The sequence below is a fragment of the Ambystoma mexicanum genome, chromosome 8 (genome assembly GCF_040938575.1).
Source record: "Ambystoma mexicanum isolate Mex_15411 chromosome 8, UKY_AmexF1_1, whole genome shotgun sequence".
Taxonomy (NCBI): Eukaryota; Metazoa; Chordata; class Amphibia; order Caudata; family Ambystomatidae; genus Ambystoma; species Ambystoma mexicanum.
The window spans coordinates 66,888,434-67,032,612 of record NC_090929.1 but is presented as its reverse complement, the minus strand read 5'-3'; positions in this window follow the sequence as shown (position 1 = coordinate 67,032,612).

Sequence of the window (144,179 nt, the reverse complement as noted above, 5' to 3'; positions counted from 1 at the left end):
CCCTTACAGAGGGAGGAGCCAGTTCCATAGTTTCATCGCTATGCACGGGAATGCAGAGTCCCCCGAATTCTTGTTTTGCAAATTGTTTTGGTTTGAGGGGGATGTCGTTGCTGGACCTTGGAGTTCGGTTTGGTTTGTAGATAGTGATTGTTTCCTGTATGAATTCCGCTCCATGGCCGTGGATCGCTCTGTGTGTTATGCAGAGAGTTTTGAAACGATTCGTTTTTTGACTGGTCAGCCAATGCAGCGTTCGTAGCGCCGGGGCGCTGCATTCCCTCCTAGCGACTCTATGGAGTAGCCTTGCTGCTGCTTCTGTATTCGTTGTTGCTTCCTCATGACATATTCTGGCATTCTGAGGTAGATGCTGTTGGCGTAGTCTAATCTCGACATGACGAGAGAGATGACAGTGAGTCTTCTGTGTGTGTGAAAGAGAGGTAAGGAAGTACCTTCTTGATCGTGTGTAGGTGGAAGAAGCATTTCTTTACTACTGCTTTGACTTATTCTTCTAGTGTTAGTTTGTTATTCATTAGGATTCCAAGGTTTTTGACCATTTTGAATGGTTCTGGTGGGACCATGGAATGTGATTTTCGTTCAGTGAGTCGTTGGCTGTGATCCGGGTTGAGTTTAGGGCTGTTGGTGCTCATCCACTGGTTTAGTTCAGTGAGGCAGTCGGTGGGTGTTGGGTTTTGTTCTTCACTGGCATTGAGTTTGTGGATGATTTGAGTGTCTTCTGCGTAGTTATAGCAGGTGAGATCAGGTTTTATTGATGAGGTTGATTAGGGAGGTCATGTACCTGTTGACGAGTACCAAAGATAGCAAGAAGACCTGTGGGACTCTGCACGTTGTTATCCGAGATGTTGACTTGAATGGGGCTGTCCAGGTTGTTTCTGTTCTTTCTGTCAAGGATTTTGGCCAGAGGAGGGCTGTGATGCCGATCCCAATATTATCTAGCCTTTTGATGAGTGTATCATGGTTGACTGTGTCGAAGGCTGCTGATAGATCGTGTAGTATTAGTGCCAATTTGATGTTGGAGTCTGCATTGGTTTTTAGATCGTCCACTATTGATAGTAATGTTTCTGTTCCTCTCATGGGTCTGAAGGCTACTTGTACCTGGTCTAGTGACCGGTTATTGTCTCCATGTTCCAGGATTTGTTGGCAGACATAGCTTTCTAGGACTTTCGTGGGTAGGGGATATTTGAAATTGGTCTGTAGTTGGTTAGGTTTCCCATGTTTCCCGAAGTATCTTGGAGGAGTGGCTTGACATAGGTTGATTTAAACGCTCGTGGCATGGCCCCTGTTTCTAGAGAGTGGTTGAGATAATATTCTGCCAGTGTTCCCTGGGTGAGGATGATATTGAAGATGTCGGGTGGGCAGGGGTCTGCTGGAGAGACTGTTCTGTTGCTTTTGCTCACCAGGCTGTTGAATTCATCTAAGGAGATCGGCGGTGGGTGCTTTGGTCTAGTCGGTGGTTCCGGTGTTGCTAGGATATGCTGGCAAAGTTCCAGTTGACATTTGAGAAATGGATCTTCTGGACCCAGTTGACTCATATGGTGTTTAATAATGGAATTCGTGTGATGAAGTGAAAGAACCCTTGGCCCTGTCTTGAACGCAGCTCAGACGTCCTGTAGAAACCCATCTGTGAGAGCCACAGGATGCATTAGAAACCATTTGGAAATAGTTAACGGGAATGTGCGCCAGGACTCTCCGTTCAGGTATAAAGCACGAGACTGCAGAGTCTATTTACATCAAGGCTGGCATATGCAAATTAGCTTCTGGAGGATCCCGTTTCTGAGCGATACGTTATAGGACAACCTCACACCTGATGTCTGCACTCACCCTTGCACTTGCCACCAGCTGGATGCACTTTTATTTATTTTACTGTTATCCTATGTACTGCACTGCCCCCTCCCCTCTCCCTTGCACTTCTCCTCTTCCCCCCTCTCCTGCACTTGCACGATCTCAATGTCACGAGCCTAGTTAGATCATTGTCTCTGTCTTCCCTCTATTTGCCCTCCCTTGACTCGTCGCGTTTTGAAACACTTGTGTATAGGCGCGTTATAAATGCCATATCGTATCATAACCAGGGAGGCTCTACCGAAGGCCGGAAAGAAAGCGGCACCATTTGCTCTGCACATCACAAAAGAACTGCTTTGCAATATGTAACATTCAGTTCATGAATTAAACACTGTGCTTTAAATGCACTTCAACAATAAAAGGGCTTGCTCTTCCTATACTTACTATAAATAAGTACTCTTTCAACTTCCAGGCACCTTTAAAATGCATTTTATTAAAGGTATAACATTTAACCTATGTATACTTGCTGAACATCTTTGCAGTTTTGTTCCTGTATTAATAGATATTTCATGCCTGCTGTATTTAAATTGAATCTTGCATGTACTTCTGTATAAAATACAGCATGGGGAGTTAAAGGCAGACAATGCATGTTTTGTCATGTTGCTCTAAAGTGTTGCTTATAGATGTGAACAGGGGTTTCGGTTTGCATTATTTAATAATTAGATTTCCCCTTTTGGTCAAAACCCCATGTGCTGCAGCAGGACAGAATCCAGTAGGAATCATTTGCATAGGGCGGTTTAAATGTCCTCTCAGGTTGTATGCAATTGAGGGCGTTCCCTTCATGGACCCCATTCTTTTAGGTTGTCTTCTCTTCCCTGGAGACACAGAGTTTACTCCAATACCAGTTGGGAGCTGGTTATTGGTTGTCAATGGTGTCTGATGGGGTTCATTGATTGATAGACTGTCCCTTGATTATTGGCTGCAGCCTGGCATTGTTTTTGTCCTGAGGAGATATAGGACAGTGGCTATGGATAGGGAATTGTGCACAAGATCACACAGTGAGTCATACGTATCAAACAACATGCATTCAGGAACCAAGAAGCGTGCACACTATCACTGGGATATGCAAGTAGAATGGGATACTAATATATGAAAAGGGATGTGGGGTAATCACTTATAGGTTCCTTATGATTACAAGGAAAGTCAGCAAGCTCCTCACACACTTTTGAAGTTTCAGGTATTGTCAGCGCTAAGCTCACATTCAAGACAAGCAATGACAAGGCCTGTGGTCTGACCCCCTTGATGGAATTATATAAGGTAACTCAAAGACAATACTCACTCGGATGAGAAGCAACACTGAGAATGTCAGAGAAGCCTGCAAACCCTGCTGGTCAAACAGGGACCCCGAAAGGCCGTAAGAGCAAAGGGAGGGGAACTTCATACAAAAGACAGGATAGTGAGGAAAACACAGGCCTTCACACAGGAGTTGCATACAACAGCACACCACACTTAAAAATCAATAAGGATCAAAGAGAGAAGTGCAAGGTAAAACCAGGAACAGACACCCAGAGAAGGTAAACAAACAGGAAAAGGCAGTTCCTCCGAATGTTCTTTTCTTGTAGTGTCTTGTTTCTATTTGGAGGTCGGGCTGGATCTTAAGTCTCTCCTCAGGTGATTTTGTTTGGATGAATTCAGCTGCTTGTCCATGTAGTGATTTATGGGCAGTGCAGAGGGCTTTGAAGTTGGCACTTTTCTTTATTGGTAGTCAGTGTGGCCTTCTTAGGGCCTTTGTGATGAGGTCTCTTTTATTTGGTCTCAGGAGTAGCTTTGCTGCAGTATTTTGGATGCGCTGTAGTTTTTGGGTGAAGCGTTCAGGCATTCCCAGGTATAGACTATTTGCGCAGTCTTTGCTTGATAACACCAAGGCCATGATTGCGAGGTACCAGTGTGCAAAGTTGAGGTAACGGAGGATCCTCTGATTAATCGGAGGAGGTAGGAGCATTTTTTAGCTTTTGCGTTGATTTGTGGTTCCCAGGCGCGCCCGTTGTCCATGAGGATTCCCAGATATTTTATCACTGTTGACGTCTCTGTTTGGGTTCTCATGGTCGGGGGCCATGTAAGGGACGTCTGTCCTGGACTGCTTTCTTGTGGGCTGATCCATATTTCTGTTTTGGTGGGGTGCAGTTTGAGGTTGTTTATGTCGGTGAGGCATTTATTGAGGGTTGTGTCTGGGTCATTGTCGTTAGTTATCTTAAAGATGAGTGGATGTCGTCTGCGTAGTTGTAGGCTGCCGGTCCATGGGTTTGAATGACCTTCATTAGGGGGAGGGAGGTTGTATAGATGTTGAAGAGGAGTAGGAGAGGCAGTACACCACATGTAAAAAAAATGTGTGGTTGATGTGAAGGGTGGAATGTGGGCACCTTCTGTTCGGTCGGAGAGGAAAAATTTCAGCGATTGTTATGCAGAGCTTTGTATGCCGGAATCCTCCCATCTCTTGATTAGGATTACGTGCCTGATCGTAATGGAGGCAGCTGATATATGCAGTAGTATGAGGTCCAGTTGACTTTCTGTTCTACACGTACATTTTTAGGTCGTCCTATATGGAGAGGAGTGCAGATTCTGTTCCTCTCATGGGTCTGAAACCGACCTGGGATTGGTCAAGTATTCTGTTGCTTTCTACATAATTGAGTAGTTCTTTGTACACGTGGCTCTCCAGGATTTTCGCTGGGAATCGTGGGTTTGATATGGGCCTGTAGTTGGTTGGGTCGTCTGTGTTTCTCGTCTCATTTTTTCAGAGAGGTTGTAGGTAGGCTGATTTGAATTACTCTTTCTACTATTCCAGTGTTTATTGATAGGTTCGTTAGTAGTAGGTATAGTGGGTTGACGTTTTGTGGGAGAATAGCTTTTTGTAGATATCCAGTGGACAGGTTTCAGGCCGATCCGGCTGGGTGGTGTCTTTTAATAGTTTGTCGAAGAAGTCCTCGCTTATAGGTTAAAATCAATTGAGTGTTGTGTCGGCTGTTGGGGTGCTGTTCTTGGAGGGTTCATTTTTGGTCCTGCAGGAAGTGGCGATGGCCTGTTGTATTGCTTCTATTTTTGCTCTTAGGTGGGCCATGATGCTGCCATATGCGTCGCAAGGGTAGGATGTTGTATGACGGCGTTTTTTTTTCTTTACAAATCTAAGCGTTTCTTTTTGTGGGTCTCTTGCGGATTGGATTCTCGTGGTATAGTATGCTTTCTATGCCTCAGCTCTGTGTCGAAAGGTTCGTAAAAATAGGGAACAGACCCCAAATCAGACCCACAAAAGGCGGGAACAGGAACGAAGGGAGCGAATCATAAGTTTTATTTTCTTTCCGGTCAAAATAAGAAACCAAATCCATGTTCCTCCTTCCGTAAACTCAAAGGCGAGTTCTCATCTCCATAAGGAGGCGCTGCTGGGTCAGTGTCAAAAATAGTAGGGGGGGGCCTCACCAGATGTTTGGCACTGCACCTCACCAAACCCTGCGACAGCACCTGGTACAGCACAGAGGCCACGGAGCGGGTGGGGGAGCGGGGGGGGGGGGCTGAGGCAAGGGTGGAGGGTGGGGAATTCTAGTCCTGTCATGACAGGTTCTGTATGCAGAGGATGACGGGACATGCAGCAACTTCGCCACATCCCATTTCTAAACCATGACACCTTGTGTAAACACAAATAAATAAATAAACATTCCTTGGACAGACTGAACTCAAAGTAACTTTAAACGTGCACCTAAAGAGCAGGTTCCGGAGCTCAGGTTACGCTATAATGGCATATTTAAGGCAGTGCGCCCCCCCCCCCCGCCCCTGAGTGATGGCTCTTCGGTCCCTGTGACGGTGCCAGCCCTGCCCCAGGACTGGCCTAGCTCCGGTGACTTCATTAGCGCAGGCCCCCAGGGGTCACTTGGCGCACCGGCACTTCATTACCGGCCCACGTGCCCCGTGGCCGCGCACCCCTCGGTGGAGAGGGGACCTCATTAGCCGGAACCAGGAAACATTTGGCGGAAGGCTCCCATTATTTCATGCGCTGTTTGCTTTGCACACCGGCTCTTCATCGCCGTTTAAACTGCACATGTATTTTGAGATCAGCTTATTAGTGGCAGTAATTGGCTGCACTTACCGTGCCCCAGACACGCAGATCCGAGGCGGGGGCGCCGGGAAGCGTGGGCAGAGCTGTGCAGACGTATACATCATCTGGCAACGTCCTGCGTCGGACACCTGGGCCCCTGAACCCCTGATTGGCCCTATTCTCAGGCGCCATTCATTCTTGCAGGGTCTTTCTCTGGGCTTGTGCTCAAAACCCAAAACCACCGTCTTGATCTAGTGCAGCGTTGGACCCCTTCAGATGTCCTGAAGCCAGGGGGGCATCTCTACTCACATTTCTGATGTTTTGGGGATGGGGGGCTAACCCTTCAAATGTTGGGAGAGGCGCTGACATAAGAGACAGTGTGGGAGGGGCAAACTTACGTGGGTCTTTGGACATTCTGAGACTATTTTAGTAAAGCTTCCATGGTTCAAGCAATTAACTCTCTCCTTCACATCTGAAACCACACACTTAAGAACTGCTGTGGGAATGAGCGGTCTCCTGACCCCCTCCCCCCCACACTTCCAATCACTCCCCTGGCATGCAAGCACTAACTCCCATCACGATTTCAATTGCCTCAAAACGTATGCATTAGAATGCAGGTGCTAACAATGAAAGGTTTTAAATTAGTAATTGCACGGCACAGCCACAGGCGGCGCTATTGTCTGTGTCGTGCCCTGTCCTGCCACGGCTGTTTAGGTCAGCCAGGTCAAGTCAACATAGCCCAAAATTTCAAGGGGGCGGGAGAGAAAGCCTAATTTGCTCAATGCCCGTTACGCAACTGCCTGCAGCTCACGTAGGGTAGCGCGGTCTGAGCAGCCAAGGCACGCATGTTAGGATGGGATTGGAGAGTCATTAATGTCCAATGCAGTCCTACGGGAAAGGTTCCAGAGAACCTTTGCGGCCAGACAGACTCCAGGCAGCAATGCTTTTCAATGGGCCAGGGTTATGCAATGGGCCGCGGGAGTCCCGGAGTGACCTTCAAAGGCTTTGGCTAGAGCTGAAGGAACCGACACTCGTAGTCTGCTCTGCTGCTCACATTCCTAAAGTTCCAAAGTTGAGTGGACTATGTACGCACCTGTGATACACAATAAAGCTATTTATATTGTGTTCTTATGTAGCACTTCATGCCACATTCTTCAAGCTTCGAAGTGCTGTAATAACAGGTGCAATCTTTACGCCATGTAACAGGACTGGAATGGTCACCTTCCGGCCCTGCGGGATTTGAACTTGGGGGGTGAGTGACCCACGCTTTTCTGTATAGCTATCCACTCTTGGCACCCCTGGAGGGCCCACAGGCCGCCCAGTCTAATTGTTGATTCCCGACGTCACCTTTCCCTTTTAGTGTGTGGGAAACCTTTCCCCCTTCACTCAACCCCTGAACCCCCCTCCTTGCTGCATCCTACATGTCTCCTTGTGGTCTCGCACAGCAGGGATGTGACCAAGCAGTTCGGGCTGCACTGCCCCTTTTGGGGTGGAGTCAAGCCTGGTTTGCATATGGTCTTTCCCCTTCTGTAATGGCTCGGCAGGCGAAGACCGATGGTCTGGAGGGTTGCCCAGAGCAGTGCCAGAGGTTAAGATTCATTCCAAACATTCCAGCCATCACCTCTTTTGTTTTGGTGTATTCACCCTGAGTGGAACAGGTATGCCAAGGCGTGGGTCCCGTGCCTGCTGGGCCTAGAGGCCCAAGCTACTCCTCACTGATGAGCCCCAACAAGGCCTAAACATGTCTGGGGATGCTTGTGGTCTCGTGCAGAAGGGATGTGTCCTAGCAGTTTGGACTGGACTGCCCCTTTTGGGGTGGGACGAAGCCTGGTTTGCATGTGGTCTTTCCCCTTCTGTAATGGCTCGGCAGGCGAAGACCGATGGTCTGGAGGGGTGCCCAGAGCAATGCCAGAGGTTGAGATTTATTCTAAACCTTCCAGCCCTCACCTCTTCGTTTTGCACTTTCTCCCCTCAATCGCTCACATTGGTGAAGTTCCCAATCCAGATCGCGCAGGACGTCTCGGGATTTCACGCTTGTGTGCTGCTGTTTTCATTTCTCCCTCTGGTTTGAGTTAAATATTCATAATGCTGAAGCGCTTTGAGTTTCATGTCATCGCAGATGCCACAGGGGTGTCAGGTAATAATGACCCTATACATATGGTCACCGTACATCATTTCGCCGAGAAAAGTTTGTGGCGACATTATATGGGTGATCATATATATATAGGGACAGAGGAGTGGGGGTTGCGGGGGTGTTCCCCGCTCCCCTTGAAAGAAAAAGGTTTTGGGGGTTGCAGGGGTGTCCCCTGCATGTTCCATGTAATAATGTCTCAGCAAAAAACGACAATTTTTGGCGAATTTTTTACAGGGACATTATCACATGGAACCGCCATAGGAATATGCGGCACAGAGAGATTTTGTTCACTCTTTCGCTACCTCCGCTGTACTTGCTATGTGAGGGAAGTGCGCATGAGGGTCAGTGGACCAGTGCCACAGTGCCACTTAGTGGCCATCACTGGAAGCTCACCTCCATCTCAGAGCCACAAAGCAATGCATTGTGGGTATGCAAATCAGTGCTCCATATGAGATAATTATGGCAATATCCCGGCAGTGGATGATTCATGCCTGGCTGTGGGATTTCCACATACTTTGTGGATACCAACAGTGCATGCAGACATCTCCCCCTACTTCCCGCAGGGACTGACTGCCTCTCCTTTGTGATGTGATGCACATGTCGCCCTCATAGTGCTAATTGTCGATGTTTCTAGATTTGGTACTGCAGAAAAGTCTTCAATAGCGGCTGAATATGGAGAACGCAAAAGAAATGCATGGATTCAAAGCCCGACAGCGCCTGCCCACTTTAAGCACCATTGAAAGCAGTCCCCTTCTTGCGTCTCGTTTTACCTGCTGATGCATCGTGATCAACTTTCCAGAGTCGTGTTCTCAGGCGCACGTTACCTAGAGCAACCCCAGCCCTGATGGCTGCACAACCACGAGAAACAAGCCTTAGCAATGCCAACAGTTTGGGCTTTTGTGTAGGCATGGGAAAGGCATTTTCCAAGCTCTGCCATAATGGTATTAACGAGCCATCGATGGTAACAGCTGCAAAGTAGTGCAAGTACCTGGGCATATAATAGCAGTGCCTGTCAAATACCTAATATGTATACACAAGCCAAAACTGTTGGCTTTGCTTATAAATACAGTGGCTGAAGGCAGACCTGGTAAGACATTACACCAGTAGCTCGTTTACCGCTCCAATTAAGTCATCTCTCAGAAGACCTCTGAAAAAACACTGTCAGGCAATTGAGCGCAAAGTTTGATGGTAAGGCTTGATTAAAGTGAGCTCAAAGAGTTTCCATGGGGAGGTGTTATCGGAGGCTCAGGAACTGGGTGGGAATGGTCAAAGGGATTAGCATGGCCAGGGGGAGTGAAAGGGCTGGGAAAACAAAGCCTACAAGCTGTGTGTCCCTCGTCATATGCCATTTAACTCTGTCTGTACTCTACTACAACAGTTGCAGTGTATGGGTGGCGCAAGCTCCACTTAATAGCCCAAAATGAAAACACATGTCTAGTGGGCTGAGGGAAGGGGTGAGGGGTAAACAACTACTGATACAAAGATTTAAACATTTAATTATTTCATTGCGCTTACATTCGAAACTGGCGTCCTCACTAAGGACCATTTTCAGTAAATATATGTCATATTAAGATTTGGACTTATTTTACGGACCAAAGCACATTATCAAACCCCAGAATAACCATATCAATTGTGTTTTGGTATAAGGATATCATTCCAAAATGGGCAGTCTGGTCGCTTCTATTATACTTTTTTGAAATATCCTTATGAGAAAGGGGAAGGCTGCAAATAACACCAAGGAGCATTGCTGGCTGCTTTGCATAACATCAAAGAGCATTTCGGGGACAGTGGGGCATCAGGAAAGCAGCGCCCCCTGCTCCTCCTTTTCGCTGACAAGCATGGGACTGGCTCTGCTATAAGAGTAACATGTGACACAGCCTCTTGTTTTCCATGTAGGCCTGCAATCTTCTGCTGGTGACTGATCCTGGCCCAGTTCGACCAGGTTTTCAGAGGTACCGGCATGTTAGGAAACCATGCTTTGTTCCTAGTGTCCAGCAGGCCTCTGCTTGGAAGGTGATGTCATCTGGTGTCTAGCTGGGGACTGTGTTCTGAAGCACCTTGTTTTTACTCCTGGCTCCTCACTTGATCATATGTGTGATCCTGGGCACATAACATTGCCTCCACGAACGCCAATTCCAATATCTGCCTAAATGAGGAATACAAGGAAATGCTCTGACATGGTATTTGACTATTACAAGTACATAGTTCAAAGGCAATTAACACACCCACTGCTGAAACTTGTTAAAAGGAAGGCCACTCGTATGAGCATAACCACCATTGCCTGCACCATATGAAAAGGCCAGAAGGGCTCGAGAACCTTGCACCACACGTGACTGGCTCCACCCCAGCCCTAGCAGTCTTTCAACAGAAACCATCCTAATGAAGAACTTATTGTTTTCTCTAGAGGCCTCAAGCCTCTATTTAAGAGTTGTCTAGTTCTGTGTGACTTTCACACTTGGGCACATTGCACAATCCTGGACACATCCATGTATGTTGCTGTGCACACGTGTGTGGCTTTCTGTTGGCAGCAGAGCAGTTTCATGCGTTTGGTTGGTGCACATCCCTAAACGCCTCTTTCTCCATGCGGTCTGAAATCTCCATCTTGGAATCCTTGGTCTGTACACATTTGGTATTGGAAACGGCTCCAAAGAACTTTGCATAAATGTGCAAAATGCACCAAGACAGCAGCACTTGCCTAGCAAGGGTAGCTCGCCTCCCATGCAATCTGTTAGTCTGATTTCTGACAGCTGTGCTCAAAGTGACACCCCCCCCTGCACGCTGCTAAATGTGACACTTGTGTCATCTTCTTTCACGGCCCCGACTTTGTTACAGAGATGACCTATAGCCAAATATCCAATAGATCGATTAATGGTTAATGGACCTTAACCTCTGTGCGGTCTAGGGTGCTGCAGGCGGCAGGGCACAAGCAAAGAAAAACAAAGAGTTCCTCTTTGTCGGTGCTTTGTCCAGAGCCTGCCGCCTGCAGCCCCTAAACGGCAAAGCCAAAGCTTGCAATCCTAGGGCAGCGAAGGCACCAGTAGAGGCCAAAACTAAAAATGATGAAATCTAAAGGAAATAAGCACATTCCTGCCGTAGGCATGTGGCCCACACAGCAATATAACAAGGGGTTAGAAAGAAAAAAAGCAAGAGGAAGAAAAGTCAGGTTAAACAAAGGGTTGTTGCGGGAAGCCGCGGTGTGCCCCGGCAGCCATCATTAGTGTCAGGGATTCGGAGCCTCCTGAAGCCATGAGCCGAGACATCTCCAGTAGAGTGTGGCCTTTGATCCTCACGGTGGTGTGCAGTGCAAGAAAGGCGATGAAAGCTACCCAGAGATATAGGTATCAATGGGCGTGCTTTCTCCCCATGGCCGATGTTCCCTAAAAGCTGCTTGCGGGTAGTTGCGTGCCGTGTTGTCTTTGGTTTTGCCGCCATCCTTATTCTCAATCTTTCCCTAATCGGGCAGGAGTGTTACCTGGGAAGTTCAAATGGCGCCATCTCTGGGCTCCGGGACTCCCAGCGATTTCCTGGGAGTTATTTCCTGCGTGAAGTGGAAAATGAAGGCCGATGCAGTGAGGGGGTGGGAGGCGAATCAGTAGAGATCGATGGAGGCATCTCCGCTGGTTTCCACACCTCCATGGAACACAACTGGCACCCTCCACCCTACCATTCAGGGGCGACCTGAAGACCCCACTCTTCAAAGAACATTTTACTAATCACTGCTAGCTTCACTCAAACCTAATTCTCCCCCTCTGGAGCCCATTCCCCTGCTCTCCCTAGAGCTGAGAGCGCCAGGGGTCTCATGGCTAGGGTCGAACCAGCCTTGAGGGAGCCGAACCAAGAAATTGGCACACAAAACAAGGGAGGGAGGGAGGGAGGGCTCTGTGTCAGGGTTCGTTTAGGAAAGTGGCATAAGGAACGGAGCTGAGAGTGTGATGAATGAACTTCCAGGACACTAGTGATCCAGGGATGAATATCGGTTTCTAAACCATCAATCAGCCCCACACCTCTAGTACACCAGAAGGGATCGATACAGATTGGAAATACAAGCACATTATAAACCTCCTTGTCCAATTTTGGTAACATGGACAGAACGGCAGGCTTATCTCCGCAAGGTCGTGGATCGTTGGTTAGTTGCAACACAGCCAAAATACATTTATTACCCAATGATAAAAAGGGACTGGGCCTCATTACGAGTTTGGAGGTAAAAATCTGTCATTACCAGCATGCCGGTATGAACGTGTCCGAGTAGCCTTGATGCCGCAAACAGCGGCTGATTACGAGTCCTCGTGCACACGCGTACTGGCATGCTGCTAACGGATGTACCGCCATGCCGGTGACATCCCACAAACCCCCTGATAGCGGCATCATGAAATGCGCTGATACCTTCTCCATCGACATCCCCTAAATAACAGCACCGCTAATAACATTAGCATTATTACCAGGTCCGTCATTAGCAGAACCGGAAGTAATGTCATCGTGCAGGAACGTGAAATGCACCGGCAGCCATCTTCAAAAACACAATCCATTGCAATCCTCTGCAGACAGGACCTGTGCAGGCAAAATCCCAAACACTCCTGGAAGAAGATGTCCAAAGCTACCCAGAAAGCCGCAGCTCGCTTCCGTAAACCGAAAATTAGCGATGAGGAGCTAAATATGTTATCCGACACACTAGTGGAGCAGGCCGACATAGTTTTTTGTGCTGACCTGAGGCGTCCAGCACAGCTAAGAAAAAAACAGATATGGGAGGATGTAGCGAGAAAGGTGAGTGCAGTTGGCACCACCGCACGCACCGTCAAGAACTGCAATAAGCGCTGGGACAACCTGCTCCTGCGAGTACAAAACATTGTCAGCCAATCGCAACCAGGGACTGGCAACAGGCGGCGGTGCACACTCCCCCATAAAGTTAACAAGGTGGGACGAGACCTGCAGCTCGACATTTGAAAAGGAGGCCATCGAAGGAGTAGGCGGAGCAGAGTATGGAGTCCCATCATCGTCTGATGAAGGTGAGTGACCCTTTGCACACAACACAAGTCCCTACAAACACCTGACATCCAAAGTAAAACATAGGCTAAGAAATGTGAATCAGATGAGGGCCACTACATGGCCAATCATACACACATTCACATATCCCTCTCTAGATGCTGGCCCCACCACTATAACATCAAATTGCATGCTGCATGCCGCTCCTATACGTAATACGCACCCGATACACAGAATAACAGCACATGTCACACAGCACGCAAGCCACAACACACCTGTAGGCCACACAGCAGACACCATACTAAACATGTCAACACCTGAGGGATGCCAATACTACACCCCCAATCTTGCACGCACCCTGTCCACCACAATAACAAGCAAGCAACCATCCACATGGCACAAACTGCACAAACACCATTGCATGCATGATGTAAGTACTCCCATCACTGAAGCCCTGCCTCTCCCTGTCCTCCACAGGCAAGGATGCAGACAGTGATGGGCATGATCCTGCTGCACAGGCCAGGACACCAACCAAAACGTCCAGGGGTCAGGACGATGGCACCAGGCCATCCACATCCAGGGGCTCAAGGTTGATCCAAGTGCCACACAAGGCACACACCAGTGCCCAACCAGCTGCACAGCCCGCAACACATGACCAGCAAACACCTGCCCCTGCACCCTTGGAGACACACGTCTCACAGGACAAGCCCACATCTGTGGAGACTGAGCAAGACAGGACACAGTTGGCAGCAACTAGTTCTGTTGGGGAGGCAGCTGCATCTGCACCACATAGTGCCAATAAGGAGGAGGTGCATGCAGAGTACACCCATGAAGGAAGCCTCTTGTTGGGGGATGTTGTACAAAACAAACGCCCAGCCTGCAGGACACCCCACAGGGCACCCCACAGGACACCCCACAGCACAAGCCTGAAGGCGAGGACAGACATGAAGAGTGGGCTCCATCAGAGGACAGCCCCGTATTGGCCACATCAACACCAGCCAATGAACCATCCACCTCCACCGCAATATGGGACATCTAGGGACGTTTGTCAAGGATGGAGAGCCTCCAACAGGCAATGCACGAACTTGTAAAGCAATATGTTGCTGAAGGGGAGGCACCACGCCATGCGCTGAGGGACAACACTGTGGCCATCATCAAGGTCGTTAACAGGAATTCCAAGGGGGTCCATGAGGGCGTTGCTACTGTGGCTCAGATCCTTTCAAGAATGGCCAACACCATGGAGCAGCGGCGTCCAGCCGCATCAGAGCCACAGCCATCAACTTTGTCGACTGCCGCGCCTGCCAGTTCAATGCAGACCAGCCCTGTGCGCAGGTCCCTGTGCAGCATGCAGTGCACTGACATGCAACCCACTCCTCCAAAGAGGGGGCGGCAGTAGCAGGGGTACCCTGCACGTGTTGACTGGCAGTGAATCTGGACACATGGTGTGCACTTGATGTGTGGGGGTTTTGGGGGGATGCTGGAGGGGTATGTGGGGGTGTTGGGGGCAGGGGGAGGGGGGAGGCTGGAGGAGTGTGTGGGGGAGTTGGGGGGAGGGGGAGGCAGTGTGTGGGGGTGTTGGGGGAGAGGGGAGGCTGGAAGAGGTATGTGGGGGTGTTGGGGGAGGGGGAGGAGAAGGTGGAGAGTGGGTGTGTGGGAGGTGGAGGTTTCATTCGTGTTGTAAATACCATCTGTACAATACACCTGTTGTGTTAAAAAAATAACATGACTGGACATTGCTTCTTCAGCGTGTGTCAATTTATTCATGACAGTGTACAGTGCAAATTCATCCCCAAACCCAGTGCCCATATTCCTGTCATGACCACTGTGAGGGGGCACACGTTGTGCCACAAGCAGGCTCCCACCAGAACCCTGAGGGCCTTAAAACCATTGCAAAAGGGCTCCTGGAGCCAGTCCTGGCACCCTTGGCACCAGGCTCATATGTAGGAAGCAAGGGCTGTTCAAACTAGGTCCCATTTACGTACATGGGCCTTTAAATCCAACATGGAAGCACCCACACAGTTTAGTTCTAAGAACCAAGCTATGCGGTCTAGTGTTTTGGGTGTGGCAGGCCTGGAACTACTTTCCCTGGTACTACTTTACCTGGGCTATATAAACCACACCCTGACTGCAGAACACGCTTCGCGTTATTCTGCAACCCGCAGCGTGACGCTCACCGTGGCCAGCTCCTGGTCTTCAGCATCTTCCTGTAATCCTGCAAGAACAAGAACAAGATTATTCTGTTTTACCTGAGAAAACACCATCCAGCACTCAGCATCTCAACTGGGCTGCAATCTGTGGAAACCGAGAGAAGAAGAAACATCACTCATCTGTGAGTACTAGCTTAAGGGCTTCCTGTGAACCGCTACCACAGCTGCTGTTCGAACATTGCGACCTGCAATAACGAGAAAGGGAAAAACAATATTAGAACGCGCGCTTCCAAAACATCAAATTCCATCAGTCTTACCTGAATTCCATCGCGCTACTCCACGCTTCCATCCAGAGCACCACAGCAACATCTGCAAAGGAAAAGAGACATATTCAAGTTTGCTTTCAATATTAAACAACCTCACAGCGCTGTACTTACCATAACAGATTCCGGGGGCCTGTTTTTCATCGCGCTCTCATCCACTCGCAGCACCACAGCGGCCTGTGAGGAGAAGAAGAAGAAAACACAGGTTAGCTTTAAAAGACAATAAAGGCGCAGTGCTTCACGCTTTCTCTTATCTAGAAACGTGCCTCTCCATCCGGCACGCCAGCATCAAGACCTTCGCACCTGAAAAGAAGTAGATAAAGACATTAACAAATTCCCACCATAAACAGGACAAAGACTTACAATTAACAAACCTACCTGCCTACCAGCAGATTCGGGGTCACAGCAGTCCTGGGCCCAAGGAAGGCGTACTGCACCAGCAAAGCAACTTGGGCAGCTCGCCAACAAACGTCAAGCACCCCTGCACAAGAAATGCAGGACGGATAGCTCACCCTACAAATAACTAACATTCGTTATTCAGCACTGGGCAACTACGCATCCAGGGTTCCAGATCTCAGAGCCTTCCAGACACCTCCGGGGATATCAGGTGAGCGTAACAATTCCCCCTGTCACAGTGCCCAGGGTCCCACATCCATATCACCCTCTGCATCCCAGTGTATCAGAAACTATGGTTGATCAATGATTGGCACACAGCACATCCCTCATGTGCATCGTGGCCTGGGCGATGTGCAACATCTTCTCTTTCCTCATCTTCTTCTTCACCTGGTGGTGGTTGGTCCATGTCAGGTGGCAGTGGAACGTTCCGCCGGATGCACATGTTGTGCAGCATGGCACATACCATGATGATCTTGCCCACCTTCTCAGGACCGTAAATGAGTGCACCACCCGAAACCGTGCCTTCAACAGGCCAACGGTCTGCTCTATGACCACACGAGTGCATGTATGGGCACGATTGTAGTCCTCTTCGTGCCTGTTCTGCGGATTGCTGAGGAGACACGGCTTCAGGGGATAGCCAGCATCACCTGCATCGAAGCACAATAAGGTATGTGTAAGAATATTTCTTCTATTCCATTTGTGCTCAGCCTGTACACCGTTCGTGCTCATATGCATTATATCGTGAATGGCAGCTATTGACTTGACATCGGTGCAACTATCTGCCCTGTACACAACTTGGCACTCCATGGTGCTGGTCTTGGGTGACGTACACGACTTAGGGGCCTTGACATTGGAATCACCAACCACCCAGGTGGAATGACAAGGTCCATGATGTACTCACATTTGAGGGTTGGGTGGCAGGGGATGAGACCAAATGCATGTTGGGCAATGTTTGATGCATTAGGCTAATGCCCAACGTGATACAGCTTGTTTAGTCTATCATGCTTTTGGATAATTGTTGACGCCATGCACGTGTCCCTCGGCGTTTACACACCAGTCACAATGGCACAATATGGTTGTTGGTAGGGTCCCCCAGAGAAGGAATGTGTTCCTTGGATGTTGCAGGGTATCGACTTGCATGCTGGTACTCATGTGCCGTGGATGATTCCCGCACCAATCGCACCCATGTAGGTGTTGTTCAATACTTCATGGCTACAATTTGAGGCATCCTTGTCACATGTGTTTTCCCATTTGTATTCATCCGCACATGTTGCCATGGTCTTATGCAGTGTTACTGTCGGGGAGGGGCAGTGACAGGGGAATTCCCTGAGGGGGATTAATACTGCGCACTCATTGAAGCATGACGTGCGAGGTGCTTCGATGCGGACATGTGTATTCAGCTTTGTGACTGCATGATGGTGCATTGTTGTGCTGTGGGTACGGGCAGGTGATGTCCAGTGGACAGATTCAGGGGTGTGCGCTGATTGTGAGTCTGACATTGGTGTGCGGCCAGAGTATGTCGGCCTCCATTTTCTGTGTCATGCATCCTATTTGTATGTTTATGGGCACGTTGTTTGCCAGCATGGACAGTGTCCAGACACCCCATTGAGGACACTCCCATGGTCCAGAGGGCAGACAGGTTGCATATGCATGCCCCCCCCCACAATACACCCCCATGGCCCAGAGGGCAGACTCACCGAGCAGCCAGGCACGTCGTGCAGCATCTCATTCCATATATGGGGGTAGCGAGGAGTTCTGCATCAACATTGCATCATGCGTGGATCCTGGGAATCTGGCACAGCAATGTGTTATCATCTTGCTGGCATCACACACCATCTGCACATTGATGGAGTGGTAAAACTTCCAATTGCGGTACACACCCTCCACGGCATGCGGGACAACCAACTCCAGGTGGGTGCAGTCGAGGGCACCAATGACATTGGGCATGCCTGCCAGTGCATGAAATGCTATTTTGGTGTCATTCAGCTCCTGTTCTGTCCGTGGTAGGGATATGTGGGCCCTTGCGTGTTTTAGGAGTGCATCCAGCACTTGGTTTAGCACACCGGAGAAACATGGTGGCATAATGCCATGCAGCTGCCCCACTGTGTGCTGGTAGGTGCCTGTGGCCAGGAAGTGGAGCACAGATACCACCTTCAGCAGAAGGATGATGGTGGTGTGGATGTTGATCAGGCTGACCAAGTCTTCATGTTTTAGATCCACAATAGTGGTGATGGTGATGATGGTGGTGATGGTGTCCCTGTCCATCTGTGCTGGGGTTAAGTTGAATGGACTGGCCCTTATGCAAGGGATTGGTGGCTGTCTGCGGGGAACCAGTGCCTGCACTGGTGGGGTTTGCTGGGGCAGTCTCACCCTCCTTCTCCTCCTGCATCTCCTCTGTAATCCCTGATGTACTGCCAGCTCAAGGAGTAGCAGTGCAGGCATGTCCTCCAGCTCCAGTATCGCAACTGCAGGTGGAATCATTTTGGTCTTGGAAGGGGTGTGGTGTGCGTGTGCTCCTTTTGTGCAGGGCCAGGCTCCATTGCCTCCACCTGTGTTGATTGTGTACACCTGTGGCAGTTGGGAACACAGCAGTTTGCTATTTACGGGTGATCCGCGATGCCGGTATTGCCGGCATCATGGTGGCACTTCTTACCGGCATCGGGATGCCGGTATGTTCATGTCCATGCAACTCGTAATGTCCTCTTCCTTGCGGCATGCCGGTGTTACTGGTACGGCGCCCGCACACATGCTGGTATGGTGGTGCACGGCCACAGCGGGTTCCTGTCAATGCCGGTTGTACCGGCATCTAGGGACGTAATACACTGGTCCGGTAATGGATGCCGGTATTGCCTTACCGGTACAATTATTACCGGAGTGCCAACCTTGTAATGAGGCCCACTGTCCAGTCACGGTTGTATAAAAATATCTCCATTATTATTATCACAACAGACAGTTCTAGCAACACTACGAAATACAACCCACCCTGTAAAGGAATGCAGAGTACAGACAGTATCAAAGAAGGAAAGGGATGCACTTTGGATACTGACAGGAGGGTAGTTGGTAAAGTAATTAATCACAATAGTTCAAGGGTCCTTGGTTTCAACACAAAGGGGGCAATGGGTCAAAACATGTCACAAGGGGCCTTCAGAGAAAAACCAGGGGGACAGAACCGAATTGTTAGATGCCGCAGAGATGCGGGCTTGTATGCGGACTCTCTTCTTAGTGCGGACAGCAAATCGATATTGCCTTTGGAGCAGGCGGCAGGCCAGTATGTCAGAGGATGAGCAAGAAGCCCTCCATTTCCTCTCAGCCACCCTACACTTAAGTTTGAGTGTAGCTAGGTCAGAGTCATAACAAGAATTACACTTGGCTTTGGACTTCAAACGGATCCTCATGACTGGGCAAGAGTATCAAGAGTAGCAGAAATGGCTTGGGGGGAGGAGATGAGAGGAGTAGGCAGTGATCACTCCAGAAGAGAGGAGTGGTAAGGCAGGTAGAGAGGGGGAGGCCGGAGGAGATCAAGACATCAAGTGTGTGACCTGCAGAGTGAGTCGGGCCGGAGGGGAGGATAGAGAGGGAGAGTGAATCGCAGAGGTTGTGAAAGAACGCTAATGAGACACAGGGAGAATCAAGATGGATGTTGAGAACACCAAGGAGGAGAAGTTGAGTGGTTGAGGCAAGGAGGGAGGAAGAGAGGTCTGCCCACTCAGAAAGAAAAGAGGTGATTTGACCAGGGGCCGGTAGAGAGTAGCAACAGTAAGAGTGGCCAGGAAAGAGAGAGAGAGCCGGCAGCAGACAAGGCATTCAAAAGAGGAGTAAGCTTGAGTGGGAATCCACTTCTTTCCTCTTCTGTAATGGCTTGGCAGTTGAAGAACGATGGTCCGGAGGGTGGCCCAGAGCAATGCCAGTGGTTAAGATACTTTGAATTTAAATGTATTAACAACAATTGGCTAATCTATGTTGGAACTGGAAATGCGTCTTTTTACTGCAGTATGCTCTGTCCATACAGCATTTCTACTAAATGGAACTCACACTGTAATGGAATAAATCCACCAATTTCATTGTTTACAAAGCTGTGTAGGGATTAGAAATGCTTTTCCTTTATTAGTTGTCTTGTGTTATATTGGGTAGTTGTATCCCGCCTGCTTGCCGCAGCATATTAGCTGTACAGTATTCGGTAGCCCTTTAGGTCACTAAGAAACATATGTACTTTTCTGGTTATTTTGGAAAAATCTTGCAGAAATATGTGATTATAACAGGGATTTTTCAAAAATGTTCTTATGTGCGGAGAACCCTCCCCCGACCCCTGCCTATACTCCCTGGTCTAGTTCAGGCTAGCTCACTGAGCTTGCTCGCTGCATTGTATAAATACAATAATTAAGCCCACTAACTACCCCCTGTCAGTTTGTCAGCCCAACAACCAGCAGCAAGCAACTGTATGGCTAATGCCGCAACGGGTATCTCTCCAGCTGCTGCTTAAATGCAATTTCTCAATCCACAGCAAGTCTTTGCCGGTACTGTCCAAAGGCTTCTCTTTGTCTTAAATAACCTCATAAAGTATTACCTAGCACCATTGGATGAATGTTCACACTTTGGAGTGGCGATATAGCTACATGTTAGCAGTATCTCCAAATGAGTATGAGCAGTATAGCATGCAATAGTAACGCTCGAAAGCGTGACACAGCGCACGTTCGTTTATATGATACAGCTATGTGACGTCTAAACTTGCCATGGGCTCTATCCCCGGATCTTTTACAAACCTAGCAACGCCCCTGCTTACACTCCCTGCTCCACCCCATGCAAGTAATGAATCATTGCTCTCAACTCACCCGCTTTTGGCGGGTGTCACCCGCCTTGCAAAAGGCTGACTCACCCGCCAAGTCTCCTGCACGCCCATTCATTCCAATGGGCGTCTCACCCGCCAGAAACAAAATCGGGTGATTTCACCCGCCTTTGCGAGACAAATGGTTGAGAGCTATGAATGAGTAGAGAAGGGGAGGGACAGGAAGTCAGGCCACAGCGCCCGCACATCAGGGAAGCATCTTTTTAATGCGTCACAGATCCTGCAGGCAGGAGGTGGGAATGCCTTTGGCAGGCACTGACCCAAGCGGAGGGTTAGGCCGAAGGCCTCTGTTTCAACAGGCTTCACCGGGCTCCCCCAACTCCAGCTGCTTCTCAGCCTCCTCTGCTCCCCCTGTAATCCTACTCCATAGCTTCCTACCTAGGCTTGCTCTTTATAAATCCCAGGCACGCAGTAGTGCTTTGGCGTCTATATGGGGTTCTGTGCTGTTCAACTGCGGGTTGCTACCCAGAAGAATTGTTTCATAACTTGATTTGGACAGGAGCGAGGCCCACATGTGAGGTTCCATTCGTATCTGGCCACTGGGTCCCAACTTGTGCAGGAAGCAGTTGCCCAAATGCTGAGCGAGCCTCTCACTTGTGATATAATACACAGCTTGCAATTTTTCCAGCCTACCTTCCATTTTCAGCATCAGGTTCAAGGTTGCGCTTTTCAGCTTTAAGGCTCCACGAAACGAATATTAGGACCTGGGTGTTGTCAGGTTATTTCCTTTTATAGAATGTCATGTTATGCTGCCTCGTCATGTTATCCTTCCACGTCACGTTATCCTTCCACGTCAAGTTACGCTGGCACGTCACGTTATTCTGCCACCTCATGTTATTCTGCCACGTCACGTTATGCTGCACGTCATGTTACGCTGGCACGTCATGTTATCCTGGCACGTCACGTTATGCTACGTCATGTTACGGCTACGCTGTTATCCTGGCACGTCACGTTATGCTGCACGTCATGTTACCCATGTCATGTTATCCTGCCACGTCACGTTATGCTGCACATCATGTTATTCTGCCAATGTTATCCTGCCACGTCACGTTATGCTACATGTCATGTTATTCTGCCACGTCATGTTGCAACCTGTTTTGTTGTCTTGTTATGTTTGGTCATGTTATGCTGTGCAGTCTTAGGAGGTATAATGTGACATTATGTTAAGTCAAGTGAGTTACAGAGAGCTCACATTTTCCACGCAAGTGGCCTCTTGGAACTACCCACTTTAAATAGTAACACCCCTTAATTGTGAGTTATCACAGGAAATATTTACTGCATAAAAAACACAGCAAATATGCATTATTTTCCCCATGCAGAACTTTCCATGCACCACATGCAGCAAATATTGTGTGCCGATAATTAGGTGGTCTTTTAAAAATAGGAGGTATTTTAAACAGCACATGTTTTTCCATGGCGTGTGTGTACTCACATTGAGGCCAGCAGGGTGTGTGCAGACCATGGTTCAGGGTGGTGCCTGAGATGGACGCAGGCGAGTATGAGGTCATCCTGTGTTGTTGTACCATGTGACAAGCAGGGAGGTGTTCGTAACATGAAGAGCGGCTATTGCGTAGGACTGGGCCCACGCTGAGAATGATCGACCTGCCATGTGCTACCCCTTGCTGGGGATCAGCTCACCGGCATGGGTGTCATTTTAGGTGGGATAAGGGTGTTTGTACCCACCCCAAGTTTTCCCTGCACACCATTTTGTCCCCCTCCTTTGGCAGGGGCCACTTTTGTTTAGATGTCATGTCCCCCCCACCCAACATTTTCAGCTGTAACTCCACTGTTCATCAGATGTGCTGCCAAAGTCCATCTGTGTGTCTGTGTAGTTTGGCCAAAGATCGGATCTCCCTGCTGTGGAGGTTGGGGGCACTCTGCTATCAGGTCCCCATGAAGTGTACAACTGTTCCTCCTCCCCCCAATGCTTTTTTTATTTTTATTTCTAATGTTTATAGCAGTGCACAAAACCCTCAGGCATCTAGGCGCTAGCTACAGTACAGGTGCAGTAGCATCGTATACAGTGCGGTACCAAGCATAATAGTGAGTACTTAAAAATTATTGTGTATGCAATCAGGTGAAGCTTCACCTCATGGTGCAGGTGCTACATTTGCTGTGCAAAAGGACATAGTGGGCAACATTCAGATGCATAATAGGTAACATTCAAATACATAGTAGGAAACATTCAGATGCATAGTAGCAGCATGCTAATGCATAGCAGGCAACATTCGGATGCATATTAGATGCAGAGTAGGCAACATTCAAATGCAGAGTAGGCAACATTCAGATGCATAGTAGGCAACATTCAGATGCGTAGTAGGCAACATTCAAATGCATAGTAGGCAACATTCAGATGCATATTAGATGCAGAGGAGGCAACATTCAAATGCATAGTAGGCAACATTCAGATGCATAGTAGGCAACATTCAGATGCGTAGTAGGCAACATTTAGATACACAGTAGGCAACATTCAGATGCATATTAGATGCAGAGTAGACAACACTCAAATGCATAGTAGGCAACATTCAGATGCATAGTAGGCAACATTCAGATGCAGAGTAGGCAACATTCAAATACATAGTAGGCAACATTTAGATGCATAGTAGGCAACATTCAAATGCATGCACATTCAGGTAAAGTTTTATCTCATGGTGCGGGGGTCTACATCTGGTGTGCAAAAGGGCATAGAGTTCCCCTTGAAGCTCCGTATAGGACAGAGGGGTGAGATGAATCTACGATGCCGATGTCTCAGACCCTCCCCATATAAGACCCCCGTTCAGGAGGCCAGCACCAGGGCCTCATTTCCGAGTATTACCACAGTCGCTAGCCATTACCACCACACATTTACACAGTAAATTCACTAAGTTACAAGTGGTGGGTGGCGTGGTGGCGGTGTTAGACCCCATTTGCGGTCCTGTACTACTCCAGTGGGGTTTCAAAGGAATTATCATAACCTTTACGTTATTCGTATATAAGCCATCAAAGTCCAGGTAACAAGGTACACGCTTCAGTAAAAATAAACATTCAGACATTACAGATACATAGAGTCTGGCAGATCCTACATACATACATAGTATAACAATTCTAAAATCCATTCTAAAATATGGAATTCTAAGCATTCCATTCCATCATACTTGGATAAGTCACACATACTGAGTTAAATATCTACAGTAAATACATTTTCCTATGCTGCAAATCTTGAAATCATTAAAAATACCATGATTAGATAAGGACCACATACCAGTTAATCTACTAAAAAGCAGCGCAAAGACATTAAGCCAGGGCTGCGGCTGGTTCGTTAGTTACCTTTCTTCTGGGACCTCTTGGAGTCCTCTTCCTGTCTAGCACCTCACTTCACAAGCTGTGGTTTAAGCCAGTATCGCCCCAGAATCAGAAGAAAGGACAAAAGCACACGAAATGAGCTACCGTTTCTGTAACACTGCAGCCCTGAGGGCAGTTTTTCACACGTCCTTGTGACCATTTAGAAGTGAAAACTGCCAAAAGCAGGCAGTGGAGGTCACTGATAGGCTCCGCCCCCCACCTCCGTCATTCTGGATGAACGATAGGAAGACACTGTGCATGACACCAGGTATGTATCATCCCAATACCGCAACGAGTGTATGAGAGACGCTATGCGCTCAGAAAACCGTATCGAATTTATCCTCGAACTGAAGTGGTAGCAGAAGATTTGCAAACGCCATTGAAAATTGAGGAGTTGTAAAGAAGATCTGACCATCGCAAATTGATGTCATAAGGAGAAGATACAATGACACACAGAAACAATATAAGGATACATAAAGATTGAAGATGTAACTGAAGAAGCAAAGTAAACATGTATACAAGTGAGAAGAAACCATATATACAGAAGATAAGTAACCAGATGAGCAGTGAATGTATATACGCAGAAACGCAAGGTAGATGAGCCACATAGAGGCTTGCTGCAGTAAAAAATATGACATGGCTAAAGCGGCCATGTTGAAAAAATGGACGTCAGCTCTGAATAATAAGTAAAGTGAAAAGCTTGAAGGAGAGAGACCAGGGCTGCAGATCTGACAGATGCTGGAAATAGAAATGTGTGCATGAACAAAGAATAAGCTGTTGGCCAGTGATCAAGGATGCCACAGCGAGAAGCTACTGAAGGTCACAAAGGGAGGTAACGAGGATAAGCAACATACGTAGGACATATTTCTCTTGGATTAAGTAAATGAGCGAACATTTGCAGATGCCAAGTATTGACGATTAAAGATGCGGAAAAGCCTATGTACGACGGAACAGCCATGTCTCCAAAGGCCAAAGAGGGTAATGACAACTGCAATAATTGAATCAAATAGCACTAAATAAAAGGTAAAAATGGACAAAATCGTGGCTCCTCACACGTGATACAGAACTTGAAAACAAGGCCTATTCATTAAGCTCCAGACAAAGATAGTGGTGTACCTACACTCCCTTAAAAGTCCCCAGTCTGCAAGGTCAACTACAAAGTACTCTTCTTGGATTAAGGCTTGGCTGATGAGAGATGCTAGAACAAATTGGGCAAGTGGGAAGTAGTCTGACCTTGTTCTCCACACCTGATTTTGTTTTGCTTATGTGCTGCGAGTAAGCCGAGTGTCCAAGGTTGGAAGAGAATGCCAACCTATCATGAGGGACTATGCAATGATGAGCATATAATGTTGCATGAGGCAATCCGCTTCTGTTATCCTGTTATAATCCATATTATACGTAGTTAGTGGGAAGTTCAAGGATTGCCTACCAGAGAGGTGCAGCCAATAAAGTAACTAACACTTATAAACTCTATACGTAGACATGTTCGTTCCCCTAACGAATCCCCAAGTCCAATAGGTTTTATTATTTGCCAGGTAGGATGACGTCATAGCTGACAACACACTGTGAGGTACAATGCTTTTCTGTAACCAATCTGCAGTGTGAGTGTGTGGACTACAAACTGTTGTTCGCCCGATTGCCCTACTTAGTCAATTGATAATAAAGTAGTATTTTGCCATATTCTTTGAGTCTGTCCGGTTATTTGGGTCCAAGATTATTTATGTTAATTCCATCCTGCGCATAGATATGCTCAGAAAGTGCTACTGCACAAAGCTATCCATGCGGACTTGGTTACAAAGAATCTATTACTTGCAAATTAGTCACAAATAGGCACCTTTCCGATCCCCCAATTCTCTTTTAAATACAAATAAGATCTTGTTTTCTCACCTATTAACCTTGAGCTCATTGTATTTATTTAGTTATTGTGAATTGTGTTTTTTAAATAAAGCCTTACGAAATCATTACAATAATATATATTGAGTTAAAAAAGTGTGCCAAGGCCCAATCAGTGAAGGCAATTGGTAAGCTATTGTTTACTGAATTAGTGAACACTTAAGAGGCGCTCCAATTGTGACAAAGGCCAAGATAATTTAAGATACATTTTCACAAATGTCAACCATTTCCAACTGCTGTCCATGAGATCGTTGAAAATGGACCATAAAATACTTGTATGGAGATTTAGCTCTGGTTCCCCATTAGGACGTACCCAGAAAAGAGCTACTTCAGGATCACTGCATGGCTAATTACAAACAAAAGGGGATCAATGGGGCACTTTGGCAGGAACTAAGGCTGTTTTAAGAGCTTTCATTCTGCCAAGCTTAAACTTTCGAATGGAACGTAACCCATTAGTGCCGCGCCATAGATCGCTGCAGCACAACCCCGTAGCGTTATATACATCCAGGGCTGGCATCATTGCATTGCCCCCACGTTTATGTGTAAGCGATATCCTTGTTGTGGGGAATTCGACCATCCACACGGCGGGTGTGCACTTGCCTGGGTTTTTTTGATTTTTTTTAAGAACATTGAATGATGGTGGATCAACCTCCGAAAATGTGTGGGGCTAATCTGCACACATTGTCCCATGCTTACCGCATGGCAAAAACATAACCCAGGTAGTCTGGGTGGGTACGGCCTACATTTAGTTGGAATGTGATAGCCAGGAGCACACGAAAGCACTTTAGGAGGAGGAGGGCCACACCTTCTTCCAGCCGTGGCCAGACTAATTAAATATCAAACGCTCCATGGATCCACCCTGTTCATTGGCAGTTTTGTTGGTGGCAGCATATACTGATGAGAGTTAATTGAAGCATGCCTGCAAGAGGCCTGGTCACAGAACTAACAAAGGACTGGAACACCAATACCCCTTTGAGATGCATCTGTGTCAACCTGAAGCCAGCTCCCGCCCTAAGGGATCCATGACAGTGAGCTGTCATGTCTGGTACATGTGTGTACAGTAGGCAACCCCAGTATGCAGACCCCATTCAGAGGGTAGGAGTATGTGATTTGATGGAGACAGAAAGTTTGTTCTTGCCACAACTTCAAGGGAAAACTGTGCTTTGGTCAGGAACTGCAGAGAGCTCAATTAACCAAAGAGACCCTTTAATCCACAACAGACAGGAAGATGGGTGGGAATTAGTAGTACATGTTTTCACCCCTTTATCATTCCTGTTGCAAAGCAGTCTGGTTATGACCTCATGCATAACAGAAGATTGTTGGTGGGGAGCCAGGATTGGTTCATTAAGGTAGGCTTAGTCTGCACCAATCACGGGGGCCCATTTGGCTTTAAAAGAGGGTTGAGCCCCTCTTTGGCAGATCATATCAAAACTTTGCAAGGAGTAACAAAGGACTCATTTGGACCCTGGCTGATAGTACAGTCTGCCTTGCACTTCCGCCAGTGAAGGAAGGCCAGGATTTCCAAGAGGGAAGCAACATCCCTCCCCTAAACATCTCCCAGGGAACAGAGGGAGATACTGAACCCAGCAAACCCTTCCAGCAGTTCCAAAACCAGTGCCCAGCCAGCACACAGCATGCCCTGCTAGGCTATGCAGCAAGATTCCTAGGTGAGAAGTGCCAGAGAGTCTCTGAACCGAAAGAAGGACAAGGCTGTTGTCTGCAACACCCTCCTCAGCTTTGGGCCGTCCATCTTAAAGGACAAGACAAGCCCAGTGAAGAAGCCAGAAGGAGTGCATCAACAAGCATCAACCAGTATCCGCCATAAAGGACATTTTTCAACCAGTGGAGCCCCTCGAGCTGCAACCGACTGCTCCACTGACTGATGTCACGCTACAGTCGCTAACATCGTCCGAGTTGCCTCCACCAGTGGTTCAGTCCCACCAACCAGCACCAAGACAACAATTTTTGACCCCGAGCTGCTGTGTAGGCCAGCCTGCAGCCATTCACCCAGCCTCGGTTGCCGAACTGTCTGCTGCCTGATACCCAAATCTGTCTTCCGTCTTGAACTCTGTCACAGAAGCTGCAAAGCGCCCTGAAACTGACTCGACCCTGTAGAGCAGCAAGAAACTCTACAAGCACAAGGTACATTGTGGTTCTGTCCCCCTGGTCCTTTTTTTACGAAGGCCCCTAGTGACATTTTATGACCCATTGCTGCCTTTGTGCTGAGACCAAGTATCGTTGAACATTACGATTGATTACTTTACCGACTATCCTGTCAGTAGCCAGAGTGTATCCCCCTTCCTTCTTGAAACGGTCTCTCCTCTGTTGTTCTTTACAGGGTGGGTTGTATTTTGTGGTGTGCTAGAACTGTCTGTTGTGATAATAATGAAGTAGATCATTGTATCATTGTATTCAACCTTGATTGGATAGTCCCTTTTATCATTGGGTAATAACTGTATTTTCGCTGTGTTGCAACTAACCAGCAAACCACGACCTTGCAGAGATAAACCTGACATTCCGTCCACGTTACCAAAATCGGACAACAAGGTTTATAATTTGTGTGTGTTTCCAATCTGTTCGGATCCCCTCTTGGGGCTTAGAGGTGTGGGGCTGATTGATGGTTTAGAACCCGATATTCATCCCTGGACCAGTGGTGCCCCGGAAGTTGATTCATCACACTTGTCCATGCCCTTGAATACTTTCACTTTGCCCTAACTTGTCATGCCAAGAGACATAATTTCTGATGCAGAGACCTAAATAGTTAAATGAATCAACCACACAAATCTTTACACCATTTAATGTAACCGGCGTGTTCGGTTTCTTCGATCTGAGCTTGTGGTAAACCATTTCTACAGTCTTATTAATATTTATAAACACATTTAGTAGTAGTAGCAACATATTTTATTATGTGCAACAATACCAGAAACAAGTTTCAAGGCACTAGATCCAATACATACAATATATGTGAGTATAAAAACATGTTCATATTGTCTGTGCCTATATATGTCCTTGGAGACTGCACCAGTATATGCCAGTATTACCATATAACAACATACTCCTGTTGCCTTTACCAGTAGCAAACACAATGGCACAGTAAGAAAGTATTTCCAGGCTAAACCCACCAATGTGGGGCAGTACCATGTAGGAACACTAATCAAGCTGCCTTCACCCTTGATGACCAGATAAAATGCCATGTCAGAGTGAAGAAATATGTCCAGACTGGACCCACCAATGTAGGCCAGTATGCCAGTACTATGTAGGAACACTAAACAAGCTGCCTTCACCCTTGATGCCCAGATAAAATGCCATGCCAAAGTGAAGAAATATGTCCAAACTGGACCCACCAATGTGGGCCAGTACTATGTAGGAACACTAATCAAGCTGCCTTCACCCTTGATGCCCAGATAAAATGCCATGCCAGAGTGAAGAAATATGTCCAGACTGGACCCCCCAATGTGGACCAGTACTATGTAGAAACACTAATCAAGCTGCCTTCACCCTTAATGTCCAGAAAAAATGCCATGCCAGAGTAAAGTAACATGTGAACACTGCAGCCACCAATTTGGGCCCATACCGCAAAGGAACACTCATCCTCCCACGTTCGACTTTGTTGCCCGAACACATCAATAATGAATAAAATAAAAGGTGTTCCTGGCTGTGTCCCACCCCAAGCCTTTGCTTGGAACTATTGATGTTTATATTTAGGAATTTCTCCTAACATAACACCTTTTATAACAGTGCTTGGGGGCAGAAGGCACATACCATTATAGCTCCCTTCTTCATAAACGTGATAAAATTAAGGTGTCATTTCGTGCTTAAAAAAGGACTAGAAGGGGAAGGGGAGGGTGGTGGGTAGATATGATAATAAATGTTTCACTTCAAATACACAGGTGATCATACAACATACTCTAGCGTGAGTAGCTCAGCGAGTAGAGCGCTCAACCGTGTCCAGCGTCAGCCTGCACTGCCCAATTCCACATCTCGGTAGGGGCCAAATCAGGCTTTCATCTCTCTGAAGTCGAACATTTGAGTCCCAGCGCCTTCGATTGTGATGAAGCCTGTTGTTACAGTGCTTAGAAGCAGGAGGAATCAAGCATGAAGCACTTTACACAAACCCTCTTCAAAGGCTCAACCCCCCCCCCCCACCCAGCGGGTAGGCAGACATGTGCAATTAGCAGCCAGGGTCTGCACCTAGTTTTTCCTCTGTGCTTCACTGCACCTTTATCCACCTTTCGCAAATCCCTCAAAACCACTCTGTTCAACTAGCTTCCTCCTCTCCCCTACAGAGCATGCCTGGTGTAAGTTGACTGCATCCTATGTAACCTCTAAGCTTCTAATGTAACCACTGACTGCTATGTAACCACCAAGCTCTCTTTGTAACCAGCAAGATTCTCTGTAACAGCGCCACGATGCCTAATGGCTGCTGTGCACTTTAAAAATGCTAATAAATAAATAAATCTGTTTGCAATCTGACTGTGCAAAAGCCGAACATTAAGCCAGATGACGCCACCTGTGCTGCTTTCTTTCATTTGAAGTGCCACACTCCCTTTGTATTCCTTTCATCCATGAAGTTTAGATCGAGGTGGTATGTTTTCAGAACACGTTCAGTGTCACAATCTCGCAGGGTCATAATCTGTGCTGGAGTGCACACACAAGTGAGCCCTGCCGGTGGGAGCCTCAAGCGACAATTGACCATATGTAATCAAGTTGCTTTACCACAGTCTCATGCGCTCACCCCACCCCACACTGCCGTTTTTTACAATTCTGATAAATTCATCACAAGTTCACAAAAAACATTACTCGACTGAAGGATTGTTTATCAGCTATTTATAAAATAATTGAATGCCATACGTTGTGTGCCAAAACGTGTTTCGCCCTGCCTGGGCTTTTTCAAGGCCACAGCTATGATCTATCATACAGAGCCCCTGGAAACTGCCCTCGGTGGTAGCGATGGGCGATATAAATCAACATAACATCCAAATATTATTTACGACTTGATTGTAGAATTTGTAAGAATGTAAATACATATTCTTTATACCAAAATACACACACGCAAAATATAGATAAAAAAGGGGGTATCGAGAAAATATTTGTCATTGAGTTATATATATATATTTTTAATAGTTTATTCAATTTTTCACAATACAAATAGATATCACAATACATTGCAGTAAATATTTTATCTCAACATGTTATAAATCATCTCATGCAATAATGTTATCATTTCCCTCCAGGTAATATTGTACGTCAGATATAGTTCCTGATATGTAACAATATCTTGGTATTGTCGTCCCTAGCTCATCCTGCATAAAATGTCACTTTATGGTTTCATTTTGTAATAGTTATTAAACACATCACACTAGTTCTAGTATTTCCTAAAGAGATCAATCGATACTTATGAAATTCATTGCCCTGATATTCACATGAATTTGTTGTGTGCAATTGCTATAATTCTATTCTAGTATTATTCTGTTCTATAAAAGCTTACATAACATACCTCCATCTCTTGAAATGTCACGGGTGGCTCTTTGCCGGTGGCTTTCTATATATTGTAGTTGTGGATTTGACCAATTTCTGAATTCTGTGCGTGTAATATTTACATCTAGTAAATAGGTACCGTTCCCTGTGTGTCAGGTATTGAGAAAATGAATATTAGTGAACCACACTCACCTATTTATAGGCGTTTCTATGCACACAGTCATGTTGGTCCATCTGTGGTTGCTATATGGTAAACATGTTTATATGAACTAGAAGAGAAGAGAATTATTGTGTAAAGACTATATGTGAAAAGATACATTTAGGCCATTCAACTGTATTGCACAGTGAAAAAGGGGTCAATCTACTTACGTATTATTCATGTTATTTGGGAGCCGAGTTATCCCGGTGATGTCTTGTTGCTGGCGTGCCGCAAGTTCAATGCCGCTAGTGTCTCATAATCTTGTTCCAGAACCATATCTTAATTATATTATATTAATCTGTTTTCTAGCAAATAGATATTTCAATATCGTATCGTATTCGTCCTTGTACTGTTTAAATTGCATTGGCCGTATCCACATGTATCTAGTGCTACTCAGTATATACATTTATTCGTACTGCTAATATTTATTCTTCTTCATTGTTTTGTATAAGGTGTATTGCCAAACTTAAGTTATCTCCTGTATTGTATAAATAAATAATCTTATTAGGCACTATCATATACATTCTTCAATAAGTACACTGAGAAACGTGCTCTATCATTCCATTACAGTGATCAATGACCCTTACTAATGAATTATTTCCGAACTCCTCACCATTCTGTTTCAATGTCTTATCTAGATGTGACCTGATTTTGTGTTCTTACTGTAACCATTAATAATCTTATTAAAAGAAAAGTTCTCTCAATAAAAGTATTTCCAAAATTGAATGGTTTCACATGGCATTTATGGTTGGCTGTTAAAAAGGAATATTACCCAAATTAATCTCAGATTCTCTTACATGATCTATGTGCCTAACTGATTATTTAATTTGGGTGACTTTAACAATTTGTATGTTTGTGATATAGTACTCAGACCTGGTAGTAACTTATTTCACTTGTCAATTGTCATTAAAGAAAAACATGCATTTCCTCTTCCAATTAAGACCTATGTACACTGTATGTTGTTCACAAATATATTGTGCTTCCAGCTTCCTTAACTGTGACTCTCTGTTACCACCTGTCGCGATGTCCTGACTTGATCTATCGCAAGGAATGTGATCCCGGATGTGTCTTCTAATTGATGGTTGCGTTGCCAGTATTGTGCCAAAAGCATTCTTGGATCCCAACTCGGTTGAGATTTTGTCTGACTCTGGTGTGTAATTCTCTTATGGTGTTACTTATATAGTGTTTGCTGTAAACACACATAACAAAATGGACGGTGCCTTTGTATAAATGATCTTGAGTTCGTCATTGACGTAGTTTGCCACATCTTCATCTGGCATGAGGATAAACCAATATTGTATTATTCCTATTTTATTAAATTATGAAACTAATCTGCCAAGGGTTGTCTTGCTCTGTTTCTCTCTTTTTGGGGATCAGTAGCTCTCTTCTAGTTCCGTTAAGTGATTTGATTTTGGCTTTGTTGATATTTTGTTCGCTGTAATCCTCGCTGGTGAATTCTTGATCGCTATCGATCTACTTTGCTGCACGCAAAATACAATTCATCTCAAAGCTTTTACGAAAGGTTTTCACGTTTATTTTGTTATTATTTATCTAAATCTCTAAATCCAGAAAAGTGATACCAGTGTTGCTATGATTTCCTGCAAGTTGTATTCCAAGGTTGTTCTCCCTTAGGTATTTTGTGAATTCTAGCAACCCGCGTACGCGATGCCACATGGCTGGAGTGTCATCAAAGTGTCATTCCCCTGCATGACTCTTCTGGAGAATTGATCTGAAGATAATGCAGGTTTAATGTCATAATATCCCATGTAGAGGCATTCTAAGGGTGGTGCAAAACACCCCCACATAGCAACAGCCAATATATGTTGCTAATATTCACCATCTAAAAAGGAAGATGTTTTTAAGAGTGAAAATTAACATTTCTTTAATCATAACATATTGTCTCATACATGTGGCAGATTTGTCCTTGAAGAAATAATACAAACCGTTTAATGCTAGTTTGTGTTATATTGATGGACTATTGTACAGGGCCATGTACACGGGCCAAAGTGCAGGGTTTCATTGACACAGTAGGACCACTATATATCCTAAGCCAACCATGCAAATTGCCATTGTCTCTATGCATCCTAAGCCAACAGCTGCCTCTAGTGGTGACAACAGGTGAAGCTCTGCGGATTGGACCACTGTATATCTTTAGGTAACAGCCCCCTCTAGCGGTGACAACAGGCGAAGCTATGCAAATTGGCATTGTATATATATATCCTAAGGTAACAGCCCCCTCTAGCGGTGACAACAGGCAAAGCTATGCAAATTGGCATTGTCTCTATATATCCAAGGTAACAGCTCCCTCAAGCGGTGACAACAGGCAAAGCTACGTGAATTGGCATTGTCTCTATGTATCCTAAGAAAACAGCTCCCTCTAGCGGTAATAACCAGAGAAGCTACTGCATCGGACAAACATACATCTGGCCTTTTATTATATTGTTATATGCAATGCTGCATCATCCAGGTTACAAGAATATGTGTACCATGTACACTATGTTTGCCATTGTAAAATATGCATAGTATCTCTCACAAGAGCCAATACGCACTGCCATTTTAAAAAGAAACCTCTCTGGAATGGTTTATTTTTTTAAAATAAAAAGTAAAGGAACGGCCAAACTCAATGCCAAAAGTATAGGTGCACATACTGCTACTCACTTAAACCACTGCTCCTAGCATTTAACCTGACTCTCCCAATTGGCTCTGATGGCCGTTCAGAGCCAATCAGATGTTGAAGGAGCACAATCGGCAAAACAGGGCCATTATTCCAGAACCTGCCACCTGATCAGGGAGGGTTGGCATCTATGGTTGTTTGACTCGCTCACGCAACATTCACAAAAACATACAGCAGACACGCAGTGTAGAGGAGGTCCCAGACATGGCCTGCACCCCTTCCCCTCATTTCGAGGTACCAGGAGCGTAATCGCCAAGGTATGTGACGTATGAAGAGCAAATGAACCTACAAAGAGCTGCACTGGGACTCTGCCCAGTATACATCAGAAGATCCATACCGGTTGAAGCACCCATAACCAGACAACCCCGGACAGCACAGTACCCTATCAGACAGCCATGCCAGCTGCTGATATGAAATGAGGAGTACCTACATACGGTCCACGAAGCGACCCCAAAAGCCGTAATGGAAGGCCAGTGGAAATGACACAAGGGCCTGAACAGAATCGTGAATGAACAAAAGCGGCTATCGAAGACAAGCACGCCAGTGTGAGTAACTACAAAAATAAATGTAATGGACACAGAGAAGAGACAATGTTAAAACGTAAGGAAACGGTGCTACGAGACAAGATGGAAGCAACCGACCTGTTAAAGGTGTGTAAATAGGCTTGAAACGCAAGATGCTAAGAAATCGATACTGCTTGCAATGCTTAGTAGAAGATAGAGCGGCAAGCGCCAACCATATATCTACCTCAATAAGGCACATTATACCAGTGCGACTCCATTTTGTAAAAGCAGAAATGTACCCAGATGGCCAGATGCCTGACAGGCCACGGTTCGTAACCCAGCCAAAGGCAAGAGAAGGAGCAAAAACGAAACTCAACAAAGAGCGGCTCATGCCTAGGAAATCGAGGTCAACCAGAGAAAGGGAGGAGAGCGTCGGCTAACAAGACTCAAACTTCAGAGCATACCAGCCTGCCTCTTGAAGGTCAAGATAAGGGGGGCCATGCAGGTGGCGAGGCTGAAACAGATCTAAATGCACTAAAAGCTGGAAACTGAAGCAGATTCATGGTGAACTAACACGTGACCAGCCAGGCGCGAAGAAGTACCACCGCCTGATGTCATCCAGGACCTGAGGATGCCATAACTTTTCCCGATAAGAGACTACAGTTTCGAGGCCATCCTTAGCCAACTAATTGACACATCACCCTAAAACACTGATTGATGGAAGGGAGGCAGGAGGAAACTTGGGACACCAGGCACAGGGGTGTCCATTCTGCATGCTGCTAATTAAAACAGGGATTTATGTCTAGGTGTGTAACCTGCCCAATTACAATGGACCAAGTTATCTGGAGTCCTATAGATAGTAGAACCAATAAGACGTCGTAGTTGTAGTGACGTCTATCACACATGATGTAGAGGGATGGGCATAGACGCCCACCCAATAAGAGTTATCCAATCCGCATGCCCTATTATCATATACAGATAGAACACCTATACTTAAGTTACCTTTCCTAACCAATTATATTGCATGATGATTTTTTATAGAATTAGACGTCAGTGATGACAAGTTTTGCCTATAACAATGACTGTTCGACTGAAGTTCGAGGAAGTCGGAGCGAGGCAGGTGATCGCAATGCTGCTGATTTCCATTTGTTTCTCTGTTTGAAATACTAGTCATTAAACAGACTTCCCTTTGCCAATTTACTGAGTCCTCATTATTGAGTCGTGTTGGAGTAAGTGAATCCTGCACCCCCTGTCCTCACACGGTCCAGCTATCTTGTCTTACAAGTTCTAGAGGGTAAGTGCTGACCTATGGGCCCCGTCAGTGAATTCCTCTCCTCCTGAACACTTGGTAGCAGAGGATGGTTTCGGCCATTAATTATTGATTATATAATACTAAGACACCTTTAGACCGACGGCACGAAGTAACTCTAGGGCTTCAGCAATATTAGGAGTCCTTTCGCCATTCCGGCTGAATAGACTGAGAAGCTCTCCGTGGACAATGATAGAGTCAAATTTCAAAAAACTGCAGTGGGTCTGAAGGAACCCGCCTTTCTAAGCATAACCCGTCTCATTCCCACAGGCAGCCAATCGGACAAAAACCTTAAAAGCTGGAAGAGGAAGGGGCGGTGATCCTGAAGTTCCAGAGAGGAAAAGATGCGATCAGTGAGTGAAACAACAAACTCGTTACTTTGGCAAATGTCTAGTAGGTATTAGAGTAAGTAAGGGAATGGTAACAGAGGGTGGCGGAGAAAAAATAAATTAGTTAGAAGTAGACTGTATATATATATAGAGGGGGTAATGACTCGAGCATAATAAATAAAGAGTGGATACCGGGGGGCACCTGAGATAAAAACTTAAGGATTACCAGGGGGGCACCTGGGATAAAAACTTAAGGATTCACCTTATTCCTGCGCTTTAAAGAGTGGTCAGAAGGAATGTGAACCCATAGCCCACAGTGGGGGGACAATTTAGGCTACGGTGATGATTAAAGACGGCATCAAAGGGGTTCGTTCACATCCCATGATGGGGTATTGATTAGAAGGCAGGTATACGTGTGTCCAACTGGTGTTCGTTGAGTGTCTGTCATATGTGTCTCGTTGTATGTGAAATGTATAATAATTGTATTAATGATTGGTTGAAATGCATTTTGGCTTTACGCGATTCTGTAACTAAGAGGGAATCGCCATTGAATTGATGGGTTTTGAGTAAATTGTTGGTATACATTTTGGCGGGAAAAGATTGGATTGGAGCTTGCGTATGTGGTGCTCGCTCATACCATTGGAGGGTTAAAGAACTGTGTAAATACTGTTAGTGACGAAATAAAAAATGGAGGAAGTTACCCCGCTTGCGCATTTGTGCATGCAACTGCCCAAGCATGCACCAAAACTAAAGAAATACAGCCAGGAGTGGGTTAAGGGTACCGCCAATAAGATGTTTATGCCTTGGCCCCAGAACGGGTCACTCTCTAAAGCCGTCTTACAGCATATGACGACTTTCCTGCATGCCACATATACAGGCAAGAAGCAAGAGAAACGTCTTGCTGTTCTAGAATTGTGGAAGATGTTTGAAGAAACGAAGGTGGAAGAACCACCCACAGACTGGATACTAAATGTATGGACGGAGGGGGGTGAGACGCCTACCGCGCCACCAGCCCCGCCTGAGACAGTCATTGAAGGGAGTAAAACAGAGGGGCTTTACCCACTAAGAGAACTTAAGGCAGCCATGGGTTATAGCAACCCCACATATGAGTCGCCTACGTACAGTAGTGACGATAATAAGGGAAAAGAACAGGAAAACAATATTGCCTCCGCGGTCTCAAGGGACAAAGGGAGATGTGAAGATGAAGGGAAAGATTGGGCACAGAGTTGTGCACCTCCAGATATGGAGAAAGAGGGAAATAAACGTAAAGGAAATGAAGGTAGAGGTGATGAGATAGTATTCGCGAAAGACAAATGGATGGGAGGTCAGATATTACTGAAGTTGGATGGAAAAGGAAGTGATGATTTGAGGCCAAGGGAGAGGTCTGATGAGACGCAAAGGAGAGAGAGAGAGAGAGAAAGGGATGGAAGCAAGGGATGAAAGGACAAGAAAGAAAGATAGGCTAAGGCGAGAACAACTATATCGCGAAGAGCAAGGAATACCGCTCAGTCGCACACAATACGCAGCTTATGAAAAGTACAGGCAGAACATGCTAAAGTTAGAGGAAGAAAGGAGAGTGCAAGAAAGGAAAGTAAAGAAGCGGGAAGATGAGGAAAGTAGAAGGGCAAGGGAACGTAGAAATGAACCGATGAGGTAAGTAGATAAGGCTAGAGAAGAAGCAAAGAAGCGAAAAGAAATATCTGAGGAAATGGAACATAAGCGCAGACAGAGGGCACGAGATCTTGAATATTTGGAGCGGGAAGTGATTAAACCAATCCTACAGTAGAATGGGAAGACGTAGAAGAATTATTTTCTGCAAGCGATGCGATGCAGGTACAAGCGGGACAAATATTGAAGATGACTTCGACACCAGAAGCATCGGGGAAATGATTGATAAAATCTATGACGAGATGGGGCTGGAACTAATTTCCCATGGGGGAAGGGAAGATGAGCGCTTAGAGAGCACTCAGCTATATGACACTGAGGATGTCACCCAAAGTAGTGGGAGCAGGGGACTGTCCCTTGATAGGCTGGAGATTGGGCAGAACGAAGAAGATGCAAGGAGTTGTGTAAACTGGGAGTATGCAGGATCTGACTCCGGTGGGGAAATGGAGGATGTGGCACATGAAGAAGGGAGACGGTGCAAAAAACGGCTCCCAGGGGACCGAGGGGTACGATGGTCAGACGCTAGTGGGTCCGTAACGAGGACACCAAAGTCTGCCGGACAGTCCAGCCGACATGAAGAAACACCCCATGGTCAGAAGGGGGCGTCAGCACCAGCCTATACAGACAGACTAAGGGCATTGCCAGGTAGAAGGCAAGGTGGGAATGCCACCCCGGCGATAGACCGGAGAGCTATGGGGAAAGAGAAGGAGGACTGTGCATTCCAACACCTTGCAGAATACCACAGATGCTGAGTGCACAGCAAACTTGGAAAAAGGAAATGGGAAGACACTGAGTTAACAGTGAACTTCCCAGGTATTTTTTGAGTCCCCGTGCAGGGTCGACAAACAGTTTGTGCTTTAGGAGCTGCACACAGCTCATTATATTGGCCCCAAGAGGCCCTTATTCTTTGTACTGCATGGGGGGCTGAGCGCCAACCCCCACAGGCAAGCCTCTACTGACTAACTGCCTAGGCATCCAGGGTCACCAGGGTGCACTGCACCCATATATTCTCCAGCAAGGGTGAGGTATTTATTACCTCACCCTTCCTGCCTTTCATGTGCCAGACCCTGCAGCCTGTCTCCCTTATCTAAAAGTCAGAGAGGGGCACTGACCTTGGAGGAAGGCTGTGCCCCTCTCCAGCGCCATGCTGCCATGTAACAACAGTTACATGGCCTCGCCTTGGGCTTCCTTGCGGCATTGCCCATTCCCGTTGCTAGAAAAGGGGGGAGCAAGACCACAATATATTCCATGGCCACACATGGACCGAGAGAACCTTAAAAATAAGCTTCCAATGCTGACATCGGGAGCCGGAAAGTGGATACATGAGTTAGAGAAAATGACGGGGGGAGTCACCTTAGCCATAGGGGACATTAAGGGCCTCCTAATTTCCATACTTGGTGAAAGAGCAGGTGATGTATGGAAACGGGCAGGCTATCCTAGGGTAACCCTAACTAACACCTCCCATGACGGAGCACCATTTAATAACTGTAGGGCAGCAGTGTGGAAAGCGCTGCAAACGCTATTTCCAGACACTTCTGATATGGGGGAATTTTCAAGAAGCATGGGTGCTCAAAACGCATGAGTCTTGGACGAAATCTATCCCTGTATTCTATCACATATTATGCCAGGGGTTGCGTGAACCGGTGCAGAAGCAGCTCCAAAAATTGGTAGGAGTAGAAGCAAAACCATGGGCCGAAATACAGTTGACAATTGCACACTACTGTAGATTGTTACAAGAAAAGAACCGGAAAAAGGAGGCAACTCGTAAGGGCGAGGAGGCGAAGCTGGTGCAAAAGAAGCTCTCAAAGTATGCTCTCGAGGGAGCCAGGCTCACCAGCCCAGCCGAACCAAGCGCACAACAAGCGACCAACCCATCGCAGAATAATCAGGGTAACGCAGGATTTTACCCAAGAGGAAAGAGTTTTGGAAGAAGAGGATGGCAGAGTAGTCAAGGAGGGTTTCGAGGTAACCAAGGAGGTTTTCAGAATATTCAAGGTAGCTTTCAGAATGCGCAGATGGGCAGTCCAGCTACGCCAGATGGACAGATGGCCCGACCACCGCCAGTGTGTTGGCTGTGTGGAATGACTGGACACGTGGCGTGCATGTGCAGAAGCCAAGGCATGTGGCAAAATAGCCAAGGGATGGGGGTATGCATGGTGAATCAGCCTACCGTCCTGCAACAGGGCAGTGCACAAAATTACACCATACAGCAGCAAGCGTCAGGCGTGCAGCAAGGTGCACAGCAAGTGGTACAACCACCGAACATGGGGAACTTGCCACAGGGACAATCCCAGCAGGCACCACCACAAACGCTCAGGGCACTAATTCTGGAGGGGTAATTAGCCCTGGAAATGGGGGAAACCCACACGTATACAGTGGACCGAACCTGTATATGAAATAGGACAGCTCACGGGGGACTCTGATGTGCTCTATCCTATCAGTGACACCAGACCCTAACAGGGAACCTAGGGTGAATGTCGTCATAGGGGGTAAAGAATATTCCTTCTTAGTTGACACGGGTGCAACGCGCTCGTGCATACGAGAGGGCACATTTTCCTTGTCCGGCGAGGCTATAGATACTCAGAATTTCACTGGAGCTCATAGTAGAGTTCCCTTTACAGACGCACTCCCAGTCTCAGTGGGAGAATGTGAAATGAATGTACCCCTATTATATTCACATCAGACCCAAGTAAATATTCTGGGCTGAGACCTGATGACTAAATTAAACATGACCATCTCGTTTACCGAGAATGGTATAGTGTGCTCCACTCCAGGAATGCATTATTCAAATGTGTGCGAAATGATCAGAGCATACTCAGGGTGTATAGCCATGAGAGCTGTACCGTTAGAGCCAGAGGTCTTTGCATATGGCGTGTTGGTGCTATGACGGGACTGCCAGGCCTCACAGACAAAACTATGAGAACCCCTGATGAGTTTCTGTTCAGGCCAAGAATAGTCATGCACAAAGAGGAGGGACAAGTATTTCCCTTAATGATACAATCTGCCACAGTGCGAGGGGAAGAGGTATTGGTCGAAGGATATGATGACGAAAGCAGACAATGGTGTGCGATTAAAGCCATCGAAGAAGGGTATAGAGTGACTGACATCACCGATGATGATCTGTTCGAAGAGCACCCTGACCTAGAGGAGACAAGAGTGGAAGTAAGTCTCACATTTTGGGTCAAAATGATCAAACGGGAGGTGCCACAGAGAATGATGTTGGCACTGGTACGTCCAGAATACTTTGATGATGACATGGCCCAAGTGCCTGCCGCAGTATGGACTACAGGGCCCTATGACGTAGGTCTCCTGAAAGGGGCAGGTGAAGTAAAAAGTAAACTGAAACCAGGAGCAATTTTACCATGAGCGCGACAATATCCCATGTCCAGAGAAGCGGATGAAGGGATCGCGAAGACAATCTCCGCCATGATGGAGCAGGGCATCTTAGTGATGTCAGAATCACCTTGCAACACGGTTATTTACACTGTCAAGAAATCAAAGGGAGATCTTGGCATGTAATCCAAGATTTACGAGCATTAAACGATATAGTTGAAGCCGAGTTCCCTCTAGTCCCTAATCCATCCACAATACTATGTAACATACCCACTGAGGCTAAATAATTCACGGTGATCGATTTGAAAAACTAATTTTTCTCAATTCCACTGCACCGTGACTCTCAGGACCTGACGTCATTCACTTTCAGACAGATGCGTCTGAAAAGCACGAGGTTGCCACAGGGGTATTGCGAGTCCCCGTCTATTTTCAACAGAGTCCTGCAAATGGACCTAAGCAATATTGCGGTGGACGGTGTTGTTTTGCAGTACGTAGATGACATTCTGATCTGCAGCACCACTGAAGAGCAATGCAGACGCAACTCTGTCCAGCTATTGACTATATTGGCTGAAAAGAAATACAAGGTTGCAGTACTGTCAACAGGAGGTGTTGTACATAGGGCAACTAATCTCTCATGAGGAGAAAAAGGTAACCCCAGAAAGGGCTGAAGCTATCATGAACATGGCCAATCCGCGCACAATAAAACAAATGCAGAGCTTCTAGGCCTGTGCAATTATGTCAGAGCTTTGACTACAGCTCGTATACCAAGCCCTTGCTTCAGGCTTTGAAGAAAGCCCAGGCAATAAAAGGAGAAATTGAATGGACTGAGGTAATGGAGAAAGGGTTTGCAGAACTCAAGGGGGCAATTTGTAAGGCCCCAGTTCTCGGGATTCCTAATTATGCAGAGGAATTCTACCTGTTCTCACACACCGAAGGCAATTTTATGACAGCAGTGCTTGTGCTGCGAACCTCGCTGGGGTACAAGCCCCTCGCATAGTACAGCGGGAGTCTGGACCCGGTCATGAAGGGCCACTTCCCATGCGAACAAAATCTAGCTGCTTCCGCATTCGCTATCGAAAAGGCATCATCCATCGTGATGGGGTGCTCCATGACATTGTATCTTGAACATTCGCTGTTCGCCATACTAGAGAAGCCAAAGGGCACACTGACATCTCAGAGAGCATCCGCCTATGAGTTGATTATCTCTAACCCATCGATCAAAATAGTTCGATGTAAAACTGTGAACCCTGCTACATTCATAGCTGAGCCAGTCGCAGAAGGAGAACCTAAACATGACTGTGTGAATTATGAGGAATTCTATGATGAAATCCCGAGGGTAAAGGAAAATGCCCTGGCAAGTGGCGAAATCGTTTTCATTGACGGTTCTTCGAGAATCGACCAAGAAGACGGACAAAGGTATACAGGCATGGCCGTGGTAAAGCACCTAGCGAATGGAGAGTTTCGAGTACTCGTCAGTGCGCGAATACCCTCTAACTATTCTGCGCAAGCTGCAGAACTGCTAGCACTGATACTCGCCAGTGAGAATCATGCAGACCAGGAAGTAACCGTGTACAGTGACTCAGCCTATGTGACGTCCACAGTACATGCAGGTCTAGCGCGCTGGAAAAGGAGGGGCTGCCTCCGAGCAGACTGCACGCCAGTGCAACATGCAGCCTTATTTGACAGGCTGATAAAAGCACTACTGCTCCCAGTGGACATAGCGGTCGTGAAATGCGCCGCTCATACCAAGGGGATGGATTTCCTGTCACGTGGAAATCATGATGCAGACACAGAAGCCAAGCGCATGGCATCCAAGAATGAAACAATCATGGACGTGGAGGTGGCACGTACCCATGAGCGGATGATGGTAGCGCGAACCACACCAGAAGCTTATAGCAATATGGGGCAGACTCAGCTAATGGAGCTCCAGGGGGAGGCACCTCAGGAGGAGAAAAATGTGTGGAAGCGTCGAGGGTGTTCTTTAAACCCCTCTAATAGTTTGTGGAGGCAAGACAGCACTGTTAAACCAGTAAGCCTGTCGCCCTTCTAAAAGTAGCGTTAGAGCAACTGCACTACCCTATTCACATCTCAAAAGAAAACCTGGCTGCAACGCTTGCAGAAGACTGGTTCACACCGAATTTAGCGGAGCATGGTGCATTTTTTATGGTGAACTGCATAATCAAAAACAAAGAGGTGATGGCTGGAAGGTTTAGACTGAATCTTAACCACTGGCATTGCTCGGGGCAACCCTCCAGACCATCGTTCTTCGCCTGCCAAGCCATTACAGAAGGGGAAAGACCATATGCAAATCAGGCTTGGCCCCACCCCAAAAGGGGAAGTCCAGCCCGAACTGCTAGGTCACATCCCTTCTGCACGAGACCACAAGCATCCCCAAACATGTTTCACCCTTGTTGGGGCTCATCAGTGAGGAGTAGCTTGGGTCTCTAGGCCCAGCAGGCACGGGACCCACGTCTGGGCATACCCGTCCCACTCGGGGTGACAAAGCAAAAACAAAGAGGTGATGGCTGGAAGGTTTAGACTGAATCTTAACCACTGGCATTGCTCGGGGCAACCCTCCAGACCATCGTTCTTCGCCTGCCAAGCCATTACAGAAGGGGAAAGACCATTTCATAATCTGCCAGCAATTCACCGCTGGGCACACATTAAAAGTAGTGAGAGGGATCATCCCTGGACCGAATGGGCCATTCCAGCACTTGCATATCGACTATGTCGACATGATTCAAGTGTGCAACGGGTACAGGTATTTAATTATGGTGGTGTGTCCATTCTCTAGATGGATAGAAGCAGGTCCCTGTACACACCCAGAGGGTACCTGTGCTGCCAAGTTCCTAGTGAGGGAAGTGCTCCCTAGATGGGGGGTGTGCGAAGTAATGAGATCAGATAACGGGGCTCACTTTGGAAATTCAGTTTCAAACAGATTAGCTTGTTGCTTGATATAAAGCACAAGTTCTCGTCGGCGTATCATCCTGAGGGGAATGGGATATGTGAAAGGATCAACAGCTTGCTTAAGGAGAGGATAGTCAAGTTGAAGCTCACATTAAAGAAGGGTTGGCTGCACTGTCTACCATTGGCATTGTATGCACTGCGGAACCAACCCGGCTCCAACCATCATCTCACGCCACACGAGATAGTTACACGCAGAAGGATGAGGACCCCTCTTATCCCCCGAGATAGAGCTAGGTGTGATGCCCAGCTGACTAGGGAGGTTCTGGGAACAGAGCTGCAGGACTACCTAAGTTGTATGACATCCAGTGCCTCTGTCATTACAGGCCAGCTGCAGCGACGGCGAAAAGGGGACGGCACAGCACAAAACACAGCAGGAAGTGCTGAAGCAGACATCGAGCAAGGTGTACATGCGCCCCTCGTCTTCCCTGGTGACAGCGTGCTTGTGAAGAACTTTACCAGGAAGAGGTGGGACGAGCCAAGATTTAATGGCCCTTTCATCGTAGAGGACTGCACCCCCTCCGCCGTCAAGTTCCAGGGCAGAAGGGCATGGATCTTCATAAATGACATTAAACCGTATATAGGGGAGAGCCCTCCAGCTGCACCCAACTGCAAAGAATCTACAGACAACGGGGAGGAACCTCAGCACGTGCAGACAAGATCCATGGCGAGGAAGAAGGACGCATGAGCAGAAAACCAAGCAAAGAACTCGGATGCAAGTTGTGGCATAAAACTGGACAGGTTCCCCAAGCAAAGGGGGATAAGGACATAACGAACACTCTGTACATCACAGTTGCAGGGCAAAGAGAAGCGTATCTAGAGGCACAACAATGATGAAACTAAGACTCTGATGAACTAAAAATAAGACTTTCTGAGAACCAAAAGCAATATCCTGAAGCAACCAGTATCAAGACTTTGTTCATATAACTTATGGTATCCCCCAGTAGAAATATCACAAAGGATGTGCTTTCCTGTTTCCGGCTAGTATTCGAGACATATCCATCACTTGTAGGGAGAGTTACCAGTATCACAGACTTTGTCCAATTCCAGCCAACAAGAAAATAATCTGGCAACTACTGACTGTCATCGCGGAAGCCTTCATTGTACTGCCCGAGTACGGTGATAAGGGCACAGATGCTTCCACCACAAGTGATCATTGAGGAGTTGACATACACGCTTTTCTTTCGCATCATAGAGGAATGCCCAGGACTCGTAGGGAGAACCACGGATACCCTAACATTTATCAGAGATCCAAGAAACAACGAATTCCTAAACCGAGTGTGGTATAAACTAAACCACGTGATTGCAATCCACGCAGCAGGAAAGTGCAGAGACTGTTCACGTAAAAGGAAAAACCTGTAGCCTCGAATCCAGCAAGAACAGGTCAAATGTCATTATCACCAGAAGACAGCCAATATGCATACCATGTTTTCTTTCACATCATTGAGAACTTTCCTAGCTTAGTGGGGAGACCCAACAATGTTGACGTAATCGCATTCCTCAGAGACCCAGTAAAGAACGCACAATTAAACAAGCTCCTGAGAGCCATCATAGCGCAACTGAGAAGTAATTATGTTCATCAACTGCTGAGGAGAGCCTTGTGAAGAGGAGATCCCAATAAACTTTCCGCCGCAGAACAGATCGAGGAGAGAGACACTGTTCTTTCAATTGTCGCTGAGAGACCGAGCGAAAGGAGCGGACACAAGAACTTCACCACCTTATTTTCCTTTTTCTTCATTTTTGTCATTTTTTCCTATTTTTTCATATGTTCACTTTTATTTTTATTTTTGTTTTTATTTTTACAACATTTTATTTTTGCGTGATTTTTAGCTGTTCCATCTTTTCATTCTTTCGCATTGAGCAAGTCTCGGCATGTCCTCAGGACCAAAGCAAATTCGAGGAGAGCACTGGGACCTCACCTATTATCGATATGCATAGTGAATGTGATGTATCGAAGTTGCTAGCCTAACCCTTTTCCATAGTCTACACAGGAACTGTACTGAGTACCCAGAGACTACCGTCGTCACTCACATGAGGGGGGACATTTGGAGAAGCACTCGTCACTTTAATAGTAATGAACTCTCGAACTACGAGACCAGAGCAAGAGAAGGAATAAATAACTGACTATGGGCCTCATTACGACCCTGGCGGAAGACCATGCTGCTATTAGCACCATGGTCCATGCCGATACGTTACCGACTCCGCCATGGAGAAAGGGGGAATTACCACCCCATTACAAGGTTGGCGGGGCGGTAATTCCCCCTTCCTCCATGGCCCTTCCCCATTCCCATTTTTGCCCCATAGGGCTCAATGGGAATGGGGAAGGCGCTAAGTACGGTGCCACAAATTGCGGCACCGTAATTAGCACCAAGGTCCCTTTGCGGGTCCCTACTTTAACGGCTGGTAGACCAGCCGTTAAGGTCGGGTCCCGCAAAGGGACCTCGTAATTAGGCACTAATAGGTTAACGGCGCCGCAGCCTTTTACGCCGCCGACAACCCATTAACGCCTGGGTCGTAATGAGGCCCTATGACTCATTCGAAATGGGAGCCCAGAACAGTAACTTGGTTTTACCCCCAACAGAAGAGCGCCCCCACTTCCCTGGAAGAAAATGCTGCAAATTGTCGTTCCGAACGATTATGTGTTTCTGTATAGTTATTATTATTGTTTTTCTGTCACTAACAATCAGAACTGCTTTCTTTATTGGTGCACGAAGTGTCCCAATCTCAGTGCACCCACAAGATAATGAACATCTGGGGCCTACGAAAGCACCCAGGCCCTATATAGTCATTCCAGTCCCAAGAAAACCTGATGATAAAAATAACAAACTAAATTTAAATGTAATGAGCAATGATTTAGACACATTTGAGGTAACAAATGAAGAGAAAAGCTGGAGACAGGGTCAGCACGGAATGAATGAAAACGCTGCACTGACCACTGCATGCACCCACACACAGAATGCACACAGACAAGGGCAAGTGTCAAAGGCTACAGGGCCTCCAACGAAGGCAGCAGAGAAGGGGAGACTGCCTGCCGGACAATCAGTTCCAGAAAACAGTAGAAGTACCCAAGAGGAGCCAAGTGAAACACTAGAGAGAGAGGGCATAACAAAATCCCTCAAAAGAACAGAAGTGGCCACGCAGGAATTCACAGAGAAAACACAAATGCTGATAGACTATTTTTTCCCTTTCATAGTCAGAGCAAAGAAACTGCACGAGGAGCTGAAAGACAGGACTATAGAGACTATAAGAGCAAGCACACCTGCTCCAAATCAAGGAACAAGCCGCAGGCCTACAACACGACCACGCGTTGGGAGGTTGGGGAGACAATGGCGGCTAGAGGAAGTCTATGACAAAATACAAAAGGGAAGGAAAGGAAACACAAAACCTTCTCCTACCACAGCGATGCAGTCGAGGCAGCCTGCTCCACTGAGACACCCAGAGAGGAAAAGCAGCACAGACGCATTTAGAGACATAGGCCCTCATTACGACACTGGCGGTAAATATCGGTCATTACCGGCATGGCGCAATTATCGTGTCCGTGCTGGCAATAGACATCTAAAAGCGGCCCATTACTAGTTCGCGGGCACAAGCTTTGCGCCATGCCAGTAATGAAATCACCGCCATCCCGCTAAAGGCCGAAAAATCTCACTTACCGGCATCGTATGCAGTGCAAATAGCACCTCCGGCATACTAGCTATCGGCATTAGCGGTCACCGCTAATAGCGGTAACCGCAAATAGTCAGCACAACACCCCGCACCCTAAAACAATGCTGCAAGCAATGGGATGATCTACGTCTCCACGTGAGGAGCATACTGGCGGCAAACAGGAATCTTGGGATGGCGACAGGTGGAGGTGCTGAGTCGCCCCTAAAACTCCAGCCATGGGAGGAGATATGTGCCTCCACCATAGGCATGGAGTCCATAGAGGGAGTTGGGGACATGGAGAGAGGAGCCCCGTCATCAGCTGATGCAGGTAGATGTCTCAAATCTAACTATGCCAATACCACCACGATGATGTCCAGATGAATGGGAAGTGCAGTGATGCATAGCAGGGTCCACCAGACACATAAGCACAAGACTGCCTACAGGCAGTGCAGAGCATCACCTTGTACACATGCATAATGCACCCCATTTCTGTTGCTACCCACATGCCTCCATGCATCACCCACCCAAGAGTGAGAAAACCTGTATGTCACTCCCTCCAATGTGACTCATCCACCGATCCAAATCAATGCAGTAACCACAATGCATGCTCAATGCCCGTAGACCCATCACTAACCCTGTCCCTCCTTTGGTCCCCCACAGACACACAATCAGACAGTGCCGATGACGACACCGGTGCCACCCCAGCTAAGAAGGCCAGGGCCAAAGAGGGACAACACCAGCCCTCCACTTCAAGGGACATAAGGAAACCCCTACGACACGAAATTGCCAAGAGCACACCACAGGCCATAGCACCAATGTGCTCCACGTCCACAACTTTGGCACCAACAACAGCCAGCATCAGCCAAGTGTCGGCGGCCGAAGGAACTGCATCGGCTGCAAGCAGCACCATTGGGGAAACAGCTGCCACAGCAGCAATCTCGGATGACGAGGATGGGGATGTGCTGCATGTTAATACTCCCCCCACTGGCTCCCTGCATTCCCCCCACCTGTCCCCATGCAGCCTGCCCGACACCAGCATACACGAGCTATCTCCGGCAAACTCGTGGCCAGCAACTCCCAGCCCAACCACACCTGTGCAGGAGGAACACAGTATTTTGGCCACCCCTCAACCATCCACCCCAGCCCCAAACACCTATGAGGGGATGCAGGACATTATAAGGCACCAGCAGCAGTTCACTGGCCTCTTAACACAGCACATTATTACAGAATGGGGTAGTGCAAGGGAGGAGATGCGTGAATGTGCTGCTTCCCTGAGGCCAGCTATTGAGTCCAGCTCAAAGGACATATGCGCAGAACTGGCCGCAGTGCGGCACGTACTGTCCGAGATGGTGCAAGCAATGCGGGGTATGCGTCCATCCGAGCAACCAAGTACATCCTAGGCTGCCAGTTCCACCAGGACCAGCCCCATGCACAGGTCGGGCAGGAACCTGTGGCGATCAGACAGGGGTGCACCTGGTGCTGGGAGAGGGGGATGCCAGTAGGCACTGTTGCTGGTGCCACGAGGTCCACTGGTGCACAGTACTGCACACCATGTGTAGGGGAGTTGAGGGGGGAGGGTGGAGTGGGTGTGTTGGGAGTTGAGGGGGGAAGGGTTAGTGGGTGTGTTGGGAAGTTGAGGTGGGAGGGGAGAGTGGGTGTGTTGGGGAGTTGAGGGGGCAGGGGGGAGTGGGTGTGTGAGGTGGAGGGCCTGTTCACTTAGTTTTGCTCATTCAATACACTTTTTGGTTAATCAGAATTCACATGTGTGGACATTGCTTATTGCGTACGTGTGCTAAATTGGTTAACAGTCTACAGTGTCCATGTCCCGGACACACCCTGTGCCCCGAGTGCTATCTCCATGTAACCCCCCCCGGCCATGTCTGCTAGAAACATTGGTTGATCAGAGTCTGACGCATGGCACGTCCCTCCTGTGCATCGTTACGTCACTGAGGTGCTGCCCCATCCCCAACCTCCTCATCCTCATTGTCAGGTGATTGCAGTTCAGCATCAGGGGGCAGGGGCACATTCTGTCTGATGGACATATTGTGTAGCATGACACATGCCATGACGATCTTGCCCTCCTCCTGATGCACACAATGTGACTGCTATGTGTGTATTCCTCGTATGGACTGGTTTGCATGCCATCTACTAGTGGGCGCAGGGGTGTGAAGTTCCTTGTGAGTGCCCATGCACTGTGTTAGTCCACAGTGGTTGTTTCTGTGATGTTGCAGATGTCTGGTGATTTGTATGCTTTCATCCTGGCACTGTTGATGTCAGCCTCGTGATGATATTACTATGCACAACAAAAGGTGTCGTTCAATTCAGTTGGGCTTCTGTGTCAGTGTAGTGGTGTATTGATGTATTTGACCCTCATGTGACTCCTTTGTACGCAGTAATGGGGGACTGTCCTTTCAGTTGATGGTGTTTGGTGCTGTGTATTGGCCATAGTTATTGCTTGTTGCTGCATTTTGATGAGGGGGATGCATTCTGATTGAGTACAGTGCACATGCAGATGGCTGTGGAATGGTTGCGACACTGCTTCATTTACATGGTAGGGCTGCTTACATCTTGCATTATGTGGTCATGTGTCAGCTCCAGTCGGGGCTGCTTTGGGGTATGAGCATGGTCCATTCCCTCTGGCACTCGAAGCCAGATGAAGTATGCATCTCTCCCCCCCATCTCAGCCAGGTGAAGTATGCATCTCCCCCCCCCCCATCTCAGCCAGGAGAAGTATGCATCCCCCCCATCTCAGCCAGGTGAAGTATGCATCTCCCCCCATCTCAGCCAGGTGAAGTATGCATCTCCCCCCCTATCTCAGCCAGGTGATGTATGCATCTCCCCCCCTATCTCAGCCAGGTGAAGTATGCATCTCCCCCCATCTCAGCCAGGTGAAGTATGCATCTCCCCCCCTATCTCAGCCAGGTGATGTATGCATCCCTCCCCCATCTCAGTCAGGTGAAGTATGCATCTCCCCCCCATCTCAGCCAGGTGAAGTATGCATCTCTCCCCCCATCTCACCCAGGTGAAGTATGCATCTCCCCCCCCCATCCCAGCCAGGTGAAGTATGCATCTCTCCCCCCATCTCAGCCAGGTGAAGTATGCATCTCCCCCCCCATCTCAGCCAGGTGAAGTATGCATCTCTCCCCCCATCTCACCCTGGTGAAGTATGCATCTCTCCCCCCCATCTCAGCCAGGTGAAGTATGCATCTCCCCCCCATCTCAGCCAGGTGAAGTATGCATCTCTCCCACTCCCCATCTCAGCCAGGTGAATCATGCACCCCCCCCATCTCAGCCAGGTGAAGTATGCATCTCCCCCCCTATCTCAGCCAGCCAGGTGAAGTATGCATCCCTCCCCCATCTCAGCCAGGTGAAGTATGCATCTCTCCCCCCACCCCCATCTCAGCCAGGTGAAGTATTCATCTCTCCCCCCCATCTCAGACAGGTGAAGTATGCATCCCTCCCCCATCTCAGCCAGGTGAAGTATGCATCTCCCCCCCCATCTCAGCCAGGTGAAGTATGCATCTCACCCCCCCCCCATCTCAGCCAGGTGAAGTATGCATCTCTCCCCCATCTCAGACAGGTGAAGTATGCATCTCTCCCCCCATCACAGCCAGGTGAAGTATGCATCTCCTCCCCCCCCCATCTCAGCCAGGTGAAGTATGCATCACCCCCCCCCATCTCAGCTAGGTGAAGTATGCATATCCCCCCCCCCCATCTCAGCCAGGTGAAGTATGCATCTCCCCCCCATCTCAGCCAGGTGAAGTATGCATCTCCCCCCCATCTCAGCCAGGTGAAGTATGCATCTCTCCCCCCCATCTCAGCCAGGTGAAGTATGCATCTCCCCCCCCCCATCTCAGCCAGGTGAAGTATGCATCTCCCCCCCATCTCAGCCAGGTGAAGTATGCATCTCTCCCCCACATCTCAGCCAGGTGAAGTATGTTTCTCTCCCCCCCATCTCAGCCAGGTGAAGTATGCATCTCTCCCCCCCATCTCAGCCAGGTGAAGTATGCATCTCTCCCCCTCCCCATCTCAGCCAGGTGAAGTATGCATCCCCCCTCATCTCAGCCAGGTGAAGTATGCATCTCTCCCACCCCCATCTCAGCCAGGTGAAGTATGCATCCCCCCCATCTCAGCCAGGTGAAGTATGCACCCCCCCATCTCAGCCAGGTGAAGTATGATTCTCCCCCCCCTATCTCAGCCAGGTGAAGTATGCATCTCTCCCCCCCATCTCAGTCAGGTGAAGTATGCATCTCTCCCCCCCATCTCAGCCAGGTGAAGTATGCATCTCTCCCCCCCCATCTCAGCCAGGTGAAGTATACATCCCCCCCCATCTCAGCCAGGTGAAGTATGCATCTCACCCCCACCATCTCAGCCAGGTGAAGTATGCATCTCTCCCCCCCATCTCAGCCAGGTGAAGTATGCATCTCACCCCCCCCATCTCAGCCAGGTGAAGTATGCATCCCCCCCCATCTCAGCCAGGTGAAGTATGCATCTCTCCCCCCATCTCAGCCAGGTGAAGTATGCATATCTCCCCCCACATCTCAGCCAGGTGAAGTATGCATCTCCCCCCATCTCAGCCAGGTGAAGTATGCATCCCCCCATCTCAGCCAGGTGAAGTATGCATCTCCCCCCCCCATTTCAGCCAGGTGAAGTATGCATCTCACCCCCCCCCATCTCAGCCAGGTGAAGTATGCATATCTCCCCCCACATCTCAGCCAGGTGAAGTATGCATCTCCCCCCCCCCCCCATCTCAGCCAGGTGAAGTATGCATCTCCCCCCCATCTCAGCAGGGTGAAGTATGCATCTCCCCCCCCCATCTCAGCCAGGTGAAGTATGCATCCCCCCCTCCCATCTCAGCCAGGTGAAGTATGCATCTCCCCCCCCCCCATCTCAGCCAGGTGAAGTATGCATCTCTCCCCCCCATCTCAGCCAGGTGAAGTATGCATCCCCCCTCCCATCTCAGCCAGGTGAAGTATGCATCTCCCCCCCCATCTCAGCCAGGTGAAGTATGCATCCCCCCCTCCCATCTCAGCCAGGTGAAGTATGCATCTCTCCCCCCCCCCATCTCAGCCAGGTGAAGTATGCATCTCTCCCACCCATCTCAGCCAGGTGAAGTAGTGAAGTATGCATCCCCCCTCCCATCTCAGCCAGGTGAAGTATGCATCTCCCCCCCCCCAATCTCAGCCAGGTGAAGTATGCATCTCCCCCCCCCATCTCAGCCAGGTGAAGTATGCATCTCTCCCCCCCCCATCTCAGCCAGGTGAAGTATGCACCTCTCCGCCCCCCCATCTCAGCCAGGTGAAGTATGCATCTCTCCCCCCATCTCAGCCAGGTGAAGTATGCATCTCCCCCCCCCATCTCAGCCAGGTGAAGTATGCATCTCCCCCCCATCTCAGCTAGGTGAAGTATGCATCTCCCCCCCCATCTCAGCCAGGTGAAGTATGCATCACCACCCCCCCCCCCCATCTCAGCCAGGTGAAGTATGCATCCCCCCCATCTCAGCCAGGTGAAGTATGCATCCCCCCCCCCATCTCAGCCAGGAGAAGTATGCAACCCCCCACCTCAGCCAGGTGAAGTATGCATCTCCCCCCCCCATCTCAGCCAGGTGAAGTATGCATCCCCCCCATCTCAGCCAGGTGAAGTATGCATCCCCCCCATCTCAGCCAGGAGAAGTATGCAACCCCCCACCTCAGCCAGGTGAAGTATGCATCTCCCCCCCATCTTAGCCAGGAGAAGTATGCACCCCCCCATCTCAGCCAGGTGAAGTATGCATCTCCCCCCCCCATCTCAGCCAGGTGAAGTATGCATCTCCCCCCCATCTCAGCCAGGTGAAGTATGCATCTCCCCCCCATCTCATGCAGGTGAAGTATGCATCTCTCCCCCCATCTCAGCCAGGTGAAGTATGCATCTCCCCCCCCCCATCTCAGCCAGGTGAAGTATGCATCACCCTCCCATCTCAGCCAAGAGAATTATGCACCCCCCCATCTCAGCCAGGTGAAGTATGCATCTCCCCCCCATCTCAGCCAGGTTAAGTATGCATCTCCCCCCCATCTCAGCCAGGTGAAGTATGCATCTCCCCCCCCCCATCTCAGCCAGGAGATGTATGCACCCCCCATCTCAGCCAGGTGAAGTATGCATCTCTACCCCCCATCTCAGCCAGGTGAAGTATGCATCTCTCCCCCCATCTCAGCCAGGTGAAGTATGCATCTCTCCCCCCATCTCAGCAAGGTGAAGTATGCATCTCCCCCCATCTCAGCCAGGTGAAGTATGCATCTCCCCCCCCATCTCAGCCAGGTGAAGTATGCATCTTTCCCCCTCCCCATCTCAGCCAGGTGAAGTATGCATCCCCCCCATCTCAGCCAGGTGAAGTATGCATCCCCCCCATCTCAGCCAGGTGAAGTATGCATCTCCCCCCCATCTCAGCCAGGTGAAGTATGCATCCCCCCCCCATCTCAGCCAGGAGAAGTATGCACCCCCCCATCTCAGCCAGGTGAAGTATGCATCTCCCCCCCCCATCTCAGCTAGGTGAAGTATGCATCTCCCCCCCATCTCAGCCAGGTGAAGTATGCATCTCCCCCCCCATCTCAGCCAGGTGAAGTATGCATCTCCCCCCCCATCTCAGCCAGGTGAAGTATGCATCTCCCCCCCATCTCAGCCAGGTGAAGTATGCATCTCCCCCCCATCTCAGCTAGGTGAAGTATGCATCACCCCCCATCTCAGCCAGGTGAAGTATGCATCTCCCCCCCCATCTCAGCCATGTGAAGTATGCATCTCCCCCCCATCTCAGCCAGGTGAAGTATGCATCTCCCCCCCCATCTCAGCCAGGAGAAGTATGCACCCCCCCATCTCAGCCAGGTGAAGTATGCATCTCCCTCCCCCATCTCAGCCAGGTGAAGTATGCATCCCCCCCCATCTCAGCCAGGAGAAGTATGCACCCCCCCATCTCAGCCAGGTGAAGTATGCATCTCCCCCCCCCATCTCAGCCAGGTGAAGTATGCATCTCCCCCCCCCATCTCAGCCAGGTGAAGTATGCATCTCCCCCCCCCCATCTCAGCTAGGTGAAGTATGCATCCCCCCGCCATCTCAGCCAGGTGAAGTATGCACCCCCCCCCCATCTCAGCCAGGTGAAGTATGCATCCCCCCCTATCTCAGCCAGGTGAAGTATGCATCTCTCCGCCCCCCATCTCAGCCAGGTGAAGTATGCATCCTCCCCCCCATCTCATCCAGGTGAAGTATGCATCTCCCCCCCCATCTCAGCCAGGTGGAGTATGCATCTCCCCCCCCCATCTCAGCCAGGTGAAGTATGCATCCTCCCCCCCATGTCAGCCAGGTGAAGTATGCATCCCTCCCTCCCATCTCAGTCAGGTGAAGTATGCACCCCCCCCCATCTCAGCCAGGTGAAGTATGCATCCCCCGCCCCATCTCAGCCAGGTGAAGTATGCATCCTCCCCCCCCTGATCTCAGCCAGGTGAAGCATGCATCCCCCCCCATCTCAGCCAGGTGAAGCATGCATCTCTCCCCCCCATCTCAGCCAGGTGGAGTATGCATCTCCCCCCCCATCTCAGCTAGGTGAAGTATGCATCTATCCCCCCATCTCAGCCAGGTGAAGTATGCATCCCCCCCCATCTCAGCCAGGTGAAGTATGTATCTCCCCCCCCATCTCAGCTAGGTGAAGTATGCATCTATCCCCCCATCTCAGCCAGGTGAAGTATGCATCTCCCCCCCCATCTCAGCCAGGTGAAGTATGCATCTCCCCCCCCATCTCAGCCAGGTGAAGTATGCATCTCCCCCCCACCATCTCAGCTAGGTGAAGTATGCATCTCTACCCCCCCATCTCAGCCAGGTGAAGTATGCATCTCCCCCCCCATCTCAGCCAGGTGAAGTATGCATTCCCCCCCCATTTCAGCCAGGTGAAGTATGCATCTCTCTCCCCCCATCTCAGCCAGGTGAAGTATGCATCTCCCCCCCCCATCTCAGCCAGGTGAAGTATGCATCTCTCTCCCCCCATCTCAGCCAGGTGAAGTATGCATCTCCCCCCCCATCTCAGCCAGGTGAAGTATGCATCTATCCCCCCATCTCAGCCGGGTGAAGTATGCATCTCCCCCCCCATCTCAGCCAGGTGAAGTATGCATCTCCCCCCCCCCATCTCAGCTAGGTGAAGTATGCATCTCTACCCCCCCCCATCTCAGCCAGGTGAAGTATGCATCTCCCCCCCCCATCTCAGCCAGGTGAAGTATGCATCTCCCCCCCATCTCAGCCAGGTGAAGTATGCATCTATCCCCCCATCTCAGCCGGGTGAAGTATGCATCTCCCCCCCCCCCATCTCAGCCAGGTGAAGTATGCATCTCCCCCCCCACATCTCAGCCAGGTGAAGTATGCATCTCCCCCCCATCTCAGCCAGGTGAAGTATGCATCCCCCCCCATCTCAGCCAGGTGAAGTATGCATCTCTCTCCCCCCATCTCAGCCAGGTGAAGTATGCATCTCCCCCACCCCCCATCTCAGCCAGGTGAAGTATGCATCTCCCCCACCCCCCATCTCAGCCAGGTGAAGTATGCATCTCCCCCCCATCTCAGCCAGGTGAAGTATGCATCCCCCCCCATCTCAGCCAGGTGAAGTATGCATCTCCCCCCCCCACATCTCAGCCAGGTGAAGTATGCATCTCACCCCCCCCCCCATCTCAGCCAGGTGAAGTATGCATCTCCCCCCCATCTCAGCCAGGGGAAGTATGCATCCCCCCCCATCTCAGCCAGGTGAAGTATGCATCTCCCCCCCCACATCTCAGCCAGGTGAAGTATGCATCTCCCCCACCCCCCATCTCAGCCAGGTGAAGTATGCACCCCCCCCCCCCATCTCAGCCAGGTGAAGTATGCATCTCCCCCCCCCCATCTCAGCCAGGTGAAGTATGCATCCCCCCCCATCCCAGCCAGGTGAAGCATGCATCTCTCCCCCCCATCTCAGCCAGGTGACGTATGCATCTCTCCCCCCATCTCAGCCAGGTGAAGTATGCATCTCCTCCCCCCCCCATCTCAGCCAGGTAAAGTATGCATCCCCCCCCCCATCTCAGCCAGGTGAAGTATGCATCAATCCCCCCCATCTCAGCCAGGTGAAGTATGCATCCCCCCCATCTCAGCCAGGTGAAGTATGCATCTCCCCCCCATCTCAGCCAGGTGAAGTATGCATCCCCCCCCCATCTCAGCCAGGTGAAGTATGCATCTCCCCCCATCTCAGCCAGGTGAAGTATGCATCTCCCCCCCATCTCAGCCAGGTGAAGTATGCATCACTCCCCCACCATCTCAGCCAGGTGAAGTATGCATCTCTCCCCCCCATCTCAGCCAGGTGAAGTATGCATCTCTCCCCCCCATCTTAGCCAGGTTAAGTATGCATCTCCCCCCCCCATCTCAGCCAGGTGAAGTAGGCATCTGCCTCACCCATCTCAGCCAGGTGAAGTATGCATCTCCCCCCCATCTCAGCCAGGTGAAGTATGCACCCCCCCCATCTCAGCCAGGTGAAGTATGCATCCCCCCCCATCTCAGCCAGGTGAAGCATGCATCTCACCCCCCCATCTCAGCCAGTTAAAGTATGCATCTCTCCCCCATCTCAGCCAGGTGAAGTATGCATCCCCCCCCCATCTCAGCCAGGTGAAGTATGCATCTCCCCCCCCATCTCAGCCAGGTGAAGTATGCATCTCTCCCCCCCATCTCAGCTAGGAGAAGTATGCATCTCCGCCCCCCCCATCTCAGCCAGGTGAAGTATGCATCTCTCCCCCCCATCTCAGCCAGGTGAAGTATGCATCCCCCCCCATCTCAGCCAGGTGAAGTATGCATCTCGCCCCCATCTCAGCCAGGTGAAGTATGCATCTCCCCCCCATATCAGCCAGGTGAAGTATGCATCTCCCCCCACCCCATCTCAGCCAGGTGAAGTATGTATCTCTCCACCCCCATCTCAGCCAGGTGAAGTATGCCACTCTCCCCCATCTCAGCCAGGTGAAGTATGCATCTCCCCCCCATCTCAGCCAGGTGAAGTATGCATCTCCCCCCCGATCTCAGCCAGGTGAAGTATGCATCTCCCCCCCCATCTCAGCCAGGTGAAGTATGCATCTCCCCCCATCTCAGCCAGGTGAAGTATGCATCTCCCCCCCATCTCAGCCAGGTGAAGTATGCATCTCCCGCCCCCATCTCAGCCAGGTGAAGTATGCATCTCTCCCCCCATCTCATCCAGGTGAAGTATGCATCACTCCCCCACCATCTCAGCCAGGTGAAGTATGCATCTCTCCCCCCCATCTCAGCCAGGTGAAGTATCCATCTCCCGCCCCCATCTCAGCCAGGTGAAGTATGCATCTCTCCCCCCCATCTCATCCAGGTGAAGTATGCATCTCTCCCCCCCATCTCAGCCAGGTGAAGTATGCATCTCTCCCCCCCATCTCATCCAGGCGAAGTATGCATCTCTCCCCCCCATCTCAGCCAGGTGAAGTATGCATCTGCCTCACCCATCTCAGCCAGGTGAAGTATGCATCCCCCCCATCTCAGCCAGGTGAAGTATGCATTCCCCTCCATCTCAGCCAGGTGAAGTATGCATCCCCCCCATCTCAGCCAGGTGAAGTATGCATCTCTCCCCCCCATCTCAGCCAGGTGAAGTATGCATCTCCCCCCCCCCCCATCTCAGCCAGGTGAAGTATGCATCTCTCCCCCCCATCTCAGCCAGGTGAAGTATGCATCTCTCCCCCCCATCTCAGCCAGGTGAAGTATGCATCACCCCCCCCATCTCAGCCAGGTGAAGCATGCATCTCACCCCCCATCTCAGCCAGTTAAAGTATGCATCTCTCCCCCATCTCAGCCAGGTGAAGTATGCATCTCTCCCCCCCATCTCAGCCAGGTGAAGTATGCATCTCCCGCCCCCATCTCAGCCAGGTGAAGTATGCATCTCTCCCCCCCATCTCATCCAGGTGAAGTATGCATCTCTCCCCCCCATCTCAGCCAGGTGAAGTATGCATCTCCCGCCCCCATCTCAGCCAGGTGAAGTATGCATCTCTCCCCCCCATCTCATCCAGTTGAAGTATGCATCTCTCCCCCCCATCTCAGCCAGGTGAAGTATGCATCTGCCTCACCCATCTCAGCCAGGTGAAGTATGCATCTCCCCCCCATCTCAGCCAGGTGAAGTATGCATTCCCCCCCATCTCAGCCAGGTGAAGTATGCATCCCCCCCATCTCAGCCAGGTGAAGTATGCATCTCTCCCCCCATCTCAGCCAGGTGAAGTATGCATCTCCCCCCCCATCTCAGCCAGGTGAAGTATGCATCTCTCCCCCCCATCTCAGCCAGGTGAAGTAAGCATCTCTCCCCCCCATCTCAGCCAGGTGAAGTATGCATCTCTCCCCCCCATCTCAGCCAGGTGAAGTATGCATCTCTCCCCCCCATCTCAGCCAGGTGAAGTATGCATCTCTCCCCCCCATCTCAGCCAGGTGAAGTATGCATCACCCCCCCCATCTCAGCCAGGTGAAGCATGCATCTCACCCCCCCATCTCAGCCAGTTAAAGTATGCATCTCTCCCCCATCTCAGCCAGGTGAAGTATGCATCTCTCCCCCCCCATCTCAGCCAGGTGAAGTATGCATCTCCCCCCCATCTCAGCCAGGTGAAGTATGCATCTCTCCCCCCCATCTCAGCCAGGTGAAGTATGCATCTCCCCCCCCATCTCAGCCAGGTGAAGTATGCATCTCTCCCCCCCATCTCAGCCAGGTGAAGTATGCATCTCTCCCCCCCCATCTCAGCCAGGTGAAGTATGCATCTCTCCCCCCCATCTCAGCCAGGTGAAGTATGCATCTCCCCCCCATCTCAGCCAGGTGAAGTATGCATCTCTCCCCCCCCATCTCAGCCAGGTGAAGTATGCATCCCCCCCATCTCAGCCAGGTGAAGTATGCATCTCGCCCCCATCTCAGCCAGGTGAAGTATGCATCTCCACCCCATATCAGCCAGGTGAAGCATGCATCCCCCCCCCCATCTCAGCCAGGTGAAGTATGCATCTCCCCCCACCCCATCTCAGCCAGGTGAAGTATGCATCTCTCCACCCCCATCTCAGCCAGGTGAAGTATGCATCTCTCCCCCATCTCAGCCAGGTGAAGTATGCATCTCCCCCCCCCATCTCAGCCAGGTGAAGTTTGCATCTCCCCCCCATCTCAGCCAGGTGAAGTATGCATCTCCCCCTCCCATCTCAGCCAGGTGAAGTATGCATCTCCCCCCATCTCAGCCAGGTGAAGTATGCATCTCTCTCCCCCCATGTCAGCCATGTGAAGTATGCATCTCCCCCCCATCTCAGCCAGGTGAAGTATGCATCTCCCCCCATCTCAGCCAGGTGAAGTATGCATCTCCCCCCATCTCAGCCAGGTGAAGTATGCATCTCTCTCCCCCCATGTCAGCCAGGTGAAGTATGCATCTCCCCCCATCTCAGCCAGGTGAAGTATGCATCTCCCCCCATCTCAGCCAGGTGAAGTATGCATCTCCCCCCATCTCAGCCAGGTGAAGTATGCATCTCTCTCCCCCCATGTCAGCCAGGTGAAGTTTGCATCTCCCCCCCCCCCCCATCTCAGCCAGGTGAAGTATGCATCTCCCCCTCCCATCTCAGCCAGGTGAAGTATGCATCTCCCCCCATCTCAGCCAGGTGAAGTATGCATCTCTCTCCCCCCATGTCAGCCAGGTGAAGTATGCATCTCCCCCCCATCTCAGCCAGGTGAAGTATGCATCGCCCCCCATCTCAGCCAGGTGAAGTATGCATCTCCCCCCATCTCAGCCAGGTGAAGTATGCATCTCTCTCCCCCCATGTCAGCCAGGTGAAGTATGCATCTCCACCCCATCTCAGCCAGGTGAAGTATGCATCTCTCCCCCCCCCCATCTCAGCCAGGTGAAGTATGCATCTCTCCCCCCCATCTCAGCCAGGTGAAGTATGCATCTCCCCCCCATCTCAGCCAGGTGAAGTATGCATCTCCCCCCATCTCAGCCAGGTGAAGTATGCATCTCTCTCCCCCCATGTCAGCCAGGTGAAGTATGCATCTCCCCCCCATCTCAGCCAGGTGAAGTATGCATCGCCCCCCATCTCAGCCAGGTGAAGTATGCATCTCCCCCCATCTCAGCCAGGTGAAGTATGCATCTCCCCCCCCCATCTCAGCCAGGTGAAGTATGCATCTCTCCCCCCCATCTCAGCCAGGTGAAGTATGCATCTCTCCCCCCCCATCTCAGCCAGGTGAAGTATGCATCTCTCCCCCCATCTCAGCCAGGTGAAGTATGCATCTCCCCCCCATCTCAGCCAGGTGAAGTATGCATCTCTCCCCCCCATCTCAGCCAGGTGAAGTATGCATCCCCCCCATCTCAGCCAGGTGAAGTATGCATCTCGCCCCCATCTCAGCCAGGTGAAGTATGCATCTCCACCCCATATCAGCCAGGTGAAGCATGCATCCCCCCCCCATCTCAGCCAGGTGAAGTATGCATCTCCCCCCCCTCTCAGCCAGGTGAAGTATGCATCTCCCCCCCATCTCAGCCAGGTGAAGTATGCATCTCCCCCCACCCCATCTCAGCCAGGTGAAGTATGCATCTCTCCACCCCCATCTCAGCCAGGTGAAGTATGCATCTCTCCCCCATCTCAGCCAGGTGAAGTATGCATCTCCCCCCCCCCATCTCAGCCAGGTGAAGTTTGCATCTCCCCCCCATCTCAGCCAGGTGAAGTATGCATCTCCCCCTCCCATCTCAGCCAGGTGAAGTATGCATCTCCCCCCATCTCAGCCAGGTGAAGTATGCATCTCTCTCCCCCCATGTCAGCCATGTGAAGTATGCATCTCCCCCCCATCTCAGCCAGGTGAAGTATGCATCTCCCCCCATCTCAGCCAGGTGAAGTATGCATCTCCCCCCATCTCAGCCAGGTGAAGTATGCATCTCTCTCCCCCCATGTCAGCCAGGTGAAGTATGCATCTCCCCCCATCTCAGCCAGGTGAAGTATGCATCTCCCCCCATCTCAGCCAGGTGAAGTATGCATCTCCCCCCATCTCAGCCAGGTGAAGTATGCATCTCTCTCCCCCCATGTCAGCCAGGTGAAGTTTGCATCTCCCCCCCCCCCATCTCAGCCAGGTGAAGTATGCATCTCCCCCTCCCATCTCAGCCAGGTGAAGTATGCATCTCCCCCCATCTCAGCCAGGTGAAGTATGCATCTCTCTCCCCCCATGTCAGCCAGGTGAAGTATGCATCTCCCCCCCATCTTAGCCAGGTGAAGTATGCATCGCCCCCCATCTCAGCCAGGTGAAGTATGCATCTCCCCCCATCTCAGCCAGGTGAAGTATGCATCTCTCTCCCCCCATGTCAGCCAGGTGAAGTATGCATCTCCACCCCATCTCAGCCAGGTGAAGTATGCATCTCCCCCCATCTCAGCCAGGTGAAGTATGCATCTCCCCCCATCTCAGCCAGGTGAAGTATGCATCTCTCTCCCCCATGTCAGCCAGGTGAAGTATGCATCTCCCCCCCCATCTCAGCCAGGTGAAGTATGCATCTCCCCCCATCTCAGCCAGGTGAAGTATGCATCTCCCCCTCCCATCTCAGCCAGGTGAAGTATGCATCTCCCCCTCCCATCTCAGCCAGGTGAAGTATGCATCTCCCCCCATCTCAGCCAGGTGAAGTATGCATCTCTCTCCCCCCCATGTCAGCCAGGTGAAGTATGCATCTCCCCCCCATCTCAGCCAGGTGAAGTATGCATCTCCCCCCATCTCAGACAGGTGAAGTATGCATCTCTCCCCCATCTCAGCCAGGTGAAGTATGCATCTCCCCCCCATCTCAGCCAGGTGAAGTATGCAACTCACCCCCACCATCTCAGCCAGGTGAAGTATGCATCTCTCCCCCCATCTCAGCCAAGTGAAGTATGCATCTCCCCCCCCCATCTCAGCCAGGTGAAGTATGCATCTCCCCCACCATCTCAGGCAGGTGAAGTATGCATCTCTCCCCCCATCTCAGCCAGGTGAAGTATGCATCTCACCCCCCCATCTCAGCCAGGTGAAGTATGCATCCCCCCCCATCTCAGCCAGGTGAAGTATGCATCTCACCCCCCCATCTCAGCCAGGTGAAGTATGCATCTCCCCCCCCCCATCTCAGCCAGGTGAAGTATGCATCTCCCCCCCATCTCAGCCAGGTGAAGTATGCATCCCCCCCCCATCTCAGGCAGGTGAAGTATGCATCTCTCCCCCATCTTAGCCAGGTGAAGTATGCATCTCCCCCCCCCCATCTCAGCCAGGTGAAGTATGCATCTCCCCCCATCTCAGCCAGGTGAAGTATGCATCTCCCCCCCAATCTCAGCCAGGTGAAGTATGCATCTCTCCCCCATCTCAGCCAGGTGAAGTATGCATCTCCCCCCCCCCATCTCAGCCAGGTGAAGTATGCATCTCTCCCCCATCTCAGCCAGGTGAAGTATGCATCTCCCCCCCCCATCTCAGCCAGGTGAAGTATGCATCTCCCCCCCCATCTCAGCCAGGTGAAGTATGCATCTCTCCCCCATCTCAGCCAGGTGAAGTATGCATCTCCCCCCCCATCTCAGCCAGGTGAAGTATGCATCTCTCCCCCCCCATCTCAGCCAGGTGAAGTATGTATCTCTCCCCCCCCATCTCAGCCAGGTGAAGTATGCATCTCCCCCCCCATCTCAGCCAGGTGAAGTATGCATCTCCCCCCCCCCCCATCTCAGCCAGGTGAAGTATGCATCTCCCACCCCATCTCAGCCAGGTGAAGTATGCATCTCCCCCCCCCATCTCAGCCAGGTGAAGTATGCATCTCCCCCCACCCATCTCAGCCAGGTGAAGTATGCATCTCCCCCATCTCAGCCAGGTGAAGTATGCATCTCCCCCCCATCTCAGCCAGGTGAAGTATGCATCTCCCCCCCATCTCAGCCAGGTGAAGTATGCATCTCTCTCCCCCCATCTCAGCCAGGTGAAGTATGCATCTCCCCCCCCATCTCAGCCAGGTGAAGTATGCATCTCCCCCCCATCTCAGTCAGGTGAAGTATGCATCTCTCTCCCCCCATCTCAGCCAGGTGAAGTATGCATTTCTCCCCCCCCATCTCAGCCAGGTGAAGTATGCATTTCTCCCCCATCTCAGCCAGGTGAAGTATGCATCTCCCCCCCCCCCCCCCATCTCAGCCAGGTGAAGTATGCATCTCACCCCCCCTCATCTCAGCCAGGTAAAGTATGCATCTCTCCCCCCCATCTCAGCCAGGTGAAGTATGCATCTCCCCCCCATCTCAGCCAGGTGAAGTATGCATCTCCCCCCCCATCTCAGGCAGGTTAAGTATGCATCTCTCCCCCATCTCAGGCAGGTTAAGTATGCATCTCTCCCCCTTCTCAGCCAGGTGAAGTATGCATCTCCCCCCCATCTCAGCCAGGTGAAGTATGCATCTCACCCCCCCCCCCATCTCAGCCAGGTGAAGTATGCATCTCTCCCCCCCATCTCAGGCAGGTGAAGTATGCATCTCTCCCCCATCTCAGCCAGGTGAAGTATGCATCCCCCCCCCATCTCAGCCAGGTAAAGTATGCATCTCCCCCCATCTCAGCCAGGTGAAGTATGCATCTCCCCCCCATCTCAGCCAGGTGAAGTATGCATCTCTCCCCCATCTCAGCCAGGTGAAGTATGCATCCCCCCCCATATCAGCCAGGTGAAGTATGCATCTCCCCCACCCCCATCTCAGCCAGGTGAAGTATGCATCCCCCCCCCCCATCTCAGCCAGGTAAAGTATGCATCTCCCCCCATCTCAGCCAGGTGAAGTATGCATCTCCCCCCCATCTCAGCCAGGTGAAGTATGCATCTCTCCCCCATCTCAGCCAGGTGAAGTATGCATCCCCCCCCATATCAGCCAGGTGAAGTATGCATCTCCCCCACCCCCATCTCAGCCAGGTGAAGTATGCATCTCTCCCCCCATCTCAGCCAGGTAAAGTATGCATCTCTCCCCCATCTCAGCCAGGTGAAGTATGCAGCCAGGATCTCTGCCCTGCATGTTGCTCCATGTAGCGTTGTACCGTCGAGTTCCGCAGGATCCTTGAATCATGGATAGATCCGGGGAATCGGCCACAACAATGTGTGCTGATCCTGTTTGAGTCACATACAATTTGCACATTGATTGAGTGGTATAGCTTACGGTTGCTGTACGCTACCTCCATGGCATGTGGGACCATCAATTGCGCATAGGTGCAGTTGATGGCGCCAATGCAACTAGGTATGCCAGCCAGTGAATGGGAACCTACTTTGGTGTTTGAGATATCCTGGGCAGACAGTGGTAAGGAAATATGGTCATCTGTGTGCTTGAGGAGGGCATCAAGCACTTGGTTCAGCGTACGTGACAATAATGGTTGTGAAATGCCATGCAAGTCCCCCACTATGTCCTGGTAGGTGCCTGTGGCCAGGAAGTGGAGCACAGACACTACCTTCAGTAGGGGTGGGATGGCGGTGCGTGATTCAATCAGGCTGACAATGTCGTCATGTATCATATCCACAATGGTGGTGATGGTGTCCCGGTCCAGACGGTACAGGGTGTGGATCTGCTCAGCAGTTAGGTTGAATGGACTGGCTCTGATGTGTGGGATTGGGGGCTGCCTGCGTGGTGGCACTGTCTGTGCTGGTGGGGCTTGCTGGGCCTGCCTTGCCCTCCTTCTCCTCCAGCATCTCCTCTGTGCTGCCTGTTATTGTTGTTCTTGTTGTTGTTGTTGTTGTAGCACTTCCAATGCAATCAGGTCCTCCAGCCCCAGCATTGCTAGTAGTATTGGGATCATTGTGGAGTGTGACTGGGTGTGGGAAGGCGTGGGGTGCACCTTTGGCAGTTGGGAACACTGCGCATGGCCGTTTAAGGTTGGTCCGTGATGGCGGTATTAGCACCATGGCGGTAAGGGACTTTACGCCCTTCACAATGGCGTTAATTGCATGTCCGCCCGACTTATGATGTTCCCCGCTTTGCGCCATGCTGGTATTTACGGCATGGGAGGTCGCGTGCCCGCGTCCTTGGCGCTTTTAGCGGCACCGTTAATTACGGTTCCGTTAATAGCGCATTGTCAAGTCATAATTGGCCGGAGTGGTAAACGATGCCGGTAATCTTTTACTGGCATCATTTGCCACTTACTGCCAGGGTCATAATGAGGGCCATAGTCATAGCAAACTACAGAAGAACGCTGAGAATCAAGAAAAGCCCGCACAAATATAACAATGAACTTAACAATTACCTAGACAGCGCAGCCCATCTCGGAAACAACATATGGTACCAGCACATGAAGGAAGTAGGACGAAGTCAGTCGGAAGGAGAATGCTTTGTCTGTGCTCTACTACCATACAGCATGGGAAAATCCAAGATCTTCGTGGCCGTAGAAATTGATGTCCCTACAGCACACTGTATGTCACATGTAGCAATGTGTAACACCAGAGGACAATTTATGGGAAAAGACGCCTCGTTGATATGGGCCAACGAAAAGGATTACCGGATGAAGATGGCTATGTCCAGGACATTAAAACAAGAAACTGAGCGCACACCAGAAATCATGTGATCAGGTATGAGAACCCTGGCATCAAAGGATCAGGGATAAGATGAGAAGTTAACCCGAGACTGAACATTCAAGGAAAGACTGCAGAAAAGGCTCAAATCTGGAAGAACAGAGGCCAAATGCAGATCTGGGGGTCAGTGGTCTCTGCAGATGGATGGGAGGACGGAGTAGTAATCTGCCGAGCGTGGATGGTCCTTGGAGCCTGCAAAGAAGCAATAGAGAATTCGCAGAGGTTATGCAAACCTCTGTAGCCAAGGTTGGTAAAACTGCTAACATGTGTCGAAGATAGAGGAGGACCCCTGCAAATAGCACCACTGGAAAGCCCGAAACTGTGCTTCAGAAGTAATGGCACAAGGAAGATGGGAGAGAATGTAAACTGCAGAAGAATCTTTAAAGCCCCAGGAATGACACAAGGTACCGCAGTTATCATGGACCATTGCTGGGCGTGTGGATCCAAGGCATACATAAGGCTGCCGAAAAATATGCACACTAGTGAACGTCCACGTTCCCGCGCTAGTGATCCCTAAGAATGACCTGAAGTTGGACAGTTTCCCGAAAGCAGATGCTCATCTAAGAAGAAGGAGATCTGTGGAACTGGTATCCAGGATGAAGAGGGAAAATTACTTTTCTCCCAAATCAGAAGAGGCATTCCATGCAATCCCGTACGAACACAGGCTGTTCAGCCTGACCTCAACAGTATTCACAACACTACTCCTGCCCCACATCCAAGTTGGAGTGAATGCTAAACGGTTGCAGATAACCAGATGGGAGTTATTGCAGACCATCAATACCACTATAAAAGGATTCAACGCGATCAAAGAAGAGCTGAGAGCAATCAGACTGATGACCCTCCAAAACAGATATGTGCTTGGCATGATCACTGCGATGGATGGAGGTGTTTGTGCAAAAATTGGAGAATCATGTTGCACATTTGTACCATCACACGATGAAGAAAACGGAACCCTAACAGAGGCCATAAGCATGTTGACAAACCTGAAAAACCAGATGATCGATGAAAGTGATGAAGTGGACGATGACAGCTGGTTTGGAGACCTATTCTCGTGGGTCCCACAATGGATGGCAGATATATTCAAGTTTATGGGAGCTCTACTAGCAATGGTATTGCTAGGATTCTGTGTTATCAAGATAATCATTACACAGTGCCAGAAAACTGCGAAGAAAGCCATAGGGATGAAAATAATGGTTGATGTCGAGCCAGGGTGGAAGTCCAGAGACCTGACTGATGAAGAAATAAGAGACTTTGTGAAAGCCAGCAAATTTGCGCCAGAAGGAACAAAGTTCACATACCCTAAGAAACGAAGAAGGTATGAAGGAAAAGGGATCTATTGCAGCCCAAATGGACAATGTCAGCTAATGACGTGGAACAAAGGCGAAAATGTGAAGACAGCAGGGAGTTTGAAGGGAGTGATAAAAATATGGACTCCAAAGGCTCACCATCATGTACAAACCCTGAAGACGATGAACATGACACCGAAGAATCAAAGAAATAAATGCAAAGGAGGTTGCAGAAGTGGTCGATGAACTGTGTAGAGGAGGTCCCAGACATGGCCTGCACCCCTTCCCTTCATTTCGAGGTACCAGGAGCGTACTCGCCAAGGTATGTGATGTATGAAGAGCAAATGAACCTACAAAGAGCAGCACTGTGACTCTGCCCAGTATACATCAGAAGATCCATACCGGTTGAAGCACCCATAACCAGACAACCCTGGGCAGCACAGTACCCTATCAGACAGCCATACCAGCCGCTGATACGAAATGAGGAGTACCTACATACGGTCCACGAAGAGACACCAAAAGCCTTAATGGAAGGCCAGTGGAAATGACACAAGGGCCTGAATAGACTTGTGAATGAACAAAAGCGGCTATTGAAGACATGCACGCCAGTGCGAGTAATTACGAAAATAAATGTAATGGACACAGAGAAGAAACAAAGTTAAAACTTAAGGAAACGGTGCTACGAGACAAGATGGAAGCAACCGACCTGTTAAACGTCTGTAAATAGGCTTGAAACGCAAGATGCTAAGAAATCGATACTGCTTGCAATGCTTAGTAGAAGATAGAGTGGCAAGTGCCAACCATATATCTACCTCAATAAGGCACATTATACCAGTGCGACTCCATTTTGTAAAAGCAGAAATGTACCCAGGTGGCCAGAGGCCTGACAGGCCACGGTTCATAACCCAGCCAAAGGCAAGAGAAGGAGCAAAATCGAAACTCAACAAAGAGCGGCTCATGCCTAGGAAATCGAGGTCAACCAGAGAAAGGGAGGAGAGCGTCGGCTAACAAGACTCAAACTTCAGAGCATATCAGCCTGCCTCATGAAGGTCAAGATAAGGGGGGCCCATGCAGGTGGCGAGGCTGAAACAGAATGAAATGCACTAAAAGCTGGAAACTGAAGCAGATTCATGGTGAACTAACACATGACCAGCCAGGCGCGATGAAGTACCACCGTCTGATGTCATCCAGGACCCGAGGATGCCATAACTTTTCCCGATAAGAAACTACAGTTTTGAGGCCATCCTTAGCCAACTAATTGACACATCGCCCTAAAACACTGATTGATGGAAGGGAGGCAGGGTGAAACTTGGGACACCAGGCACATGGGTGTCCATTCTGTGTGCTGTTAATTAAAAGTGGAAATGTATGTCTAGGGGTGTAACCTGCCCAATCACAATGGACCAAGTTATCTGAAGTCCTATAGATAGTAGAACCAATAAGACGTCGTAGTTGTAGTGACATCTATCATGCGTGATGTAGAGGGATGGGCGTACACGCCCACCCGATAAGAGTTATCCAATCTGCATGCCCTATTATCATATACAGATATAACACCTATACTTAAGTTACCTTTCCTAACCAGTTATATTGCATGATGATTTTTTATAGAATTAGACGTCAGTGATGATGAGTTTTGCCTATAACAATGACTGTTCGACTGAAGTTCGAGGAAGTCGGAACGAGACAGGTGATCGCAATGCTGCTGATTTCCATTTGTTTCCCTGTTTGATGCACTTGTCATTAAACGGACTTCCCTTTGCCAACTTACTGAGTCCTCATTATTGAGTCGTGTTGGAGTAAGTGAATCCTGCACCCCCTGTCCTCACATGGTGCAGCTATCTTGTCTTACAAGTTCTAGAGGGTGAGCGTTGACCTGTGGGCCCGTCAGTGAATTCCTCTCCTCCTGAACACTTGCACACATTTACACAAACATATTTTAAATAAAACACTTCAATGGACCTTAAACAGGGTTGGTGACATCTACTCCCTCCGGGGCTCAGGAACTTCCACCAGTGAATGTTCAACCATGCACACAGCAGGTCTGGACTTAGGGCCCTGCTTTCACCATTCCCCTTTCCTGTTGTGGAATCAAGCATTCTGACCCCACCCCTGACTTAAGTCAGACAGGAAGGGGGAGGGGACTAGAGAGGGAGGCTTAGAGTGGATGAAGAGGCTTCATCTCTTCCATGAGCTGGATTTTCTAGCGCTCATGGCAGTAGATCAAGCCTGTGACATCAACACAGGTCTTCCCAATGCTTTTCACAGGCTGTCCATGAACCTATGCATGGATGTCTATCTCATCAGCCATCCTCCATGGACAGTGCTGTGTATGGCATGAATCAGTGCAATGGTGTCTAGCTCGCTAGCCCTGCTCCATGGACACTGCTGTGTAAGAAATTAATCAGTGTCTGGGCATCTACCTCGCCAGCCCTCTTCCATGCACAGTTCTGTGTATGGCATGAACCCGTGCATGGGTATCTATCTCTCCAGCCCTCTTCCATGCACAGTTCTGTGTATGGCATGAACCTGTGCATGGGTATCTGCATCTCCAGCCCTCTTCCATGCACAGTTCTGTGTATGGCATGAACCTGTGCATGGGTATCTGCATCTCCAGCCCTCTTCCATGCACAGTTCTGTGTATGGCATGAATCTGTGCATGGGTATCTACATCTCCAGCCCTCTTCCATGCACAGTTCTGTGTATGGCATGTATCAGTGCATGGGTATCTGCATCTCCAGCCCTCTTCCATGCACAGTTCTGTGTATGGCATGAATCTGTGCATGGGTATCTGCATCTCCAGCCCTCTTCCATGCACAGTTCTGTGTATGGCATGAATCTGTGCATGGGTATCTACATCTCCAGCCCCCTTCCATGCACAGTTCTGTGTATGGCATGAATCTGTGCATGGGTATCTACATCTCCAGCCCTCTTCCATGCACAGTTCTGTGCATGGCATAAATCAGTGCATGGGCATCTGGCTTGCCAGCCCTGTTCCGTGCACATTGCTGTGTATGACATGAATCCGTGCATGGGTCTATCTCTCCAGCTCTGCTTATCGACAGGGCTGTGTATGTTGTGAATCAGTGTATCAGCGTCTATCTCACCAGCCCTTGCTCCATGGACAGCGCTGTGTATGGCATTAATCAGTGCATGGGTATCTATCACATCAGCCCTCGTCCATGGACAGTGCTGTGTATGGTATGAATCAGTGCATGGGTATCTATCTCATCAGCCCTCCTCCATGGACAGTGCTGTGTATGGTATGAATCAGTGAATGGTTGTCTATCTCACCATTCCTACTCCATGGACAGTGTTGTGTATGGCATTATTCAGTGCATCTGTCTCACCAGCCCTGTTCCATGCACAGTTCTGTGTATGACATGAATCCATGCATGGGCATCTATCTCGATAGCCCTACTCCATGGACAGTGCTGTGTATGGCATAAATCAGTGCATGGGTGTCTGACTGGCCAGCCCTGTTCCATGCACAGTGCTGTGTATGCCATGAATCCGCACATGGGCATCTATCTCGCCAGCCCTGTTCCGTGCACATTGCTGTGTATGACATGAATCCGTGCATGGGTCTATCTCTCCAGCTCTGCTTATCGACAGGGCTGTGTATGTTGTGAATCAGTGTATCAGCGTCTATCTCACCAGCCCTTGCTCCATGGACAGCGCTGTGTATGGCATTAATCAGTGCATGGGTATCTATCTCATCAGCCCTCGTCCATGGACAGTGCTGTGTATGGTATGAATCAGTGCATGGGTATCTATCTCATCAGCCCTCCTCCATGGACAGTGCTGTGTATGGTATGAATCAGTGAATGGTTGTCTATCTCACCATTCCTACTCCATGGACAGTGTTGTGTATGGCATTATTCAGTGCATCTGTCTCACCAGCCCTGTTCCATGCACAGTTCTGTGTATGACATGAATCCATGCATGGGCATCTATCTCGATAGCCCTACTCCATGGACAGTGCTGTGTATGGCATAAATCAGTGCATGGGTGTCTGACTTGCCAGCCCTGTTCCATGCACAGTGCTGTGTATGCCATGAATCCGCACATGGGCATCTATCTCGTTAGCCCTGTTCCATGCACAGTGCTGTGTATGAATCCGTGCATGGGTATCTATATCTCCAGCCCTGCTGTATTGACAGGGCTGTGCATGTTGTGAATCAGTGCATGGGCGTCTATCTCGCCAACCCTGTTCCATGTACACTCACTGCTGTGTAATGCATGAATCAGTGCATGTTCATCTATCTCGTCAGCCATGCTCCATGGGCAGTTCTGTATATGGTATGAATCAGTGCATGGCTGTCTATCTCGCCATCCCTGCCCAATGGACAATGCTGTGTAAGGCCTGAATCAGTGCATGGGCAGCTATCTCGCCAGCTCCGCTCCATGGACTATGCTGTGTATGGCATAAATCAGGGCATGGGTGGCTAACTCACCAGCCTTTGCTCCATGGACAGTGCTGTGTAAGGCATGAATCTGTGCATGGGTGTCTATCTCGCCATCCCTGCTCCATGGACAGTGTTGTTTATGGCATTAATCAGTGCATCTGTCTCGTCAGCCCTGTTCCATGCACAGTTCTGTGTATGGTATGAATCAGTGCATGGGCGTCTATCTCGCCAGCCCTACTCCATGGACAGTGCTGTGTATGGTATGAATCAGTGCATGAACGTCTATCTCGCCAGCCCTGCTCCATGGACAGTGCTGTGTATTGTATGAATCAGTGCATGGGTTTTTATCTCGCCAGCCCTGTTCCATGCATAGTGCTGTGTATGACATGAATCCATGCATGGGCATCTATCTCGTTAGCCCTGCTCCATGGACAGTGCTGTCTATGGCAGCAACCAGTGCATGGGTGTCTATCTCGCCAGCCATTGCTCCATGGACACTGCTGTGTAAGGCATCAATCAGTGCATGGGTGTCTATCTCGCCAACTCCACTCCATGGACAGTGCTGTGTAAGGCATCAATCAGTGCATGGGTGTCTATCTCGCCAGCCATTGCTCCATGGACAGTGCTGTCTATGGCATCAATCAGTGCATGGGTGTCTATCTCGCCAGCCATTGCTCCATGGACAGTGCTGTGTATGGTATGAATCAGTGCATGGGTGTCTATCTCGCCAACTCCACTCCACGGACAGTGCTGTGTATGGCATCAATCAGTGCATGAACGTCTATCTTGCCAGCCCTGCTCCATGGACAGTGCTGTGTATGGTATGAATCAGTGCATGGGTTTTTATCTCGCCAGCCCTGTTCATTGCATAGTGCTGTGTATGACATGAATCCATGCATGGGCATCTATCTCGTTAGCCCTGCTCCATGGACAGTGCTGTCTATGGCAGCAACCAGTGCATGGGTGTCTATCTTGCCAGCCATTGCTCCATGGACACTGCTGTGTAAGGCATCAATCAGTGCATGGGTGTCTATCTCGCCAACTCCACTCCATGGACAGTGCTGTGTAAGGCATCAATCAGTGCATGGGTGTCTATCTCGCCAGCCATTGCTCCATGGACAGTGCTGTCTATGGCATCAATCAGTGCATGGGTGTCTATCTCGCCAACTCCACTCCATGGACAGTGCTGTGTATGGCATCAATCAGTGCATGAACGTCTATCTCGCCAGCCCTGCTCCATGGACAGTGCTGTGTATGGTATGAATCAGTGCATGGGTTTTTATCTCGCCAGCCCTGTTCCATGCATAGTGCTGTGTATGACATGAATCCATGCATGGGCATCTATCTCGTTAGCCCTGCTCCATGGACAGTGCTGTCTATGGCAGCAACCAGTGCATGGGTGTCTATCTTGCCAGCCATTGCTCCATGGACACTGCTGTGTAAGGCATCAATCAGTGCATGGGTGTCTATCTCGCCAACTCCACTCCATGGACAGTGCTGTGTAAGGCATCAATCAGTGCATGGGTGTCTATCTTGCCAGCCATTGCTCCATGGACAGTGCTGTCTATGGCATCAATCAGTGCATGGGTGTCTATCTCGCCAACTCCACTCCATGGACAGTGCTGTGTATGGCATCAATCAGTGCATGAACGTCTATCTCGCCAGCCCTGCTCCATGGACAGTGCTGTGTATGGTATGAATCAGTGCATGGGTTTTTATCTCGCCAGCCCTGTTCCATGCATAGTGCTGTGTATGACATGAATCCATGCATGGGCATCTATCTCGTTAGCCCTGCTCCATGGACAGTGCTGTCTATGGCAGCAACCAGTGCATGGGTGTCTATCTCGCCAGCCATTGCTCCATGGACAGTGCTGTGTAAGGCATCAATCAGTGCATGGGTGTCTATCTCGCCAGCCATTGCTCCATGGACAGTGCTGTCTATGGCATCAATCAGTGCATGGGTGTCTATCTCGCCAGCCATTGCTCCATGGACAGTGCTGTCTATGGCATCAATCAGTGCATGGGTGTCTATCTCGCCAACTCCACTCCATGGACAGTGCTGTGTATGGCATCAATCAGTGCATGAACGTCTATCTCACTAGCCCTGCTCCATGGACAGGGCTGTGTAAGGTATGAATCTGTGCATGGGTGTCTATCTTGACAGTCCTGCTTTATGGATACGGCTGTGTAAGGCATGACTCAGTGCATGGGCGTTGCGAGGAAGGCAAGGTTATCAGAAATATAACAGACACAAGGAGTTCAATCCAAGGGTGTTTATTGAACAGTTTAAGGGTGAGAAAAACATCTAATCTAAACCTAAATCTACGATGGGAGCAAGCTATGACCATCAAAGTAAAGAAAAAGCTATCCTAGTGGTGTTGTGTCAATACAAAATTACTTATACTAATAAACCTATTGCCAAATCCTTACTCTATATAACAAAAGCAATGATACGTATAACAAAAGAGTGTAGGGCAAACTGAAATGCCCAAAAGCATTTCAGTAGATCAGGACTGCTGAACTAGTGCACTCCCTTCCACATGTTGCATCATGGGACAAGGTGGAACAGTGACATGACTGTGAGCACCCCTTGTGTCTATAGGCATCAGGAAGCAGCTTCTTCAGAAAAGACAGGATCCCTCGAATCAATGTCTTTTGCTTGGCGTCACAAGACTTTTCCCAAGCTCTCTCCATGCAGGATTCCCCTCGTCCCTGGCTTTCTCGTGATACCCCTTTGTGGGGTTCACCTTCGTCTTTACACCACTATTCAGTCACTTTCTCTAAATGTGGGATTCACTTTCCCTTACTTTCACTTGGCATCCCTCCATCGGGTTCACTGTAGCCTTCAAATCACAGTTCAGTTAACTTTCCCAGTTCTACTAACTTATAACATTCAGGGGCTCTCCATGTCTTTTAAACACATATTTGGTTCACTTTCACCGATTCACTCAGGTCCCCCTTCTCCGTGCTTAGACCTTCCTCTGTAGGCAGTTCTGACTTCCCTCGACCGGGCGTAAGCGTTCAAACCACCAGCATCACACTTGTTACTTTGCAATCTTTCACGCCTTCACTTCAAAGTACTTGCCAGTTCGATACAAAGACTTCCGATAGGCGATCGCCGTGTCATTCTGTTATATTGTAGCAAGCGGGTTTACTTTCAAACAATCAGTCTTCCCTTTCTCACCGCTGCCGTTCTACGCCCAACCCACAAAACTGAATACAGTTCTAAGGTTTATACCGGCCTCCTCTCAAGATGCCTTCTGGTAGCTGCAGTTCTTAGTTAGCATCACAGGGCTAATAATTCCTTAAGTTAGCTTTATAATTCGTTTCACCTTTTGTCAAAGACTTTCGACTGTACGAGGGGGGCTTGTACCCTTGACTTCACCCTTGTATGACCACTCCGACTATTCACCTCCTTTCTCAGTTATTTCGGCATTCTTCCTCCTTGCTACAATGTGCTTTCGCTCGTAGTTTCTCGACAACCCAACAAGTACTTCAAACGTCAATGACCTTCTGTCAAGTCAAAGCTTTTGCCCCAGCACGGCTAGCCACCTTTCAAGTCCTCATAGCGCACATGAAGGAGGTACTGCAGTGACCTTCTGCAACAGCAGGGAGTTGCCCCTTTCGGATTCTGCAGCAACCTTCATCACGCACCTGCTAGAACCACAGCCTTTAATTCGCCTCTTGGCCCAGTCTGTTCTGCTTCCATTGTCGTTTCACCTTCCCAGGATTTCTGGCCCTTCCGTTCTGCTGGTCTTGCTCACTTCGCTTTCCCTTCTTGCCTCGCTCTGCGGGTGCTCTCATGCTCCGCCTTTCATCCCAGTGGGGAAAGGCAACAGGATATAGGTGTGAGTCAGTAATGTTAAGTGCCTGACTCTGCCTGACCCTGATGTTGGGACATGTCAAACGGACTGGCAGTGTGTGAGTCTATCTTTTCCTGAAGTGTTTTGCCCGTGCAGCAGAGTGTGTGAAGGAAAAGGGGGGGGTTAAGTAAAGTTCCTAGATAGTACATGGAATTAGGGTGTTCCGCAGTTTGGTTCGTGTGATTTGTGACCAGCCAATCTGTTTCGAGACCGTGTTTTCCTATGTGAGTTTGGTTCTCACCTATGGATTTCTCGAATAGGACATTTCTAAACATGTCCGTATCTTTAATTCAGTGATACTACTAGCTGTGGATCTAGGTATATATGACAGCAGTACACATTTGGTGCTGACAATATTGAAGTGACAATCCGTCTGGAAGCTTGTAGCTACCCCTTATAAGATCTATTTTCCTTGGGGTCCCGATGAAGGCAGTATGTCTGATGTTCTGCCGAAACGCCCTTTGCATAACTTTGCGCCATCAAGTTATGTTGCACGGCTCAACAACGAAATGAAGGACGTAGACCTGGGATGTGTTTTTGGTCATGAATAACGATTCTTCGAATGCAAATCAAGTGGCGCTGTTTAATTGAGGATGTCTGTGACTCACTAGACAGATAGGGTTAGCAAGATAGTTTTTACCTGCGCTTCCTCGAATTGGACTAGTATACTGTGTCACTTAAGTTTCAAATGATTCATTAAAAAAAAATGTTGATGTGTGTATGCATGCATTTTTCATACTGGTTCATGTATTTATGTTTTGATTAATCTACATAATTACAAATGGATCTAATTTTTTTTAAAAAAAGGTTTTTTGTAACCGTAGGACCTATGGCCTACGTAATAAATTATGGAATTTTTAATATAACAAAAATACCATTCTCTGTGTGTACTGTTCTTTGAGGTAATTTAATAACCCAAGGAATAGGACCCAGTTGTAGAAATGACTGGGTCTTGGAACTATTTGGTCAATGGTTCATCTGGGGGACTCCCCTTTGTGTGTTAGTTTTGCTACTCATTTGTCCCCGCGATGTCTTCTGAGTACTTATCCCTTATGTGGCACTACAGGAAAATGGGATCAGGGATACAGCATCTCTCCTCCGGGTGCCCCACTCCTACTTCCCAGGGACCCCTCATCCAGATGATCCTCCCACGCTGGTCCACCCCTGGGGTCTGGATCCAGTAGTGATGGCCGTGCCCTGGCCACCTGGATGACAGATCCCAAGGGACTGGTCAGTGAGACACCCTTTGGTTTCTCACAGCGTCTATCTCGCTAGCCCTTCTCGATGGGCATTGCTGTGCACAGCATGAATCAGTGCATTGTCGTCTTTCTCGCCAGCCCTGTTCCATGCACAGTACTGTGTATGGCATGAATCACTGCATGTTGACCTATGTCGTTAGCCCTTCTCCATGGCCATTGTTGTAAACGCATGAATCAGGGCATGGGTGTCTATCTTGCCATCCCTTCTCCATGGACAGTGATGTGTAAGGCATGAATCAGTGCATGGACGTCTATCTTGCCATCCCTACTCCATGGACAGTGCTGTGTATGCTTGAATCAGTGCATGGATGTTTATCTTGCCATCCCTGCTCCATCGACAGTGTTCTGTCTGGCATGAACCAGATTGAGCATATGGCCCTTAGGAACATGCATATGGAATGGATGGGATCACACCAGAATAATTCTGAGTAAAAATAATGGAAGATGGCAAGTTCTGTTTTATTACCAATTGTCTAAAACAGGGAGGTTACAATGAACATCAACAGACGTACGCTCAGTCTCTCAATGATCCCCACACAAAATATGTTTTTTATACAAAAAATACATCAGAGTGACATCAAACTACGTGGCAAATAGCGAAAACCCTATCAAGGGTTGGGATTGGTTAAGGGAGACATCTAAGTATACATTTCTATAGGAGCTAGGATTGTTATTGGCTGTCTGTTTTCAGGTGGATAATGTTATGTCTCCTCTAAAAACATCTCATTTCAAAAACATTAAATACACAGTTTTTCATTGGTCTTCAAACAATAAGGTCCTTCGCTATATGGACTAATACAATTGGTTGGCACGCGTGTGCCATGTCTGGAACATTCAGTTCATTTAGCAGCACATAAGCCAAGACCCAGGTGCAAGGAGATAGGGCATGAAACTACCCCACCACCCAATTAGCCTAGCATCTCTCATCACCCAAGCCTTCTGCCATGAAATTGTTTTTATACTGGCCTTGTAGAGTATTCTCAACTTTTGGAATGCACGGCAGTGAGGGCACTCGCTATCGTGTCTGGGACTCCAAGTGCAAACTCTGTTTCCATTCTTGGCTCACATGACAGGAGACCACGGTCTGCTCCATTTTGTAGGTTTTAAATGCTCTAAATGAATTAAAACTTAGCTGCCTTGGCATTCCTTCTTTGCACCTTCACAGGGTAAGTTGTATCCTCTGCACACTTTCTCCTTTCCAGAGAAGATAGTTGTCCTTTGTTGCTTCAGTCTTGACTTTGGGCCACACAGCTCCACAAGCTTGCTATTTTACTGCGACCCAACTTTCGGTCTCCTTCCATGGTTGTCTGGCTTACTTAATTCATAATGCCAATGTCCAGTTCTATACGATGGCGGCTTTGCCTGCATTCTATTCACTACTTATATCTGCCCTCTATGATGACTTAATCTATCTTGTGTTTCAGCATGTGTACATAACTTCTGTTTTCTTGCAACATCTTATTTATTGCATAGTTTTCTGCATTGGCATCTCTTCTTGGTGCGTCATTTCTGCTTCATGTGACGTCACCAGTCCTCTCTTTCACTCATCGTCACACTTCTTCGGGAACCTCCTTTAAAAGACTAATTTCTCCGTGGATACATCATATAGGGCTTTCTTAACGGATACCTTGTTTCGAGGACTCTTCGCGGTATAGGTACTATTATTAGCGTTGTGCGTGTCACATTTTCCGGTTTCCAACATATAGGAAATATGGGGGTGGGACTACCGGTTGAGGCACTTGGCTTCTCCTCTACAAAAGAGAATGCCAGATTGAATGCTCTCAGAGCCTTAGGGCCTGGAGTGCTTCCAGAGGGCGTGTTGGAAGGACTGGCATGGCCGGTAGCCCCTAGTCCAGTTCACAGACTACTGAGTCACCTACTCCTGCAGGGGAGGGGCTAGTAGTCACGGAGGACCCTACTTTGCTAGCAGGGGACTCTGTGACTTCAGAGTTGCCTGGCGCAGCGCAGGAACCTGAGGTGGAGGACCAGGTGGGCGCAGATCTGAAGGGCCTGCTCAAGCTGATTGGGTTTGCATTAGCTGGGGGCCCAGGTCAGACTGACTTCTACACAGCACCAAATGAGTGTCCCACTCTGGTGGGTCTGTGGAAGCAGGTGGAGGAGCAGGCTAAGGGTGAGGTCCCTGGACTGTTCAAAGTGTACTGGGAGGATGGACTCCTGTACAGTGAGCCAAAGGATTCTGAGGATGAGGGCACCAGACGGTTGGTGGTTCTCCAATGCCACAGAAAGTTCCTTTTGGATTTGGCTCACCAAATTCCTTTAGGGAGTGACTAAGACATCAGACCGGTTGTCAACACACTTTTACTGCCCGCAGTTTGGCGTAATAGTTAAGGAGTTTGTCTGGTCCTGCCCACCTTGTCAAGCTTCTGGCAAGTCAGGTGGTGCCACAAAGGCCCCCTTAATTGCACTACCCGTGGTTGGCCGGTCTTTCGAGAGAATAGGCATGGATATTGTGGGTCCTTTGGATGCTCTAACCAGCTCATGGAACAGATACATCTCGGTGGTGGTGGACCACCCCACAAGACACCCTGAGCCTGACGCACTGAGGAGCATCAAAGCCCCTCTGCAATTGTAATTGTAATTGGTTATTTAGAACGCACTTAATACCCAGAGGTTTCCAAGCGCAGACCCGGGGATCGAACCTGTGTTGCTCCGCGTCGTCTTGCTTCCAAGGCAGGCACATTGCCCCTGAGCTATCCCCTGCTGTGGTAGTTGTGAAGGCTTTGATTGGGATATTCTCCCATGTTGAATTGTCCAAGAAAGTCTTTTCTGACATCAAACTTCATATCAGCATGTATGAAGGATATGTGGGAAGAGTGTGGAGTTACCTACTGTTATCTTTCTAGCTCCAAACAAACGATCAAAGAAGATGGTTTTCTAACTTTAAGGCAAAGGTAATCTCGGTAAAGGTAGACAATCAGAATAACAGCAAACTCTCTTACCTTGTCTTCAAACTCAAAGTGGATATTAGGGAAATACCTGAGTCCCCTTCTCCCAGTCTAAGGAAACAGGCGTGGAGTGGAGGCGTCAGGGAAACCCTTGGTCGGGAAAAACCCTTGTTGCTGGGGATCGTTGAGAGTTCCCGACGAGGATTGTCGCGGCTCGTGAGCGTCGGGAGACAATCCCCGGAGGTACGAAGGAGTCGAGGATGTCGGTGTCCGTGACTTTTGCCTCTGACTGTTGATACAAACCAGAAAGGTAAGTGTTCTGTCTTTTATGGTAAAAGATACTCAAAAAGCGGGGAGGAAAGGATTTCGTACCTTGGGAGGAATTCTAAATGGTTTCAGGTGTTGGTAACAAGGTAGCTGGCGTTCGGCAGTCTGAGAAGGGATTACTGGAATTCGTTCTGAAGATATACAAGGTAAAGATAAGTAACGAGTACTATTTGACTGATCTAAGAGAGCGGGAGATAAGTAGCGTACCTACCCTAGCATATAATTCCTTCTGAGAGAAGTCGTGACTTCCATGGAAGAGGAGGAGTCTGGGTAATGTAGTTCAAGAGGTGGAATGGGTCTGCCTTTGCTAATACCGAGTGGGAGAGAAAAAAGGTTAACTGCGGGTTCAACTGAGAAGGGGAGAGTTGTGAGAATCGATGAGCTTACTTACTGGGAGGCAAGTGCCGAAATGACTAAGTAAGAGTTGGGTGTCGGGAATGGCTGGCCTGTGAATTGGTCCGCGAGGAGGCAACTAGCGGAACAAGTAAAAAGGGATTAAGCAAGCAAAGTAGGAAAAGAAGAGGTTACGTAGAGCTGTCGGGGATATCCAAATGAATCCTAAATTACTCACGGAGCGTGGCTCACGATAGTCGTAGCAATGCGCTGGTCCATCGGTGTTGATGTGGGAAATACTCTTCCATGCTGACGGGGAGGAGTCACACCCTCCTGATCTGATCGAAAGACTGGACCAGCGCACGAAGGACTGGGCGCCATTTTGGAAGGATAACTTCGCACCCCTTGAACATACCGCCAACGGCGCCACACAGACCAATTCCGCGTCGCACTCGTGACAGTATGCCCCCTCCTAAGGGAGGCAAACCCCGGCTTCCCCGGATGGCACCTATAGAAACGATGGACCAAACGCGGGGCATGAACAGCCGAAGCAGGTTCCCAAGTTCTGTCCGCTGAGGAATACCCCTTCCAATCCACCAGAAATTGGAGGATTCCTCTTCTGTATCTCGAATCACAAATACCTGACACCTCATATTCGGGCCCAGTACTGGTCAAGATCGGAGGGGGTGACCCCGAAGGGGTTTTATGGAAACGACTGCGAACATCTGGTTTGAGTTGAGAAACATGAAATGTAGGATGGATACGATTCCAAGAGACAGGAAGTTGTAACCTGTAGGCTGCGGATCCCCTTTTTTCGATCACAGAGAATGGTCCGAAATACCTAGGGGATAGTTTGGAAGGAATCAATCTCCTAGGGAGGAATTTACTTGATAACCAGACTAGATCCCCTTTCCGTATGTCTGGCGAAGGGGTACGGTGTTTGTCTGCCTGTATCTTGTTTCTGTTCTGAGATTCTACCAGTGCGGCCTGAGCGTCAACGTGGCCTTGTCGAATGGTTTCTACCAATCCATCGATGTTAGGACAAGGGGAAGACTGTGGCGTTTGATAGGGAAAAACAGAGGGATGAAACCCATAAGTGCAAAAAAAAGGGCTGGTATGAAGAACAGAATGAGCGGAGTTGTTATATGTAAATTCAGCAAGAGAAAGTAGGTCCTTCCAGTTGTCTTGGGCGGAAGAGATATAACATCTTAGATATCCTTCGAGGGTTTGGTTCAAACGTTCCGTTTGCCCGTTGGTTTGTGGGTGATACCCAGAGCTCAGGGCTCTGGAAATACCTAAGGTGTCACACAGGATTTTCCAATACTTAGAAGTGTATTGAGGTCCTCGATCAGATAGAATGGTATCCGGCAGCCCGTGTAAAGAAAATATGTGCTCTAGGAATATTTTAGCCATTACTGCAGCCGAGGGAACTGAAGGGAGAGGAACAAAGTGTGCTAATTTCGTTAAGGTGTCTATTGTAACCATGATGGCTGTACAACCTTCAGATTCTGGAAGGTCAACCACGAAGTCAGTGGTGATAATTTGCCAGGGTCTTGTAGGGAGAGGCATCCTTACCAATTCTCCGAAGGGAGCTTTTCTGGTGGTTTTAGATTGTAGGCAGACAGGGCAGGAGGCGATATATTCCGTGATATCCTGTTTTAGATTAGGCCACCAAAAATACCTCTGTATTACTTCTAATGTGTTATAGATCCCTCTGTGACCAGCTGCTTGCGAATCATGACACATCCGTAATACCTCTGTTTGTAATCCTACATTGGGGATAAACATTCGCTCCTCCTTAAATAGAAGTTTTTTGTGTTCTGTTAGCTTTAAGCGCGGTGCAAGATCAGGTTGTGAGGTTATTATTTTCTTTGTTTCTCTCTGGACTTGGGGAAGAAAGTTTCGTATGACTGACACAATGAGTGCTGTTGGAAATAATTGTTTCTTTTGAAATGGTGATTTCTGTAACGGTTCCCTTCTGGATAGGGCATCCGCCTTTAGATTCGATTTCCCTGGAATAAAAGAAAATTCGATTCTGAAAGGAGAAAAGAAATGTGCCCATCGCGCTTGTCGACTATTACATGTCTGCGCATATTGAAGAGACCGGAGGTTGTGGTGGTCCGTTCTGACTTCAATAGGTTGCGATGAGCCCAGTAGAAGATGTCGCCATTCCTCAAATGCTCTTTTTATTGCCAGTAGTTCTTTCTCCAAGACTGTATAATTGAGTTCTGCTGGGGACAAAGTTTTGGACAGATAGGCAATAGGTCTTTCAATGTTCCGATCGTCGGGTTGCAGAAGTACCGCCCCTAATGCATGTTGTGAGGCGTCTGATTCCACGATAAATCGCAGTTGTTGATTAGGCATGGCTAGAATGGGCGCCTGGGAAAATAGAGTCTTCATTTCCTCAAAGGATTCTTGTGTCTTTGAGGACCATTGAAAAGGAATACCCTTCTTGAGCAAGTGAGTCAAAGGTAGAGTTAACGAAGAAAAATGAGGAATGAATCTCCTATAAAAATTTGCGAATCCCAAGAATCTCTGGATTTCCTTAACCGAACTGGGGATTGGCCATTCCTTTATTGCTATCACCTTTGTTGGGTCCATGGAGATGCCCTCACCGGAGAGTATGTAGCCCAGATAGGCCACTGAAGTCTTGTGGAATTCACATTTTTCCATCTTGCAGAATAAATGGTTCTGTTGTAAACGGCGCAATATTTCGCCTACGTGTAGGTTGTGTTCGGTTGTAGTAGAAGAGAAGACTAGTATATCATCTAAATAGACAATTACATAGTGTAAAAGTATGTCGGCGAAGATGTGATCCATGAATCGCTGAAAAACCGCTGGCGCATTTGATAGCCCAAAGGGCATTACCCGGTACTGATAATGTCCGAAGGGTGTCCTAAATGCCATTTTCCACTCATCGCCGGCCTTGATGCGTATGAGATGATACGCGCCTCCTAAATCTAGTTTAGTGTAAATGTGAGCTCCCCGGACTGCCTCGAGAATATCCGGAATGAGGGGCATTGGGTATTTGTCGGGTATAGTGATCTTGTTCAATCCCCTAAAATCAATACAGGGACGAAGTTCCGTAGTGTTCTTTTTTGGGATAAAGAAAAGAGAGGAAGCTGCAGGGGAATGGGACTCTGTAATAAGACCGTTCTGTAAATTGGTGTGAAGGTAGTCTCTTAGTACCTCTTTCTCTTTGGCTGATAATATGTACATTCTGCCAAAGGGAAGTGGGCTGTTCGGGATGAGATCTATGGCACAGTCATCTCTGTGGTGTGGAGGTAGTTCGGAATATTCCGTCTGGGAAAAGACAAGATGGTATTTTTTATATTGAGGAGGCAGCATGGAGATTTCGTTTACCGAAGCTTTCAAGTCCTCCTGAGGGGTTTTCTGGATCTCTTTCTCCCTCTTTTCTGCTTGAAGACCCATGCATCTACTGACACAATATTCCGAGCCTAAAAAGAGGGTTCCAGCCGTCCAGTTTATATACGGGTTGTGTCTCTTTAACCAAGGAAGGCCCAAAATGACAGGATAGTGAGCCGTTCTTATGATGTCCAATTCTATGGTTTCACTATGGTTGGATAAGGACATGGAGAGAGGAGAGGTGTGATCGGTGATCGGACCCGAAGTAAGGGGACTGCCATCCACACTCTCGACTGGAATAGAAAGGGTTTTCCCTATTCTGGGAATACTATGGTTCTTAGCCCATATGTCATCTACAAAATTTCCTGCGGCTCCGCTGTCAATTAGAGCCGGGACATTTTCAAGACGAATGTTCTTCCAGGATAAAGATACTCCCACTACAACCATAGAACGGTCTGTGGAGGAAGTTTGCGTGGAGGAGAATGCTCCAATGGGGGAACAAAATTTATGGAACGAACCCGGCCCTGTAGTTCCCTTCACGACCGGGCACTGGCGTTTCCCGTCTTCCTGAGTGGAGCTATAGGGCATTCCTTGACCGTGTGGTTGTTGGCCCCGCAATACATGCAAAGTCCTAGGGACTTTCTCCTAGTCCGCTCTTCCACCGAAAAAGGGCCACGAGTAGTCCCAAGCTGCATAGGTTCTTCGTGAGATGCGGTTTTATATACGATATGGTGGTTGTCTGCTAATGGTCTAGGATTCTTGCCCTTTCTTCTTTCTCGATTTCTCTCTTGCGAGCGATAGTCCAGTTGCATGACTAATGCAATGAACTCCGCCATGTTCTGGGGGCGCGGGACTCGGGACACTTCGTCCTTTAATTCCTCGGACAGACCACGCCGAAAGACCGTGACTAAGGTATCATCCGCCCAGGATGTGTCTGAAGCATACTGTTTGAATTTAGTAACGTAATCCAGGATATCGAGATTTCCCTGCTTTAGGTCCATAAGACGTTCTTGAGAGGCTATCACTATTTCTTGCCTACCAAACATGCTTTTGACACTGTTACAGAAGGCCGGATATGAATCTAGAATTGGGTTGTTATTAACTACTAAAGGGGTTGCCCAAGCTAGAGCTGCGCCCGTCATTTGGGCTATCATGTGTCCCACTTTATCCCTATCTGTTGGGAAGAAGGCTGTCTTGAAAGTGAATTGAATGGTACAGGATTCCAAAAATTCCTTTACCATATGCGGGTTACCATCAAAACGGCCCGAAGGGAGTGGACCTGGCGGGACCTCTGCACTATGGGCGGCTCGGTGATCCTTTTGTCTTAATGTGAGGTTTTCTTGTTTTAATTGCTGTAACTCTGTGGAGAGCGCTTGGACAGCGTTAACTAATTGCTGTATCTGCTGTTCCATAGCGTCTGGATTCAGATTGTCTTCAATATCGAGATCACCAAAGTCTTTTCTTTTTTTTATAGGCGTTGCTACTGTTATCTTTCTAGCTCCAAACAAACGATCAAAGAAGATGGTTTTCTTACTTTAAGGCAAAGGTAATCTCGGTAAAGGTAGACAATCAGAATAACAGCAAACTCTCTTACCTTGTCTTCAAACTCAAAGTGGATATTAGGGAAATACCTGAGTCCCCTTCTCCCAGCCTAAGGAAACAGGCGTGGAGTGGAGGCGTCAGGGAAACCCTTGGTCGGGAAAAACCCTTGTTGCTGGGGATCGTTGAGAGTTCCCGACGAGGATTGTCGCGGCTCGTGAGCGTCGGGAGACAATCCCCGGAGGTACGAAGGAGTCGAGGATGTCGGTGTCCGTGTCTTTTGCCTCTGACTGTTGATACAAACCAGAAAGGTAAGTGTTCTGTCTTTTATGGTAAAAGATACTCAAAAAGCGGGGAGGAAAGGATTTCGTACCTTGGGAGGAATTCTAAATGGTTTCAGGTGTTGGTAACAAGGTAGCTGGCGTTCGGCAGTCTGAGAAGGGATTACTGGAATTCGTTCTGAAGATATACAAGGTAAAGATAAGTAACGAGTACTATTTGACTGATCTAAGAGAGCGGGAGATAAGTAGCGTACCTACCCTAGCATATAATTCCTTCTGAGAGAAGTTGTGACTTCCATGGAAGAGGAGGAGTCTGGGTACTGTAGTTCAAGAGGTGGAATGGGTCTGCCTTTGCTAATACCGAGTGGGAGAGAAAAAAGGTTAACTGCGGGTTCAACTGAGAAGGGGAGAGTTGTGAGAATCGATGAGCTTACTTACTGGGAGGCAAGTGCCGAAATGACTAAGTAAGAGTTGGGTGTCGGGAATGGCTGGCCTGTGAATTGGTCCGCGAGGAGGCAACTAGCGGAACAAGAAAAAAGGGATTAAGCAAGCAAAGTAGGAAAAGAAGAGGTTACGTAGAGCTGTCGGGGATATCCAAATGAATCCTAAATTACTCACGGAGCGTGGCTCACGATAGTCGTAGCAACGCGCTGGTCCATCGGTGTTGATGTGGGAAATACTCTTCCGTGCTGACGGGGAGGAGTCACACCCTCCTGATCTGATCGAAAGACTGGACCAGCGCACGAAGGACTGGGCGCCATTTTGGAAGGATAACTTCGCACCCCTCGAACATACCGCCAACGGCGCCACACAGACCAATTCCGCGTCGCACTCGTGACACCTACTGGTTCTCTACCTCCTTCCATCCACAAACCAATGTGTGATGCTGGAAATGCATCAGAGGGACAGGGCCTCTGTATCCTTGTCCTCTACTGCTTTTTATCGTATGTTCTGTCCTGTTTTCCGCGTAGGAGTTCATGTGGGACTCCTGGCGGTGCAGCTCTCTCTCTTTTGGTTTGCTAACGGACCTGTGGAATACCCTTATGGCACCCATGGGTGGGGGTACAACCCTGTGCCCCTAGTGTATGTTTTTGGGTGACCCGCAGTGCAGGGTATGGGCTGGTGGCAGATCCACGCTTGAGTTGACAGGTGCGCGGAGTATCCTCCATTTTGGGATACCCCGGCCCTGCCATTGGGATCAGTTGATTCTGATGGAAAACAAAATGGCCCCTGTGGCCTCTTGCTTTCTATTACCCATTACCTTGTTTTCCCAAAGTCCTGGGAAGCCCTGACTCTGTCCCTTCCCCCTGACTGGCTGTTGGATGGAAGTGCCATATATGATGTTGTTGTGAAGGCCCGGCCAGACTAGCTGGAGCCTTCCCAGTGATGCATGTTGTGGGTACCTCCTGTGGGTGGGACCCGGGTGAATAGAATGTGTGACGAATATGCATTCTGTGTTGGGGATGTCTAGTATCTGGTGGTTGACAAAATGACTGAGACAGCCCTGCCCGAAACCGGTATGAATGCAGTTTGGAGTGTTGAATGGCTCGGTACTTGTCCCAATACACATAACTTGTTGTGAGTGTCTGGAGAGAAGTGAATGGCCTGAATACCTCGTGTGCCTGATTGGCTGCCTGCCTGCATGACTGCCCTTAGTCGTGATTGGATGCTTGAGTGTGACCCAGCGGAATGAATGGGAGATCAACAGTATATCTGGGGACCTCTCACTGCTAGGAATCGTGTTCAGAAGCTGAAGTCCACTACGATGAGTAACTGGAGTAACTGAAGCGTGACCTTGAAGCCCTGCTGGACAAGAAGAATTGCTGTTGCTCTCCTTCACAATCTGAAAGCTTCTGTGCCTCCAAGGACTGACCCAGAGAGGACCTGGTAAGGCGCCCTCTTCCCGAGCTACGAGGGACCATCGTGCACAGCTGATCTTTGCCAAAGCTCCCTGGTAGACAGACCTTCGACAGGCTGCCGACCCGAGATGGGGACTGCCGTGGAACCTCAAAGAGAAGCACCCAGACTGTTGTTCGCCACTGTCGACGACCGCCGTCGCCGACCGGAGTCGCCGTGCTCCCGTTTGCCTAAGAACCTCCTTTGATCATCGGACGCTCTCGTCTGCATCGTCGCCCGCTTTATCCAACTGGAGAAGGCCCGACCGTCGTTGTGCCGAGGAGCATCCACCGGTGGGTTTCCCGCCACCTAAGGACCACAGAGACGCTGACGACTCGACGCCCTTGCTGGGCCACAGTTCTTCATCATCTCTTTGCGGTCCAGAACTATCATCACCGAGGTGCCCCGCACACCTCTTCCTTGCAGGACACCAACGCTCTGTCGTTGATGAGTACCGCTAGGAACGAAGCTGCCACTTCACCGCCGTAGTTCAACCTGTTCGCCGTCGGACGTTCGACGACCCGTGACTCCTGCTTTAAAGGGAGGGCACTCAAGAAGGGCCGTCAATTCCCTGACACCGAACGCCGAGTTCCTCAACGCCTCTCGACGATCTGTGGCTCCTGCTTTAAAGGGAGTCACTCAAGAAGGATCGGTCGACGCATCTTCGGAGAACTCTACACCACCAGGTACATTGGGGGGGTAAAACCTTAATAGGAGAAAATAAGACTATTGAACAATATATGGACTGGGCTTGTGCTATATATCTTTATTTACAGGTTGCCCAGGTGGGGGGATCTCCACACAGACTGTGCCTAGTGGTAGGGGTCAGCATTCTACCTATTATTTCAACCATCTTACGTTCCTGCCTATCTCTATTGCTGGTTTCCTCATTATTGATCTGCGTGACATTTTAACCATACAGTTGATGCACTTTAATGAGATTCGATAACATTGGTGGTACCACATTAGAATTGTATATATTTATCATTGTTGACTTCCGAGTACAAAGTGCGTTATTGTGATCTTGTACAGACCTTTGAATATTAATTATATAAAGACTGTGTTTTCAGTAATACAGTGTGTGGACATTCCTTTGTGGGGGGTTCGTGGACTACACTGTACTTAAGAACCAGCCCGCATCACCTCCTGAGAAGCTAGGCCTTGATTGCTCGTCCATTGCTACCTTATAGAGAATCTTGGCTGGGGTCTTCTGTGCCTCTCCTCTACCATATAGAGAGCAGGAGTACAGACACCCCCTACCAGTCTTTACAAATTGGGCTTGTTGAGCAGTTCAATAAGACCCTGAAAGGCATGGTAGATGGCTTGGAAGAGCACCTGAGGAGAAAATGGGATATTCTCCTGCCCTGCCTTCTGTTCGCCTACAGGGAGGTGCCACAGAACGGAGTAGGGTTTAGCCCCTTTGAGCTTCTATTTGGACACCCTGTATGAGGTCCCCTCAGTCTAGTGAAGAAGGGATGGGAAAGCAAACCCTCATCCATGTCACAAGATGTGTTGGACTATGCACTCGGCCTTCGGTATAGAATGGCAAAGTACATGGAACAGTCAACGAAGAAACTAAAGGCCAGTCAGGAGCTGATAAAACACTGGCACAACCAGAAGGCCACAGTGGCAATCTGTTCTCCAGGCCGGTGGTTGTGGATTATGGAGCCTGTCAAACCCAGTGCCCTTCTGGACAAATGGACTGGGCTGTACTGTGTGCTGGAAAAGGTCAGTGAGGTGAATTGTCTCATTGACGTCTAAGGACCTAAACAGATGTACAGAGTGATTCACGTCAACCAGCTAAGACCCCATTATAGCCGGGATGACATTGTCGTGGCGTTAGTGACTGACGGAAACACTGAGGAGGAGACCGATCCCCTCCCAGACCGCCTACACACTGAAGCCACAGATGGGTCAGTTGAAGGTGTCAACCTTGGAACAGACCTGTCAGGCCAGCAAGTGACAGACTGTCACCGTTTACTGGGACAGTTTGCCGGTCAGTTCTCTGACTGCAGGTCATGCAGATTGGTGCACCCATGATGTGGACACTGGAGACAGTAAGCCGGTGAAGAGTAGGAGTCATTGGATGTCCGAAAAGGTCAGGGACACCATCAAGGAGGAAGTTTCCAAGATTTTGTCCCTAGGAGTGATAGAGCCATCCCATAGCCCCTGGGCTAGCCCAGTGGTACTGGTCCCTAAAACGACCAGTGGTGGGAAAACTGTAGTTCGCTTTTGTGTGGACTACAGGGGGGTAAATTCTGTCATGAAGACAGAGGCTCAACCCATTCCTCGGCAGATGAGCTCATTGACAAGCTTGGCACTGCCAAGTAAATAAGTACTTTTGACCTCACATTGGGGGAATTGGCAGGTCGGCTTAACAGATGGAGCAAAAGAGAGGTCAGCATTCTCAACCCCAGAAGGACATCATCAGTTCACTGTGATGCCCTTCAGATTGAAGAATGCCCCTGCCACTTTTCAGAGGATGGTTAACCATGTTTTGCCTGGACTAGAAAACTTCACTGTCGCTTATCTAGCCGACATTGCTGTGTTCAGCCCCACCGGGGAGGATCATGTATCCCACCTGAAACAAGTGCTTCAGGTGCTGCAGAATGCAGGCCTGACTATCAAGGCCACAAAGTGCCAGATAGCGCAGGGTACCGTGACTTACCTAGACCACCTGGTCGGTGGAGGTCAGAAACAACCTCTTGAAGCAAAGGTACAGGCTGTGAAGGAGTCGGACACCCCCACCACACAGATGCAGGTGTGACCCCTTTTAGGTATCACCGGGTCCTACTGGTTGTTCATCATAGGGTATTGGACCATTGCCATGCCCGTTATGATGTAAAGTCCAAAAAAGATGCCAAAGAAGGTAACTTGAACCCCATCCTGTCAAACCTCCTTTCAAGATGTAAATGATGGATTGCGCAGGGCCCCAGTTCTGAAAGTGCCAGCCTATGGGCAGGAATTCATTATCCAGACACATGCCTGTGATTTTGGGATTGGAGCAGTGTTAACACAGCTGAACTCTGAAGGGTAGAGCAACCTGAAGCCTACATTAGCAGTCAGTTGAAAAAAAGGGAAAGGAACTGGGCTGTCATAGAAAAAGAGGCGTATGTGGTTGTGTGGGCAGTAAAGAAGCTGAAACCCTACATATTTGGGTCTCACTTTACGATCCAGACAGACCACAGGCCTCTGCGATGATTAATGGCCATGCAAGGGAAGAACGCTAAGCTTTTGCGTTGGGCCATATCCCTACAGGGATTAGATATGGACATCCAGCACAAGCCAGTCTCCCAGCATGGAAATGCAGATGGCCTCAGCCGGTACTTTCTCCTTGATGATGAACCAGACCCTCAGTACGGTGGTGGTTCACATGTTGAGGCTGGGGGACATGTGAGGAATTCGACCATCCACACAGGGAGAAAAGCCTGGGCTTTTTGATTTTTTAATAATGAAAAGGAATGATGGGAGACCAACCTCCAAGGACTGTGTGAGGCCATTCCGCACACAGTCTATCCGCTTCCTGCACAGAGCGCATAGTCACATGTACTCCGGGAAGGCACATACTACAGGCGCCGTCTTCCCCTGTCATATTCAGCTGGAATGTGACAGCCCCGGGTACATCAAAGCATCTGAAGGAGGGGGAAGGCACACCTTCCTTCAGCATGACCAGCCTAATTTAAATATCAACTGCCCCACGGATCTGCTTTCCTTTGTCCTCCGGCTGGTGGCTGTGCATACTAATGAGAGATAATTGAAGCAAGCCTGAAGGGGCTTGTTTGCCGAAATAGACAACAGGAAAGGCGGGGCTAACACCTATTTGGTATGCAATGTGTCAACTTGAAGCTAGCAGGCAAACCTCTGCAGAGCTGACCACTTTCAGAGGGGAGAACTATGTGGTTTGGGGGAGACAGGAAGTCTGCTCCTAGCACAAACTTTAAGGGAACCCTGCGCTTTAATCAAGAGTAACAGAGCGCTCAGTTAACCAGAGAGACACTTTGATCTACAACAGACAGGGAGATGGGTGGGACTTAGGTATATGTTGTCACCCCCTTGTCTGTCCTATTGCAGAGCACCCTGGTCCTGACCTCATGCATAACAGAAGATTGTTGGTGGGAACACAGGATTGGTTCATTAATGTACGCTTAGCCTGCACCAATCGCTAGGGCCCATTTGGCTTTAAGAGAGGGCTGAATCCCTCACTTAGCAGATCATCTGAAGACTTCAAAAGGAGTAAGAAGAAGGACTCATTTGGACCCGAGTTGAAGGTACAGTCTACCTTACATCTTATGTCAGTGAAGGAAGTCCAGGAGTTTCAAGAGGGAAGCAAGATCCCTCCACTAAACATCTCCCAGGGTACAGAGGGAGATACCAGACTCAGAGGACTCATCCAGCAGCTCTGGAGCCAGTACCCAGCCAGCACACAGCGCGCCCTGCTGGGTTCTGCCAGCAAGCTTCCTAGGTGGGAAGTGCCAGAGTGTATCTGAACTAAGGACAAGGCTGTTGCCTGCAAACACTCTCCTGAGCTTTGGGCTGTCCACCTTGAAAGGACACAAGCCCTGCGAAGAAGTTAGGAGGAGTGCCACACAAGCATCATCCAGCGTCCATCTTTTAAGGACATTTTCGAGACAGTCGAGTACTCGAACCGCATCTGGCTACACTGCTGACTGTTGTCACGAGGCAGCCACCAGAGCTGTCCGAGACACCTCAACCAACAGTCCAGATCCACCAACCAGCACAGAGACAATGATTCTTGGCCCCGAACTGCCAGGTAGTCTGCAGACATCCATCCAGCGTTGTGTGCCGAACTGCCTGCCGCCTGGTACCCGGAGCTGTCTCCCGCCACTAACTCTGTCTCAAGGGCTGCGAAGCGCCTTGGAACCATTTTGACGCAATCAAGCACCAATAACTTATTCAGCACCAGATACATTTTTGAAGACAATGGCCCATCGCCCTCTGGTGGCAGCTGTGGATCAGGCATGCAGAGACTGGAGGCAAGGAGGCAGAGACAGGAACCTGGACTGATTTTCAAGACATCCGCTTTATTCAGGCATCAGAAAATAACAGCACTGGGCTCTTAACATTAGCCTCTTTTATACATTTGGCAGTTGGCACAGTTTTCTATTTCATGATGCAGTTCACTCTCATTGAGTTAGACAAGCCCTTTCCCCTTCTAGGGTTGGTTGACTGAACTGTGACTCAGAACAAGTCTAAACAGGTTTTACCTAACTTGTTCTAGACCTGTGGATTCTCCATAAACTTCTATGAAAAAATTATTCAGTGACATCATCATGACTTTGTGAAAATCGACCATTTTGTATTTTGGGCATCCATTTTAGAGGTTGCCTGACTCGTCTTAACCAAAATGGCCGATAAAATTATGAAATGACTGACCTATCTATTTTTGATCAGAACTTAGCTCCTGCTCAGTTTCGAGCCTAGAATTTTAGATAACTACAATAACTATATGCTATCTAACATGCCCTTTGCTACACAAGGCATTCTAACCCTACAAATGTATGTCACCCTACAATGTGCTTGTTTTGGCCTTCCAGGAACTACAATTCTGATTTTTGCATGGTTCTAGAGTCATTGATAAACCCGACAAGTTATCTACATTCAGTTTGAGAGGGGTGGGGTCTGCCGCCTATACATTTAGTTGGAGGGGGTAGGGTCTACCCCCTCTACACAGTGGTTCTGCCAACCTGATCCTTCTGCGAAGGACGTCTAGAGACAGTTACAACCCTTTGCCCCCTTGGTGCTGAAACCAAATAATCTTGAACAGTAAGAATAATTACTTTACCAACTGCCCGCCTGTCAGTTTCCAGAGTCATCCCTTTCCTTCGTGAAACTGTCTGTCCTCTGTGTTCCTTTACAGGGTGGGTTGTATTTTGTAGTGTGCTAGAACTGCTTGTTGTAGTAATAATAAAGTAGATATTTGTATACAACCTTGACTGGACAGTCCCTTGTATCACTGGGTAATAGTAATTGTATTTTCGCTGTGTTGCAACTAAGCAACAATCCACGACCTTGCGGAGATACGCCTGCTGATCTGTCCATGTTACCAAAATTGGACAAGGCGGTCTTATAATTCACTTGTATTCCAATCTCTTCGGATCCCTTCTGGTGTACTAGAGGTGTGGGGCTGATTGATGGTTTAGAAACGATATTCATCCCTAGACCACTGGTGCCCCGGAAGTTGATTCATCACACTGATACACATCCAGAAAAATCTCGGGGAGAAGGGACATCTCCCCCAATACCGTATACACCCTGCTGATATGGTCCACCTTCACACTGTCCACCTCCTGATATGGACTGGCCACAAGGAGTCCAGGTGAGACACCACCCAGGACCCCAAAGGACAAAGCCAGATCCTCCAGGGGGTGGGAACCCGTGCCCCCCTGATGGTTGATATAAGCCAGAGCAGCGGTATTGTCTGTCCGAACCAGAACATCCCTCCCCAGGAGCGACGGCTGGAAGACTTCCAGAGGCACAGAGATACGAGGGGGTTGAGTCAAAGGCTTCCCTAAGCCAGTAGCTTGATAGGAGGTTACTGAAGCCTTGCAGGAAGAGCTAGATTATTACTAGCCCAGAACAAAAAATCACCGTAGAGGAACAATACAATATAAATTTATTTAACAGGAAGACATTTTTGAGTTTTTTTGTGCCATTATGTGGCATATATGCATACAATAGATCTGCATTATAGTGGATTAGTATACAATAGTGACAGTCTATTTTCTGTGTTGTTTACTTTCACAACACATTAACTTTGTCGACACTTGAGTATGTGTTTCTGGTTCGGTAAATAGATGAAATGAGGCAGTGGCTGATAGAATTGGAGCAGCGCTGCACAGAGGATACCGAACTGTCTTCAGGACTTGGAGGTCGATTTCAGACTGGGTGAATGAGTGGGGCGTCATCCATATGAATGTTGATTAGCGCCATGGCTGTGATCTGAGTAAATAGCAGCTGCTGGAAATGCGGCTGCGGGGGTCGATCTGCAGATGTCAGAGGCCCCGATCAGTGTCCCAGTCGGGAAAAGAGCTGTGTCACTGTCGTCGGGTGTGACACAGCTCTTTTCCCGACTGGGACACTGATCGGGGCCTCTGACATCTGCAGATCGACCCCCGCAGCCGCATTTCCAGCAGCTGCTATTTACTCAGATCACAGCCATGGCGCTAATCAACATTCATATGGATGACGCCCCACTCATTCACCCAGTCTGAAATCGACCTCCAAGTCCTGAAGACAGTTCGGTATCCTCTGTGCAGCGCTGCTCCAATTCTATCAGCCACTGCCTCATTTCATCTATTTACCGAACCAGAAACACATACTCAAGTGTCGACAAAGTTAATGTGTTGTGAAAGTAAACAACACAGAAAATAGACTGTCACTATTGTATACTAATCCACTATAATGCAGATCTATTGTATGCATATATGCCACATAATGGCACAAAAAAACTCAAAAATGTCTTCCTGTTAAATAAATTTATATTGTATTGTTCCTCTACGGTGATTTTTTGTTCTGGGCTAGTAATAATCTAGCTCTTCCTGCAAGGCTTCAGTAACCTCCTATCAAGCTACTGGCTTAGGGAAGCCTTTGACTCAACCCCCTCGTATCTCTGTACTTCTCTACCCTCTCGAGTCAGGCCCCCTAAAAAAGAGGGTCCGCCCATTCTTTTTTCTAGACTTCCAGAGGCTACAGAATGGCAGCCAACTCCTTCCAATTGGAGGACCTCCCAACATCCAGATGAGACCACTTTGCCTGATCAGTACATTCCAGGAGGGTTGCCCCCCGGCCCAGGCCAATGGCATCAGTGATGAGAATGATCAGTAATGCCGGGGATAAGGGCATACCCCTCCGGAGATGAGACCTGACCAACAACCAGCGGAGAGCCGCCCTTAGGGCAGAGGTGATCGGGATCAATGAGTCGTATTGAAGGGACGCCGGGAGCCAATGTGACAGCAGGAGATGCACCAAAAGTCTGAAATGCAGCTGTGCCCAGGAGACCACAAAAACACAGGAAGCCAGTTGGCCCTGGAGACACAAAGTTCCCTGGCCAAAGCCCAGGTCCTGCATAAAATATCCTTTAGGAGAGACTAGAGCCAGGAGTCCCTGTCCAGTGGTAGCCGAACCAACCCTCACGGGTGCAGAACTGGGCGCCGGTGAATTGTTGGGTCTGAAAGAGTGACAAGTAGGACTTTGGAAGATAGAGTGAAAATTCCCACCGGACCAGGGCCCGACAGACAAGACGAAGATGAGCCACCACCCAAAGCCGGGACATGGCCCGGATCAACTAATCGTCCTTAGTAGGAGGACACCTGAATCCTAGCCAGGTGCAAAGATGCCACCAGGGCAGCCAACAGCCTTGCGAAGACCTGCGGTGCAGATTTGAGACCGAAGAGCAGAACCTGGAATTGAAAGTGATCCTGCCCACAGCAAACCCAGTTTGGGAGAATGCTTGTACTGACAAACAGAAGGCTCAGCAGCCCGCTCCACCACACCGACGGCTCCTGAAACTCCATAGAAACATAGATCTGGTCCATCACCAGCTCGACCTCATCCCGAACCAACAACTTCCTGGTGGTCTCCTCATCCTCAGAGGAAAGGGAAGACCCAGAGGCATCAGAAGGCAAGACAGAAGAGCAGTAAGAAGAAGCAACGGGGGCAGGCTTAGACCTACCCAGACTTGCAGCATGCCTGGACATAAACTCCTTCAAAAGGGTCTTGAAATCACTCCTGAAAAAAACAGGAGTAGCCACCTTCCTCAATTTAACAGGTCTTCACATGATGCCGTTTAGCAGAGTGTTTCCACGTAGCCGAGCCAGCCGTACCAACAGAAAACACTGCCCTAGGCGTCCAATGTTTAAACGGAAAAGCCTTGGAACCTGAAAGCACCCCAGCTGGCAATGGTGCATTTCCAGAGCTACACACGAACCCCACCACAGGGAGGATCAGTCCCGCCCAAGCCCAGGAACTAGAGACACCACAGGTGAATGGCAACAGGAAGGGACAGGACCCACACCACTGACAAGGCAAAGCACGCAGCCTCAGGGAGCAGCAACGTCAGAGCCTGTGCCCTGAGCAGGAATGATGCAGCAACTAATTAAAAAGCCATTCCATAGGAGGCTGCAGGCAGCGGGCATAGCAAGGCTGGGCCTCTGCACCAAAACCCAGGAGGAGGCCCAGCCTGAAATGAATGCCAGAGCCGGGCGATCCTTGGCTAGGTGGGGGAGTCGGAAGCCCTATAACCGCCCCCACCCCAGCACCCACAATCACCTGAGACCCAGGCTGGGGCACGGAACCCCCCCTTCCCCCCGGCACTAGTCCAAGAAGCGGTGAAAGCCAACACAGAAGGCCAACCCACACACCCCACAAGTCGGAGGACACCAGAGAACATTTGCAGGACCCCACAGCCCCGCGGGGGTCCGGTGGGAATCCTTGCGCTCGGTCCACCTCCAAGCCCTGCAGCAGAGTCACCAAGCAAGGGATGCCAGCCGTTGCCCATACGACCCCAGCAAGGAGAGGATCCATATGTTCCAGCAGGAATAAAATAACTGCCATGTGTTGGGTAAGTGGGTGGGAGATTATACCTCGGAGGGCAGGGGCTAGAGGAGGGCAGCTTGAAAAAGGTGTTCCTAGGAGCATGTAGAGTACTCAAAGGTAAGTACTGGGACAAGGAAGAGGGATGTGGAGGTAGTGTATGATTCTGGAGCCTGATACCAGATGGCAGGGCTCAGAAGTAACTCACAGAGAAGCCCAAGAGAGAGACTCAGCATTGGCACTCCGGGAAACAACAGAAGACTTAGTTATGTGACCATAATCCAGTGGTAGACCAGGGCACAAGTGAAGGGTACAGGCGGGTGGAAGGGCGGTTCTAAATTCTGTTTTAGATGACCTTGCCCGCCTGGTTGACCAGGGCGGAGTGGGAGTGGTACTGTTGTTGGATCTATCTGCGGCGTTCAACACAGTTGACCACACCATACTTATCTCCTGGCTGTCGGATGCTCGGATATCTGAAAAAGTCCTAAACTGGTTCTCAGCCTTTTTGGCCACCGCTCTCAATCGGTCTCTTCCCCCTTTCTGCTCTGAACCGGTAAGGCTTACGTGCAGGGTCACTCAAGGATCTGCACTCTCGCCTATACTATTTAACATATATATTAGATGTCTCCTTTTTCTTATCCGGTCTCATGGATTTAGATATTACTCCTACGCTGATGACACCCAGTTGCTGGTTCGTTTGGACCTCACACGCCTGGACACTGCATCTCGGATGAGGAGTTGTCTTGAGGATTTGGGAGCCTGGATGATGCTGAATTCACTCAAACTGAACAGGAACAAGACAGAAGTCCTGGTAGTGGGCACCACCTGTCCCCTTTCCTTTTGGACTCCTGACTTTTGGCCCACTTCTCTTGGCCCATTGCCTCTTCCACCCACTACTCTGAAAAATTTAGGGGTCAAGATATCCTATTCTCTGTATATGGTCGATCAGGTTGCGGCTGTTAGAAAATCTGGCCATTTCAAGCTTAATGTGCTGAGGAAGGGTCTTCCCTTCATTCCTGCCCAATTTCATGCCCCTGTGGTCACTGCACTGGTCCTCAGTGCAGTCGACTACTGCAATTCACTCTATTTTGGCCAACCTATTTATCTCATAAATAGGCTCCAATTGCTCCAAAATGCTGCGGCTAGAGCAGTGCTTCATCCTCCCCCAAGGGCTCACATGTCCCCTGTGCTTAGACAATTGCATTGGCTTCCGGTGGAGAAGCGGATTCTGTTGAAGTCACTCTGCATTGTTCAACACGCCTGCTATAAATTGGGAGCGAAATATCTCCAGCAAACATTCTCTCAATACTTTCCTTCACGCGCCCGCCAGTCTGAGGGCCTCATCACGAGTTGGGCGGTAACGCCGGCGCTAATAGCGCTGGCGCTATCTGCTCTACCGCCAAACCCACCGGTGCTATTAGCGCCGGATCACGGGTTTGGCGTATTTGGAAATCCCCATTCCCCATTGAGCCCATTCGGGAATGCCCCATTCCCCATTGGACTCAATGGGGAAATTTCACGCTCATACCGCCGGCGGATTTCCGGCCGGCGGTATGAGCGCACATTTTCTACGGATTTCACCCCAGCTCAGAGATGGGGAGAAATTCGCCGAAGCCCTGATTTGGCGGACCCTTAAATCCGGCAGTAACAGCGCTACCGCCGGATTTAAGGGTTACCGCCAAACTCGTGATGAGGCCCTCAGTCTGCTCTTCTGCTTCTAGTGCCCCGGGGCGCTTTCTCGGATAGGAGGTCGTGCTTTTTCTGTGGCGGCTGTGAGATCCTGGAATAAACTTCGGTTTCCTCTGCGAGCGACTGCTGACCATCCTTCTTTTCGTCGCTCCCTTAAAACATTGCTTTTCTTTGTACTCTGTATCCGTCGCTGTTCCCCCTTGCCTTTAGCGCCAAGGTGCCTTGGGGCGATCGCGCGCTCTATACATAAATGTAACATAACATAACATATCCTGAAGAGGGTGCACGCTGTGCGTTTTTGAGGAGTTACAAAACATTTAAAAATTGTAATTTGAACTAAAGGCGAACAGTGCCATGTCTGGGGTTCAAACTCAGGTCACAAGGCTATGAAGCCAAACACTTAACAAGATCACATGAAGGCATCGCCCATGAAATTGTAATATCTCTCGTATTGGCATTTTGCTACAGTGGACACGTTTTGATACAGATAGATTTAAAAGGTGCGCACCTTTTATATTTGGCAGTTACTTGGTATAAACATCTGTTCTCTGGATTCATTAAAGGCGACTGGTTTCTTGTCCTGTGCAGTTTCTTCAGTCGGGAAAGACAAATTGAATGAAATCTGCATATTTCACTTTAGGATACATTCCCTTCCTGTGACGTCACTTCCCCTTGTGAACGTCCCTCCTTTTTGTTATTACTTGTGCCCTGTAATGAACCAGACCAGGGAAGGGAAACAAAGGCTAGGCCCACAGCCTTTCTGCCCTTGCTCTACCCCAGCTCCAACTAACATCGGAGCTGCAGCCTAAATGGCAGCTCTCACCATCCGCCTCCCGCCTGGGGGTCCCCCCTAACTGACTTTGTGTTCCTTAGGACTACCCGAAGCCGTTTCTAGGGGCGGGCCGAACAGGCGGCTGCCTGGAGCGCATTGGGGGTCGAGGGGGCGGAACAGAGGTAGGCGCTAATCACACCCAGAGCTTCGGGTGACGAGCACACCATACACACAGGTACCCTTCACATGCAGACGCGCTGCACGGCGAGCCACACGTGTTCTGTTGAGAATTATGACTGAAGCACACTGGAGCCAGGAGGCAAGGACTGGACAGGCTTGTGGATTTACTGCAAGTTCTAAACAAAGAAAAAAAAGCTCTGAGCAGCTCCCGCACAGAAAGATGCAATTAGCAATTATCTGCACTCCACCAATTAGCAGTTTATAATCTGTGTCTCCTTCACCCCTCTCTCTGATCAGCATCTGATAACCTGCGTCTCCTTACCCCTCTCTCCGCTCAGCTGCTGATAACCTGTGTCTCCTCACCCCTTTCTCTGCTCAGCTGCTGATAATCTGCTTCTCTTCACCCCTCTCTCTGCTCAGCTGCTGATAATCTGCTTCTCTTCACCCCTCTCTCCGCTCAGCTGTTGATAACCTGTGTCTCCTCACCCCTCTCTCCGCTCAGCTGCTGATAACCTGTGTCTCCTTCACCCTCTCTCTGCTCAGCACCTGATAATCTGCTTCTCTTCACCCCTCTCTCCGCTCAGCTGCTGATAACCTGTCTCCTCACCCCTCTCTCTGCTCAGCTGCTGATAATCTGCTTCTCTTCACCCCTCTCTCTGCTCAGCTGCTGATAATCTGCTTCTCTTCACCCCTCTCTCCGCTCAGCTGTTGATAACCTGTGTCTCCTCACCCCTCTCTCCGATCAGCACCTGATAACCTGCTTCTCCTTACCCCTCTCTCCGCTCAGCTGCTGATAATGTGTGTCGCTTCACCCCTCTGTCTGCTCAGCTGCTGATACTCTGTGCCTCCTTCACCCCTCTCTCTGCTCAGCAGTTGATAATCTATGTCTCCTTCATCCTTCTCTCCGCTCAGCTGCTGATAATCTGCTTCTCTTCACCCCTCTCTCTGCTCAGCTGCTGATAATGTGTGTCGCTTCACCCCTCTGTCTGCTCAGCTGCTGATACTCTGTGTCTCCTTCACCCCTCTCTCTGCTCAGCAGCTGATACGCTGTGCCTCCTTCACCCCTCTCTCCGCTCAGCATCTGATAATCTGTGTCTCCTTTACCCCTCTCTCTGCTCAGCAGCTGATACTCTGTCTCCTTCACCCCTCTCTCTGCTCAGCTGCTGATAATCTGCTTCTCTTCACCCCTCTCTCCGCTCAGCTGTTGATAACCTGTGTCTCCTCACCCCTCTCTCCGATCAGCACCTGATAACCTGCTTCTCCTTACCCCTCTCTCCGCTCAGCTGCTGATAATGTGTGTCGCTTCACCCCTCTGTCTGCTCAGCTGCTGATACTCTGTGCCTCCTTCACCCCTCTCTCTGCTCAGCCGTTGATAATCTATGTCTCCTTCACCCCTCTCTCCGCTCAGCTGCTGATAATCTGCTTCTCTTCACCCCTCTCTCTGCTCAGCTGCTGATAATGTGTGTCGCTTCACCCCTCTGTCTGCTCAGCTGCTGATACTCTGTCTCCTTCACCCTCTCTCCGCTCAGCTGCTGATAATCTGTGTCTCTTCACCCCTCTCTCCGCTCAGCAGTTGATAATCTATGTCTCCTTCACCCCTCTCTCCACTCAGCAGCTGATAATCTGTGTCTCCTTCACCCCTCTCTCCGCTCCTCTGCTGATACTCTGTGTCTCCTTCACCCCTCTCTCCGCTCAGCTGCTGATCCTCTGTGTCTCCTTCACCCCTCTCTCCACTCAGCTGCTGATAATGTGCATCTCTTCACTCCTCTCTCCGCTCAGCTGCTGATACTCTCTGTCTCCTTCACCCTCTCTCCGCTCAGTAGCTGAACCTCAGCGTCGCCTTCACCCCTCTGTCCGCTCAGCTGCTGATAATCTTTGTTTTACACCCCTCTCTCCGCTCAGCTGCTGATCCTCTGGGTCTCCTTCACCCCTCTCTCCGCTCAGTAGCTGAACCTCAGTGTCGCCTTCACCCCTCTCTCTGCTCAACTGCTGATAATCTGTGTCTCTTAACCCCTCCCTCCGCTCAGCTGCTAATACTCTGTGTCTCATTCACCCCTCTCTCTGCTCAGCTGCTGATAATCTGTCTCCTTCACCCCTCTCTCTGCTCAGCAGCTGATACTCTGGGTCTCCTTCACCCCTCTCTCTGCTTAGCAGCTGATAATCTGTGTCTCGTTCACCCCTCTCTCCACTCAACTGCTGATAATCTGTCTCCTTCACCCCTCTCTCTGCTCAGCAGCTGATACTCTGTGTCTCCTTCACCCCTCTCTCCACTCAGCTGCTGATAATCTGTGTCTCTTCACCCCTCTCTCCGCTGAGATGCTGATACTCTGTGTCTCCTTCACCCCTTGCTGCTGATACTCTGTGTCTCCTTCACCTCTCTGTCCGCTCAACTGCTGATAATCTGTGTCTCTTCACCCCTCTCTCTGCTCAGCTGCTGATACTCTGTGTCTCCTTCACCCCTCTCTCCACTCTCTCCGCTCAGCTGCTGATACTCTGTTTCTCCTTCACCCCTTGCTGCTGATCCTCTGTGTCTCCTTCACCCCTCTCTCCGCTCAGCTGCTGATCCTGTGTCTCCTTCACCCCACTCTCTGCTCAGCAGTTGATAATCTGTGTCTCTTCAACCCTCTCTCCGCTCAGCTGCTGATACTCTGTCTTCTTCACCCCTCTATCCACTCAGTTGCTGATAATCTGTCTCTTCACCCCTCTCTCTGCTCAGCAGTTGATAATCTGTGTCTCTTCAACCCTCTCTCCGCTCAGCAGCTGATACTCTGTGTCTCTTCACCCCTCCCTCCGCTCAGCTGCTGATACTCTGTCTCTTCACCCCTCTCTCTGCTCAGCTGCTGATACTTTCTTTCTCCTTACCCATCTCTCCACTCAGCAGTTGATACTCTCTGTCTCTTCACCCCTCTCTCCGCTCAGGTGCTGATACTCTGTGTCTCTTCACCCCTCTCTCCGCTCAGCAGCTGTTAATCTGTGTCTCCTTCACCCTCTCTCCGCTCAGTAGCTGAACCTCAGCGTCGCCTTCACCCCTCTGTCCGCTCAGCTGCTGATACTCTGTGTCTCTTTCACCCCTCTCTCCGCTCAGGTGCTGATACTCTGTGTCTCTTCACCCCTCTCTCTCGTTTTCGTGGCAAAACAGAACTCTGAGAGATCTTCCTGGAGTATCTTTATTTATTTATGGTGCCGACTGCTATGTGTGGGTCTAGTGTTTTCGTGCGAGAGAGCGTGATGACATCGTCATGACGCCTCTCTAATAAAACGGGCTCTGCTGGCACGTACACAGCAGTGCAGCAGAGCCCCAGGAAGCGGCAACTCGTGTGTGTATCATTGTTTTGTGGTCCTTGCCACGTGGTCACGGCCTATCTGGACAGTGTGGCCTAGTTGCCCCCAGTGCTGAGGCTGCCATTGCTGGGGTGCTCCCCAGCCTGGTGCTAACCGCTCCGATGATCCGGGCGGTGTAGGGTGATCCCCGCCAGCATTCCACTGCATGACTGCAGTGTCCTCGTGTGTTGTCGGGTGAGGAGGGAGACACAGAAAACATATTCTTCTTGTCCTGCAGCAGCGCCAATGGCCACTTCGATCGTGGAATATTCTGAGGTGGAACAGCCCGCTGTCGGGCCCCGTGGTGTGAAGACTGGAACACACCTGTTGGTTGCCGTGTTTAAAGTTGAAGGTTTTAACTAGCTAATAGGTGGTGCCCAGATTGGAATGCACCTTATGTTTGCAGTGGTTATGTAGGATTAGAATGGGTGCGCGGACTGGAATGCACCATGTTAGACTCAGTATAGGGTTGCTGTTTTGTAGTGGGGGTGATTTTTCTTTTGTTATCATAAAGGAAGGATGTTGCGTGTTGGTCTAGTGTTTGGATGTGAGAGAGCGTGATGACATCGTCATGACGCCTCTCTAATAAAACGGGCTCTGCTGGCACGCACAGGGCAGTGCAGCAGACCCCCAGGAAGCGGCAACTTCTGTCTGTGTCATTGTTTTGTGGTCCTTGCCACGTGGTCGTGGCTTATCTGGGCTGCCTGGCCTAGGTACCCCCAGTGCTGACGCTGCGGTTGCTGGGCTGCTCCCGAGCCTGGTGCTAACCGCTCCGGTGATCCGGGCGGTGCGGGGGGATCCCCGCCAGCATTCCACTGCGTGACCGCAGTGTTCTCGTGTGTTGTCTGGTGCTCCCGACATTATCTGTGGCCCAAGGACAATAACCTTTACAGGCTGCTGCTCACATCATTTTCAGTTCATGTATAAGCCCCAGGACTACAAAAGGGCACAATAAAACATGGCCGATTATTCAGCAATAATGGGGCGAAAGGGCCTTGCGCTTTTCATGTAACTATTATGCGTGGGCTGCAGCATTTGTCAAGAGTTGTAAATGTAACATAGTAGGTTTTCAGTAGTTTTGTCAACCTGGAGGGCGGACACACATGTGCTGTCCTTGCCAAAATAAGTCATAATGAACCCAGGCAACAACATTTGCCCTTTATTTGCCTCTTGTCTTTTTTTGTACGTACTATTACAGGGGCAAATGCACCAAATTTACCCTGACCGATAGTGAGCTGGCCACGATAGACAAAGCTAAGCGCTTACTTATGTGGCATGTGTTTCACCTGCTGTGTAATAGTGACACCTGTGGAGTACATTGCAAACATCATGGAAGTTAGAGCTAACCATACATAAACAAAGTATGTTTTATTTTATTATTCATAGTCGCCGATAATCCGTTAATTTAATCACTTTTCTACATAGCGCTTGATGGTGGAGCCTTGCTCTTTGCAAGCACTACACAGTAGGTGTTATTTCTGCAAGGTCTGGTTGGACCTGATTGGCTGGTGAGTCTACCTATGCTATTGCTCTCCCAGCTCCAAATTCTTTGAGCCTGTACCCAGTGGCAGAATTAAGGACAAGGGCCCTGCGTGCAAAAATTACACAGGGCACCAGGTGGGTAGGTCATGGAGGCGGGGCCTAGAGTGGGCAGAGTTGCACAATGATGAACTTTGGAGACAAATACTTCATTTTTTAAAGTTGTATTTTTTCCGTTTTCTGTGTTTGGGGGGCTGACTCTAGCCAGAGGCAGATGGGCCTCCTCGCCAGGTTTTGCTGTCAATGGTGGTAATATTGAAAGATCGCGCTGGAAGCTAATGTTGGAAATAATAGGGTTCAAGGCCTTAGGCAATGAGGAGGCACCTCTCTGGGGAAAGGTGGCCAGGCAGAACCCCCCCTGCCCAATTTGGGGAGGGGAAGTCGCTTGTTGCTTTGGGGATCAGGAGGCATGAGAACGTGCAGGAGAGCCCTAGGGATGGACACCAATATTGCCCCACAAGGAAATATATTAAACAGTACTGGGCTCACACCTAGGAGGAGCAGACAGGTGGCCACATAGGGCTGGAAGAGTGCCTTGGAGAGACGGACCTCCTAATAGAGGGAGCCTCAGGGAGAGGAACACGTGGGTGGTAGAAGCACAGAACTTCAGAGCCCACTATGAGACCTACTAAAAGGTCTCTGCCATTTAAAATCCTGTGGGGAGTGGGGAGCTAAGAAAGCTGCTCAAACTCAATGTACAACCACTCTACGCAGGAACTGACTTTTGGTGGATACAGGAAAGGAAGTGCCCCGCAGATCAGACTACAGCGAGAATCCAAACACATCACCCCCCATGTCCAAAAGCAAAGGCAAGGCACCAGCAGTGGGACAAAGGAACCTGAAAACAAATACGGATAACAGCATTAAGAAATTGTGGACCCCCGGCACCCCACCACAGGCGGCGGCAGGTGAAGAAGCCTCTGACAAACACTGACAAGCTAGCGGGGGAACCCCAAAAATGGCAATGCAGAAAGAGGACTCTCAATCCTGCTTCAAAGAGTTCCAGGGTCAATTTATGGAAACATTCCCGGCACAGTTCTCCCTATTAAAATTGGAATTGAAACAATCACTACACGAAGTGAAGGTTGATGCAGCTAAACTAGAAGAGAGAGTGGATACCGTGGAAAGAGCAATACAGGACATGTCGGAAGATACAAGGAAAAATGATGAGGCGCTAGAACATCTTTCCAGATTATCACAGCATTTAGAAATTCTCTACGAGGACCTGGAGAATCGCTCCCGCAGATCTAACATACGGATCAAAAATGTGCTAGAGTCTGTGGAGGACAAAGACTTGAAAACTACAGTACAACAAATGTTTGTGGATATCCTTCCGGGTGAGGAAGAGGAAACGATCAATATCAATCGGATCCACAGAGTTGGCCTGAAGCAAACAGAACCAGGAGCGTGACCAAGGGATGTGCTGGTGGCAATTACTTCCTACACCCAGAAGGAGACAATATTAAGAGCAGCAAGAACATCAGGCTCGATTAACATTAATGGTTCGGAAGTGCAACTGTATCAAGATCTGGCTCAATCAACACTACAAAAAGACGAGCCATGGGTCCGGTAGTACGATTTCTCACGCAAAAACAAATCAGATATAAATGGACATTCCCTTTGGTTTTGCTATTTAAATGGGAAGACCAGCAGCACCGAATTACAGCTTTGCGAAGAAAGTATGCAAATTCTGCAAACATCGGAGGACGAAGAAGGTTCTCCTGGCAGCATAAGAAAGACTGAATGGCTGAAAAGGAAAGATCGGAAGCTTTGGGAATGGAGATTGACAACAAATAAGGACAGAAAGAAGTGAAGCCTTCCTACTTATGCATCTCGGAATTTACCCAAAGACATGCAGATGACTTTAAAGGTAGGAGATTGCATCTGGAGAAGCTGCGTTTAGCGGTACATTGAAAAGGCATGCAACTTTTTTAAGGATATTGGCCCGAGGTAAAGCGGGGTTTAGGACTCCCCACATAATATCTCAGGAGGTTAAAGGGGCCAATGATACCGGGCACTTCACCGGGAGGATCATAGAAACTTTGGCCCTCCCCAGGGAATGGGGAGAAAGTTGGGGAAAGTGGGGTGATGAGAGTTAGGGGATTTGGGGTATGTTTGTATGGGGGAAGAGAGGGCAACATGAAGAGCTGGGTAAGTCCTATACAATGGAGGGAAGGGGGGCACGCTTGTCAACAAGGCACAGGGGGAAAAGCGGTTGATGTAGAGCTGGAAAGGGGAACTGCAATGAAGACGATTAGAATTTTCTCCCACAACGTTAGGGGTATGAACTCTCCGGTAAAAAAAGAATAAAATAGAGGGATCTCTGAGGGGAGCGAAACCAGAAATGTTTATGTTTCAAGAAACACACATTAGGAAAAAAGACAGGGGGAAGTTTAGGATGAGGGGTTATTAATAAATCTGGGGTACTCATAGCTATCAGCAACAAACTGGCGGTAAAGGTACTCAGGACCAAAGTAGATCCAGCAGGTCATTCACTTATCCTAAACGTAGTAATGGGAACCCGTAGGTACACATTGGCTAATATATATGCTCCAAATAAAATCCAAGATGGTTTTTTGAGGGGTGTGCTGGCACAACGCGAAGACTTCGCAAAGAGAGAAATCATACTGGCAGGAGATTTCAACATAGTATGGATTCCTCAAATAGATAGGAACTCACGGGCAATGTAACACACTCTGCGACATCCAAACGACTCAAACTAAAAATAGCCACGCTGGCCCTCCATGAGGTTTGGCGAGCGATAAAGGGTCAGAACAATATCTTCACACACTACTCCCATGTTGACTTATCTATGTTGAAGATAGATTGCATATGGGTCTCGAATCACTAAGTGGGAAAGGTGAAGGATGTGGAATTGGGAACTATTTCCCTATCGGATCATGCCCCATTAACAATGCAGGTAGAGGTGGGGGGTATAGCTGAGGGAGTTTGGAAGTGGCCATTTCCAGAAACATTGATGCAAGACATGATAACGGCCATAGACACCTACTTTGCAGAAAATGACACCCAAGATATGGCACACGAATTGGTGTGGGATGCCTTCGAGGCAGTGTTAAGGGGACAATTAATAGCCATGAAGGCGAATCATGATAGGCAACCGAGATTTTGGGAAGAGGATCTAGAAGCTAAAATACGAGATATTCTCGCAGAAATAACAAAAGGCTCCTCACAGAGTTAATAAAGGGCACTGAAAAATGCGCAAGGCCAGCTAGAAACACACTGCACTAAATACGCTGAAAAAGCGCTACTTTTCACAAAACAATTCTATTACGTAATAGCAATCAAAGCAATTTAAAAGACTAATTAGATCCCATACAATATTGAAACTAAAAAACAATGTTGAGGGCTATGAGACAACTAATGAAGGAATCTTGGGGGATCTTAGCGATTATTACACAGCACGATACACATCTGATGACCCATGTAGGGGAAAATTAGAGACGTATTTGCACAGGGCTACCCTATCGACTATTACACAAGAGGAGAGAGATAGGTTGGAGGAGGGCATATGGGAGGAAGAGGTGATTAAGGTGATACAGTGTCTACCACGCAATAAAGCTCTGGGGCCAAATGGATACCCTGCAAGCTCATATAAACGGTATCGGGACACCATAGCACCGCGTCTCACTAGATTGTTTAATTCATTTAGAATAAAATCAACGATTATGGACACAATGATTGAAGCAAAATTGGTGGTGTTCCCTAAAACTGGTAAAGACCTGTCATCCCCCAAGTTCCTATAGACCGATAGCTCTTATCAACACTGTTGCTAAAATATACACCAAAATCCTGTTGGCTAGAATGGTGGACCTCTCACCAAAATTGATAGGGTTATATCAATCGGGATTCATCTTACAAAGGCAGACACATGACAACATTCGTAGGGTATGCCATCTGTTGGAGAAGATAGCAATAACTCACACGCCAGCGTTCTTGGTATCGTTAGATGCCCAGAAGGTGGTTGGCAGGGTAGAATGGCACTTCCTGTTTGGAACCATGGAACATATGGGATTTGGGGGCAGAGGGTTCCTTCGTATGGTGCAGGCTAATTATTATTCTCCAAAGATTAGAATAGCGGTAAATGGGACCCTCTCTGGCAGTATACCAATAAAACAGGGAACTAAACAAAGGTACCCCTTGTCCCTGTTACTTTATGCCATGTACTTGGAACCCCTCTTAGCTAGAGTTTGGGACTCGGAACGGATTTGTGGTATTGAGATGGCTGTGCTAGAGCACAAGATGATTGCATTTGCAGACAATATGCTTATAGCGATTACTGATCTGGAAACGTCCATGCCAGCACTGATGGCTGAGCTGGACAAATTCAGTGCAGTCTCAGCCCTAAAAATTATTAGGTCAAAGTCGAAATTCTGAATTTGTCGGTCAATCCTGAAGTAGTGGAAAGTATACGGGTCCATCCCAATTCACATTGCCGGAGAAGGGCATAAAGTATATGGGAGTTGTGCTCACAAAAACGCCGGAGCAATTGTATCTGGCGATCTAGCCACACTTACTAACAAAGGTAAAAATGTACCTGCTCACGTGGAATATACTTGCAATATCGTGGTTGGGGAGAGTGACGGTTATTAAGATGGTGCTTTTTCCCAGAATATTGCACTACGTTCTAGCCCTTCTGATTCATGTGCCTAAATCATTCTTTAGCTCACTCACAAAACTAATATCGGCCTACATCTGGCAAAACAAACCGGCTAGAATAGCTATGACCACCCCGACGGCGGCAAGAGATCGGGGCAGTATGGGCCTCCCTCATTTCCATAAATACTACGAAGCGGAACAGCTGTGGGTAATTAAGGAGTGGTTTGCAGGCGAGGGTCAGAAGATATGGGTCTGTCAAGATAGAGCGGTTGCAGGTACACCTCTTTCAGGATTGTTGTGGCTAGGTCGGGATCATAAACCCCGCAATGTTAAGATCAGCAAAGCTGTGGGCCTAGTGACGGACATGTAGGGCACTGTTATCAAAAGAGGCATACTATCTACATCCCTTCCCTGTTTCTCCCGATATTTCAGATCCGGAAGGATTCAGTCTCAGGAGGATAGCTCAGGGGAAACATGCTTGCCTTGGAAGCAAGATGACACGGAGCAACGCAGGTACGATTCTCGCGTCTGCTTGGAAACCTCTGGGTATTAAGCGTGTTCTAAATAACCTATCATATCATATCCTGGAATTTCCCCCCATGCTGGAACCCAGAGCCTTCAAAGCTTGGAGGGAGACAGGGTGTCTGAAAACACGTGATATGTTTTAGGGACCTGGGAGCGGGAGAGGGAGACGGGTATCGCTATTACCAATAACGACGCTGGTTGAATATCCGGGTGATAAAGGCGGTGACCAAGTGAGAACTAACCTCCTTCGAGAAAACATACCCACCCAAACAGGTTCCAGTAAATTAATTTCAAATCTAAATAGATTACCACAGGAGGGTTCAACAGTAGTACAATGGAAGTATGTTAGGAAATGGGAATTTACATAAAACAACACTATTTCGAGAGAATACTGGGAACATCTTTAGAGGGCAATTCCCAAACTCACCGTTCCATTCAAACAAGAGAAATGTGGTACGAGATAATGTGGCAATGGCACTATACAACAGAACGACTACATTTAATGTACCCGATGCTGTCAACTCATTGTTGTAGGGTGTATGGGGGTATAGGAGACTGGAGACACATATGGTTGGATTGGCCTAATATTAGATAATTTTGGGAAGAAATCCAGGAACATATAGATAAGATATTCCCGAATATGGGATCCAAGCACTCAGGGGTTTGGCTATGTGGACTATGGGATCCTAAACAGAAGAAACTCTCCAAAAAGCAGTTAAGAAGCTTCATGCTTTTACTTATAGCCACATGGTTAGTAGTTGCCCAGAATTGGAAACAAAAATAAGGTCCTACGAACTTAGAATGGCTACAGAAAGTTTGGAACTTTGTAGAGCTGGAATGAGCTACCCAGGTGGCACAAAGGGATCAAGCCACTTTTGAGCAAAACTGGGAGGATGTGCCAAGTTATCTTCCAAGTGACTATATGCCTCAATGGTGCCCACACAAAATACGGATTTTGGATATGTTACCGCTTTCAGAATAACCATGCATGAGTTAACATAAGTCCTCCTGGTGGGTGTGGGGGATGTTGGGTGAGGGCAGGGGGGGGAAAGCTGGAATGTTTATTTTTTTTTATTGTTATGTTTTCAGTTTACAAAAAACCTTATACAACAGAAGTTCATTAAAAAAAAAAACAAAGAAGAAAAGAAAAGAAAAAAATAAAATGACAGAAATCGCATCTTATATAAAAGATATTAAAAAATGCAGACCATTCAATACATTATTTATAAGATAGAATCAATTTAAAATTTCCAATTCTAGATTTTTCTTATCCAATTCAGAGCTGAGGAATGTAAGAAAAAGATTCAGCGCTAGGACCAAAGAAATAGCAGTACCCCACATGCAATGGCACCAAAACAGATTCCTAGACACCTCTGAACTACCAATGAATTTTTCCTAGAATAACCGGGCTCGTTCCTTATCAAAAAAGTTGCATACAACAACCAAGTGTTTCAAGAGTTCACTAGAGTTGCTTGCGCCACAAAACCTGCATTACCTCACAGGTGCAAGCAAATCAGCCGAGGTGCTTGAGTGGCTCCAATGCCTAATTTTCTCATAAACAAGCAGTTAATAGATCCTGAAACGCATATAGTTTGTACGTATTACAGGGCAGGCAAATTCCGGAAGGTACAGCGGTAGACATTCCCTTGCATGTACATACTGTGAGTATTCCTCAAAGCTGGCATACAAGTAGATACTGTCCACTGTCTCAGCCCAGTCTGACCTAAACAGAATCTTTTTGACATGCCCAGGTCTTAAAACAAAGATCGACTTCGGAGGCACTAATACACACCAGCACAGAACACATCCGATTATGAAACTCTCTTAAGGGCGGAACAGAGCCGGCAAGCATAGCTGCCTTAAGATTCTCATAAAGGGAATTCTTAGGAGGAGCAATCAGCCTTCCAGAAAAGGAAATCTGTCTCCAGACGTACCTGGTTTTAGGTGACACAGCTCATGTCTGATAATCGCATTCGGAATAGCCATAGAAAGGCCAAGAACGTCCTTCCAGAGCCTTCCCTGAATAGTATTCAGGATAACACCCATGTTATGGGAGCATAGGTCAAGACCATACAGGTTAATAGCTTCCAATTTGGCTAAATAATAGCGCCTCAAGGGCAACAAGGAGAATTTACACACTTTCTGCTTTAAAAACTTCCTTTGGGAAATACGTTTCTTTGCTTTATCATTCAGAATGGTTTTCCAATATTCAATATGGACCCTGTTAGACAAATGATATCCCAAATAGATGAGTGTCTTGACCTGCTCCACACTATCAGGTCCCATAGTTCAGGCATATTGCATGTCCTTGGTTCTACGAGAAAGAATCAAGACCTCAGACTTGGATGCAATCGGTGGCAGATTGATTTCCTGGGCATATTTAAAGAAAAGCTGCATTTTAGCTCCGAGACCTCGCAGGGTTCTATCGAACAGTGTGAAATCGTCCGCGTAAGCCATCCACTCCAGCCTAACACTCCCCAACCTTGCAGGTGCGATAGAGGGACCCTGCCACAGCACCCTCAAAATCGCACGTGTAAAGGTTGAAGAGTGTAGGTGACAGGGTACACCCCTGTTTCAAACCTGTAAAGGTGAGTATCTCTGAGGAGAGAATACCATCCTCAGACAAGCGGACACAGATAGAAGTATTAGAGTGCAGTAGAGCAGTCTACTGTACCAATTTACGAGGAATATTGAGAGAGAGCATTTTGTGCCAGAGCCTGGCTCTTAACACACCGTTGAAAGCACTAGTCATATCTAGCGAGGCTGGGTAGACTTCACCAACCTGAGAATGATGGTCATAGTGTCTCAAATGCATTAAGAGAAGTACCCAACTCTGCACGAAAGCCAACCTGAAACTCACTCAAAAGGTTACGGACCCTAATAGCACTGTTGAAATCCCTTAAAAGGAGAATAGAAAAGACCTTACTGGTCGCATCAGTCAGTGCTATAGGTCGATAATTAGACAAGTCAAGTTTGTCCCCCTTTTTATAAATAGGTACGATGATGGACTTAACCCAGGAAGCAGGCACAGTGTGAGACAGAATATATGGTCAAACATGGGTTTTAAAAGCTTAGCCCATGTGCCAGAGTCCTCTTTAAGAACAAAAGGAGGTATACCATCAGGCCCCGGGGCCCGGCATGGCTTGAGTCAGCCAATAGCCCATACCATAGCTTCCTTATTCCAATTACATAATCATTCACAGGAGCAACCCAGATCAGAACCATCAGAAGCCCTAAAGTCCTCGGGCAGAGCACATTTATGGGTGTAGAAGGAAACCCAAGTAGCAGAATCTATAGGGCAATCCATACTCCCTTTAGTGTTCCCCAGTAACCTGTTTACAGAGCAGCAGAATCGGCCATCTTTACCCCTACACAATCACTCCAACATATGTAGATAGCACAAAGTGTAAGCATCCATCCTGAGAGACTTGACAAGATTCTTATTCTCAGGACAATTGTACGCTTACGCGTCGCATACTCAGGAGCCAGCAATCCTAACCTTATCAGTACAGCAAGTTCATTTCTTTTGCGAGACTTGGATAATAAAATTCTGTGATCCCTCACAAAGCCACTCTTACTAAGAATCGCCGAGCTGTGTAGATCTCTAATTTGCCGAGTGCAAGCCAGAATACTAATATATGTAGGGGCTCCACACCCTACACCAAGCTCACAACCGGGTTATACAGTAACAGGCTCTTGCAGGGACACAAAAGGAGCTGGTTAGGTTTATACACAGTTTTTCTGTTCCCCGCTACTTTTGTTCCCTTGTTTTTGGACTCCAAACCCACCAAATCAGGTCTAATACAAGGGAAGGGCATAGAGAGGGTCAGGAAGAAGGATAGGGGCAAGTGATCCCCCACGTCACACTGAAGGTGGCTCAGACGGCTGCAATGTTTCCTAATACTATTAGAGAGGTAGAAAAAATTGATTCGGGAGGTAAACTCCCCTCTTTGCCAAGTGTGTTTCAAGGCGAGTGAGGAGGGCAGATGGTCCAATAATGACATATCCCATTCCCGAGAAAAAGATCCCACCTAAAATCTCGTCTAGTATTAGCATGCTGCAGGGAGGGTAAAGCCCCGTTAGAGTTACACCGTGCACCTTCTGCACAAAAGGAATTAAAGTGCCCTCCCAGAATCACCTGATAACCACATCCCCTCTGAATCCACTCATACAAAATGTCTCCCAACCCTTCCTCAATCGTTTCAAAAGTAACTCTAATGGGATTCCAGTAGAGATTTAGTATTAGTATTGGTGTGAAACCAGGCCCCCACTTTAACTCAACAGCCAAAAGCCATTCAGTATGACATATGACTTCCCACGAAAGACCCAAATTATAGTCTATGGTGATAGTAAGGCCTCCTCTTGGTCGCCCCTCCTCGCCCCTAACAGCAAGACAAGAAATAGTGTGGTATCCATCAAGTAAAGGGTTGGCCATGAGCATGGACTCCTGAAGCAGATAAATTCTTGGAACATTGATACTTGCGAAGTTAAGAAAGAATTTATACAGATTAGAACTACCACAGGTATTCCAAGATATAACTTCAATAACAATTCTGTCATGCATGAGCCGGACCTTGCCTCAAGCTCTCTAAAGACTTAAGAGCAGGTTGAATCCAAGACCAATCCTGGTCATAGCCCAAGAGGTTAGAAATAAGAGACATCACAGTTGCAGAGTCACCCTGCGGTACAGGAGGAGCCCTTGCCACTGTTTCTGAGGTAGATGGAAAAGGTTCCACAAATGAAAGAAATGTTTTTGCTTCAGCAGAACATTGTAATTCCACAAGATCACATCCCACGGCTTGGAGGTTAAGCTGTTGGTCCCAAACCATGGTTGCAGCCATGCCTGAATGGAAATCACTGACCATTCTACCATTGTCAATTCTTGGAATAGGTATAGCATCTATATCGTCAGTAGTAATCGTTCTGAGAAGCGGAATCGACTTATAACTAGCCAATAACCCAGTCCTATTGAGTTTAGTCCCTTTCTTACAATTCGCGTTAGGTACCCAGCCTATGATTTTACTGCTGGGACGTGCGGCTTCTCCTACCACCGGCACGTTTGCCCCCACATATATCTGTTGACCTAAACTAGGCCCAGAACTCGGGGGTATGACCCCACTCAGAGCTTGACAGGGAGCTGCACTGCCTACCTGTTGTACCAAAGCAGACGCATTGGCCCTAACTATCAGAGAGCTACTCTGCCCCACAACCGCATTGGGAGCAGATAAACAGCTCCTAGATAGTACCTCCGGTCTATTATCCGGCATTGCCACAGGTAAGCTAGTCTCCACAGGCAAACTGACAACTGGAGCATTAATAGCAGCACTAAGCTGCAATGGACCAGAGGAAGTACGAGCATGCATTGTGCTAATAACTTTGGCAAAACCCTGTCATTTTTGTCTGCTTTGTTTGAGGACGCTTCAGAAGACACTCACTTCCCACCCCCACTGTTTGCTCCCATTGAGATACCAAGCCTCTCTGTAACAATCTCACCACATGTAAATAAACCAAAAGCTGGTTGTTGCCAACCAGCACCCCTGAATGCACTCCCAAGGGATATAACCCCAGATATTTCAGTACGTTTTCAATTTTTGGTATTCAAGTTTGTAGATTGAGTTTAATTCAATCTAGTCCAACAAAGAGACTTTAAAACCTTCCGTCACACAACTGTAGTTGTGAGGAGTGTCAGAAGCTGCCAGCTTGATGATCGATTGAGCTTTGAAGTTCTTTCCTCTAGTGCGCTGAAGAAACTCCAAAGGAAAGCAGGTTGGTGCAGACCAGAGGAGTAAAGGGGTCGGCTCCAGTAGCACAGGAGCACCTCCTGATCATCAGGGCTTTAAGGCAGTTATGGGCATTCCGTACAGTTTCTTTAACAACGCTAAATCCCACCACATGTACCAGTACCACTGGCCAAGCTGGGATGAAGAGACATAGATCCTTCCTCTAAACCCCCCTATCACTGGGGATGTTTATGTTTAATAATGTGAAGATCAATACAAATGATTCATATATATATATATATATATATATATTAGTAATCTATCATGGCGAAGATATGTAGACATTTGTTTAAATCACAGCATGGGTCCAAATATAGATGTCACCACTTTAACAAAATGTGTGATCCTGGGCATCATTTAATCTCACTGTACCTGATTAGCTCACATTGGGTGTCGCAAGAAGGGATTTTGTATGCAATTTTTGCTATGAAGAAAAACCCTCATCGTTTACTTACTAAACTATTGAGTTGTTGCATATTAATAATAGTGAAAATGTATACATTCCACAGGGCGTTATTCTCTTGCTTTACACGAGAAAACATATTATACTGGCTTTACCTGTGATGTCCTAGATTACTGAAGACTGATATCACTGCTTCTAATGTTATTTACTGTGATGGCTATAGGTGATAGGATCTAAAACAAAAGGATCGAATGCCTTTTTTTCGACACCAAAAGGACGGAAAAAAAGGGTCAATTTTTTTTGTGGGGGGTTCCCCCCAAACCCCTGTTTTCTTTTTTTAAAAACGTTTTTTGCATACCAAACTAAAACATTTATAAATAAATAAATAAAAAAGCATTCAACCCTTTTTTTTCCGGTCCTTTTGGATTCGAAAAAAAGGGCATTCGATTCTTTTTTTCCGATCCTTTGGCTGGACACCTACTGTGATGTCGCTTCTGATCCTGTCAATCCATATCGTGAACATCAGGGCTCTGCACATCTTTTGCTGGAAAGGCCCGGAAGACAAATTAGAACACATCATTGCCTTAACAGTCCCACAGTGTTGGGATTTTGTTGTTCTGCGTATGTGTTCAGGAGCCTCAGGGAGAAGGGGTGCAAGCAGCTGTCTCTATTTTGGCTACTACAAAGCAACATATTTGCTTTTTCATGCCATTACATGTGCGCTTTGCCTTACATGCATGTTACAGGCTGCCCTTTGCTGGTTGCTGTCACGGTAACTGGAGAATTTAAATGTGCTTTTTGTGGCAGGTTACAGACTGCCTTTGATAGCACCCAGCAGTGTTATCACCTATTTGCCTTTTCATCTGCGTCAGCACCTTGCTGACAGAGCAATTACTAACTTTTCAGTGACCTTTTAGTGTTTCAGCTCCCCTCTGGCTTCCTGCCCAATGAGATTAAAGAGCATTTCTTTGTAGCGATTATTTTTAAGCAAGCCAAGGGTGCCACAGACTGTGTCCACCCCACTATCTGTAGGCAAGGAGGGGGGGGCAATCATATTTAAATGGGCCCCCAGGAGCCCTGACAAATGTTTAGCCGAGCCCTAAAACTGCTTCTTATTCCACTGTGCCTGACTGCCAGTAAGGAGGGAGGAGGCCGTGTGTGTTGTGCCTGGTGTGAAGAGATTGGGAAGGTGTCACCACCACTCACCCTGTGCCCGTCATCCGAGTGCTAGATCCGCCTCCTCCTGTAGCTGCAGTGGGGTGAGTTTGCTGCCATGTTTGTCCCTGTGGCATAAGGGGCACCCTGACCTTGGCCATTACCTCGGGGAGCGCTTCCACTGTGGTTCCCAGGTTTGTGTCATGGGAGTAAGGCGGGCACGCGTGGGGGTGGGAGCACATTTTTCATTGTCTGCCCTGGGCACCCCATCACCTAGAAACTGCTATGGGCCTACCTGCCTAGTTCTCCCAGGGAGTTCTGAGGGTCTGGCTGGCTCTCTGCCCACCTAGTCCTCCCACAGAGGTTTCTTGGCAGCTAGGCTGGCGCTGCCCCAGAGGGGTAATCGCCCCTAGAGACTGTGAACGGCCTGCATGGGTGGGCCTGGGTGATGCCTGGAGCTCCATGCTTCACCCAGATGGCCCATGTCTGCCCGGAGAATCTCAGACATGGGGGCGGGGCCTGTGGGGGGCTGCCTCAATCTCACGTGGTGGTGGGATCAGGTGTGAGCAGAAGGGCAGTCCAGCGGCTCGGCCTGCAACTTCTTAGGGCCCCGTCTCCTATTGCACCAAGATGGCGGTGTGCCCCATCCGGGCACAGGGTGCCTCACATGTGCAGGTGGCGCTAAAGGTTTGGGTGTGGTAGGTGGGCAGCCACGTGTGCCCTCTGTGTGGCAGACTATCTCTGGGAGGTGAAGGGGGCAGCCTAGGGAATGGTGACCTGGAACTCTAGAGAAGTGGCAGTCGGTACAATTGGATTTAACTCGTGGAATGTGATTTCCTGCGGACAGCACCCTCTGGTGGTAGCATATAATAACTACAGCTGGGGGTTCTGTGCAATGTCACCCCCACAAATAGCAAAGGGTTCAGCTACTGGATATATTTCATCCTGGGGTTTTAACGTTTTGGTTCTTTCAATGTCCCCCATCAACGCCGTTTAGCCCTCTCCCAACTCCCACCCCTGTGCCCCTCTATATATTAATGTACCCTCACGATGGAGTCTACCACCAAGTGACTTACCACTTTGTAATGTGTGTAAACGAGAGCTGGGTGGTGGCATGGCTGCGCGCGACACACCCCTGCTGGGCACCAGAAGCCAGCTCCACCTGACCCAGATGACACAGGCGCCAAGTGGTAGCGATGGCACTCAGCGGCGCAACGCCATTCACCTAATGTGAGCTGGGCTTGCACGCTTTCTGTTTCTTAGGCAGAGAGGGGCGGGGAAGCCGTCCCTTAAAATTATGGCTTACAAGGCTTCCCCAAAAAGCAGGTACGCACATCAGCCCCTCCCCTGGGATGTGAAAGAGCACATAGGTTGTACATGTTGGCTGCATCCGTGGGGAGGGGGCTGCTGGTGTGCGTGCTTCCTTTCTGTTAAGCAGGGAGGGGAGGGCTGCATTGTTGTATGTTAGCTCAATGTGTATGTATGTATGCATGGGTGCATGGAGTATGGATATGTATTTTGCAAGGTGTGTGCGAAGGAGTGCATGAAGATGGGGGCATGGGTGCGCGTGTGAACGAGCGTGTGAATGAGCGTGTGTACAGTGGATAGGGGTGCGAGTGAATTGTATGTTTAAATGAGTGAGTGAATGTTTGTGTAAGGCTGGGCCGGGAGCTGATTTTGGCGAGTAGAGGGTAGAAGTAAGGGGGTCTGTGGGTGGGTGGGAGAGGGAAGGGTGGTGGTACTAGCACACTGTACTACCATCTGGTCCGTGGTGGTCGCTTTTGCCCAAAAGGTGATGGTTGGATACCGGGGCTGTAGATATGAAAATGATCAAAGCAACTAAATGTGTGTGTCATCTTTAAATCCAATCACGTGGTTAGTCTCACTGGCATATTGCGCTTACTTGGGCCCCGGGGCGGACAACCCTTGGGATTGAATAGGGTGGGCGGAGCCTCCAAACTTACCCCACCCAGTTTATGTAGTGCCCCTCCCATCACCAGTTAGCGCCCCCCCCACCCCAACATAGGTTTCGTTGCACCCTTGACACTGCGCTCTGAGTCCAGGGCTCCTGGCACTGCCCTCTGAGTTCAGTGCTCCTGGCACTGCCCTCTGAGTTCAGGGTCCCAGCACTGCACTCTGAGTCTATGGCTCCCGGCACTGTACTCTGAGTCCAAGGCTCCCGGCACTGCACTCTGAGTCCAGGACTACTGGCACTACCCTCTGATTCCAGGGCTACTAGAGAGTGATACTGCACTATGAGTCCAGGGCCTCTGACATTGCACTCTGAGTCCAGGTCCCCTGACACTGCGCTCTGAGTCCAAGGCCCCTGACACTGCGCTCTGAGTCCAGGGCTCCTGGCACTGCCCTCTGAGTCCAGGGCCCCTAACACTGCGCTCTCTGTCCAGGGCCCCTAACACTGCACTCTGAGTCCAGGGATCCTGACACTGTGCTCTGAGTCCATGCCCTCTGACACTGCACTCTGAATCCAGATCACCTGACACTGCGCTCTGAGTCCAGGGCTCCTGGCACTGCCCTCTGATTCCAGGGCTAGTGATACTACACTCTGAGTCCAGGACCTCTGACACTGCACTCTAAGTCCAGGGCCCCTGACACTGCGCTCTGAGTCCAGGGCCCCTGACACTGCACTCTGAGTCCAGGGCCCCTGACACTGCACTCTGTGTCCAGGGCCCCTGACACAGCGCTCTGAGTCCAGGGCTCCTGACACTGCACTCTGAGTCCAGGGCTCCAGACACTGGACTCTGAGCCCAGGGCCTCTGACACTGCAGTCTGAGTCCAGGGTTCCTGGCACTGCCCTCTGAGTCCAGGGCCCCTGAAACTGCACTCTGAGTCCAGGGCCCCTGACACTGCGCTCTGAGTCCAGGACCCCTGGCACTGCACTCTGAGTCCAGGGCCCCTGGCACTGCACTCTGAGTCCAGTGCCCCTGACACTACGCTCTGAGTCCATGGCTCCTGGCACTGCACTCTGAGTCATGGCTTCCGGCACTGAATTCTGAGTCCAGTGCCCCTGACACTGCGCTCTGTGTCCAGGGCCCCTGACACTGCGCTCTGAGTCCATGGCTCCCGGCACTGCACTCTGAGTCCAGGACCCCTGGCACTGCACTCTAGTCCAGTGCCCCTGACACTGCGCTCTGTGTCCAGGGCCCCTGACACTACGCTCTGAGTCCATGGCTCCTGGCACTGCACTCTGAGTCATGGCTCCCGGCACTGAATTCTGAGTTCAGGGCCCCTGACAATGCACTCTGAATCTAGGGCTCCTGGCAGTGCCCTCTGAGTCCAGGGCTGCTGGCACTGCCCCCGGAGTCCAGGGCTGCTGGCACTCCCAGGCGAGCAGGCACCCAGCCGTGCTGCGCCCGCTGGCATGCCATGCCCGTGCCTCCGCCACTACGGGCCCCGCGAGAGCCATGTCCCAAGCCCAGAGGCAGGGCTGCCCGCCGGGGTCACATTGAGACATCAAAGCGTGGCGGGGCCAGGGCAGCCGTGTCCCACAGCCCTGACATCCTCATCTGTCAGCCGGGCCCCGCGCGCAGCCAGAAGAAAAGAACCGATCGATACATTATTTAACAGCCGGAATGCAAATTACCCACAATTAATGAGGTCCCTTTCTTTTCTTCTTTTTTTCCCTCTTCCCCTTGACTGTAAAAAAAAAAAATATATCAAAACAGCCCGAGGCTGGAATCTGTCAAAGCGGCGCACGCGGCTGAGCCATGTTTTATTGAGGGAAACCTTGACAAGTCCTCTTTAGAGAGAGAAAGGGGAGCGAAATCGCATCTAATCGCTGTTCTGTAACTGTATGTACCTCCGACACCACCCCCCGCCCGCGCACCCCTAGCAGCCAGCCTTCCAGACTGGCATCGGACCGCCTCCCAGTCACCACTGCCCCCTGTGACTGGGTAAAGCGAGCGCCTGGCTCAGAAGAGTGCCCGGCGTTCAGAGCAGACCAGTGGGGTGCCGACTTCAGGCCTTGAATATTCATCTTTTTACAGGGCTTAGCAAATCGACCGGCCCCGGATTTCCACGGGATTAACTTTCCCTGGACCTCTTCCCCCCATCACATTTCGTGGTTATGGTTTTTCTCCCTATGTGACAGAGGGGGTAGGGGTGCCTAGACGTGGCCCCTTACTTGGGCGCCAGAGGAGACCAAACTGCACCTCCCCGAGGAAGCCCAACAAGGCTGAAACATGTCTGACATTGCTTGTGTTTCTGTCCAGAGGGGACTGGCCTAGCGGTTCGGGCTTCTCTCCTCCCATTGGTGCAAGCCCTATCATGATTTGCATATGGGTAGTCCTGACTCCCAAGGCCGCAGATAGAGCTAAACACGGTGGTGCGGGGGGGGGGGCGGGGCACAATAGGGGGGGGTTGGGTTGGTTGCTGCCCAGTGCAATTCAAGTGGTTAAAATTCATTCTAAACCCATTGCATTTTTTATTACACCCCTCGAGAGAGAGAGATGGCATAGCTGCATAGCACACCAGAGCCGTCAGGTCTTAACTGGGACTGCAACACTCCCTGCACCTGTGGTTTGGCGCAATACTGACGTGCCACACTGTGCTGAGCCAACTGCAGGGCTGCAGAACTAACGTAAGTGCATTGCTTGCCTGGATCATGGCAGAGGACGCCACCCGCAGCCTCATGTGTACTGGGGCTTTCCTGGACAGTACTGATCGTCATCAAGTGCAAGGTCTGTCTCCAGTACTGCACCATACTCCGCTACCCCTGTAACTAAGTGTGGCGCATTGACTTGCCGCAGAGGTGCATCCAGTACTGCACCACACTCAGCTACCCCTGTAACTAAGTGTGGCGCATTGACTTGCCGCAGAGGTGCATCCAGTACTGCACCACACTCATCTACCCCTGTAACTAAGTATGGCGCATTGACTTGCCACAGAGGTGCATTCAGTACTGCACCACACTCAGCTACCCCTGTAACTAAGTATGGCGCATTGACTTGCCACAGAGGTGCATTCAGTACTGCACCATACTCTGTTACCCCTGTAAACAAGAGTGGCGCATTGACTTACAACAGAGGTGCATCCGGTACTGCACCATACTCTCCTACCCCTGTAACCAAGTGTGGTGCATTGACTTACCGCAGAGGTGCATCCAGAACTGCACCAAACTCAGCTACCCCTGTAAATAAGTGTGTCACATTGAGTTGCCACAGAGGTGCATCCAGTACTGCACCATACTCTGCTACCCCTGTAAGTAAGTGTGGCGCATTGACTTGCCGCGGAGGTGCATCCTGTACTGCACCACACTCAGCTACCCCTGTAACTAAAAGTGGCGCATTGACTTACCGCAGAGGTGCATCCAGTACTGCACAATACTCTGCTACCCCTGTAACTAAGTGTGGCGCATTGACTTGCCGCAGCAGTGCATCCAGTACTGCACCATACTCCGCTACCCCTGTTACTAAGTGTGGCGCATTAACTTGCCACAGCGGTGCATTGAGTACTGCACCATACTCAGCTACCCCTGTAACTAAGTGTGGCACATTAACTTGCCACAGAGGTGCATCCAGAACTGCACCATACTCTGCTACCCCTGTAACTAAGTGTGGCGCATTGACTTGCCGCATAGGTGCATCCTGTACTGCACCACACTCTGCTACCCCTGTAACTAAGTGTGGCGCATTGACTTGCCGCAGCAGTGCATCCAGTACTGCACCATACTCCGCTACTCCTGTTACTAAGTGTGGTGCATTGACTTGCCACAGCGGTGCATCCATTACTGCACCCTACTCCTGTGCACTAGAACCCCAACCGGCTCATAGAGCTGGAGGTTTCCCAATAGCACTTTAAGATGAGGCAGCAGCACCCGTAAAATGGATGGGGATGCAGATTAATACTCTCGCATCAAATCAATAAAGACAACTCAATGGTTTGGCAAAGGGAGTCCGTTAAATGACAAGTACAAAAAACAGGGAGTTCATGAATATCAGCAATCGCTCAATATTCCTTCTCGCTTCAACAACTCCAAAGAACTTCATAAAAAACACATAATTTATACTAAAAACTCATCATCACTGACATGTAACGCTTAAAATTCGGCATGCAATTCAATTGTTTCTAGAAGGGTAACTTTAATATGTGCTATATCTGTATATGGTAACGGCTACTGTAAACATCACTAACCATAGGACCCTAGATTACTTGGTCCACCATGATGGGGTTGGCAATAGCCCCATTCATACTTTTCCACTTGCTTAGCAGTGTGCAGAATAGCCGGGCAGGTGCAGGGAGCTCGTCTGCACCACCAGCCTCCCTCCAATTATTGCTACAATCAGTCATCACCTCAGTGGACATGTGTCAATTACTTCTTTGTGGTTGGTTGTGGTTGTGGTTGAGACTGCTTCTTGGTCTGGAAAAATTAAGATATCTGTGCATGGCACAAGGCCATGCTTAGGTGTGAAAGTTTCATCCCTTCTCGCTTGGCTGGTCACGTGATTCCGACAGCGAGAAATCGTCTTATTCTTCATTTAATTTGTTTATTTGATTTAATTCTGCCAGCCATCTGCCTTCTGTGGCTTATTTTGACCTTTCTGAACAGGATACTCTGTTCTTCTTTCATACATTTTATCCACTTTTGGTCTATTTCAGCCGATACGACCGTGGCTTCCTGGCATGATTTGCATGCGTCTGAGTTTCTCTCTGTCTATAATTTTCGATTTGTTCACTGCAAAGCTCTTCTCTGGAGACCTTTAGTAACCTTTGGTTGATTCTGCTCTTGTGTATAGTGAAAGTATACTTATATAAAGTGCTCCCTTTGAGGTAGATATGTATAGGTGGCGCTTGCCGCAATCTATTTTACTGCTAAGCATAAGCAAGCCTCATGAATTCTTGCTTCTTGTGGTTCCTTGCATATGTACACGTGTAAACCAACTGAATATCTTCATCGCGCATGTGGCCTTATTTCTGACATCTTTGACATTGATTATTTCACTTTAGGTTCGGGACGTCACTTATCCATGTGTTTCGTCTCTTTTCATCATTCGCAGGTCGTCACATCTTCTATATGTGAGTCAGTGCGGGTTCTTGTGACGTCACCATTCGTCTTCCTTCAGTATCTTTTTTAGCTTCTTCAGGGATTGTGGGATGAAGAACGACAGCCCTAACCAAAATCTTCACAGCCATCCAAACCTGGATGGCTGCCAACGGCGTCTGCTTAAATGGGGATAAAACCGAGATCCTCATAGTAGGGACCAGCAAAATTCTCAACAAACTCCCCCCACAATATGAATCCTTTTACATCAATAACTCCATCATCACAGTTTCCAAGACTGTCAAAACCCTAGGGGTTCACCTAGATGCCTCACTATCCATGTCCCGCCAGGTCAACGCCATAGCCTCCTCCTCAGAGCTCACCTCCAAGGTGATCAACGCAGTCAAGCCTTTCCTCTCCACCAAAAACTGCCTATCCATCGCCAGAGCCACAATAGGTACCAAACTGGACTACTGTAATGCCCTTTTCCTAGGCACCTCTGTCAACAACATAAAAAAACTACAAATCACGCAAAATAACGTGCTCCGGGCAGCGCTGACTATTCCCAAAAGGGAACACATCCCTCAAGCCAGGAAAAATGCCCACTGGCTACCGGTAAAGGAACGCATACTCTTTAAAGCCGTGGCCATCACTCATAGGCCCCTCACACTAGATGCCCCACCCTATCTATCTCTCTGATAGAATCACCCTCAACACCTCGATCAGACCTACCAGAGCACACCACGCCAACCAGATCTATTTTCCCACATTCAAAAGAACTACAGCCGGAGGGTCCAGCTTCCAACACCTCGCACCCAAAAACTGGAAAGCCCTGCCAACCTCACTAAGGAATGAAAAATCCTACACCACCTTTTGCAAAAACCTAAAAACCTTTCTATTCCGCTAATGTTTCTAAGCCGACATGCGCAGTTATGCTTGCACTGTAACCACAGCAACGTATAACCTCATTGTCTCCTACTCTGTCATTGTACTATTGCTAGCGACTGCTACATCCTACCTATGTTAAGCTCAAGCCTTCTGTAACAGCGGCACGATGCCTCAGGGCAGCTCTGTGTGCTTTATAAATGCAAATAAATAAAAAATAAATAAATTGTGTTTTGACAATCTTCATTCTGTTTCATTTGTCGATATAGCTTTCTCAAAGGGTATCTTACTGCCCAGGTTTTCTTAGGTGGCGGTACTTCAACAGGTGCTGTTCTTCTGATAGGTACTGGACAGAGCCCAACTGCGGCTCTCTGCTGGTTTAGTTTCTCATCATAGATCACATATTTAGGCGTGAACGTTCCTGGTACTTCAAAATGGATGACTGTAGTGCGGGTCGTGCTTGGGACCTCCTCTACACTCCCCCCTCTGGGCAATTCATCAACCACTTTCACTTCTTCCTTGGTATCCACTTTTACTTCACCCTCTGGATCCACTTTTATTTCCTCTTCTGGATCCACACATAGAGGTTTGAAGAAATACATCTTTGGGGTCCATATATTTATGACTCCCTTCAAACTTCCTGCTGTTCTTACGTGCTCATCTTTGTTCCAAGTCATTAGTTGACATTGTCCAAGTGGACTACAATAGATCCATTTTCCCATATAATTTCTTTGTTTCCTGGGATATCGAAACTTTGTTCCTTCTGGTGCATACATGCTGGCTTTCACAAAGTCCCTTATTTCTTCATCAGTCAGGTCCTTGGGTTTCCATCCTGTTTTCGACATCAATCATGATCTTCATCTCTATGGCATTTTTCTCAGTTTTCCGGCACTGAGAGATTATTATCTTGATAACACAAAATCCAAGCAATATCATCACTAGCAGGGTTCCTAGGAATTTGAAGGCATCTGCCATCCTTTGTGTAACCCATGAAAATAATGATCCAAACCAGCTGTCGTCGTCCACTTCGTCAGTTTCATCAATCCTTTGATTCTGTAGTTTTGTCAGCATACCTATGGCCTCTGTTAAGGTTCCATTTTCCTCGTCGTGAGATGGTATAAATGTGCAACATGATTCTCCGATTTTTGCACAAACACCTCCATCCATAGTTGTGATCATGTCAACGGCATATCTGTTCTGGAGAGTCATTAGTCACATTGCTCTTAACTCTTCCTTGATTGCATTGAATCCTTTTATGGTCGTGCTGATGGTCTGTAGCAACTCCCATCTGGTTATCTGCAACCATTTAGTATTTGCTACAACTTGAACTCTTGGCATAAAAATTAAGGTGAACACTGAAGAAGTCTGACTGAACATTCTATGTTCATATGGGATAGCATTGAAAGCTTTGTAAACAAAAACAAAAGGAGAAGCTAGATGATGTACAGAGAAGGGAGAAGGAGAAAGAAAAAGGATTGAGAGATGAAAGAGTAAGGAAGAAAGATAGACAGAGACGAGAACAGTTATATCATGAAGAGCAAGAAAGGCAACACGATCGTAAACATAGAGTAGCCAATGATTAAGACAGACAGGAGCAGCGAAGTATAGAGGAAGAACAGAGGATACGAGAGAAAATAATAAAGAGACAAAGGGATGAAGAAATCTGAAGGGCAAACAAACGTAGAGATGTAAAGAAAGAGGAAGAAGATAGGATCAGAGAAGAAGCGAGGAAGCGCAGAGAGTTCAATGACGATGTAGAACGCAAGCGAAGACAGAGAGCATGCAATCTCGAATATCTGGAAAGAGAGGTTAAAAAACCTGAGCCACTAGTAGACTGGGAAGATATATAAGAATTCTTTCCTGAGTACAATTCAGTACCAGGCACGTCTAAGGCTAATATCGAGGATGACTTCGACACTAGAAGCATCAGAGAGACGATCGATAGAATACATGATGAAATGGGGCTAGAACAAGTACCCCAAGGGGAGGGGGAAGACAAGCGCATGGAGAGCACTCAGCTTTACTATACTGAGGACATCTCCCAAAGTAGTGGGAATAGAGAACTGTCCCTAGATAGGTTGGAAATAAGTAGGAACAAAGAGGACGCAGGAAGTTGCACGGTTGGGGGCAGACAATGTCTGACACCAAAAGAGAGGAGCATGAGGAAAAGGAGGAAGGGAGGAGATGCGAAAAACAATTCTCAAGGGGGAAAGGAATAAGATGGTCAGACACTAGTGAGTCTGCACCGAGGGCATCAGGATCAGCCACGCAGTCAGACCGACACGAAGAAGTATCTCACAGTCAGAGGGGAGTGTCTCCACCACCTTATGTGAGCCAGCTAAGGACATTGCCAGGTAGACGCCGATGCGGGAATATTACTCCTGCAATAGACAGAAGGACAATGAGAGAAGAGAGAGAGAGGGCTATATGTCCCAATTTCCGTTGTTCAAGAAAGGTGGAGCAAGACCACAGTATATTCCATGGCCACACATGGATCGGGAAAACCTGAAAAATAAGCTTCCAATGCTGACATCGGGAGCCGGAAAATGATTACACGATAGCTATAGGGGATATCAAAGTAAATATTTTGTTTTTTCTCTTCCTCTAGTAACTATTTGGCAAACTAATAGCCTGAGAGTTTAAACAACAGTCTTAAAAGGCAACATTTTCAAAATAAGAAGAACAAGATACCATGTAGAATTATTTTCATCTATTGGAATAATAGAAAAAATTAACAATCAGGGTGAGTCTATTAATTTTATTTTATTTGCACATATTAATTGACAAATTAATTTTTTTTGGATTACAAAGCTCAAAATGTATATCTTTTTACATGCACCCCAGACAAGAAAATATCCTTAGTCCAATCCTTATCCTTAGTCCAATTTTCTTCTATTTTCTCTGATAGAAAAAGTTCCATCTCCTGAAGAAACATTGAGAATATCAACGGGGAAACACGTGTCGAGCTAGGAACAGTTTGTAAATCAGATTACAACTACAGCTAATGTATGAAAATTAGAGTAAAACAAGAACTAGGAAACTAAACAGAAACAGTATTATATCACAATCCAAGTATAACAAGGACTCATTTGACACAAGGTGTGAATCTAGCACAGGCGAAATATGATTTGAATTCAAGAATATATACGAGGTGTGAAGTCAACACTATATGATTTGTTTATTCATTTGAATTGAAGTTTGGAAAATAAAGAAGATTTGAAAAACATAATTTAAGACTTTGACTCACCTGTGAACAATTTACAAATTAAGTTGACGCATTTGAATGAGCCTTTCTCAATTTCTTATTCTTCTCATAGTGATTCTGTGCAGCAGCCACACAGCGATTGGGTATTACTCATGCTGACAACAACAGCTATTTAACATTAGTTAATTACTTTTAAACTAAAACAAGCTGTCGCCAAGGGAGTATTTTGTTGGCTGTAACCTCTTATTACGATATCAAAGTTCTCTTAATCGCCATACTTGGTGATAGAGCAGACGATGTGTGGACACAGGCAGGTTACCCTGGTGTGACAACAGTTAATACTGCACATGACGGAGCACCATTTAACAATTGCAGAGCTGCGGTGTGGAAAGCATTACGATCGCTGTATCCAGATACTTCCGATATGGGAGCTATCATGACTCGGCAAATGAAGGAGTCAGAAGACCCGTTGATTTACATACAGAATTTCCAAGGTGCGTGGGTACTCAAGACTCGGGAATCATGGGGGAAATCTATACCCGTGTTCTACCATATATTATGCCAAGGGCTGCCAGAGCCGGTACAGAAACAGCTCAAGAAATTGGTAGGAATCGAGTCCAAACCATGGTCGGAAATACAGCTGACTATCGCACACTATTGCAGGCTACTGCAAGAAAAGAATTGCAAAAAGGAAGCTGCATGGAAAGGTGAAGAGGCAAAATGAGTGCAGAAGAAATTGTCAAAATATGCCCTTGAAGGAGCAATGATAACTAGCACAGACGGATCGAACATGCAACAAGCCAATAATCCACAGCAGAATAATCAGGGCAATACAAGGTTTTACCCCAGGGGAAGAGGATTTAGAGACGAGGATGGAAGAGTAATCAGGGAGGTTTCAGGGTAAATAGGGAGGTTTTCAAAACATGCAAAATGGCAACCCAGATATGTCAAATGAGCAAATGATCAGACCACCGCCCGTATGTTGTTTGTGTGGGATAACAGGGCATCTAACACGCACATGCAGAAGTCAAGGCATGATGCAAAACGGCAAAGGAACAGGAGCAGGTATGGTGAATCCACCTGTGTTTATACAGCAGGGGGGAAATGGAGTTGCACAGAATCGCACAGTGTAACTGCAACCGACAGGAGCACAGCAAGGCTTGCAACCTCAGAATTTGATGAGCTTTCCACAAGGTCAGTCTCAGCAGTCACTGATGCAACTTTCACAGACAGTAAGTACAGGACAGGCCATGAACCCTGGAATGAGGAGTATCGCTGGTGACGGGGGAAGTTCATTCGCACAAGGTGGGACAAAATTATATATGGACTAGGACAGCTCACTGGGAACCCTGATGTGTTCTATCCTATCAGTGACACCAGTCCCTCACGCAGGAACCAAGGGTGGATGTCGTTGTAGGGGATAAAGAATATTCCTTCCTAGTTGACACAGATGCAACACGTTCATGTATATGTGAAGTTTTGTTTGTCCGGTGATGCTATAAATACTCAGAGTTTCACAGAACTATGTGTTCTTTTTACAAATGCACTTAAGGTCTCTATAGGAGAATGTGATATGAATGTACCTTTGTTATATTCGCGACAAACCCCAGTAAACATCTTGGGTTGAGATCTAATGACGAAGTTAAACATGACAATCTCGTTCACAGAGGATGGCATAGTATGCTCCACTCCAGGAATGCATTATCTAAACGGATGTGAAATGATTAGAGCATACGAATGACACACAGCAATGAGGGCTGTACCACTAGAGAAAGAAATATTCGCGTACTCATTACGTGTGCTAATGGTAGGGCTGTCAGGCCTTGCAGACAAAACCATGAGGACCCCAGATGAATTTCTCTTTAGGCCAAGGATACCTATGCACGAGGAAAAGGGACAAGTATTTCCCTTGATGATACACACAGCTGCAATACGAGGGAAAATGGCTTTGATTGATGGTTGTGATGATGAAGGCCGACAATGGTGCACAGTAATCACCATTGAAGGATACAGATTGACTGACGTCACTGATGACAATCTGTTTGATGAGGAAGCAGATGAGGAAGAAACAGCAGTTGAGGTGAACCTCATCTTTTGGGTTAGAATGATCAAAAGAGAAGTGCCTCAGAGAATGATGCTGGCACAGAACCGTTCTGAATATTTTGAGAAAGACATGGCCCAGGTGCCTGTCTCAGTGTGGACAACAGGCCCCTATGATGTAGGCTTACTGAAAGGGGTCGGAGAAGTGAAAATCAAACTAAAGCCAGGAGCAATTTTACAAAAAGCACGAGGCTACCCCAGGGGTACTCAACCCTGTGAGTCAACTTCTATTTTTAACAGCGTCCCGCAGATGGACCTAAGCAATATTGCATTAGAGAGTGTTGTCCTACAATATGTGGATGGCATCTTAATTTGTAGACACGATTCTGTTCAGCTGTTGACTATATTGGCTGAGAACGGATATAAAGTTGACAAAGAGAGTTACAATACTGTCAACAAGAAGTGCTATACATAGGTCAGCTAATCTCACATGAGGGGAAAAGTGTTACCCCAGAAAGAGCTAAAGCAATCCTAAACACAGCCAAGCCGCACACAGTAAAACAAATGCAGATTTTCTTAGGCCTTTGCAATTATGTCAGGGCATGGGTCTTCAACTACAGCTCATATAGCAACCCGTTGCTTCAATCCCTAAAGAAGGCACAAGCGACAAAGGAAAAGATTGAATGGTCTGAAACCATGGAGGAAGGATTTGCTGAACTGAAAAGAGCCATTTGCGCGGCACCAGTTTTAGGGATTCCCAATTATGCAGAGGAATTCTACCTGTGCTCACACACGAATGGCAGCGTTATGGCGGCAGTGCTCACGCAGATAACCACATTGAGGTACAAGCCCCTGGCATACTACAGTGGAAATTTGGACTAAGTAATGATGGGCCATTTCATGTGCAAACAAAGTTTAGCTGCCGCAGCGTTCGCCTTCGAGAAGGCTACTACCATTTTAATGGGATGCTCAATGATTTTGTATGTCGAGCACTCACTATTTGCTACTCTAGAGAAACTGAAGGGCACACTGACATCTGAGAGAATTCTGCTTATGAAGTTATCATATCAAATCCATTGATTAAAATAGTCCGATGCAAAATAGTGAACCCAGCTATGTTCATAGCCGAGCCAGTCACTGAAGGAGAACCAATTCATGACTGTGCGAATTATGAAGAATTCTATGATGAGATTTGCAGAGTGAAAGAAAATGCATTGGCAGCAGGAGAAATTGTCTTCATTGACGGTTCTTCAAGAATCGATCAAAATGATGGGCAAAGATATACAGGCGTCGCTGTGATGAAGCACACAACAAATGGAGAAATTTGGGTACTTCTTAGTGCATGAATACCATCTCATTATTCAGCGCAAGCTGCAGAATTATTAGCATTGATACTCGTGATTGAGAATCACGCAGACCAGGAAGTAACAGTGTACAGCGACTCCGCATATGTGACATCAACAGTGCACCCAGGCTTAGCACGCTGGAAAAGGAGGGGTATCTCCGAGCAGACGGAACGCCAGTGCAGGATGCAGCCCTATTGGACAGATTGATCAAGGCACTACAACTTCCAGTGGGCATAGCGGTCGTGAAATGCACTGCCCATATGAAGGGGACAGATTTTATCTCACGAGGAAATCAAGCAGCAGACACAGAAGCCAAGCGTATGGCATCCAAGAGCGAGACAATCATGGAGGTGGAAGTCACTAACATAAATGAGAAAATGATCGTCGCACGGAGCGAAGCTGAAAGTTACAATAATACGGGGCGGACACAGTTAATGGAACTCCAAGGGGAGGCACCACAGGAGGAGAAGAACTTATTGAAACAGCAAGGGTCTTCTTTAAACCCCTCCGAAAGCTTGTGGCAAGAAGACAGCACTGGTAAACCAGTAATGCCTATAGCCCTGTTACAAGATAGCACTGGAGCAGCTACACTATCCAGCACACATGACAAAAGAGAATCTAGCAGCAACGCTTGCGGAAGACTGGTTCATACCAAACTTAGTGGAGCATGTTGCATTTTTTAAGGTGAGCTGTATAATTTTCCAACAATTCACAGCTGCGTACACACTAAAAGTAATCAGAGGAGTCATCCCAAGGCCCAATGGGCCTTTTAAGCACTTGCATGTCGATTACGTCGATATGATTCAAGTATGTAACGGGTACAGATATTTAATTTTTGTGGTTTGTCCATTCTCTAGATGGATAGAAGCGGGTCCATGTACACACCCAGACTCTACATGTGTGGCCAAATTCCTAGTGAGAGAGGTATTCCCCAGGTGGGGGGTATGCAAAGTCATGAGATCAGATAACGGGACTCACTTTGTAGATGAAGTTTTTGAGCAGATTAGCTTGTTGCTTGGTATAAAGCACAACTTCTCATCGGCCTATCATCCGCAAGGCAACGGAATTTGAGAAGCTCAACGGCTTAATAAAGGAAAGGATAGACAAGTTGAAGATTACTCTCAGAAAGGGATGGTTGCACTGCCTTCATTTTGTACGGTATGCACTCCGGAATCAACCCAGTTCCGACCATCATCTTACGCTGCACAAAATAGCCACAGGAAGAAGAATGCGTACTCCACTGACACCCCGAGTTAGAGCTAGCTGTGATGCCCAGTCAACAGGAGCAATCTTAGGGTCTGAAATGCAAAATTACTTGAATTGCATGACATCGTGCCTTACTGTAATTTCAGGCCAGCTGCAGCGATGACGAAAAGGGTGCATGTCAGCACGGAACACAGAAGGAAATGTTACTGCAGACACAGCACAAGGACTATGTCTTCCATCCATCTTCTCTGGTGATACCGTCCTGGAAAAGAATCATACGAGGAAGAGGTGGGACGAGCCAAGGTCTTTTTGGGTGACATCAAGCCATAAATCAGAGAAGCCTCCCTGCCTTCACCCCAGCACGAAGAGACTACAGACGACAGGGAAGAACCACAACACATGCAGACGAGATCCATGACGAGGAAGAAGGACGCATGACCAGCAGCAAAATAAAGACAAAAAACTTTTGTGCAACAGTTGTGGCTTCATTTTTGACATTCTTCAGATGCAGAAAGGGGATAAGCATATATAAAACGGACCCTCTGTGCATCCTAGTTGCAGGGTGAAGAAGAAAAATGCATGTAGAAGCCACAACATAGTTTGTTGACTTTGAACTTTGGACTGAGGCACACTGAAGCCTTGATTAGAAAAGGATATGTCAAATTTTGATCAAGGACACATACATTTCAAGAAAATAAATACAGTATCCAGATTCCTTCTACACAGGGATCTTGTTCGGAATCACGTATGGTGTCCCACAGTAGCGACATCACCAAACATTTGCTATCATATTTCGATCTAGTGCTAAGATCGTACCCGTCATTGGTGGTGAGGCTCACCAGTGTCACTGACTTCCTTCAAGATCCTGAAAACGAAAAAATTATAAGGAGGCTGCTTACTGTAATTGTCTAACAGTTCCTCCTACTTCCGGAATACAGCGAGGTAAAAGCAAATGTCCCAAGCGCAGGAGGAAGCGAATAGGCTTATCAACATACTATTCTTTCGCTTAATTGAAGACTGTCCAGGTCTTGTTGGAAGAACTACAGACGTATTGACATTCCTTTGAGATCCAGCAAATACAGAACGTCTAAGCATAATCCTAAATGGTATTGTGATCCAAGTTGCTCTTCACGCACACCGAAATTGCAGAAACTGTTCATAGTGAATGAGAGCCAATAGTCCCAAACCTCAGCCAGGGCAGGACAAATGTCCCTGTCACTAGAAGATAGCAGATTGGCGAACAATGTCTTCATTCCCCTAATTGAAGGCTTTCCAGAGCTTGGGGGGAGACCTGTCGATGTTGACGTCTCACGTTCATCAGAGACCCAGAAAAGTCTACCCAGCTAAGCATGCTCCTGCATGGTATTGTAGTGCAAATTAAACTCTCCAATCTCCACCAGAGTTTCCGGAGGGGACCATGAAACTTTCCACCGAGGGACAGATCGAGAGAGCAGTGCTAAAGATTTCATTTCTTATTTTTATATTGACAAAGGACACAACATGTCTTCGGGAATGAAACAGATCAGGGGTGTGGACTGGAAGCTAATATATTTTGAACATGTACAGTAAAGAGACTTACTGAATTATTGCTTGATTTTGACACTTCCAATAGCCCGACAAAAGAAGTGTGTCCAGAAATACTAGACAATCCAGTGTTCAGACAAAGGGGGACAATTGTTTACTACCTGCAGCTCACAACCAGAACCAACAGTATCCAGAGATAATATTGTTTAGAGGGTACTTTAAAGGTTAGCATATTTCAACAGATGATTGAGATGGGGATTCAGAGCAGCAATCTCGTCCTCCCCCAGGTGGAGAGACGTCCGTCCTTTCCTGGAAGTAAATGCTGCCGATGGACCTACAGGGGAATAATGTATTTATGTTTTATATTTATCATTATTTTTCTGTCGCTGATGATCACAACTGCATTTTATATTGGTGTACACAGCATTCCAATCCCAGTACATCCTCCTAATGTTGCATACATGAAACCTACGAAATCACCCAGACCTTACATAGTCATTCCAGTCCCTAGAAGGTCTGATAGCGGAATGAGTGAACTTGAGATGGATGTGATTAGCAATGACACACACACTCTTATGGTGGCAAGCAAAGTGAAAAGCCGGAGACAGGGTCGGCAGAGTATGAATGTTAAAAGGTTACTGACAGCCACACGCACACAAACATTGAATGCACACACGCCAGGCCTAGAGTCAATAACTGCAGAACCACAATCCGAAGCATGGAAGAAGAAGAGACTGCCCACTATGAGGAGTTCCACTACAAGTGAAGTGAAAAGACAAGTGGAAAAAACTGAACTCCGAAGAGACAAGAGGAGCCGGAGAATAAACCTGCAGAGACCACTTCAACAAGCACATATGTTCCAGTGAAGGGGACAAACACAAGTTCTACAATACAGCCATATACTAGCCCAATGCCAGAGTGGATATGGACACTTTTGGCCAAAAGAGAAGGAATGCAAGAAAAGTTGGAGAAGAAACCAACCGAAATAACATTAATGAACACCCCTAATGCGACACTGATAGAGGAGAAAACGAGCTCAAGGTAAATTTCACGAGCACAGCTGATAGCAGAATCGATTTGGCCGTCATTAGCCAGAGCCAGGAAGAGGCAAGAGGAAATAGAAAGGATTGTCAGGCTTTCCTCCACTCGACAAGCACAGAGGAAAATACCTGCATCATGGACCGGGATACTTGAGAATCCTCCAGCAAGGGAAGCCATACAGATGCATTCAGGGATGTAGTTATAGCAAACTACATGAAAACCTTAAGGTTTAAGAGAAGCATACACAGAGACGACAGTGAACTAAATGATTACTTGGACAACACAGCACGATTGGGAAACAAAATTTGGTACCAGCACATGAAAGAAGCTGGAAGACGAAGTTCAGAGGGGGAATGTTTTGTTTCTGCACTCCTACCATATAGCATGGGAAGTCCAAGATCTTAGTAGCTGTGGAGGTTGATGTCCAGACAGCACGCTGTCTCTCGCACGTAGAAATGTGTTACACCAGAGGCCAGTTCATGGGAAGTGATGCTTCATTGAAATGGGCAACTGAAGCAACTGATCCTGATGAAGATGATTATGTCCAGGACATAAAGACAAGAAACAGAGCTCATACTAAGAACCATGTGATCAGGTACGAGAAACCTGCAGTGAAAGGAGCTGAAATCAGATGGGAAGTGAACAAGAAGCTAAATGTCCAAGGGAAAACTTAAGAAGAGGCTTGTGGATGGAAGAACAGAGGCCAAATTAAGTCTGGGTAACAGTACTTTCACCAGATGGATGGAAAAAAGGGGTAGTGATTTGCAGGGCATGGATGGTCCTCAGAGCCCGCAAGGAAGCAACTGAAAATTCACAACGGATATGCAAGCCATTATGGCCAAAGCTTGAAAAACTATTGACATGGGTCGAAGACAGAAGGGGATCCTTAGATAGCGCCATTGGAGAATCCGAAACTGTGCTTCGGGACTAATGGCACAAGGAAGATTGGAAACAATCCGAACTGTGGACGAATTTTGGATGCTCCAGGGATGGTACATGGAACTGCAGTAATAATGGATCATTATTGGGAATGTGGATCAAATGCATACATCAGACTGCCGAAAAACTGGGGAGGTATCTGCACACTAGTGAATGTCCACTTTCCAGCATTGGTGATCCCGAAGAGTGACCTAACCATTGACATTTTCCCAAAAGCAGATGCTCACCTGAGGAAGAAGAGATCTGTGGAACTACTGAATAGAATGAAGAGAGAAAATTACTTTTCTGTCAAATCAGAAGAAGATTTTCAGACAATCCCATATGAACACACGCTGTTCAGCCTCACCTCATCCGTATTCACAACCATCTTCATACCAAGATTCCAAGTTGGAGCAAACACTAAATGGTTGCAGATAACCAGATGGGAGTTACTGCAGACCATCAACACAACCATAAAAGGATTCAACGCCATAAAGGAGGAGTTAAGTGCAGTTCGACTGATGACTCGCCAGAACAGATATGTCCTTGACATGATTACAGCTATGGATGGAGGTGTTTGTGCAAAAATCGGAGAATCATGTTGCACATGTATACACTCTCACGACGAAGAAAATGGAACCTTAACAGAAGCCATAGGTATGCCGACGAAGCTACAAAACCAGATGATTGATGAAACTGACGAAGTTGATGATGACATCTGGTTTGGATCACTATTCTCATGGGTTCCACAATGGATGGCAGATGCATTCAAGTTCCTAGGAGCCCTGCTAGTGATGATATTGCTAGGGGTCTGTGTCATCAAGATAATAATCTCTCAGTGCCAGAAAACTGCGAAAAAAGCCATTGGGATGAAGATCATGATTGATGTCAAGCCAGGTTGGAAGCTCAAAGACTTGACTGATGAAGAAATAAGAGACTTTGTGAAGGCCAGCATTCACGCAGCAGAAGGAACAAAGTTTCAATATCCCAAGAAGCATAGAAATTATGTGGGATGATGGGTTTACTGCAGCCCAAATGGACAGTGTCAACTAATGACATGGAACAAATATGAATACGTGAGAACAGCAGGAAGTCTCAAAGTAGTCATAAAGATATGGACCGCAGAGACATTTCTTTAGACCATGATGTGTAGACCCAGAAGATGAAGAGAGAATGGATGCAAACAATGAAGCAAAAGAGACACTGAAAGAACTGAAGAAAAAAGGGAAAGTGGTTGAGGAATCACCCAGAGGGGGGAGTGTAGAGGAGGTCCCAAGTATAGCCCGCACTCCAACCATCCATTTTGAAGTACCAGGAACGTTCACACCGAGATATGTGATGCATGATGAGCAAATAAACCAGCAGAGAGCGGCAGTGGGGCTCTGTCCAGTACCTATCAGAAGAACAGCCCCTATTGAAGTACCAATACCAAGGAAACCATGGACAGTAAAGTATCCATTGAGGAAGCCATATCAACCAATAAAACAAAATGAAGATCGTCTAAATACAGTCCCTGAAGAAACCAAAAAGGTCTTGATGGAAGACGAATGGTGATATCACAAGAACCTGGACTGACTCACATATGTAAGAAATGACGACTAGAGAATGGCGTAAAGAGACGAAACACCATGAATAAAGGATATTGTGAACCAAAAGTGAAAGGACAATGTCAAACATAAGAAGCTTAAGTCATGAGCATGGTGAAGATAGTCAACCAAGTTTACACATGTACATATGCTTGGAAACGCAAGACAGCTAAGAAAATTGTGCGACTTGCTATGCTTAGTAGAAATATAGTGCGGCAAGCGCCACTATACATAATCTACCTCAAAGAAGTATGTTATATAAGTATATTTCCACTTTGCACAAGAAGCAGAATCAACCAAAAAGGTTACTAAACGACCACACAAGAAGAGTTTCATATTTGGCAAAATCAAGACTACAGCGGCAGAAACAAACCTCAGCAGAGGCATATTGTGCCTGGAGAACCAAGGTCGTATCTGTCAAGATTGCGAACAGTGGCTACAAGTAATTGAAGCAAAGAACAGAATACACTGCTTTGAAGGGTCAAGATAAGAAGCCGAATGCAGGTGGTGGGTGAAACGAAAGTCAAATACACAAAGTGTATGAAGAAGAGGTGAAATCACGGTGTCTGAACCACGTGACCAGCCGAGCGAGCAGAAGTAAGCCTTTCACACCTACGCATTGAGCCTTATAGTACCCATCCTCCTTAACTTTTCAGACCAAGAGGCAGACTCAAGGCCAAACTACAAGGCAGTAATTGACACACGGCCACTAAGGTGATGAATGTCTGTAACATAAATTGATGGAAAGCTGGGGTACAGACTTACTCCCTGCACCTGGCCTCATTATTCTGCGTGCTGCTAAGCGAAGTGGAAAAGTATGGGTGGGGTTGGTGCCAACCCAATCACAAGAGACCAAGTAATCTAGGGTCCTATAGTTAGTAGAACCAATGAGACGTCGTACTCTTAGTGATGTCTACAGTAGCTAGTTTGAAGGTAGGGCTTAGATGCCCCACCTGACAGTGTTTACCCAATCCCCTTACTCCGTTACCATATAGATAAAGATATAGTACCTATAGTAATGATACCTTTCCTGAACCAATGGAATTGTATGCCAACTTTTAAGTGTTACATGAAAGGCTTCTTCTTATTTGGCAGAGAAGTAATTCTCTCTCTTCATTCGATTCATCAGTTCCACAGATCTCTTCTTCCTAAGGTGAGCATCTGCTTTCGGGAAACTGACAATATTCAGATCACTTTTTGGAATCACCAACCCTGGAACATGGACATTCACTAGTGTGCATATACCTCCCCAGTTTCTCGGCAGCCTGATATGTGCTTGTGATCCACATGCCCAATAATTATCCATGATCATTGCAGTACCAAGTACCATTCCTGGAGCGTCAAATACTCGTCCACAGTTCTGATTCTCTCCCATTTTCCTTGTGCCATTATACCTGAAGCAGGGGTCCTCCTTTGTCCTCGACCCATGTCAACAGTTTAGCAAGTTTTGGCCATAATGGCTTGCATCCAATTTGTACAATGTCAATGGTGGGCTCGTAGTAACCAAAGACCATCCATGGTCTGCAGATCACCACTCCTTTCTCCCAACCTTCTGGTGAAAGCACTGTTCCCCAAATGTGCATTTGGCCCCTGTTCTTCCACTCCCGAGCTTCTTCTGGAGTTTTTCCTTGGACGTTCAGTTTTTGATTTGCTTCTCTTCTGATTTCTGCTCCTTTATGTCCAGGCTTCTCATATCAGATCACAATATGCTTTGTTTTTTCTTTGTTTCTTGTCTTTATGTCCTGGACATAATCGTCTTCATTTGGATCTGTTGCTTCAGTTGCCCATTTCAATGAAGCATCACTTCCCATGAACTGGCCTCTGGTCTTGCACATTGCTATGTGTGATGGACAGTGTGCTGTCTGCACATCAATTTCAACAGCTACAAAGATCTTTGACTTCCCTATGCTGTAAGTTAGGAATGCACAAACAAAACATTCCTCCTTTGAATTTCACTGTCCAACTTCTTTCATATATTGGTACCAGATGTTATTCCCCAAGTGTGCTGTGCTGTCCAGGTAGTTGTTTAGTTCATTCTCATCTCCTTGTATGCTTCTCTTGATTCTCAAGGTTTTCATGTAGTTTGCTATCATCACATCCTTAATAGCATCCATGTAGCTTCTTCTCACTGGAGGATTCTCAGGTACTTCCACCCATGGTCCAGGCATCTTTATCTGTACCATTTGAGTATGAGAAAGTCTGGCAATTCTTTCCTTGTCCTCTTGTCTTTTCCTGGCTCTGGTTATGAATGGCCGTAATGATTCTGCTGTCATCTCTGTATGTGAGAGTTTTGCTGGTCTTGCACGTGCCCCTTTCAGTGCTGGGTCAGGCGTGCTTATCAATGCTGTCTCTGTTGGTTTCTTCTCCAACTCCTTTTGTTTCTTTAAAAGTTCAGCTTTTTCCATTTGTCTTTTGATTTGGATTGTAGTGGAACATATCATCATTGGTTGTCCAGCCTTCACCCATTCGTAGGCTTGTGGTTCTGTAGTTATTGACACTAGACCTGTTGTATGTGCACTCATCATTTGCATATGTGTGGTTGTCATTAACCTTTTCTCATTCTTACTCTGCCGACCGTGTCTCCGGCGTTTCAATTTACTTTTTACCAAATGTGTTTGTGTGTCATTGCTAATCACATCCATTTCAAGTTCACTCACTCCTTTGTCAGACCTTCTAGGGACTGTAATGACTATAAAGGGTCTGGGTGCCTTTGTGGGTTTCATGTGTATATCATTAGGAGGATGCACTGGAATTGGAACACTTTGTGCACCAATGAAAAATGCAGTTCGAATCATCAGTGACGATTAAACAACGATGAATACAATGCATTGGTACATTATACCTCTATATGTCAATCGACAACACTTAGTTCTGGAATAATAAGAGTGCCTCGCCTCCTGAGGGATGACAAAATTGCTGCTTTGGTTGCCCATCTCTATCATTTAAGGAAAGAAAACTAACTTTTAATACATTCTAGGCAATATTATCTCGGGATTCTGCTGTCTCTATTCGTCGGTTGCAGGTACTGGAACGATTGTCTCTTGTCTCAGGACACAGTTCTCTTTGCAGTATATGAAATTGTCAAAATCAGGTACTAAGTTCAGCAAATTGCTTAGTTTGCGTGTTCAAAATAAACAAGCTCCCAGTCGATGCCTCTTATCTGTTTCACTCCAGAAGACATGTCGTGTCCTTGTCAGCATAAACAAGAGTGATGTTTTTCTGGTAACACTTTCTCGATCTGTCCCTCGGCGGAAAGTCTTACAGTCTTCTCCAGAAATTCTGATGATGATTGGAAAGTTCAACCTGCATCACAATGCCATGCAGGTGCATGCTCATCTGTGTAGAATTAGCTGGGTCTCTGATGAAAGTGAGGATGTCAACACCGGTGGGCCTCCCCACAAATTCTGGAAAGTCCTCTATCAGGCAAAAGCAGACGTTGATTGCTAGTCTGCTATCTTCTGGTGACAGGGACATTTGTCTTGTCCTTGCTGACTTCTGGAACTGCTCAACACTCACTGTGAGCAGCTTCTGTGATTTCGATGAGCATGAAGAGCAACCTGAATTATGATTTCGTTCAGGCTTATACTCAAATATTCTGTGTTCGCTGGTTCTCACAAAAATGTCAAGATGTCAGTGTCCCTCCCAACAAGATCTGGACAATCTTCAATTAAACGAAAGAATAGCACATTTGTCTTTTCGGTTTCAGGGTCTTGAAGAAATTCAGTGATGTTAGTGAGCCTTCCCACTAACGATGAGTACGATCTTAATACTAGCTCAAAGTAAATAAAAACATCTTTAGTGATGTTACTGCTGTGAGACACCATAAGTAAGTCCAAATAATACTCCTGTTTGAAAAAAGTCTTGATACTGTATTTTCTTCCAATTTGTGTGCCCTCAATCAAAATTTGGCATATGCTTTTCTTATCAAGGCTTCAGTGTGCTTCAGTCCAAATATTCAAAGTCAATAACCTATGTAGTGGCTTTATGCATGCAATTGTCTTCTTCACCCTGCACAGAGGATGCACAGAGTGTCCCCTTTTTTGCTCAGGGGAAATGTCCAATTTGAACCACAACTTTGCAAAAAAGTTCTTTGCCTTTGCTTTGCTGGTTATGCGTCCTTCTTCCTTGTCATTGATCTCGTCTGCATGTGCTGCGGTTCTTCCCCGTCGTCTGTAGTCTCTATGTGTTGTGATGCGGGCAGGGGGTCTACTCTGTTGTATGGCTTGATATCACCCAGGAATAGCCAAGCTCTTCTTCCTTGTAGCTTGACTGCAGAGGGAGTGACGTCTTCCACTTTAAAGGGTCAATTGAACCTTGGCTCATCCCACTTTTTTCTCATGTGGTTCCTCGCCAGGACCGTGTCACTAGGGAAAACTGGTGGTAGACGTAAACTTTGAATCAGGTTTGTTGTAGTATCTCCTTCTGTGTTCTGTGCTGCCCTGCACCCTTTTTGTCATCGCTGCAGCTGCCCTGAAGTTACAGTAAGACAAGATGTCATGCAATTCAAGTAATTTTTCATCTCCGATCCTAAAATTTCCCCAATGGCTGAGCATCACATCTAGCTCTATCTCGGGGTGTCAATGGAGTGTGCATCCTTCTGCCTGTTGCTTTGTCATACGGTGTAAGATGGTGTTTAGAACCAGGCAGGTTTCTGAGTGCATACAGAGCCAGTGGAAGGCAGTGTAGCCATCCCTTCCTTAGAGTAAGCTTCAACTTGGCTATCCGTTCCTTTAACAAGCTGTTGAGTTTCTCACATATCCCATTACCTTGTGGATGATACGCTGATGAGAACGTATGCTTTATACCAAGCAACAAGCTAATCTGTTCAAAGACTGCATTAATAAAGTGAGGCCCATTATCTGACCTCATGACCTCGCATACTCCCCACCTGGGAAATACCTCCCTCACCAGAAATTTGGCTGCACAGGTAGAGTCTGGGTGTGTACATGGACCAACTTCTATCCATCTAGAGAATGGACACACCACAACAATTAGGTACCTGTACCCGTTACATACTTGAATCATATCAACATAATCGACATGCAAGTGCTGAAAAGGTCCATTTGGCCTTGGGAGGACTCCTCTAATTACTCTTACTGCATGCCCAGCCGCGAACTGTTGGCAGATTATACAGTTCACCATAAAAAATGCAATAAGCTCTGCTAAATTCAGTATGAACCAGTCTTCAGCAATCGTTGCTGCTAGATTCTCTTTTGACATGTGCACTGGATAATGCAATTGTTCCAATGCTATTTTTAACTGGGCTATAGGCATCACTGGTTTACCAGTGCTGTCTTGTCACCAAAAGCTTTCGGAGGGGTTTAAAGAACACCCTCGCCACTTCCAGAGATTCTTCTCCTTCTGTGGTGCCTCCCCTTGGAGCTCCATTAACTGGGTTTGCCCCATGTTACTATAACCTGCAGGTTCACTTCGTGCAACAATCATCTTCTCATGCACATCAGTTATTTCCACATTCATTATTATTTCGTCTTTGGTCACCATATGCTTGGCTTCTGTGTCTGCTGCTTGATTTCCTCGTGAGATAAAATCTGTCCCTTTCGCGTGGGCGGCGCATTTTATGACCGCTATGGCCACTGGGAGCTATAGTGCCTTAATGAGCCTGTCCAATAAGGCTGCATGCTGTACTGGTGTGCCGTCCGCTCGGAGGTAGCCCCTCCTTTACCAGCGTGCTAGGCCTGCTTGCATTGTCGACGTCACATAGGTGGAGTCACTGTACACTATCATTTGCTGGCCTGCCTGATTCTCAAAAGCAAGTATCAATGTCAATAATTCTGCAGCTTGTGCTGAATAATGTGATGGTAATCGTGCACTAATGAGTACTCGAAATTCTCCATTTGCTGTGTGCTCCACCAT